General features: G+C 39.0%; 4 protein-coding genes across 6 annotated transcripts in view; 2 read left to right on the top strand and 2 right to left on the bottom strand.

Moving 5' to 3' along the window:
* The window catches only part of arhgef38 (Rho guanine nucleotide exchange factor 38), a 19,811-nt gene extending 15,503 nt beyond the window's left edge, over positions 1-4,308 (bottom strand). The window contains exon 1 of the mRNA XM_087807179.1: positions 4,013-4,308. Coding sequence (XP_087663305.1) covers positions 4,013-4,226 — 214 coding nt within the window. The 5' untranslated portion in view covers positions 4,227-4,308. The remainder of the gene's footprint in view (positions 1-4,012) is intronic.
* Positions 4,309-7,817: 3,509 nt separating this feature from the next.
* On the top strand, positions 7,818-13,495 carry ppa2 (inorganic pyrophosphatase 2). The gene is made up of 12 exons (XM_087807250.1): positions 7,818-8,000; positions 8,471-8,535; positions 8,613-8,657; positions 9,037-9,090; positions 9,898-10,017; positions 10,525-10,611; positions 10,669-10,795; positions 12,041-12,168; positions 12,257-12,342; positions 12,435-12,504; positions 13,232-13,271; positions 13,350-13,495. Exons 1-12 carry the CDS (start codon positions 7,829-7,831, stop codon positions 13,370-13,372), a joined length of 1,017 nt encoding a protein of 338 aa, XP_087663376.1. The 5' UTR covers positions 7,818-7,828; the 3' UTR covers positions 13,373-13,495.
* A 48-nt stretch (positions 13,496-13,543) lies between these two features.
* Positions 13,544-32,573, bottom strand: tet2 (tet methylcytosine dioxygenase 2). The gene is made up of 10 exons (XM_087807139.1): positions 32,144-32,573; positions 18,685-21,493; positions 18,521-18,611; positions 18,346-18,439; positions 18,049-18,257; positions 17,808-17,958; positions 17,640-17,729; positions 17,421-17,558; positions 17,015-17,345; positions 13,544-16,942 (listed from the first exon to the last, which is right to left on the bottom strand). Exons 2-10 carry the CDS (start codon positions 21,467-21,469, stop codon positions 15,582-15,584), a joined length of 5,250 nt encoding a protein of 1,749 aa, XP_087663265.1. The 5' UTR covers positions 21,470-21,493; positions 32,144-32,573; the 3' UTR covers positions 13,544-15,581.
* Positions 32,574-49,818: 17,245 nt separating this feature from the next.
* Positions 49,819-92,413, top strand: cxxc4 (CXXC finger 4). 3 transcript variants are annotated; one of them, XM_087807276.1, is made up of 3 exons: positions 57,156-57,736; positions 63,321-64,262; positions 91,568-92,413. In XM_087807276.1, exons 2-3 carry the CDS (start codon positions 63,438-63,440, stop codon positions 91,610-91,612), a joined length of 870 nt encoding a protein of 289 aa, XP_087663402.1. In that variant the 5' UTR covers positions 57,156-57,736; positions 63,321-63,437; the 3' UTR covers positions 91,613-92,413. The 3 variants fall into 3 exon arrangements, with proteins under 3 accessions (XP_087663393.1, XP_087663402.1, XP_087663386.1); XM_087807267.1 differs by lacking the exons at positions 57,156-57,736; positions 91,568-92,413 and adding an exon at positions 49,819-50,068 and having other exon boundaries at positions 63,321-64,709; XM_087807260.1 differs by lacking the exon at positions 91,568-92,413 and having other exon boundaries at positions 63,321-64,709.
* Positions 92,414-126,647: the final 34,234 nt, after the last annotated feature.

The following is a 126,647-nucleotide window of genomic DNA, read 5'->3' as shown; positions in this document are numbered from 1 at the left end:
ACCAGCATTTTGTGCTAAAAAATAAATCAAACTTGCCTTGAGTTTAACATGAACTACATTATTGTATTCATGCGTTTGTTTGAATTATCAGTCTTGAGTTTGTAAATGATTCAATACACTGTAAATATTACCAATTTCTTTTTACAATTTTTGTCACACAAACAAAGGAATATTTTTTTTCGTTGAGGTAACTTTAATTCTCTCGAAAGATTGGCTAGCACGGCTAGCACGGCTAGCACGGCTAATTTTAAAAGAAATTTAAAATAATTTTTGCAATATTTTGACATTATTTGATTATACTGTGTTTTTGTATATTATTGTGTTTTTGCTTTATTTGTATGTGATGTATTATGTAAACTGTCTGCATCTTTGTTGAGGACTACAGATGGAAAGTAGCATTATGCTAAATCTGGTGCAGCCATCTTTTTAATGTAACTGCACATTGTTCTTTTAAATAAACTGAAATTGAAATGAATGAAGTTAACTGTATGTTTTGACGGATTTTCAATACAGTTTTTTGCCTTTGATATCCTTCTAAATTCAGTAAAGGGTGTCGGGGTTGCCAGGTCCTCACTTTGACTCTCCTAAACACACCTTTTTTTAGACAAACTTGTGTCCTTGTGTATTTAAGGAATTTCTGAGTAACATCTTCATCAAATAATTACTCAATTAAAAACTATTCAAATATTAGTGGATGAAAAAAAAGAATGTTTTCATTTTCAATAGCTTTGTAGAGTTAGCTATTTCAACTAGGGTGACTATATATCGTATTATATTCATAAACACCTTCTTATGTTAGGGGATTTAAGTGTGTATTAGTACTCTAGCGGAAATATGTGTTTTTGAACTCTATTTACCAAACACGTTCAATGGTTTATTTGGAAACTTTGAGCGGCGAGAGTTCCACACTAAACCCTGTAAAGCATGTTCATTCAATATCAAACAATACTTGAAAATATATTAATTCAGTATCAAACAATACTTGAAAATATATTCATTCAATATCAAACAATAGTTGAAAATATATTAATTCAATATCAAACAATACTCTAAAATATATTCATTCAATATCCAACAATTCTCAAAAATATATTCATTCAATATCAAACAAAACTCAAAAATATATTAATTCAATATCAAACAATACTTGAAAATATATTCATTCAATATCAAACAATATTCAAAAGTATATTCATTCAATATCAAACAATACTTGGAAAATATATTAATTCAATATCAAATAATACTCAAAAATATATTCATTCAATATCAAACAATACTTGAAAATATATTAATTCAATATCAAACAATAGTCAAAATATATTCATTCAATATCAAACAATACTCAAAAATATATTCATTCAATATCAAACAATATTCAAAAGTATATTCATTCAATATCAAACAATACTTGAAAATATATATATTCATTCAATATCAAACAATACTGGAAAATAATTAATTAAATATCAAACAATACTCAAAAATATATTAATTCAATATCAAACAATATTGGAAAATAATTAATTCAATATCAAACAATACTCAAAAATATATTAATTCAATATCAAACAATACTCAAAAATATATTAATTCAATATCAAACAATACTCAAAAATATATTCATTCAATATCAAACAATACTTGAAAATATATTAATTCAATATCAAACAATATTGGAAAATAATTAATTCAATATCAAACAATACTCAAAAATATATTCATTCAATATCAAACAATACTTGAAAATATATTAATTCAATATCAAACAATACTCAAAAATATATTAATTCAATATCAAACAATACTTGAAAATATATTAATTCAATATCAAACAATACTCAAAAATATATTCATTCAATATCAAACAATACTCAAAAATATATTCATTCAATATCAAACAATACTCGAAAATATATTAATTCAATATCAAACTATACTCAAAAATATATTAATTCAATATCAAACAATATTGGAAAATAATTAATTCAATATCAAACAATACTCAAAAATATATTCATTCAATATCAAACAATACTCAAAAATATATTCATTCAATATCAAACAATACTGGAAAATAATTAATTAAATATCAAACAATACTCAAAAATATATTAATTAAATATCAAACAATATTGGAAAATAATTAATTCAATATCAAACAATACTCAAAAATATATAAATTCAATATCAAACAATACTTGAAAATATATTAATTCAATATCAAACAATACTCAAAAATATATTCATTCAATATCAATCAATAATCAAAAATATATTCATTCAATATCAAACAATACTCAAAAATATATTCATTCACTATCAATCAATACTCAAAAATATATTCATTCAATATCAAACAATACTCAAAAATATATTCATTCAATATCAAACAATTCTCAAAAATATATTCATTCAATATCAAACAATACTCAAAGATATATTCTTTCAATATCAAACAATACTCAAAAATATATTAATTCAATATCAAACAATACTCACAAATATATTAATTCAATATCAAACTATACTCAAAAATATATTCATTCAATATCAAACAATACTCAAAAATATAGTCATTCAATATCAACCAATACTTAAAAATATATATTCATTCAATATCAACCAATACTTAAAAAATATATTCATTCAATATCAATCAATACTCAAAAAATGTATACATATAATATAAGGAAAAAAAGAAGCCATGAGTTTGATTGGGTCGTTAAAACCTGTTCTTCAGTATCGAAGCATTATTTTTATTTTCCACATTTTCAAAAACCTTAATTTGAGGAATAAATAAACGTTACACAACAAACTACCTCTAGCCATGTTCCTTATCTGTAGGCATTATTTAAATCTAACATCACTGACACTACTCTGAGGTTGTTGCGAAGAATGTACTTCCTTAATAAAAAAATATATATATAGTTAGACAAGAAGCAACTTATGTATTTTGTTAGAACCATTTTAGCTGATCTCTTTGTTGTGAAACGCTTTAGATAAATACATATTTACTGTTTATAAACACCGCCTGGTTAAGTGTCCTTTTGGGAATTTGGAATATGCGTTCAACTAATTTAGAAGTGTGTAAAAAACACTCCAACTTCCGAATAGTCTGGTTGTTTTTTTGGTATTCCGAATACTGTCACCCTATCTGAAGGTCAGAGTTCATGTGTCCATGCTGTGTACCTCAGGATCATATATATATATATATATACTCCTGCTGCGTCGGCTGGGCCTCTGTAGAACCAGTCTGGCAGGCATATGAGAAGTTACGCTCAAGCCTCCGCTCACATGTTTCCTCTTTCTGTGAAGTCATGGCTCGGTCAATATTGACAGTGGTAATACAGCTGTCAATAATATGTCACGCCGCTCGTCCTGTCAGGGCTGCAAGAGTTTACTGACAACACTCGGGTGTCCGCTGACAACGACGCGGGTCAGTCCAGAACACAGAAAAGTGCTAAAAAAAAGTGTGTGTGTGTGTGTTTTTTTTGCGGCCTCCAGTCGTCATCCCGTGATGATTCGCAGAATGAGGAAGCCGAGGAGAGGAGAGAGACAGGCTTGGCGACATAATTGTGTCGGCTGGTTGAATAATAGTCTGACACTGACAGGATTGTTAATTTGCCTGAAGTGCAGCATTCCACCGTCTCTGACTCTGACTCTGCTGGGAATCCGGTTTCATTTGTACATGTGCTGCGTGATAACCCTCCACGCATACATCATATCATCACTTTCTAAATGTGTCTCATCGATAGTGGTGTTTACCAGCTGGTTGGCGAGGCCACTCCTCCCGCTCAGTTTGCATATGTGGCTTCATCCCTCTGGGACTAAAACGTAGTAACACAACAGGTGCTGAGTGGCCAGAGTGAACAACATAAACGTGTGCAGCTAATGACTTGTGTGTGTGTGTGTGTGTGGGGGGGGGGTTGGTTAAAGCTCCTCAGATGTCTACAGTTGTTAGGAATGTTGCCATAGTTGTGGCCCCCCCCTTAGGGAGACCATTAAGTACCTTTAAGTTTGTCGCTGTACTCCGTCTTGTCGGACTGACTCCTCCTCACCAGCGTCCCCAGGTTGATGTCACCCTTGGCCATGTCGTCGGCGACGATGGTGTCGGTCTTCCTCCTCTCCAGGTAGCGCAGGAACACCGGCCGGTTCCTCCTCTTGATGGTTTTGTCTTTCTCCTTCTCCTTCTCCGAGCCGGGGGACTCCTTGTGGGGATCCATGCTGCGGCAGAGGGGAGGAAGCGAGGAGGAGAAGCGAGGGCCCGAGGAGCGACAGGTAGGAGAGAGTCTGGGAGGTGGAACAGGTGCACAGTTCCTGCACCGCCTGGACGACACACAGGTGAAGTGGCTCCTCCTCCTGTCGACCTAAAGCCCTGCCTCAGCTGCTGAGCAATGCTTTTTGCTCCCTCGTCTCTGGTCTCTTCAAGTATGACATCATTATTTAAAAAAAAGAAGAACACTTTTGTACTTTTATACACAACTTTTCTGGCCACTTCATGAATATTAAAAATAATAGTAATGATAATGTCTTTTTAATTCCACAATATTATAAAGAGTTTTTCTCCATTCAAACTTTCCTTTTTCACCGAATAAAATATTTTTTTAATTAATGTAAGATTGTGTTTATTAATGTTTTTGTATATGTTATTATTGCAAGTTGTGAAATAACAATGACAAAAACAACATATACTGTTTACAGATATATATAACTCAATAATTACGCATGCAAATAAATAATGCTAGTTTAATTATTTTTCATCATTAAAAAATAGTGGTTGGTAATAATAATATGAATTAATAAATGTATGTGTTGTTAATTTGAGGAATAAATAAAGGTTACACAACAAACTACCTCTAGCCATTTCTTTTTAATCTGTAGGCATTATTTAAATCCAACATCATTGACACTACTCGAAGAATGTACTTCCTTAATTTTTTTAAAATATTCGTTAGACAAGAAGCAACTTTGTATTTTGTTAGAACCATTATACATAAAAACAATTGTTTTCTTCGTACACGACCTTTTGTTTTACTTCACCAGCATGCTATAGCGTGTTACGGCCACAAGAGGCATTTACATAAGGAAATAGTGTAGTTAGCACAACATGAGCAAATAGATTCCCAATCCAAACAGAGGTTGTCAACACCGTTAACCTTGTCCAATCCCTCGCTTTCCTTTCTCCTCAGGGGAGCTGAACTCAACCAGTACCTGTTACCCATTCATATGTCCAACCCTTGCATTAGCAAATTATTATTATTATTATTTTTTCACCAGTTCAACTGCACAATTATAATCCATTACCCTAGAATCAAGTATAACACTAATATGAACATCACGTCTTTGCACCTGCAATTACAGTCATATAATTCAATAATTGAATATAAATAAATAATGACGAGGTGCAGATAGTTGACAACTATAAGTACCTCGGTGTGTGGCTGGAGAGTAAACCTGTCCTGCAACACAGACCATGTGAAAAAGAAAGTTCAGAGTTGACTGTACTTTCTGAGGAGGCTCAGGTTTGTGTTGTTTTAATATATTATGACATACACCCCTTATATATGCGTCTATGGAAATCGTATGTCTAATATTCATAAGCATATAATAAGCAATAAATTAAAATAATCTTGATATACAAAATTAAAAATATATATATAATAAGAATTTAATGAAAAATAACAATTTGACTCTTAAAAAAGAACTAAGAGATGAAGAGTCAGATTGTTAACCACACAGACGTTCCATGAAAACAGACAGATATGGACGTACAAAGCTTGACCTAAAAAGAAAGACTGATTGAAACAGACACAGGCCATGGTGGAGTGATGGAGTCCCTGAATCTATGCAACAGGTTTTGACAACGATATAATTTGTTTTGTCATTACTATTGGTTTAGGTGGAAACAGAGGATTATAATTATGACAATGGTTCCCTTTTTTCCAAGATATGCATCCAGAGCGAGATACAAATCTATATTGTTCTTGCCTTTCATTTACATGCTGTTTTCCAATATATCCAATATTCAAGATGGCGGTGCAGTGGCTTGAGCTCCTGGGTTGACAGAAGATAAACAAGATTATTATTGATTATTTATTTTAGTTTACATTTTACAATATCAACAAGTAAAGATTACGTGATCCGATCAATTCCAAGTGTCCTCCTGAGCTCTGAAACGTTCAGATCAATAGTGCACCGAATTTCCATTCTGACTGATTGACCAACTACTTAGATTAGATCATATTAGATTAGATTAGAGAGACTTTATTTTGGTGTTTGTTATGTTACTAGTGCTGTTCTAATCCTGTCATTCCAAATTCTTAGAAAGTATATTCGTTCTACTTCTAGTCGTTTCATTGGAATGACAATAAATACCTAGAATCATTTCGTATCACATATTTTCCTTTAAGTTGTTCTTACAATAATTAAGTACAACTTTCACTAAGTATATCCTTCTATACGCTAAACACTGTTGATTCGTGCCTCTTGGGTCCCAACTGAACAAATGGCTGCTTTACAAGAATAGTCTCAAACAATTAGAACAAACACATCAAATATTTAAATTAAATAAGTTCTTAAATGCTACTGGATTCTGAGTCCTTATGACATCAACTACCATCTCTGTGAGTTTCAGCATCGAAAATGTAGTGTAAATAAATTACGATCATAGAAAGACACATTTAATACTAATAAAAACAATATGTAAATCCATATAAAGTGAATGATCAATATCCCTGTTACCCCTTGGAGATTTGAGAAATCTCTTGTACACATTAAGAAAAAATATAATTCAAAACATTTATAGCTTGATAGTGAGTTAAAGAAAGTTGTAGGTCGTTCAAATCAATTTGTGGAGGGAATCTAAACTATTTAAAATATTTGGATTTCAATTTAAAAACCGGAATATAAAGAAAAAGAAAATTCATTCCATTGCAATATTTGTAACACATACATAGGATTCAAATCACTTTACTCAAATTGTATGAAGGTATTCTTCGTGTTAATATATCATAAATAAGATTGTGCATCAAAGATAAAATCAGAAAGTGACTGAGAAAAAAAACAACCTTTTAAAAACAACTGAGACTGAAATCACAGCCCTATACGCGCAGTGACAAACAGGCTGTAAAAGTCAATGAACAATCTTTTTATGACGGAGGATAACATCATTTGTTTGAACACGGACTTAAAAGTGTAGGGACTGGTGTTTGTTCAGGAAACAATGACAACAAATGGACTTTGATCACATGATGTCTCGGTGAAATGACTCATGCATTGACGTCCCCTATAGATTCTGGGTCATGTTCCCAATTTTTTTTCTTGTTTGTATGTGTTGTTGCTGTTAGGCGTAAAAATGTGATAAAGACGTAATGGAATTATAAATACGCCGGCGTGCGTTAGGACGTGTAATTACTTCCGCTTCTACTGTACCAATTTTTTTAAATTTTTTATTCTTACTTTTTATTATTTTTGAGTTAATTTTTGTGTATGTGAAAATGTTATCAAAGAGTAACAACATTAAATTATTAATTAATTGGCAAACAAATGTGAAAATTAAACCGTATTAAAAGCTTAAAACAAAGTATGCTATTACTATTACTATTACTATATAAACTAAACTAAACTAAATTATGTTTATTAGTTTCACAATGTTGTTTTTAAAAAAAAATGTAATGACATATATTTATTTTCGCTGCGTTATTCACGACGTTATCTATTGCGCTCTTATTTTGTACAACAACCGGATGTTATTCGTTTGGTTTCGCCACTTCGACTTTCCCAACCCGGAAGTTGGCAGAGACGAACGAGCGGGAGAGACGCGAGGATGAGTCCGCCGCTCCTGCGCTCCTCCGCCGCCGCGCTCCTCTCTCGGCTCCCGTCCTTCTCTGCTCGCGGAGACAAACTCGTTCCCTTCTTTTCCCACATGAGAAAAAACATGCACTATCACACCGAAGAGAGAGGAAGCCCCAACTCTCCGGACTACCGGATTTATTTCAGTAAGTTTGTCAATGTCACGGTGTTTGGAGCAAAAAAAAATAAACGTTTGTAGCATATTAGCTAGCGTTTGACCTATGACCCCCCCCCTTAAAAGGCACTTCCCCTCACGTTAAGAAGGTCACTGCTGACCTTTTATACTCATTTATATTTTAATGTTTATTGTTGAGATAACTAATGTGTTTCAAAATTGGAACGAGAATCTAAAATATGATTTATAATAATAATATTAATAACAACATTAAACCAATTATTGCAGTGTTTACGTGTTAATAACGTCAACATGCAGTGTATATACATGATCTATATTTTCTTTATAACTTTTGCAAGCTAAATGATATTCTAACAAAATAAAAGGGTTAACTGTACTTGTATGTCAGAATCATTTAATACATTTATAAAGAGAATATTTTATTTCTTAGTATGCCAAATGCTTGTGAATTGTCATTTGTTTTTTTTTGTCTTTTCTCAGAAACGTCCGAAGGAAAATACATTTCTCCCTTCCATGACATCCCACTTACAGCCGAGAAAGAAAGGGTCAGTGTTCACTGTCGTTCTCCCTCATTTTAGACAAAATGCAGAGTAAGAAGTGATCATTTCATTTCTCTCTCCAGGACGGACACGCGTCAGCCAAAAGAGTGAAGAAGAATCAGAGTGAGGTGACTTTCTACCCGTGCTACTGTTCAGAATGTGGGTTAACTTACACCATCTTTAGGACGTAACCCTTGAGTTATATCAGGGTCAAAATGACCCGGAGTCACAAAATAAATGTGTTTGTGGTATCCCTTGTGTTATCTCAGGGTCAAGGTGACCCGGAGTCACAAAGAAATGTGTTTGTGGTATCCCCTGTGTTGTCTCTGGGTCAAGCGGAACGACCTCCCTGGCTTCCATAAATATATATGCAGTGGCAGAGGTCGTTCACACAGAACGAATAATCAATAACACGTTTTTATCCTAGAGCAAGTCAATATTATCTCCAAATTAAATCTGGTCAGATTTCTTATTGAGGCGCTAATATATATATTTTTTCGTACTCAGGTTCTCTTCAACATGGTGGTGGAGGTGCCACGATGGTCGAATGCTAAAATGGAGGTAGGATTTAAAAAAATCATTAAGCAGCTTTAATGACTAAATTTTCTTGCTTAAAATATTTAAAAAAAATGTTGTGTGATTTAAACAAATGTATTTGTAGGAAACTTTTATTTAATCAATGCCAAAAAGTGTTCAAAACACTTTTTGGCATTGATTAAATGAAAAAACCAAATGAAAGAAAAAAGTTTTTGGAAGGGACTAAAACCTTCACGACTTATTTAAAATACATTCATTCATAATTAATATGGGGTAAAATAGCACTATATTTTATTCACAGTACTTTATCGAAATACGACTACACTTTAAAGCATTGGCTTTCAAATTATATGTATATATGTATATATATATATTTCTCTCATAGTTCTTTTATGGTTTACATTTCAACAAAGTTTGTTTAAAATAAAAAAATAGATTTAATATGTGATTTATTTTATTCAAAATTAATATGCCAATTTTCACAGCTCGTGTTTATTTCTCTGTTGCAATTTAACCTCCGGCCGCTAGATGGCAGCTAAAGGAATAATGAAATCCTGCAAGAGGAGGACAGGATACAGCTTTTAAAGCTGGACAAATTTTGTTAAATTCTGCAACACCAGAGTCAAGTACTCAACATTACTACAAATATATCCTTGTTACTACAAAATCGCGATATATCGTATCGTGACTGTATCATGACACAAATGGTATTCCCTGATTCACACCCCAATAGTTAATAACAACAATAAACGTTTACATTAACCTTGACTTAACATCGGAGTTCTAGACATTCATGACACGCACACACTATGATCATGTGACCAATTCCAGATCGCTACTAAGGAGCGCCTGAATCCGATCAAACAGGATGTAAAGAAGGGAAAACTCCGCTACGTTGCCAACATATTTCCTCACAAAGGTTATATTTGGAACTATGGTGCCATCCCACAGGTGAGTACACAACTTTGTCAGTAGATGTCATTTCTCATTTGCTTGTATTATTATTATTATTAGTTCAGTTTATTTCAAAAGGACAATGTGCTATTGTGTTATCAGTTTTATCTTGACCTTTAAAGTATATACTTTATTGATTATTGTTTTGATTGTTTAAGCGAAAAGCGCTATACAAATAAAAATTACTTACATACTTACTATGATTGATGAATATGTATTGGTGTGGTGTACATTATGATCAGTCAGTTCACATATATACTGTTGAAATATTTCTCGGTTTTAATTCTTTAAAAAATGTTCAAACCGATTCATTCATCTTTCAAATCCGACAAACGATCTTCTGTGAAAAGTGTAATTGAAACTTTTCTAAACCAGAAGTTGATTTGAGTCTTTAATGTCAAAACTGTTTAACTCTTGTTCTCAAAACGCTTACATTTTTAACGTGAATGACAAAGACGTGTTTTGTGTCGTGCATATTTGACAATGAGATTTTTATTGGTGAAGACGTGGGAGGATCCAAACCACACGGACAAAGATACCGATTGTTGCGGCGACAACGATCCCATCGACGTGTGCGAGATCGGTTCACAGGTACGGATGCACTCTTCTGAGGATGTTGCCTGGTGAGGAACGTGTTCGTCTCGTCAGGTCTGCTCCCCTGGTCAAGTGATTCAAGTGAAAGTTCTCGGCATCTTAGCCATGATCGATGAGGGGGAGATGGACTGGAAGGTGATAGCTATCAACACCGATGACCCTGATGCCCAAAATCTACATTGTAAGTAGTAAAAGTACTGAAACTATGTTTGACAGCTGTGTATGGATAAATAAATGGAAGTATTTTTAATACATGTTTTCAGAATCAGAAATATATGTGTATATAGTATGGGTATATCCACGACATGTTCATTTTTGGGTATCATTTTCTGCCGCTAGATGGCAGCATTGATTACGTCCTCCTTCATCAAGAGTCATGTGGTCTGTAAACTCAGAAACACCAGAGTAAAGTTCTCAACAATACTACAAATATATCATTGTTACTACATTATCACAATATATTGTATTGTTGCCCCTCTAATGTAATGCGTATGGCATAGAGATATTCTTGCCAATACACAGCCCTAGAAGGAACATGGATGGACTTTTTAAATGGGGTGCTTAGTCTTTTGGCTCAGCTCTGTTTTCACTACAACCGAGTAATGAGTATTGTTCAGGTTTTATTGTTTGTACCCAAAACCGTTATTCATGGTGAAATGAATACCATTCATAATCTCATTGAACCTATTAATTTAATGTACCTGGTTACAATTATTATTATTTTTTTGTAATTGACCGTTTTGTTTTTTATCTTTTTCCTGCTTTACATACAAGTTATGAATATGTTCAATAAAAGCTTTGGCTGAACGTAATCATTTTATTTCCTAGTAAATTAACACTGTCATGTGGTAAAGTTTTTGAATGTAAAATTGGCTATTTATAAATAACCTGCAATTATTATGATCTTATTCAAAGAAATGGTGTGTTATAACACTTTTTGCAAGACCCCCTCCCCCCTAAAAAAGCATTAAAGTGATATTTATGAAATTTAGAATAATATAGAAATACAACTTTTTACTGTCATCATTATTTTGGAGCCAAGCATGTTACGATGCAGTGAGAGTGTTGCAAATCACCGTCATGACAATATCTGTAAATACATTTTTGATGATTGAATTGGACTTATAAATGTCATCAAGGAAAATGATGTCAAAATCAAAATGAGGCAGTTTATCCCTGTTTTCTAGTCACCCTCATGTTGACTAAGGGTTGAGATTATTTCAGAGTAATCTGTTCCTTTTTAGAGTTGTAGACGAACATATTCCTGTTAATGAAGTGACTGGTATTTGGATGTTTTTAAGTGTGTCTTCATGGTAGAAGATGAGGGCGATGACAAGTCAGCATTCGTAGCTTCATTAAAATGAACATACATTTTTGTATTTTCTATTTTTAATAAATAAATGAATGGTAACATGTGTTTTCGTAGGCATCGAGGACGTCCGCAAGAGTCGTCCAGGTCATCTGGAGGCAACTGTCGACTGGTTTAAGAAGTATAAAGTGCCAGACGGAAAACCAGAGAACCAGTTTGGATTCAATGGGCAGTTCAAGGACAAGGTACTCATCACACAAAACATCCCAATATATGAACACGACAACAAAGTCTTAAAATTAAAAACAAAACAAAAAAATCTCTTCTTGATAGGACTTTGCTGTTGAGATCATATGGTCGACACATGACCACTGGAGGGCGCTGATGCAGAAGAAATCCAACACTGAGGGAATTGAGTGGTGAGAACTTTGTGAAACTGGAATAAAACAAAAAACACATTTACAAGAATTCATCCAGTAACTGTAAGGAACTCTTTTTTTCCCCTCATCAGCAAAAATGTCTCGTGTTGTGAGAGCCCTGTCAAGTGCAGCAGCGATGAAGCCAGAGATGTGGTCGACTTGGTGAGCAGATCTAAATTATTGTTGTTTATTCTAGGTTGGTGTCAACAAATCATGAGAATGTCATTTATGATATGAAAAAGCTGAATTTTGTCTAACACATTTTTTTTATTATTTCTGAGCAGTTCATTTTGATTTAATGACAACATTTTTTCAACCGAATACAATCGTACCCGATTTTCAAGATAAAAGAAACCGAGAGACTCTTCTTTTACAAAATTTTCTTTTTTATTGTTCATCAATATTTTGTTTTTTTTTATGTCATCTGGGTTTTTGTATGCGTTGTTGTTGACGTTTTTATTGTCAGTTCTATATTGTATTGTATTACTGTTGATTTTTCTATTACTTTATTTTGATCTTGTCTTTTTTTCATTGTGCTAATGTTGCAAACAATTTAATGTTTCTGCTCATGTCGACTACAATTGAAGAGTACTCAGAATACTTGAAACATATCATTGATGAATATTACCAAAATCTAGTGTTTTGCCTTTTATCAAGAGCTGTGTCAAAAAAACAAAACACTTTAATAACTGTTACGTGTATGTTTTTAATGTTGTGTCTTCGTTAATGTTCATACTCTTGAAATGCTTTTGTATTTTTATTTTTTTTAAATGCTTTTGTATTTTTATTTACCCTTTGTTACTTCAGCCTGTATTTGGACATCTTAACCTTACTTGGTTTAATTGCAAAATTCATAGAACCAGATTCATTTTTATTTTATTTTCCTAAGGCGCCTGCTAAAGGTCGAGCGCTCCCGATGTCTTCTGACGGTAACAACCTCCTTCTCACAAGCATTTTTTCATTTGGTTTTACTAACAATGTCTTTTATCTTCTTTTCTTTTGTACAGTGGACAAGTGGCACTTTGTGTGACGGCTTAAGAAGCTCATCGATGACACAGAGTCTATTGACGCGTCCTAATCATGTCTGTTTTCAACCTTTTGTTACATTTGTATTCATGCCATACAAATAAACACATCATGCATCTGCGCTCAACCTTCACTGACTTATTCAACGAAAGAAAACTCTCGCAGGAACACGTGATTTGAATTCAAATAAATATAAATTTTATTTAAAAAAACACCCACAATTCAGCAATATCAGGAATGATAATAGACAGCTTTAAAATAAACTGCATTCAGTACATTACACTACTTACAGTATTGGATATCTTCATCCACATTTTTCAATGACAACAAACTTCAGAGAGTGATGGAAGCATTACGAAAATAAAACGACGGGGAAGTTGTGACAGTTTTTCTCATACCTTTAGTGTCAAACTGCAGATGAAAAGGAGAAAATCTGTCACTTGGATGATGTAAACCCTTCAATTAACATCGAGTCTGGAAGAAAGAATCTTCATGTATGGCTATACTTTCTTTTTTTTTCTCCTCTATATCACCCACAACATGCTACTTTAGCTGGGTCCTGTACATTGAAAGTAAAGCGTCTCGTTTAATTTTGAGGTTAATTGTAAACGTTGTGATGGTGAACGTGTACATTAATCATTTGTGGCGGGGCAGGGGGGGGATCTAGACGACATTTGAGTAAAAGATAATTACTAAGAGAACAAACTAGATAAACACGGGATAATTGTATTCTTTCTTACATCGTTTTTGTTTTTTTTATATGTACAATATGACATAATTTATTTAATCACATTTACATTCTTTACAAAATGTCTTGAAAATTATTTTTGTACATTATTTCTCTGGAAAGAAAAGAAGTGCTTTCAGAAATAGGCTGACGTGGGTGGTTGGGTGTTTCAACAAATAAAAATATCACACTTTTTAAAAACGATCAAACCAAAGGGACCTAACTTTACAATTGATAGTGGTCATAAATAATTCAATATACACATGCATGAAGACGCACACTGGCCTGGTATCTCTTATTTTCTTTTAATTACATTGACTTATTTCCATCTACAATATGTTTCCCTTTACTCAATTGAGTGTATAATCTTTAAATCAAATATTAAGCTTAAGCACAAATTAATTTGAATTTAGTATTATCTTTTGTTTTCATGGCGATTTGATTAGAAAAAGCACATGGGGGGATGGAGGGGATGTTTGATTATGGTGCACAAGATTTGTTTAAAAATGTCCCTGAATTTACAGTAACAAAACTCAAGTTCAAGTAAATTCCTTCTCATGAGAACATAATGAAAGATCTCTGCCATCAGTTCGTCTTGCAGTTACAGAATAGAACGTAATAAGTAAAAGGAGAGAAAAACATCTTACTGTCCTATCAAACTAGTTTTTCGAGGTATATGACATGTTTGCACTGTACATCATTTAAAAGTGTCCTCACTGCCCCCCAAAGAGTCTCACATTGTTTTTCCAGAATAGCACCTTAATGAAAAAAAAAACAAAACAAGCCGATACCCGGAGAAATACCACACAAACAATAATATAAAAAGCAATTAATTTACTGTACAAATCTGACTTGTTTCTATTTTATATAAAACAATTAAAGAATCCACAGCAATCCAGCTGCCTTCTGAAATTGACACTGAGCTTACCCTGTTTCATGTGTCTCAGTGTATCAAAGCAAATCATTAAAGCACCAGACATTTAAAAACATGTTATATTCACAAACCAACATTTTGCCCTGTAACATAAAAGTTGACAGTCGGCAACGACTCTGATCAGACGAGCAGAATTTTTTTTTTACCCCATGTTATAAAATGGCACCATTTGATTGGCTCAAATAACAGTATAAATTCCAGGAATGAGGATAAAAGCACCAGTATATTGCAGCTAAAAAGGTCTTGATGAACAGTATCATTGGTTGCTATGATTTAACTTTCCGTAGTCGTTTTAATTTAAAAAAGAAGACTTAAAATCAGTTCAAAGTTGTGAGCTAGACAATGAAATTCAGGCCTTTAAATATGTTCATGTAAATCGCTGTTAGAAGTGTTTAAAATGATCTTGTTGTACGTCATTGTTTGTCATGTTTTTTTCAGGCTTTAGACATTTTCCGATGATGTTTCACAGTCTATATAGCATGATTGTTGTTTTCAAGGGTTGCAATAGAGAAGTTTCGGACATAGCACCCTCAGTTTGCCTGTGTTAGACTGTTAGGCAAATTTACTGTAAGGCCCTGTGACCTTGGTGAAGGCGTATGGAGTTGAACTTACATATGAGTTTGTTGTGCATGACAATGATCCTTCCATGAGTGCTTGAATGAAACGTTTGTAAGGAGGTTCCCCCATATTTGCCGACAACTCTTGATGGTCACGCTTGGATCCTTTTTTGCTGCTTTTGCTTGGTGTTGCTTCACCCCCGTTCCGTTCCAAATCCTCCTCCTTTTCCCGCGCCTTCTCTGCCATTTTAGCTTCCCACAGCGCAAGACCATGTTTGGCTTCATTCATGTTTTTGTGCTGGTAGAAAACTAAGGAAATACGAGTTGGGTGGTTGCGGTCTGGATTTTTAAGTGGTGTTGTTGCATGGAGCTCCCTTTTGGCACACTCGATGAGAACTGATCCGTGGCTGGGGGCCACTGCCACACCACCAATGTCAGGGTCCAAGAAGTTGTGCTCATTGTCCGACCACATCTCTGGTTTTTTTGGTGTTGTCTGTGGCGATGGTGCCCCAGGCTCCTGTTTAATACAAGTCCCCATGAGAGTTCCATTGGACTGACCTAACCCTTGCTGGGGCTCAAGGTGAACTTGCCCTTGATTCATCTGAGCGTTCATCATTGGACCAGGCATACCCATTTCGGTTTTGATTTGTTTCTGAAAAGGATCTTGGCCTGGTGGAAGCATTTGGGGATTCTGGGAGAGATAGGCATTTGGGTAGCCTCCAAATTGATTGCTATTTGCACCCATGTAGTCAAGACCATCGTGAGCTAGTGGTCCTCTTGCAAGAGGGCCCATAAACCTTGGATCTGAACTTCCATTGGGACCAAACTGGCTAAACTGTCCCATTGGATGAACTGGCCTCATGTTACATGAATTGTAACCGTTGACCTGCATACCAAGCTCACCATACCTTGGTGGATAGTTGGCATCATAACGCTGATTCACACTAAACTGCTGCTCGGCATAAAGGGCTTGCTGCTGTTGTTGATACATACTCATTGGTTTAGAGTTTGCACCATAATATGGATTGAATTTGTCAACAGGCATTCCTCCATTGTATTGATAACCTGGATAGGGATTGTGGGACCCATTAAGGTAAGAGTTTGGTCCGTGGAGGGGTGAAGGGTAAGCGCTTGCTGGTGCTGATGTTGGATGGGAAAAAATAGCCCCTGGTTTGGAAGTGCTTGGAAAAGGCCCCTGCTGGCTGAGAAAGCGAGGGTAGTTAGCTGCATTTGGTGCACCGGGATACGAGGTTAGAATGCCTCCATGTTGTTGCTGAAGATTCTGAGGGTGGGCCCCAATGGGACGTGTTGGTTGACCTGGTTGAAGTGTGGCTCCCACAGCCCCCGGAATATGTCCTGAGAAGCAAAAAAGAAACATTAATTGAAAACTTACTAAACAGGTTGTGGTATAATATGCAAAAAACCTACCAGGAACAGTTGTAGCAAGATTCTCATGAGGGGCAACTTTAGACTTGGCCTTTTCATTAGCGATTTCCAAGGCGGCATTCTTATTGGCAGCTGCTTTCTTAGACTCCAATTTCTTTTGACGGCAAGACTTTGCCGGCTCTGCAAGCATACGCACTTGGCGGCGAAAGGCACTGAGAACTTGGATCGCGCCTGACTTGACTTTCTCCAACTGACCCTCCTCACTACCAAATTCATCAGTGTTTGAAGCCTTGTAAAGAGGTAGGACATGGAGCTGCTCATCATCGGGGATCTTCCCTATCTCTCGGTTATCCACGCTTGTTAACGTACAGACCTGGAAACATAGAGTTGATTAAAAGAAAATATTTATTTCACTAATATTGACCAACGCCTTCATGACCAAGCTTACCACAGTGCTGCCTCCTAGCATATTGTGTAGATCTCTATGGGCATGCGCACAGAAGTCCATACAAGCTGTGACTCCGGAAAAAGGACGCCCCTCCTTAAATCCGAGACGACAATCTGGTGCCCTGTGTTCATGCTCCACCTTGGCGCAGGAAAGGATGACATAAGTTTCGCACACAGACTACCTGCATGTATAAGACTGATACTTCCTGTAGATGATTACCTGGTTTCCATAGGCCTCAGGTGCCATAGTTTTGTACAAGGGACCCAGTAAGGTTGCCAGACCTTGAAAATTTTGTTCCAGTCTCTCTTCCTGAAAAAGAAAAAGAAACAACATAGATTAATACTTATTAACTAGAGTGAAGTAGAATTATGGACAAAACCTATGTACCTCTCTCATATCGTCTCCTAGTAGCTTAAATTTCCTTGGTATCTTGCTCCGAGCAAATTTGCAGCCATTGTAATACATACTCCAAGAACAACCAAATGAGAACGAAGCTCCACTGGCGTCTGGATTAAACCCCTGACATGCACAGGTCCTCCTGGTGGAAGAAAAGAGAAATGCCGTTCTCGCATTAAAAACAAAAAGTATTTGACCAAATTAGGCAAGTTTCTGTTAAATCACGACTTACTCTTCATTGTGGGCACATCTTCTCTGGGTGTGGGCGCCATGCTTTGTAAGGGTTTCACTGAGCTCTAGGTACAGACTATCTGCCAGGCTGGGTTGGATGCCTTCCCAGACCAGGATTACCACGATTATGCAGGCTGTTTCACATGTATGGCCATTGCGTTCACGCACCAAAACCAGTAATTTCTCTTCATCACTGGATCGCCTTATGACCTGCAATGTAATATATCAATATATTAAGATGATAAATGGATGTTTTTCAAAAAGAAAATTGAAAAGAAAATTTCAGTTCAGTTCTTACCCATTTTGCTATGGGACACCCTTGTGTACTTTTCCCCTCCTTGCCAGTGTACAGTACTTTCTCTATTCTGATGGCACGTCCACTTAATCCAGATCTTAAAAGGAGTTAATACATCCATTAATTATTAGAGTAAATCCAATTAAATAATAAATATACAACTAATCATTTTCCTTACCGTTCTTCCATCAATTTTCTGATGTCAGGAACTGTTGGGGCTGATCCGAGGTGAGTGTAATATGGACCTTCATCCTTTTCGCTGAGTTGTTCTGATGTCATAGAAAGAGGTTGATTCATTATGTTTACCCAAAACATTACAGCTACTGGCGACTATATACTCACCAACACAATGGCAGGATGCAATCTCGTATTGTGTTTTCAATGGTGTATCAAGGAGATTCTTTATTGGTGTGTCCAACAGCTTCATTGGAGATTCAATAAAACTTTGTAATAGGGCCTCCTTCTTGGGTGTAGAATTTGATGATTTCCGTGGAGCAACAGGTGGAGGTGCAGTTGGTAGGGGTTCCGCTTTATATAGATCCGCGTTGGTAGAGAGGATTGTTACAGGTCCTGAAGATTCTACCTTAACCTTATTAGCTGAATTAATGACGAAGGATTTTTTCTCAAATACAGGTGATAGTTGATATTGCCTCAGGCTGTGTTCCATTGAGGCCAGAATGTTGTTTGATTTAGTTTGTTGACACATAGATTCTTGATTTTCCTGTTTGATTTGAATTCCACATGCTTGCATTCTCAATTGCTTTTCACGCATGTCCGACGAAGTTGAATCAAATCTAGGTTCATTTTCTATTTTAATGGGCTTCTGGCTATACCTAGGGTCAATGGCGCCTTGAGTATGCTGAGACACACTGTGCCTTTCTTGCTTTTGTAACAGGTGCATGCGAAGGGCTGCATGCCTTTCTAAGTCTCCATTAGGACCTGCAGATCCAAGAGGTAGTCGAGGTCCTGTTTGGAACTGACTGCACGATGCTTCCGTACGGTGTTCAGCTTTAGGATATCTCTGAATTGATGACTGTGGATTTAATTGAACCCGGGGTGAAGAGGATTCTTCAGTGAAGCTGAACGGGTCATAGTTTTCAGGCTTCTGTGGTTGGACTTGCTGAAAGTTATTGATGTATGAGTTTGCAGAAAACTGCCCTTGGTTTAACTGCCCCTTCGTTTCATTGTAACTATTTGGGTTCATATCAGCACGAGGGACGTGCTGGTTGTTGTCTTGTGCAGAGTTCTTTCTGGGTGGCTGGTTTTGTTGAGGTTGCGGATGCCCTGGTTGAGGCTGACTATGAGGTCTGTAGTTGGGAGATCTAATTTGCTGCTCTGTAAAATGCGATGGGTTAGACAGTGGGCGCTGAGGTTGACATTGTTGTTGCTGATTTTGGGCTAAAAACCCAGATGTTATTAGATCTTGCAAGTCGGGGTTAGACGCATGTTCTGCCGGTGTGGTGTTGCGGTACTTCCCATTAAATTGGTGGTTTAGGTTGATCTTGCTCTGCTTTGGTAGGCTTTGTGTTTGTGAATTGTTTATTTGTTTAGAATTTGGTTGCTGCCAATCTGGAACACCGTTGTTTTGGGTTACAACATTTGTTTGCCCACAGAAGTTTCCCTGCTGTTGCTGCTGGAGGTTGTTTGACTCTTGAGCTTGTGGATTAGTGCCTTGCTGTTCTGATTTAGGATTTGCATGGTAGTTCCTCCACGTGTTGGGTCCTTGTGTTTGATTAGAAAAGCACATTTCTGCCTGCTGATCATATTGGAAAGGGTCTGGCTCCTTCCATTTTGTTTGGACTGAATTTGAATACATGTTGACATTATGATTAGATGTGGTGGCTGTTCCGTTGTCTAACACCATGCCATGTTGCTTTTGAAAACTCGGTGAGCCCTCACCAGCAGGTGAAAGTGGGGTCCCTGGCGTTTGTTGCATCTGATATTTGAGACCACTGTTGGTTTGCTGCATCTGACGTGGACCAGAGCCAGGTTCATCACTGGGTATCTCATTCGAACTCTGCGTTCTTGCGTTGGGAAAGGGGGAATATGCATTGGCTAGGGATTGCTGAGGTACATTGACGCCAGAAAAAGCATGCTCAAAATCCTGGTTGCCATCACAAGTCCCTAAAACCTTACTGTCACCCAAATAGAACTGTGGGCCATTTCTATTTTGGTGTAGGATCTTGGATGTTTTATCCAATGTTGTTCGGTCTTGACCCGAATAAGAAGTCTGATGCTGGTGCAGTTGTTGCTGGTGGTGGGGTGATCCATAGCTCTCAGGGTATCCATTTATGACACAATTACTAGAATTGAAAATATGTCCTTTGTCATCCTTCACAGATACACCAGACTGCTTCTGTTGTGAATGTGATATCTTAGCTGAACTATGTGATCCTGAGGTCAAAGAATGGGACTGAGCACCGTCGTTCGGCAGCCTATTTATCAGAGAGCCATTGACAGCATCTATTTGTGAGCCTGATGTTTGTGGTGCAATTGACACCTGCTCAGGATAATACTGAGACAAAGTTTTTTCTAAAAGGTCACCGGGAGTGCTTTCTATTGTTGAGGTAGCTGCCACAGCCCCATTTGGAGTAAGAATTGGTTTACTCCTTGATGAATGGTACATATCTCCATTTGGGAAAATATAGTTTGGCTTGTCTAACGTAATATCTCTGTGTTCAGCATGTTCACTAAATGCAATTTCTTTTGTCATCTCGGAATGGTTGTCCAACACAGACACGCCATTTCCATCCCTTCCCAGTAGTACCGAATCTGCTCTTAATTTCTTAGTGTTATTGGTCAAAAAGGATTGTTCGGTAAATGCATTCCTTAATTCTCCATTTACCAATTCCCTGTTCATTGTATAGGACAGTTGTTCATGTAGCCCTTGTTCAGAAGCAGGACTGCTGCAATTCTCCCTGTTCCTTTTCATGGAGTGGATGGATGTGCTGGTTTTGTACGAGCTCCAGTTTGTATCCGCGGTTAGATGTATTGAGTTTTCCTTCGAAGGTTCGTGTCCATTTTGGAGTTTCTCAGAAATGTTGCGAGATTTTTCAAATTGTGCTGGTAAATGATTTTCTTCTGTCTCATGTCGGGGTTGTTCTGTTTCCATCTGCTTAATGTCCATCCAAAGGGCTGCCCTCTGTGCGTCCTGCAAGACAGAAAGAAATAATTCTGTGAGCTGAGAAGTTTTTTTTAAGACTACAATTTTTAAATTGAACAAACAAAATGGTCCAAAGTTATTTGGCAAACTCAATTCCTGAATATATATGATCCTCTATTATCTTATCAACAGCTGTTAGATGTGGGGCTAGCCTTCCAGATGGCTTCCTGTCATGCTGCTCGTGAATATGCAAATGCTATCACATTATTTAGATGTATTATAATTTATTTACATCTATCTATCATCAATGCAACATTTAAACGCAAATTGAAATTGTCTACAGATTTTTGAAATCGTTGTCTCCAGACTCAGTTTGAACATTGACTGTTAATACATTGTGCAAAGTGAATATGAAACATTTAAATTCATCATTAATGTGCCGGTTTTAACACTTTAACAAATAATGTAAAATAAGAAATTACAAAGATTAATAGGGCTGACAAAAGAACATGTTATTTCTGTCTCTTGTTTATTTTTTTCATTTAAAAAAGATTTACTTTTATTAATTAACGTCACTTCGAAATATAACTTTGAGAGCCACCCAGAAACTTTCCTGTGAAAGCTTTCAAAGCACAAACAGTGCAGTAAAAGAAGTAAAGCCAAGTTTCTACTCAGAACTGTATCTCTGTAGATTGTCTAACTGTATATCCTCCCACACAAGGTTGGCATAATGATCTTATTTTATCTGTTGATGAACTCAATGAAGACATCAGCCTTCTCTGTGACGTAACGACAACAGTCTAGAAGCAGGTCGCAGAGAAAACCCAACAGCCACCTCTTGGTTGGCAGGTGGAGAAAGGAAGCAGGAAACAAAGCCAAGATAGGACCAAGACACAGCTAATCATAGTCCAGATAGAGACGGCGTGAGGCTGTCGTCAAATTGATAAATGATTCTCAAAATAATTGCCTCATTATTAAGCATTTTGAAACGGGGGTTGCCACAGGAACCTATATATACAAATATATATAGCAATAATAAGTAATATGTTTCATGTTTTAATAGTATTTTACAAGCAGATGATCAATGTTGGTGCGTCTTAATCAAAAAATAGAATCTCAGATGAGGTCGGCAGATGATTGCAACTTCCTCTCCATGTGTGATAACTCAATTGTGTTGTCTGGCTCTTTGTTATTCAGTAACTTAAGTCCAAAGGGGGGACACTGCTGCTTAGCAGATTCCGAGTGCCGCTCCGATCCTGAGGGACACTCCGGGGTTTACAAAGAACCGAGCGGAGCAAAGCAGCTTGTCACAGTTGGATACACCCACACCCACTGACGACAAAAAGAAAATCTTTGCGAACACTGAACAAAGCCAGGGATCCCAGCTGAGAGTATATGTACACATACAAACAAACAAAGACGGACAATATGTTTTCCTGTCATCCGTAATTCAAAAGTGTTTTTAAATTCTCCATTTCATGATGTACAGGATTGGTTATTATTGGTGTTTCTTTGAGAGAAAACACAATATCACTTGTGTGACCCAAGATAAAGCAGACGCTCTCCTGATCTACGAAGTTTGTTTTTTTGTAGGTTTGTGTTCCCTCCCACTCCTGCACTCCTTCTCTCGGTCCTCCACACCCTCTAATTACAAATCAGGTTACTCTGTACTTCTGTGAGTCGTTCGTCCACTTCCCCTCTGTTCAGTCTGTAATCCAGCCACAACAGTCATGCACATTCATATATTAACCGCTGTCCTCACGTCTGTTCTTACAAGCATTTGCTCCTCGTCAGTTGTTCCAAGAGGCCTGAGGCTGTTGCACACAGGAAGAGTGTTGTCCAACAATGCACACAGTTTGCACTGAAGGACACATGACTTTCTTAACAAGCTTTGTTCCGAATATGGAACGTGTTTTTCTTCCCCTCCCAAAACTGTTTGTTTATACTCGCATACAACTCTTCTATGTCAAATATTAACCTTCCAGAAACATTGCTTTGCCAGACAGAACACATTTGAATAACCTTAAGGGTACGGGTCAATACATAATCTATTGGTGCTCATAATGTTCCAGCTGTTCTTCTTGGGTTATTGATGTGGATTTTGAACTGTTTGCACTGTTACAACTTAAGCCATAGCTCCTTGGCAGACGTATGCACTGACTGTGTTTTTTTTGTTACTACCAAGTAACCTGCTACTACAGAGTCTGCTGTAAATGGATCTTCTACAACTATGACTCTTAACACCAGTACCTCGAATAGAATGTTCTCCACTATTTTTTGTATTTCCCTTGTTTGACGCTGCAAACAGAACCACATTTACCTTTACTACTCCTTGTACTAAACTACTTCTTCTGAAATTTAAAATTCTTATTACTACTACTCAGTCTACTACTAATAACTCCTGATTATGCTACTGTACATTTGATGCTTCTACTATAAGTGTTTGTTGATACTTTATCAACCACTACAACTACTCTAGTGTTGTGTTTTTTCATTCATTAGTTTGTATTCTTGCCAACTAAATGACATTTATTTGGTAATAGTTCCACCAGCCCGATGTTTGTCTTTGTCTACACAGTTTTTTGTTCCCCGAGAGGGCTAGTGAAATATGAGAGCGAGCATAGTAAATGTGGTCTATTTGGCATGACTTGGCCGCCATATATAACATTCACTACAAACAGCTGCTGGGAGAGACTTTCTAGGTTAAAGGCAGAGACGGCTCGTCCGACGTTTCCTGCTGTTCCCTAGAAAAAGGAGTCCTTTGAGTGAGAAACGTGTCTAACCATGCACTTTATTTACTACGCACTCCGAGCTACTCTGTCTAGCATGTGTGAGTTTCTCATAGCAACAAGCCCTGTGTAAATGGGTCAGGCTGCTCACATTCTAAGGTATTTGAAATCCCTCCCCTATATATAAAGCTGTCTCTGCCCCTTTAACAAACCTCATGACCTCTGATAACATTTGCACAACTTAGCATTCCTGCTCACTATGTCAATACTTGCTACAGTCTTAAAGGATCTTTCTGATTATTATGGTCAAACTCTTTTCTGTTTCTGTTTTGATATTTGTCATTGCCATATGATCACCATCAAGAACAAGTGATTAAAAAGATTCAGAGAGTCTTGATGGTAAAATATTGCTCTGCTATGGTTTGCACAGATGCTCATGAGGCTTAGTTTGAGCGCTTGTGATTCAAGTCACATGGCATACTCAAGCACAACAAACACGCACTGTGTGTGTGTGTCGACGTCTTTAAATCGGTATGAACAATGATATGGTTTCATAAATTTATCATGGTAAGGTCCAAGTTAAGTGCTTTGTGGCCCTGGTCTAGAAAGGCGCTCCACAAATAACCATTACTTACTTACCTAAATATGGAGATAAATGAAAACGCTGTTTCAAGGTAGTAAAAACAGAGGATTTTTTTCACTGACCTACAATTATGTTGCCTTTTTTTAGAGACAAGCTTGCTATAAATCCCCATGAGTTTATTCATTATTTTGATGGATATGTTTGCATATAACATTGCCTATATCTTTTTGTAATAGGAATGTGTTTCTTTTTTCTAAATACTCGCCAAAATATCAGGCAAACAGAAGTTACTGATATTTATTGTATTCTAACTGTAAAAGTGATTTGTCAAAGTAATCGTGTGGCTGGATTAACCCTTACCTATTTAAGCAAGTTATTAAAACATAATGTATGATGTTAAGTTGATGTTAATTCATTACAATTAAAAGATACACAAATACTTAAATATGAATAGAAGCCAATTATTTATAGCAATTGAAGATGTAATGAATCCTAAAGAAAAGTTATTAGTCATAACAAGAGGAACCAGATCATGGCCTACTCTCCACCAACTAAACTCGTTTGTCTAAAGCATTGTTAAATATTGTAAACTAGTTTTTGTTTCAAATCCGTAACTAACTGTATTATATCTGATTTTTTACATTTGGTTTGTACATGGTTTTAATCTCTTGTGATCTCACAATAATCAGATCAACCTATATTTTGTATATATTGCTTGCATTCATTTTGTTGAGGTAATATATTTCTTTCTTTGTTTACAACTATGATAGATTTGTACATTTCAAACCACTTGCATGTGCTGAATATTGCATTAGTTGTATTATATAATCATACATTTAAAGTGGACTTCAATAAAAGTAACTGTGCAAATATCTACTACATGCACTTCTGTCAGATTTTTACCAGGAAAGAAGAATATTCTCTTACGCAACCAATGGACTCTTATCTCCACATCATCTGTCAAGTCACGTGACAGCCTAGGGCTCTAGTTGTTGTTTCTATGACAACGGTCTACTAGCTGATTTGGCCTTTTGTTGTCCATTAGAATGTTTGACATTTAGTTCATGAATCATGAACCTTCACTGAATCATCTCAGGTTTGAAATACTGGTTAGTTCCTTGTATTTCTCCTTCACCACAAAACGACCTGAATTACAGATGAAAAGTACAACTCTGTTTGATGATGAAACGGAACTTCCTTTATAATGGTGAGCCTCCATAGACCTCCATAAAATGGGATCTCTTCGTTTACATTTTCTTAAATCTGTAATAAGAAACAGATGTTGCCAACATTCCTTTTGCTGTCTTTGTGTCCTCGAAGCTTTTTCCTTTTATTCTTGTTTCCTGTCTTGAAACTTTTCACAGCCAACCTGAAGTTTGTCTCATGATAAGAGTAAGTTGTATAAATGTTGCAGAAATATTTCGCTTTAATGGTGGCATCTTTATTAGTTTATGCGTAAAGAAAAGTGGAACCATAGCTACCAAAAATATATATTGAGTAACAAATCCCTAAGTCCTATAAAACTAGTGTTCCAGCTCTGAATTTTAAGGACTCAGAAAACTGTATACGATGTTAGTGACAAGTTCTACTACAAAAACATTGATTTACGTTTAAACCGGTCCTTCAGATCACCTGAGGATATGATGAGTCACACTCAGGGTGAGGTCAAACTGGCTGAACTTGATAAGCTGCTTTTTCTTGAATGTTTTCATCGACGAGCCTAATCATTGACAAAATGGTTAACTAAACACGGACTAACTTTTTTGTTAAACATTAGTCCCGATCTCGCTGATGTGTCGTCTTGATTTGCTATTTTACTCGAACCCCTACAGCGGAGCGGAACCCTTGAGCAAAGCTTCCACGGAGTCTAACCCTTTTCCTCTGCATCACATAGAGGCTCTAATTAGCAGACAGTGTGCTGGACACACAACTGCACTCGACCGCAAATCTAATCCTCTTCTTCTTTCTAAATTTCCCCTCCCCTCCCCGTTTCTACCTTCTGTCTATGCAAAGGTCAATATAGATTAACTGTGCACTGAGCAAAGTTAATATCTCCCCCTACACTGTAGCTATAGCAACGATCTTCAGAGCCCCTCATATGGTTTAAACATCCCCACCCCCCCACAGACAAACTGCAGTGCACATGTGATTCGTATATTGATCAAGCCAGGAAATCAATCATGGCAGTAATAGCAATTCTAATGTCCACATCCCTTCTATAGATCTAGTAGTTAAGAAATATTTTCCAACAAGTGTTCTCAGTCCCAACTGTGTACTATAAGCCACTTTTTACTCGGATCAATAAATATGAACTAGAAAACAGAATGTTTCTACTTCCAAATATTGTGCTTTAGCATTAGCAGGTTGTACAACAAATACAAATAACTTTTGTTTGTCCATTACACACTTTTTTCACTGAGCATTCCTAGTTTGTCATGGGTAGTTACCAATAATACTTGGTTGCAAACATATAGTCCACCTGACCCGGATAATTTTCTTGGTAAGCTTTTCTAGGGATACCCAAAAGGGGCCAATTTGGGTACCAATACCTCTTAAACAACCACAGGCACCACTGACACTAGTTTGCAAGGACCACTACAGTGAGGGCTTTGGTGGGGTTATGCTTTTTTTAAATGTTCTATTAGAGTAGCTGTATGTCTTTGTCCTCCTAGTGCAGTCAAAGGACTGTGAGACACCAACCATCTTTATCTAACTGCCATCTTAGAGGATGCCAAGAGTCCCTTCAGTTCAGTTGTGATTGCACAATTATGAATAGGCTTTCAAAAGCATCTAGAAAAAAAACTCCTTTTACATTTTCTGCAACTGCCGTGTGTGTCTAATGTGTTGAATGATCGCATGTCCATGTTGTCCGAAGCTCCATTGTTATGCTATGTCAAAGAAATAATCTGTAAAACTGTGTTGTATGATAGTATCAATTGTTCTTGAAATCATCCTATTTACTAAATGTATTTTCTTGTAAATTGGAAAAATCCAGGATCCTGAACACTTTACTAAGCCTCAGAGTATCATCAACCAATAGTCATCCATTTTGATAAACATTTCTGGGATAACTTTGACTATGGAACAATATTTGTATTTTACTTTTGAATCTCAATCGAAATGCATGTTAGGAATGTGAAATCTCAACCATTTGTACCCATGTTTTGAATACTTGGATAAAGTTACTGTGTTCCTCTTTTGTTGATCCTGCAACATTAACGGATTATAACTGCCTTTAAGCCTCACGTAGTGAGTCAATGAATCCAAAAATACGTCGTCATGTTCAAGCACCGCTCAGTTGCGGCGTCTTTGATTTAAAATAGATTTCCAGCAGGATGTTAGTTAAGCAAGAGCAATTTTCGGACCCCATTATTATTTCAAATAAAGGGGTCCGTATGCTGGATTATTATTCCCAACCCAGCATTCATTGAGAATATCGGAGAAAATATTTATTTTGAAAGTTGGGAATTAAGCTGGAAACATTTTTACTTATTGTTTGCTTTTACGTAACACTTTAATAACAAAACTCAACAAAGAAAGCCTCTTTGGGTTGATATAAGTCTCAGCTCTTGTTTGTGTGTTTCACGATAGGTTGTTTCGATATGTAAAATATTTCATTTATGTCTCGTACTCGGTAATAGTCACTTTGAAACCACTTTTAAAGGTAGTGGTCCGTTGTTTCTTCCAAATCGCATGGAAATCGCTCTGCAGTGAAACCGTGGACGCGCCGGAACGATTGATCTGACCTTACGAGAAGTGTACGCTTTGGGATTCTTGCGTAACAACTTACTCGCCGGGACCGTGTTTGTAAACAGAGCGGCCATGTGTGCGCTCACGTGGAGGAAGATTTGAGCCGCTGCCCTCGCTGTCTTAGCCCAGAGGTAAAGCCTGACATCGATACACGCTCGCGGACTTGAATCACTCACAATGTCACTCAAGCGCCACCCTTTCTACCTTTTCTCCGGAGGTACACTTTCTCTGACGTCACACGTCTTTGGAGGGATCCCGCTAAGAAGTTTGCTATTTCTAGCTTAGCGTCTGAACCTCTCTGTGTAATGCCTGGGTATCCTTTTTTTTCAAAATCATTTCTATTCACCATTTTGACGTCATTTATATGTTTTTGGTATCAGTTTCTTTTTCTTTTTGTTTAACTTTTACAATGTAAAACCATTATTTTACTCCCACATTTATCTTCAATTAATTCTGTTTGAATATACATGTATAATGCTTGATTGTAACTGATTTTTAATGCAAAAATATCCAGATTTCCCATTGAGATGTTGTGGTTTAAACATGGACCTCGGATAAATGATCATTGTCATCTTTTCAGATTTTAATTGTCTCTTCTAGCTCCTTTTATAAATAAACAGGAAGCACTATCTTGGTGTGCAAAAAGGGTTTAATTGATTTGTAAAAAGTACTCTTTGCATAAATTATTGATTTTAAATCATATGTTTTCTTTGATAATTTCTTTAGCTTTAAATTATCACTGCGTTTATTTACTATCATGTTTAAAATAAAGATTTGTTTTTTGTAAATTATAAACGTGACAGTTAAACATTGCCTCTAAGAGACAGGATGTTAGAATGTTTTCACAAAAAGTATGTTGGGCTCAAGGCTTCTTTATCTTGTTCTGTGTAGCAAACCATCCCCCATGAGGGAAATCAATATCAGAGAAATCAATAAATAACTCGGAGCATCGCCATTTTGTCTTGAGAAATAAACCCCGGCTTCCCTTTGAAGCAGGTATTTCTCTGCAAGTTGCAAACAAGATTCTAATTCGGACACTTTCGGGTTGAAATATGATGTGTGTGCAGGGCAGAGTGAGGTCAGAGGCCAGGGCTTAGGTTAGGAGGCTTGGCCTTTGTAAGCTGACAGCATTGTTTAGAACGCTATGGCAACTGGACATTCTTCCTAAAGGTGATATTGTCTTTGCTCTCAGAGTGACATAAAGAGGACTCCTAACGGTGGAAAAGGAGCTGTCCGACCGCATGGCTCGAGCTGTGGGTGTGGACAGATGAGGGCAGCAATGTGAATGTGATTGATCCACTTGGCCCTTCCCCCACTCCGTCCCCTGTAGGCCTACTAAAGCTCAGCTGCTGATGTAACAGCAGCCATGCAGAGTCTCAGGAAAGCACGACCATTGATACTCTTACAATAGTGTCCCAGATATTTAGCACGCTCACTGCTGCCATTCTCTTCAGGACTCCCCACTGGTTTGTTGGTATACAAAATGTACTTTACCATCTACCTTATTCAATGCTTCTACAATAATTTACTATTTTCACTCACGAATATTTGTGCAAATATATGTAGTGATAGAAGTGATAGGCGAAATGACAATATATATCGTAGGGGAGAGATTTCTATTGCATTATTTCTCTTATATTGTTTCCATCGCCATTTTATAAATTCAGGCTGGAGATTTCAGAAGAACCGACACTTTCGTACAAATTTTTAGTACAAAGATGGAAAAAATTACACCTTATTGCGGCACCGGTAGTATCAGATACACGCTTTCCATTGTTGGCGGAAGCAACAGGGACAGTAGACGCGTGAACACAGTGAGCTGTCAGTTCTGAAGACGAACCTCTGCGTCTTCAAAGCAATGGCTTCTGCTATTTGGAGTTAAAACAAGACACAATGTCTTTATGATGAATGTGCTTATTGGAGTTGCATTTGGGAATACTTTAGATTCGAGGTGGATTATTTTTAACCGCTTAAACGTGTCTCTGAAGTTTGGAAACTTAAGAAGGAAATGCTTTTAACCTCCATACTTGACAAGTATATACATCACTGTTTGACTTTATAATAATTGTAGGTTTTCTTAGATAGTTGCACATTAATGTTTGTTATTATATAGTTGAAGGCTGCTCATACTTTATGTTACATATAGTTAAGTTGGTTCTGTTGCTTATTTGCACATTTAACCATCGCTACTTTTTGCAAAATAATTGATGTTTGGTGCTGTTTTTTAAAAGTCGCAACAATCAGTCGAGGGGGTTTTCTTTAACCATAGTATAGAAAGGGCATTGAAGTATCAAAAATAGTACTAATATATGTATCCACTACTGACATTTAGACATTTCAAATTCAAAGTATGTTGACAGTATGTTTTCAAGTTATTCTCTCTAAATATAATATTGTGGTATATTTGTTGCAAGTTATGTTGTAAAGGAGGTTTTTTTTCACAGTTTATTATAATCTCTAACTAAAAGCGCCATCCATTGTGCGCCTACAATTTTAACTAACAAGTATATCCATTTACTTACTAAACCGTTTCTCCGCTCATTTATTCAAGAACTCCCCGAACCTCCGTCAGTTTTTATCTCATATATTCCATTAGTCAAAACAAGCCTTGCTCAGAAGCGAGAGGCAAGATAGTGTTAGCTGCTGTTATGCAGTTAGCTGTTAGCCATTACTCTTCTCCACCTTGCAGGGATTATTTGTACTGATCTTTTTTTACCTGAGGCCGTAACTGTGATCAGGAGAATACACAAAGCCCAATACACAAATAGCAGGCAGCACTTTTATATTGAAGGAGGCTTTTCAGATGCTAATCTTCGAGTGGTCAAAGAAAAGCTAACATCCCATTAGTCATATGCTCTGCTAGTTGTGCTAATTGCCCATCAAGTATTTCGGTATTAGCGTTTATTTAAGAAAAGAAAAGAAAAACTAACTAGCATGTGGTGTGGTTTCCAGCATGACAGTTTTTAATATCAGCTTAATCCCTTTTAAAAGCCTTTTATTTACAAAGAGAAAAACCCTCCCATTCTTCCCTTAGTTAATGGTGAGGTGGGATTGAATTTCATTCGCTTTCTGACCTTGTGTTCCGTCCTAAATTTAACTTCTTCTTTTCGTTCTGTCCGTGTCACTATGAATCCGGATGTGAAGGAGAGCGGGTTCAGAGTTATCGTCGGCAGAAAAGATAGCAGCGAACCAGTTCCGCTGCCCCTGCCGTGCCGAACTGTTCAGCAGATATAATTTAGACTATTACTCTCTCGCTCTGCAGCACAAAGAAACACACTCACACATGCAAGAACAAGGCAGGGTAACTCCATCTTTGAGATCAAGAAAACCCTCTTTTAACACGGACAGAACGGAAGACGAAAAGAAGAGGAAAAAAAAAGAAAGAAAATGTTTCAGCAGCTTCATTGTTGAGTAAACAAATTCCTGTTGCTGTCTCAACAGGAATGAGTAGGAATATGGTCAGCCATGTTGGAGTAGCTTTTCTAATATCCCCTCCGTGTTATGTTGGCTTCTGCCTTTACGATGGGGGATATATCCACAGCAACAGTGGTGGGTTAAAACAAACGAACATAAAAACATAGTTGATAATAATGAAGGTGAAGCAGAAGGTTCTCTTCCTCTTCAACAAATTCTCACCTCTGTTTACGTCCCTCCACTTTGTTGAAATTCCCATAAACCGTCTGGATCTCCTCTTTAACAAATCCTAAAGGGCAGCCATCTTGCCTCCTTCTGTTCTTCTATGAAATAGACTACCCTCCGCATCAATATTCATGGCAAGCCGCCTGACGTAGACTCTCATCATCAGCAGAAGCCCGGCTCTCGCCGTCGGTTGGCCTGAGAAGAACACTCGCCTAGTCGTGCACTGGAGCCTCGCCGGCCGGACAAAAATGTGCATGCAGGTCCAGGGAAAGATCCCTGCTTCCCTGGCAAACTGGAGTAATAACAAAATCACTTTCCTGCTGAGTCTTTCCCGCACAAAGGGACAGGTTTTCACCCCCCCTCTTCTTTGCCTCCTCCTCTCTTTTTCTTCTTCCCTCAGCCGTACACAATAGTGAACACTATGATGGCTGCCCTAAAGCACCGGAGTGGATTCAGGATAGAACTCCACCCCCAGTGCACTTTTTGTGTTGAATATTGCACTGGTCTGAGTGCAAGGAGCCTCCTCCCCCTCTTTCTTAGACAGGAAGCCAGATGACTTGGGGGTTTCCCTCCCTTTTTCTCTCTCTATCTCCACGTTCTTCATTTTCTATCTTTCAGCGTCGGTGTTGCACAAGCGTATCTTCTTTTTTTTGGTTTTGTGTGGTGAGATGATTGCTCAATAATAGCAAGAATCCGTCCAGTTGGGGGTCCAGTAGGTTGATCTTTTCAAACGGCTGCGTCTTTATTTGGCACCAGCGCGGCTGGCTGACTCATTTTTAGAGCGCAGAGTGGAAGACGTCTCTTCTGCCGCACACAGGCTGCATTTTTTCCATGTGACTGCCAAGAACTGCCTCCTGTTTACACTGGCCACGTGGGCTGGAGAGTAAACTCCAGTCCTTTAACACCCCTTTAAATGATAACCCTTTTTTTTTTTTAATGCACATTTTTTTTATGTCGTCGAAGTGAATTTACTACTTCCCGAAGAGGTAACGAACGACTTTATTTGAAGCTGGATTTATTTTGTTTCGTATCAAAGAAACATGCTCGCCCGCAACTTTGCACAATGAACAATACAAGTGGCTGTACTGGAATTGGAATGGCTTTTGTTAGAGAAGGTACCCTGGTGGAGGGAGGTCCACAACAAAATTCACTGGCATTATTGTTACATACAAAAGCAGTCAGTCAGTACAATGTCATAGTTGTTAATGTATAAATTAAGAGGTTATGGTCTGGAAAACCATGTCAAATATCTAGATATGAGCTATTGAATAATAGTAAATAAGTAAGTAAGTAATAGTTATTTGTAAAGCGCCTTTCTAGACCAGGATCACAAAGTGCTAGGACAATAAAAAACAATAAACAGTTAAAATATATACTTTAAAATGCCAAGACACATAACATAAACACAGTGTTTTTATTTATTGGCATCACAAACAAATGTCCATAGCTGAGTCAGACATTCAAATTAATAATACATTTAAGAATGAAAAGATACTTTAATCATTTTTTAATACTGTGGCATTTTTTAAAATTCTTTCTCCATCTGCGATATTGTTTTTTTAAATACTTTAATTGCTTGAATAGCTGTCAATATCTTAGGTAATCTCACTTTATTCTCATTGTGCTTTTGTAAAAGTGTGTTTCCCCTCTGGGGATGAATAAACGTATTCTATTCTGGAAACTTGCTGCTCACCAATGTGTTCTATTAAAACAAAAACAAAATGGTTGCTTATTGTTATTACACTTATTTTTGTCTAGTGTAACACTTTTCTGTCTTTTAGCAACCAAGAAAAGTGATGGTATTACATTGTTTAGATTGTTTGGGTGAAAGGAACTGGTGAATAGGTTTAGTTTTAGCGTTTAAAAGAAATATTGTAGACGTTAATGAGTTGGTTTTGATTGAATATATAATCACTATACAACTATACTGCACTATAATACACCTTGGCTAACATATTGCCTTCCATAATCTGTTCAATAGTATGACCTCGCAGTAGAAAAATGGAAAACCCAAAACGATCTTCTTTCAATGCAGAGACCCTCACCATATTTCCAGCTGCCTACACTATCTTGTGTTGACTCAATGGTTTCTGGCTGAGAGCAGAAAAGTGGACTTTTCTAGCAGAATGGGGGGAGGGGACGCAAGGAAGGAGAAGTCGGTTCAACTGCAGCCTGGCTGCATGTTGTAGAAGTGCTGACGGAAGCTATTTTTTTTGCCACTGACTTGTTTGTCACATTATTGTAAACAAACATTCAGGCTGCTGCTGATATCACTGGTTTAACTTTGCATAACATTTCCTTAAACATTAACTAAAGACCACGGTGGAACCCTGCAGGGTCACTAGAGGCAGGAATGAGTGGGTTAGTTAAAAATAATCACAGCCCAGACATGTTATGGCTTTAAACGTGATAATAATACACTCCAGCTGTATCTGTATTTCATATTTCTAGTAAAAGATACGTACATGTAAAACTCTTAATGCATGTTTTATCTGGGTCAATTGATGTTTAAGATCACATTTTTTATTTAAAAAATGATTTCGTCATTTGTACAGCCTTCATGCAAACATCTTTATCTGGGTAACACGGTCGAATGGCGGGGCAGCCTGTCACAGGTCACACAAAGACAAATAACGAATCGCATCGATAGAGATTTTGTTTGTGTTTTTATGAATTCATTGTCACACTGAGGTCTTACTGAGGTTGAGGCAAAGTCTAGTTTATTACTTCATGCATTTGCAACGGAGAGTGCATCACAAGTCTTCTCTCCTCTTGTCACCTGCCGAACAAGTTCTACAACATGCCTACAGATGCTCGTCGCCCTCATCTCCTGCCGTGCTAGGGTATCTCTGAACGGTGTAGTGTTTCAGTATTCCATTATCTAATTATTTCCAACTTTACCGTCACGTCAACTGGTCCGTTTGTGTTTGAAAACGTACATTATCGTGACAAGGTTTTTTTCCCCCAGAACAAGAAAGTAAGTTAGTAGAGTCTGTACTGTGAGCCTGGGGGAGAAAAAATGTTTTGTTTCGCTAAATGAACCTGTATTTTTAGGGTGTGGAGTTGTGTTATTTTTTTTAATATACCTCAACATTTTAATAAGCGTGCGGTGGATCACACACTCGAGGTCGGTCGTATTTGAAGGATGAACCCGGCGCGTCAATAGATAGAGAACCAGGAGTTATAACAGTCAAGCTGTGGATATCCTGGTGTCGGGTAATAGCCCATCCCAACTTCCCCCTCCCATTAACTGCCATCAAAGGGCCCCTGAGCAGGACAGTTAACCAGCAAGCAGCGCAATGAAAGGTCCCTGAGACCCTTCTGCAGGGCGCATTCGGAGGTTGTTGTCGGTACTTGTCAGGCTTCCTTCTCCCTCTGGATTTGGACCCTTAGGCTAAAGAAAGTGGAATCAATAATAATATATTTCATTTTTACTGAGCATTTCAAGCTTTGAACATCAGTGGTTCCTGTGTAAAATGACGTCACTACTCTGTAGGAACCAAAGGGACAGCGGGAACCAGAAATGAATCGGATAATCTTTGTTTCATTATCTTAATCCGTTTTGGAGAAACTCTATCATAATGTTACTCAAAATATTGCATTTAAATGTAGTTCCCTTCAACTTCAGTCTGAGAGGTGATCCGTCCTTCTCTAATACACAGTTAAACTAAAATAAAGGTAGCTTTGAAAAGGATGGATGATTAAATGGATGGATTGTTTTATTACAATTATCCGTAAAACTAAAAGATAACTCATAAAATGTGGTGTTTTTCAACTTGTCAACAGCAAGACAAAAGCAGTCCCGGTGGTGTGAAAACTACTGTAAATCCTAATCACAGATAATCTCGTCGTTCCCCCTCGGCCTGGTGTGCGCCCCGACACTTCACTTGTAAATACAGCACCACGGCCCTGTGCTCACAACCCGGGGTGACCCGAGTCCAGGCACACTTGTCACTTGTGTGATTTCACACCTTGGAACTGACAAACTTCCAGCTTTCGGATTCAAATGATTTACAGTGGCCGTATGAACGCAAGGGGAAAATGGTTGAAACCTGCTTTTTAAAGAGCTTTATTGTCATTTGGGGGTTCATAATAACCTAAAATACGCTTCATTTCCACTCATTTATTTTAAATGGTCGAATAATTCTTGAGTATACAAAAGATTTATTGCCAAATATATTAATTTACTTTCTTTTTAAATGATAACATCTTAGATTAGAGAACATTTAACCCTATTATCCAAAAAGTTTAGGCTCCATTATTGGGTGGATTTGTGATGATTTACAACATCAACAAAACAGATGGCAAAAAAGCAAAACGAGCTCCTGGTCGTCGTCGTCAAGAAGCTGAGAAAAGCAGCACTTCTAGAAAACCCACCGGTTGAATTAACACACATTTCACCTGAGGCTTTTACAAACACACACAATGTCTTTACGTTGGGGTAATAACTAGGTGTCCAGTGTTGTGGCCCTAATACACAACCCTGTGACTACAGGGTTCCCCCCTGACAAGATGTCACCCACCGCTGCCCCTCCTCCCGCCGTTATCTTGAAAGACAAGAGAGAGTCGTTAGCTCTGCTCTCACACCGGCTAATTGTTTAAGGCACCGCAGGGGGTTCTGGGTCACGGTGTAGGGGAAACAGTGAGAGTCACCTAAAGCAAAAAAAAAAAATCTTGAATCGAGTGACTCGTGGGTTTCCGAGTCGTCACCTGCACACACACGCGACACCCCGACCTGTTGGCTCGCGTCCGTGGGAGCGAGTCGACTAACGAAGGCCAGAGTTCCTGTCGGGGGAACAGCAGGGATTTGCACGAGGCCATTGAAAAGGCGGCTTCTGTTCCCGTGACGACCGCAATTAGCTTCTGGTTCCCGCATTGCTAGCTGCAGGTGCTTCCAGCTCTCTCTCTCTCTCTCTCTCTCTCTCTTCAGGTCATTCTGTTCCTAGCATCGTTTTATTCTTGTGCCGAACTGATCGTACACCTAGAAGTCGGCGACAGATCCTTTAGAATCATGCTGGTTCCAGATGGAACCCCAGGGCACTGTAACTGTAGCAACATTTTTTTTTATAAAAGTTTTAATTAATAACAAACTAAACTTTTGGATTTATCTAGCTTGAATACAGGCAATAGCTGGTAAAACCAGATGTAGTAATAATGCACCATCAAGTTAAGAAAGTCACAATATATTAATAAATACTCAAACTACTTTTTTTTTTTATTCCTTTGAAGTCTTTCTACCACTTGTTTTTTAAGGGTGTTGACTCAACTCAACGTTATTTATAAAGCTCTTTACAGTAAGTAAGTAAGTCATTTTTATTTGTATAGCGCTTTTCCAGACCAGGGTCACAAAGCGCTTAAACAATCAAAACAATATTCAATAAAATATATACTTTAAAGATCAAGATAAAACTGATAATACAACAGGAGTTCCAGAAAATCAAGGAAAAGCCTCAACAAATAAAAAAGTCTTAAAACAAATAAAAACGTCTTAAAATAAAACAACACCAGTCGTTACAAAGTGCTGTACAGTGAAAAGAAATCATAGTTAAAACACACAACGGTAAAAACAATATCAAATAAAACAAATAAAAAGCACTTAAAACAGCTCAGAGTCTCATGCTGTGTTAAAAGCCAGGGAATAAAAGTGTTTTAAGACAAGATTTAAAAAAATGTCTTGCTGTTGAGAGTGTGAATAATGAATCATAGTAATAAAGATGACGGTAATGTCAGCCAATGTAGTTTAAAGTTGTGTTTTATTCGCTGCTTGGGCTGATGTTGACCCCTACTGGTGAAAAAAGATATTGCTTTATACACTCTGCCGCCACCGGAGTTTAATACGGAGTCGTTCACATCCACAATGAAGCTGTACCGCAATAGTACTATAAAAGAGAAAAGTGTATTTTTTTAGAACCAGAAACAACTGGAGTTTCCAGCTGTTTTGTGTCAATTTCCTTTGTTGAAATCCGAATGGTAAATACAGAAATAATCATAGCAGATCACGTTGTCTTTCTTTTTATTGACTAGTATTGCCAGTTAAGTTTTTGCCAGTGTCTAGTCTTGGAAATATTTTGAATTAAATTGTATTTGTCTGCAAGACAACTCAAAAACGGAATCAAGTATTTCATAGAAACATAGCTAATAGACACAACTTAAATATAATCACCTGTTATTTTGTCCAGATATTAGAAGGTTGTGATGGTTTCCTTATTCATGTTGCCATGTGGCATATATATATATATATATATAATTTCTATTCTATAAATCAAATTTAAACAAAGAAATGTGATTGTCGATGCTAATTCTTAAATGCTATGTTTACATTTGTCTCTTTTCTTAAAACAATTAGACACCCCTGCACTAGTCCCTTCACCCCCGAGTCTAAAGTTAAATTGATCGCTGTATTGTATGGATCTGAATATTGGGATTTCAATCTCTACTCGGAGAATTCCAGATTCTACTAGTAGACATTGGAATTCTACCAGGACAATCTCCAATTCTGAGTAAACATAGTGAGTAGTCTATAACATATGTTTGACATCTAAGTGCAAGAAAAACGATAACCTCTGTATTTTTTTGTTGCAAAACAAAGTGTTAGAAAAATGATAATTCTTAATTGTATTGTTGATTTTGAAGCTTACCTATAGAAGTTCAGATTCCAAGTCTGTATGTGTAGATTCAGAATAAAATCATGGTTTGTTTAACACCATATCATGAAAATAAGTTTGAGTCACGGGACAATCCGCAATGGTCCAAATGAATAAGGTCTATGACCTGGACAGACGGCTGTCCCCATGGTTACCATGTGTATTAACAGAGGGGTTATCAGATATCTAAAACATGAAGTAATTCACCTAGAATAGTAATGGTGAATGTAGGCTTACCTACGCTGACATTTTAGGTATGAAATGTTTCAGTCTATTTTACATAACATTTTGATGCAATCCGAATTTCTCCTATTAGAATACTCGTAGAGATTGGAATTCCAATCTCAATTAGTAGAATCCGGAACTCTACTACAACTCTACTGTGACATATGTCAACGTATATAATGTTCAATTGTATAAATCAAATTATTCCCTTCAGCCCGAGTCTAAAGTTAAATTGATCGCTGTATTGTTTTTGTTGTAAATGAGACTTTTATTTACATGTTTACACTCACTCTAAATTACGCTGAATCATCACAATGGAGTCCTCCGGCATCAGTAACTAGATGTGCTACATTAGAACAGTTAAGACTGTGACCCCCTGGTCACTGATGGTCTGATGACGCAGTGTCATTATTTTCAGAGTCCACTAGATGGCGGTCTCTGCACTATTTTCCTCTGTTTTAAACAAACTGTTCTAATGAAAAATCTAATATTTTTTGAACTGATGGCGCCACCTACTGACCTCTAAACAACATGCCACTGCTTCATGAAGCTTCATCAGCCCATCACTAGTATTTTGGGCACATCATTTGTTAATTTCTTAGTGATACCTTATTTAATTTCACAATATTGTCGGGAAAATCTATTCCCTCTACGTAGATTATTAAAATCCAGGTAGAATAACTCAAAAACCAAAAAATGTGTTTTTAAGGATGTTTTCGTTGTTTTAATTCAACCTATTCTCCGATTTTTGTATCTGTCTGCATGAAAACTAACCTAACTAAGCGAAAATTGCAGCTAGTTTGATATACTTTCAGTCTAGATCAAAGATGAATCTATTTCCAATCCAACTAAACTTGATTTTTATTTTGTCCCTCTTCTTTTCACCACAGTTCCATTTCACTTTTCTATATTTAAACTTCTATTTCAAAGGTCATGTGACTTTGAGACAATTGATTTTTCAGTCTTTTATAAGTGTTTTCTCAACCCACAGCTCATGTTTTTCAGACAGATTTAGGCTCTTTCTTTCTTGCTTATCTATCGACCGGGAAAAAAACCCTGACTGTCCTTCAAGATAGCGTTCTGTCGCCGCCTCAGGGTCTCTTCATGACGGGCAGGACACTTTCAACACGTTGTCTGTCACCTACGAGAGCTTCTGAGCCACCGAGCCGTGAACCACTTAAACCCAACAGGAAATATAGGAGAAAAAAAAAAAGCCAAAGCTGTAATTTGAGTGTCAAAATCAGGGGGGCGAATGCACGGGAGCCGAGATTAAGGAATTCATCTGAAACTGGGGCAGACGCCGAGGCATTACGGTAATTAACAGGGTTGTCGTGCATCGGAAAAATAAGAAGCGATTCCGACTCGGAGCACGAAGCGTGTCACAGCTGTGCCGTGACACGTCAGCCCCCCGCCCGCCCCCTGAAAGCCATCGCTGATTGTCGCAAGTCCTTGGCGGTGACCTTGTGCCCACGCTGTTATGAGCAGGAGATGGTTGACGATTAATCTCAGCCGCACAGGAGAGAAGCATCTGGTGAGACGTGGAAGACACAACCCCAGCATTCCCTGATACCCCGACCAGTTCACATTGATTATTTCATCCTGGACTACAAAATGCACTAATTGAATACATTCAAAAAAATGGTTTTTATCTTCCAAACTGAAGGAGCGAACAGCTGCTGTATGAAAAAAAAAAAGGAGATTAATCTTCAACCTCTTGTTCGCTGCCTGGTCACTCGGAGTAATCTTGTCATTCATCATTCCAGGACATCCTTCTATTCCTGCCACTCTAGTCTGCTACTCTTGTAGAAAAACTCCTGACTCTGTAGAGGACGAAAACAACACTAGTCTCTGACTATTTGAGCTGTAGCTCTTCTCCAGATTGTTTTAATGTTAATAAAAAAGCAAAATAGTTGCATTTTATTCATCAATAATCCATCAAAAGAGGTTTTCATATATAGACTCGGACCCAGGTCACTAATTTAAAGAGGTTTTCATACTACAGACTAGGACCCAGGTCACTAATTTAAAGAGGTTTTCATACTACAGACTAAGACCCAGGTCACTTATTTAAAGAGGTTTTCATACTACAGACTCGGACCCAGGTCACTAATTTAAAGAGGTTTTCATACTACAGACTAGGACCCAGGTCACTAATTTAAAGAGGTTTTCATACTACAGACTAGGACCCAGATCACTCATTTAAAGAGGTTTTCATACTACAGACTAGGACCCAGGTCACTCATTTAAAGAGGTTTTCATACTACAGACTAGGACCCAGGTCAATCATTTAAAGAGGTTTTCATACTACAGACTAGGACCCAGGTCACTAATTTAAAGAGGTTTTCATACTACAGACTAGGACCCAGGTCACTAATTTAAAGAGGTTTTCATACTACAGACTAGGTCCCAGGTCATTAATTTAAAGAGGTTTTCATACTACAGACTAGGACCCAGGTCACTAATTTAAAGAGGTTTTCATACTACAGACTAGGACCCAGGTCACTCATTTAAAGAGGTTTTCATACTACAGACTAGGACCCAGGTCACTCATTTAAAGAGGTTTTCATACTACAGACTAGGACCCAGGTCACTCATTTAAAGAGGTTTTCATACTACAGACTAGGTCCCAGGTCATTAATTTAAAGAGGTTTTCATACTACAGACTAGGACCCAGGTCACTCATTTAAAGAGGTTTTCATACTACAGACTAGGACCCAGGTCACTCATTTAAAGAGGTTTTCATACTACAGACTAGGACCCAGGTCACTCATTTAAAGAGGTTTTCATACTACAGACTAGGACCCAGGTCACTCATTTAAAGAGGTTTTCATACTACAGACTAGGTCCCAGGTCATTAATTTAAAGAGGTTTTCATACTACAGACTAGGACCCAGGTCACTCATTTAAAGAGGTTTTCATACTACAGACTAGGACCCAGGTCACTCATTTAAAGAGGTTTTCATACTACAGACTAGGACCCAGGTCACTCATTTAAAGAGGTTTTCATACTACAGACTAGGACCCAGGTCACTAATTTAAAGAGGTTTTCATACTACAGACTAGGACCCAGGTCACTCATTTAAAGAGGTTTTCATACTACAGACTAGGACCCAGGTCACTGATTTAAAGAGGTTTTCATACTACAGACTAGGACCCAGGTCACTAATTTAAAGAGGTTTTCATATATAGACTCGGACCCAGGTCACTCATTTAAAGTGGTTTTCATATATAGACTCGGACCCAGGTCACTAATTTAAAGAGGTTTTCATATATAGACTCGGACCCAGGTCACTCATTTAAAGAGGTTTTCATACTACAGACTAGGACCCAGGTCACTCATTTAAAGAGGTTTTCATATATAGACTCGGACCCAGGTCACTAATTTAAAGAGGTTTTCATATATAGACTCGGACCCAGGTCACTCATTTATAGAGGTTTTCATACTACAGACTAGGACCCAGGTCACTCATTTAAAGAGGTTTTCATACTACAGACTAGGACCCAGGTCACTAATTTAAAGAGGTTTTCATACTACAGACTGGGACCCAGGTCACTAATTTAAAGAGGTTTTCATACTACAGACTGGGACCCAGGTCACTTATTTAAAGAGGTTTTCATACTACAGACTCGGACCCAGGTCACTAATTTAAAGAGGTTTTCATACTACAGACTAGGACCCAGGTCAATCATTTAAAGAGGTTTTCATACTACAGACTAGGACCCAGGTCACTAATTTAAAGAGGTTTTCATACTACAGACTAGGACCCAGGTCACTCATTTAAAGAGGTTTTCATACTACAGACTAGGACCCAGGTCACTAATTTAAAGAGGTTTTCATACTACAGACTAGGACCCAGGTCACTCATTTAAAGAGGTTTTCATACTACAGACTAGGACCCAGGTCACTAATTTAAAGAGGTTTTCATACTACAGACTAGGACCCAGGTCATTAATTTAAAGAGGTTTTCATACTACAGACTAGGACCCAGATCACTAATTTAAAGAGGTTTTCATACTACAGACTAGGACCCAGGTCACTAATTTAAAGAGGTTTTCATACTACAGACTAGGACCCAGGTCACTAATTTAAAGAGGTTTTCATACTACAGACTAGGACCCAGGTCACTCATTTAAAGAGGTTTTCATACTACAGACTAGGACCCAGGTCACTAATTTAAAGAGGTTTTCATACTACAGACTAGGACCCAGGTCACTAATTTAAAGAGGTTTTCATACTACAGACTAGGACCCAGGTCACTAATTTAAAGAGGTTTTCATACTACAGACTAGGACCCAGATCACTAATTTAAAGAGGTTTTCATACTACAGACTAGGACCCAGGTCACTAATTTAAAGAGGTTTTCATACTACAGACTAGGACCCAGATCACTCATTTAAAGAGGTTTTCATACTACAGACTAGGACCCAGGTCACTCATTTAAAGAGGTTTTCATACTACAGACTCGGGTCCCATGCAGTGGAATAAAACATGCAACCAGTAACTTGTATCCACTGAACAAATTAAAAAAACAAAAGTGTATTTACTTTTTGTGTCCCAGTGTACTAAATATTTTTAAATGACATTTGCAGGAAACCACCTTAGGGCTGGTTCGACCAATTTAGCAGTTTTTCTTTTTGTACGATGGTACTAGTACTGCTGGGCTTATCGAAATATTGGTGTTATAATCTAAATGGACACTAGAGGGCAATGTGTCCAATGCTTTAGAGCGGAAGTCTTAGACCTCACTCCACACAAAAATGGACTTGTTACGTTTCTTGCACTTTTTCATCCTAAATTTAGTGAAGATGACGTCATCACTCAAAATTGGGACTTAAAAAAATAAAATGGATTTAGTTTTTGTTTTTATTTGATGTGTTTCACTGTTGGTGAGTTAAAAAAAAAAGTGTTTCGTAATAATAATAATAATTTTATTCATATAGGACTTTTTAAACCATAGTTACAAAGTGCTTTACATGAAACGCAGGAAAACAACTACAGTTAAAAACGACACCATTAAAACAGCGCAGGAATAAAACAAGATTAAACAACACACGTTCCATTCAAGGAAAATATTATTAAATAAAAAGATAAAACACTGAAAATAAAGGAGAGTTAAAGCCCATTGATGAACCCAGTTAATGGGTTAAAAAGGCGACGTCACACAAAAGCCAGTCTTTAAAAGTGTGTTTTTTAAAAGAAGGAGAAAATAAACTGTTTAATCTTTAAAAGAGCAAAAGTAAAAGGGAAATACATTTAAAGGAACATTTTCTTCTTTAATGAATAAATATATATTTTCTGTTCTCCTATCCGCATGTCTTACTGGTAAATATTGACTTATTTATTGTGCATAAATAAACATCGACAAATTAATATAAAGATACGGCGACTGATGAGAAAACTTCAGATCAGCTGCGCCATTTAAACGTAAGATGATTTTTCAAAAACAAGAAGCCAGCTGCAGCACTTGTCGTGTCTTTCCACGTTTCCCTCTCTCTCTCTCTCTCTCTGCTCTTTCAATCCCCCTTTTTTTCCTTCCCCTCCTCTCTGTCTCTTTCTCTATCCCCCCCCCCATCCCCTCCGCCCCCCTGCGCCCTCTGAGGGATCATGGGAATTGAGCAAGTAGCGTGGCGTTCCACGCTCTAGCCCGCGGCGCTCCGAGAGGAGGCGTGCAATAATGACCTGCTCCTCAGCTCGGTCGCCATCATCGCCCTCACAATTAATTCCCGCTCGGCGCTGCTCTCCGGCGGCGGTGGCGGCGGCGAGGAGGTGGCGGCGGCGGCGAGGAGGAGGTGGGGGGGGAAGAGCAGGCTCCCTCATTAGTGCTCCTTGTAATGTGTCTGGCAGCAGTTTCCTTCCTGCCACTTGTGCCCTTCCACTGCTGCGACCATGTTTGTTTTATCGATGCCTCCCTCTGCTTCTCTGCCTCCTGGAATGACTGACACCGAGAGAGGAAAGCCTGGCTGCTGCTGTGTTTTTTTTTTTTATCCATCACAGCGCCAGGACACACATGAATACGCCGCTCTCGCCCTCGTGACAATATTCCGGCGGGTTATTCCAGGTCCACGCCGGAGGGCCGCAGAAGAGACGTTTTTTTTTTTTTTTATCCCAACGCACGCCAATGAAAAAAAAATGTCATCCCGCAGGTGTATTTATAAACAGATGATGACATTTTTTGGAGGGGGAATAGTCAAAGTTCACACTGTAAGCTCCTGAACTTTTAAACCAAAGTCTTAAAGAGAAAAAAAAAAAACCTGGATTTTTTCAGCTCCGAGCTTGACCGGAGCGGATTCACGTTTTGGTTCCGCTCCGTTTCACGCCGATGTCGGTGCAGCTCGCTGCGTCCGGCCCACGACTTCAAAGACTCTCACAGGAAGAGAATTTGAAAAAAATCTGAAATTGGAATAAAATCTTAAAAAAAAAAATGTTAATCGATGTCATACGACTACACCACACACCGCCTTGCTAGAGCCACCATTATTATTATTATTATTATAATTATTATAATTATTATACCTTTAGGCCGAACCACTTGAAAATGATGTCACAACACGATCTGGAGTTTATAATCCATGCGTTTGTTTCTTCTCGTCTGGACTATTGTAACAGTTTATTTTCATGTATTAACAAGAAGGATCTGTCTCGCCTGTAGAAAATACAAAACTTTGCAGCGAGAATTCTGACTCGCTCTAGTAGGAGAACTCACATTTCACTAATGGATCAGAATCTACTGATGGTTCCTGAACACGCTTCCGGACCAGAGGAGAGAAATCCTTCCAGACTGTTGCTCCTAAGCTTTGGAACGATCTTCCTCTCACTCTGTGTTTGATGATCTACTGACTCCTTCAAGAAACATCTTAAGACATTCTTATTCGTGCTTTTCCCTGATTTTCTGGAACTCCTGTGTTTGTCTTATGTATCTTGGCCTTTGGTAGGATATAGTTTTAACTGTGTATTGTGTTTGTTCGTTACAGTGCTTAGTGACCTTGGTCTAGAAAGGCGCTTTACAAATAACCATTACTTACTTGACCTTCAGGGTGGTCTTTGTCTTGTTTTTTTCAAATGTGACCTCTATGTAGTAGTAAGTAGATGAATGTTCCTGTTGATGTCGTGACCCATGGAGACGCCAGTGTTTAAGAAAAGATAAGATAACGAACACCTCTTATCAAAGTCAACAATTATACAGAGACTTACAATAAAAATTAAATACAATGTAGAAGGAAAATAAATGTGCTTGGTGAGTGTGTTTATGGTTTATAGTTTTATTAAGTGTGTAAAAGTCTTTATTTCTTATTTGTGATTTAAATATACACGTTGTGTTCATTTTTGTTTTGCAATTAAGCTTCTGTCCACTTGGTTACTTCCTCTGCAGCTAAAGGACCATTTAAATCCCAGCGATGACTGAGGACGAGGGGAGACAGACAATTTTGAAGACTTTTTTTTTTTGGTTCAAAACAAATTAGACCATTTACGACTTTCTCAAGAGTAAATTCAGCCGTGTCAAGTACTCGGGTAATACTACAAATATAATTGTTCTAACCGCATCACAATATTTCGTATGGTTGTCAATGTATCGTTATATGTATCGTTAGTGATGGTCTGATGAAGCTTCATGAAGCAGTGTCATTATTTTCAGAGTCCACTAGATTGCGGTCTCTGCACTTTTTTCCTTGATTTTGAACAACTTTTCTAATGAAACATCATTTTTAATGTGATGGCGCCACCTACTGACCTCTAAACAACATGACACTGCTTCATGAAGCTTCATCAATCCATCAGTAATTAAATCTCACATGAGTAAAAAAAACAAACGTTCTTTTGCTTATTGGTTTGTGTATAAATAATGTATAGACTTAGGTTTATTTGTATCCATATTTTGGCGACTGAAAGGAAACTTAACACCTAAAAGATGAAGGAAAGGTATCTGGTAAAAAACAAAAAAACACATGATCTCAAAGTAATTTATTGGTCTTTACCTTTAGACGGAGTTAAATCTAACATAGTGTTAGAAGATAATGTAACAGTAGATAACCACAGAAACCAGTCAGGTGTCTAAATATTTGAATGCTAAATTGAGTAAATATAATCTGTTAAAAAAAAGTGTAATTGCATCAGTAGAAAACTACACCACAGGGATGAGGTCCTCTTTGCTCAAATCAATTTTTGCGAATGTTCATGGTTTCCTGAGACACTCTTGAGATGAGCGTGATCTACATCAGTAGTGGGCGACGTCTTGGAGCTCCAGCATCGCTGTTCCGCCAGAAAACAAGTATTTCGCACATGTGTCACATCCTGAACCTCCTCCTGTTGGTATAAAAAAAACTTCAGTGGTTTTCAACACATGAGCTACTTGTTCAAGAAATCCATCACAGAAGTTTTCTTCTTAAAGTTTCTGAATCCTTTTCATCTAGGGTTGAGCCTAATAGCTCCTCTAAATGTGTGGTTGTGGTTGTTAGATCTAGTATTGAAGGTATTGATGTCGATCCACACTCCATCATTTGGACTCACAACGGAACCAACTTATAGAGCTTGTATTCATGGTTTCTTGACTGTCCTGCTGCCATTGGTGCCATTGGTGCCATTGGTGCCATTGGGGCATTTTTAAAGTATCACTCTCGCTTTTGTCTTGTGATATTCCCAGTGGGTTTTTTTTAATTCTCCGCAGTGTTCTCACACCGTTCCTTCGATCACCTGTGAACCTACCCAACCAACCACCCAGTCCTGAGAGAGTTTGATAGAAGATGTGAGAGAGTTTGATAGAAGATGTGAGAGAGTTTGATTAAAGACGTGCGAGAGTTTGATAGTAGTCCTGAGAGCGTTTGATAGTAGTCCTGAGAGCGTTTGATAGAAGCTTGGGAGTTTGATAGTAGATGGGAGAGAGTTTGGTGGTAGATGGGAGAGAGCTTGATAGTAGATGTGAGAGGGATTGATAGAAGATGGGAGAAAGTTTGATAGTAGATGGAAGAGAGTTCGATAGTAGATGTGAGAGAGTTTGATAGTAGATGTGAGAGAGATCCATAGTAGATGGGAGAGTTTTTGATGGTAGATGAGAGAGAGAGATTGATAGTAGATGAGAGAGAGATTGATAGTAGATGGGAGAGAGATTGCTAGTAGATGGGAGATAGATTGATAGTAGATGAGAGAGAGATTGGTAGTAGATGGGCGAGAGATTAATAGTAGATGGGAGAGAGTTTGATAGTAGATGGGAGAGAGATTGAAAGTAGATGGGAGAGAGTTTGATAGTAGATGTGAGAGAGATTGATAGTAGATGTGAGAGAGTTTAATTGAAGATGTGAGAGAGTTTGATTGTAGATTGGAGGGAGTCTGATAGTAGATGGGAGAGAGTTTGATAGTAGATGTGAGAGAATTTGATAGCAGATGGGAGAGAGTTCGATAGTAGATGGGAGATAGTTTGATTGTACATGAGAGAGAGTTTGATAATAGATGAGAGAGAGATTGATAGTAGATGGGAGAGAGATTGATAGTCGATGTGAGAGAGTTCGATAGTAAATGTGAGAGAGATTGATAGTAGATGGGAGAGAGATTGATAGTAGAGGAGAGATAGTTTGATAGTAGATGGGAGAGAGTTTGATAGTAGATAGGAGAGCTTTTGATGGTAGATGGCAGAGAGTTTGATAGAAGATGTGAGAGAGTTTGATAGTAGATGAGAGAGAGATTGATAGTAGATGGGAGAGTTTTTGATAGAAGATGTGAGAGAGTTTGATAGTAGATGAGAGAGAGATTGATAGTAGATGGGAGAGTTTTTGATGGTAGATGAGAGAGAGAGATTGATAGTAGATGGGAGAGAGATTGCTAGTAGATGGGAGATAGATTGATAGTAGATGAGAGAGAGATTGATAGTAGATGGGAGAGAGATTAATAGTAGATGGGAGAGAGTTTGATAGTAGATGGTAGAGAGATTGATAGTAGAGAGATTAATAGTAGATGTGAGAGAGTTTGATAGTAGATGGGATAGAGATTGAAAGTAGATGGGAGAGAGTTTGATAGTAGATGTGAGAGAGATTGATAGTAGATGTGAGAGAGTTTAATTGAAGATGTGAGAGAGTTTGATTGTAGATTGGAGGGAGTCTGATAGTAGATGGGAGAGAGTTTGATAGTAGATGTGAGAGAGTTTGATAGCAGATGGGAGAGAGTTCGATAGTAGATGGGAGATAGTTTGATTGTACATGAGAGAGAGTTTGATAATAGATGAGAGAGAGATTGATAGTAGATGGGAGAGAGATTGATAGTAGATGTGAGAAAGTTCGATAGTAAATGTGAGAGAGATTGATAGTAGATGGGAGAGAGATTGATAGTAGAGGAGAGATAGTTTGATAGTAGATGGGAGAGAGTTTGATAGTAGATAGGAGAGCTTTTGATGGTAGATGGCAGAGAGTTTGATAGAAGATGTGAGAGAGTTTGATATTAGGTGAGAGAGAGATTGACATTAGATGGGAGAGAGTTTGATAATAGATGAGAGAGAGATTGATAGTAGATGGGAGAGAGTTTCATAGTAGATGGGAGAGAGATTTAAGAGATTATAAGATATCCCAGACAAGCGAGAACTGTACTCAGTATGTACTCAGTAGAAAACATGAACTCGTGTACAAATGAGTCGATTAATGAAGTCAATAATCTATGACGTTTTCAAATCGTCACTTAATGAATCATAGTTTAAAGCCTCCCTTCTTTTTTATTCAGGATGTTCCCCTAAAAGAAGGAAAAGCACTTTATCTTCCCCTCTGACGGATGAGCGCGGATCAAATCGAGGCAGATAAATCAATGGATTCACACCATCACCGCTCCAACACCCATGTCTTATGACTTCCCTCCTCCCTGATTCCATTTCCATCGACTAAACGCGAGCAACATTTAAATCCGCCGCCGTGGTTATTAATTATTCCTCCGACTCTCTCTCGGAGGGAAGGAGGCGAAGGAGGAGGAGACACATGGGGAGCGACGGCGAGGCACGAAGCCTGGAACAAAGGCCCGCCACGAGGGTTCGCGCCTCCCACTGCTGGAGACCCACATACTGCCGCTGATCTGCAGACAGAGGTTAGGACCACCTAGGCAGATTTCCCCTGGGAGCTATTATCTGTGGATGATGAAATGATTTTCAGACAGCAGAGCTTCCACTTACAACAGATGTACCGGGTTTGATTCCGAGAGAGAGAGAGAGAGAGAGGGAGAAAAACAAGGTTCCGATGTATCGCTCTTTGACACAGAACTCCTGATGCATCTTCAAACGCATGACATTTATTTTACTCAATATGTTGCCTTCAAAAACAAGGTGAAAATTGGTGAACGGATCAAATATGTTAAGAGAAACAGGAGGACGGCCGAAATAACAAGCATTATTAGTCCTTCCAGCCTTCATCGCATCTCCTTTCACGGGCGAGCCTGTGACGCTGTTCGTGTTCTGACACCTTTCTGCCGGGAACAGAATCAACCTTCTCAGCAATTTTAGCCTGAGTAGCTTTGTGCAAAAACACCAGCCAGCCAGTCGTTCTTAATTGCCTTCCTTGGGCAACCGCTTCAGGTGTTGACCCTCATTGTTCCGCCTCAGACGCAAACACTAGCCTGGTGGTCATAATGTTATCCACAAACCTGTCGTATAAGCTGTTAATTATTCGTAATGTTTGTTCACACGCGGGGAGATGTCTCGTTGTGAAAACTGAAAATGGATTAAATTAAAAAACATTTATCTGTCTATGAGCTCATCTGGTTAAATGCAAGTGTCATTATTGCCTGGTGTTGACACGTCTCCACCTCAAGATGCTCTCCAGGATGATCTGACCTTCATCAACAGTCCACTCCGAGGAACACGTCTCTGGATTCAGCCGCTCGTATCTAAGATCCTCCTTATGAAGTACAGTCTGTGTCTTCTTTGAAACCCTGTGTGAGGTGCTCTCTATACAGTAGTTTCTACCTCCTACCTTGTGATAGTGATATCTTGTCATGCTGTGCATTTTTGTTGCACAGGATGACATTTTTTCATTCAGTTGAATTATTTATTTATTTTGCTTTTGAAAAGTTCTGAGATGTGATGAACTTCAAACTTCAATGTCTTTATTGTCAATGTCCCCGTCGTCCGCCATGTTTTCTCAATGTTTTTCTTCAAACAGGTCATGTCACTGGGTACATCACATCCTGTATTTGCAGTAGTATTACTCAGTGAGGCTCAGTAGTATTAGTCAGTGAGGCTCGGTAGTATTAGTCAGTGAGGCTCGGTAGTATTACTCAGTGAGGCTCAGTAGTATTACTCAGTGAGGCTCAGTAGTATTACTCAGTGAGGATCGGTAGTATTAGTCAGTGAGGCTCAGTAGTATTAGTCGGTGAGGCTGGGTACTATTACTCAGTAAGGCTAGGTAGTATTACTCAGTGATACTCTGTAGAATTACTCAGTGAGGTGCGGTAGTATTAGGCATTGAGGCTCGGTTGTATTACTCAGTGAGGCTCGGTACTAATACTCAGTGAGGCTCGGTAGATTTACTCAGTGAGGATCGGCAGTATTATTCAGTGAGGCTCAATAGTATTACTCAGAGAAGCTCGGTAGAATTACTCAGTGAGGCTCGGAACTAATACTCAGTGAGGACCGATAGTAATACTCGGTGAGGCTCGGTAGTATTACTCAGTGATGCTCAGTACTATTACTCAGGGAGGCTCAGTGCTATTACTCAGTGAGGCTTGGTAGTATTACTCAGTGAGGCTCGGTACTATCACTCATTGAGGCTCAGAAGAATTACTCAGTGAGGCTTGGTACTATTACTCAGTGATACTCGGTAGTATTACTCAGTGAGGCTTGATAGTATTACTCAGTAATGCTCAATAGTATTACTCAGTGATGCTCGGTAGAATTAATCTGTGATACTCGGTAGAATTGCTCAGTGAGGCTCGGTAGTATTACTCAGTGATACTCGGTAGTATTACTCAGTGAGGCTTGATAGTATTACTCAGTAATGCTCAATAGTATTACTCAGTGATGCTCGGTAGAATTACTCAGTGAGACATCATAGTATAACTGTGTGAGGCACCGTAGTACTACCCCACAATTCTCCATAGTATTATTGCGCTAGGCTCTGTTGTGAGGCTCAGAAGTATAACTCTGAGGCACCATCAGATGACTGAGTAATTTTTAAGGTTGTTTATTGGCCACCATCTAAGTAACAGGCGTTCAAATCCCAACTAACCCCCAGTTGTAGGATGTGAACTGGAATAAAATCTTAATAGTGCACGTGTGCATTACATCAGTTGTGTTATTACACCTTTATTAATGACGAATGACTGAGAAGCAGAGGTGACGAACCCGTGTTTACCTCGGCCCAGTTAAGGTCCTGATAAGTGCTGAGCAGAAGGGGAAATAATCCAAGACTCTGATTGAAGTCATAATTTCATTTCAACTCAAAGCTGGCATCAAAATGAATGAGCGCACACGGCGGTGGGGGGGTTTGTGGGGGGATGTGGGGGGGCTTGTGGGATGAATGTGAAAGTGTGTGAGCCACCCAGTGGGAGCTACAGGCGAAGGTGGCCAGCAGGCGGATTTATAACCGTGATGAATCCCTGAGGTCTAAGTAATTACGGCTGTCTGTGTACGGAGATGGAGGGATGAAGGGAGGTGTGTGTGTGTGTGTGTGTGTGTGTGTTTAGCTCAGGCATTTTATCTTAATCACTGCTCAGCTCCATTCAAATTAATTTGACAAGTTTCCCCAATCCTTATTAAAAACACCAAGCGCTTGCCAAGTGACAACCATCCTTCCTCCCTTTCTAATCCTAACGTCAGACGTGTTTTTTTAATAATTTTCCACAATTATAAAAAAAAAAATGTTTAATGCTGAGATGTAATAAACATCCCAGACACCAGAACATCCCCCTCAACTGAAGATCCGAGGTCAACGGAAGGTGTCGATTAGACGTCCTAGAGAGTCAAGGCACCTTGTAGAAACTTTATTTCTTGACGGCGTAGATGTTGGGTTTTGCTTCAAGCCCCCTCCCCCATCGCGGTGACTCATACCAGATCTATTTATGACCGTAGTTCGATGTAATCACTTGACATTTTCCAGCTTTGACTGGATGAATTTACGGCTTCTTGTCGCCTCAGTCGGTCATTTTTATTCTTGTAAAATCTGCCATTTTACACGTGTAGGTGAGGGTTTGTATACAGTAAACACAAGAGCGATCTGTCACTTCATTCAAACACCTCCTAATCCCCATTACAGCGAAGCCCTTCCAGTAGTTATCAGCGAATAATTATTTATTCTCTTAGACCCACTTCAAATAGAAACGTGTTATAATAATAACTTTAGTTTAAATTATAGTTTTACTTGTTGACCTTGAACCGATTTTATGAATTACATGGCGCTTAACATTGTCTCCAATGTATGTTAAATTAATTTAGTAATTTACCAAAATTTTAATCCCTGTATAATTACAAGAAACACTTATGTATGAGTGTAATTGCTGCTGTCGTATCTTTTAACTATCGTTTAAAAAAGCTTATGAGTCGTCGCTTTCAAATTCTCAGAACTTTATTGACGCTACATTTTAACGTCTGAGTCCAGCATCACATGACCTAAACACACACGCCTCATTGGTCAACAGCGGCTCCATGTCAATCACAGTCATGTATGTACTGAGAAATCAACACAGATGTAAATGTTAGTTGTTTTTTGTTTTTTTTAAGGAAATAACATAGAAACAATACTTTAATATGGTGACGAATTAAGATGTCAGTGTTTAAGATAAGGAACAGACAGTTTTACAGAGGTTGAAGTTTGACTCGCATGTTTCAAACATTGAAGTCTTCCTCTCCAAGACGCAGTTAGTCCCTCATCATGACCACGTTTTGAACTTATCACTTCATTAAGTCTGAAATCTCAGCAAACAAGAGGTTACGTGAGCGGGGTCCATTATGATGTAATAACGGCTTCACACCTCCTCCTCCTCCTCCAGCCAGCTGTAACCACGCTCCCCGCTTTGTTTATGCAACGAGTCCCTCGGAGGCGGAGACTTCCGGGATCGACAAACGACCGACCATGATGCTTGACCAATCACGGCTGAGTGGGCGTGGTTATGGTCAACACGATTTCATCATGACAAGTTTGTCAGTGGGCGGGGCTTAAGCACATTTTTGAATAGTTATAAAAACGGTATGGATGTTAACGCATCACGATTTTTAAACTTCACATTTAAAAAATAAAAAAATTCAACAACTTTAGCTTAGCTTAACTCAACTTTAACTTTAGAGGCTGAAAATTCCGCGGTGACCGACCTTGATGCTTGACCAATCACGGCGAAGTGGGCGTGGTTATGGTAGACAATTGTGTCAGTGGGCGGGGCTTAAGCACATTTTTCCATGTCAATATTTCAATGAAAAGAGAGTTTTGTACAAACATAAACATACTGATGATACAATAGAGTCAAAGATCTATTTAAGAAACACTTAAATCTACACATTAGTTATAAAAACGTTGTGGATGTTAACGCATCCCGATTTTTAGACTTCAAATTAAAAAAAAAAAAAAAATTCAACAACTTTAGCTTAGCTTAACTTAACTTTAACTTTAGAGGCGGAGACTTCCAGGGATCGACGATGCCGCGGCGACCGACCGACCGACCTGTTGTGTTATCAGTTTTATCTTGATCTTTAAAATATATACTTTATTGAATATTGTTTTGATTGTTTAAGCGCTTTGTGACCCTGGTCTAGAAAAGCGCTATACAAATAAAAATTACTTACTTACTTACTTACTTACTTGACCAATCACGGCAGAGTGGGCGTGGTTATGGTAGACAAGTTTTCAGTGGGCGGGGCTTAAGCACATTTTTCAATATTTCAATGAAAAGAGAGTTTTGTACAAACATAAACCTACTGATGATACAATAGAGTCAAAGATCTATTTAAGAAACACTTAAATCTACACATTAGTTATAAAAACGTTGTGGATGTTAACGCATCACGATTTTTATACTTCAAATTAAAAAAAAATAAAAATTCAACAACTTAAGCTTAGCTTAACTTAACTTTAACTTTAGAGGCGGAGACTTCCGGGGATCGACGATGCCGCGTCGACCGACCGACCTGTTGTGTTATCAGTTTTATCTTGATCTTTAAAATATATACTTTATTGAATATTGTTTTGATTGTTTAAGCGCTTTGTGACCCTGGTCTAGAACAGTGCTATACAAATAAAAATTACTTACTTACTTACTTGACCAATCACGGCGGAGTGGGCGTGGTTATGGTAGACAAGTTTTCAGTGGGCGGGGCTTAAGCACATTTTTCAATATTTAAATGAAAAGAGAGTTTTGTACAAACATAAACATACTGATGATACAATAGAGTCAAAGATCTATTTAAGAAACACTTAAATCTACACATTAGTTATAAAAATGTTATGGATGTTAACGCATCACGATTTTTAAACTTCAAATTTAAAAAATTAAAAAAATTCAACAACTTTAGCTTAGCTTAACTTAACTTTAACTTTAGAGGCGGAGACTTCCGGGGATCGACGATGCCGCGGCGACCGACCTGTTGTGTTATCAGTTTTATCTTGATCTTTAAAATATATACTTTATTGAATATTGTTTTGACTGTTTAAACACTTTGTGACCCTGGTCTAGAAAAGCGCCATACAAATAAAAATGACTTACTTACTTACTTACTTACTTGACCAATCACGGCGGAGTGGGCGTGGTTATGGTAGACAAGTTTTCAGTGGGCGGGGCTTAAGCACATTTTTCAATATTTCAATGAAAAGAGAGTTTTGTACAAACATAAACATACTGATGATACAATAGAGTCAAATATCTATTTAAGAAACACTTAAATCTACACATTAGTTATAAAAATGTTATGGATGTTAATGCATCACGATTTTTAAACTTCAAATTAAAAAAATTCAACAACTTTAGCTTAGCTTAACTTAACTTTAACTTTAGAGGCGGAGACTTCCGGGGATCGACGATGCCGCGTCGACCGACCGACCTGTTGTGTTATCAGTTTTATCTTGATCTTTAAAATATATACTTTATTGAATATTGTTTTGATTGTTTAAGCGCTTTGTGACCCTGGTCTAGAACAGTGCTATACAAATAAAAATTACTTACTTACTTACTTGACCAATCACGGCGGAGTGGGCGTGGTTATGGTAGACAAGTTTTCAGTGGGCGGGGCTTAAGCACATTTTTCAATATTTCAATGGAAAGAGAGTTTTGTACAAACATAAACATACTGATGATACAATAGAGTCAAATATCTATTTAAGAAACACTTAAATCTACACATTAGTTATAAAAATGTTATGGATGTTAACGCATCATGATTTTTAAACTTCAAATTAAAAAAATTCAACAACTTTAGCTTAGCTTAACTTAACTTTAACTTTAGAGGCGGAGACTTCCGGGGATCGACGATGCCGCGGCGACCGACCTGTTGTGTTATCAGTTTTATCTTGATCTTTAAAATATATACTTTATTGAATATTGTTTTGATTGTTTAAGCGCTTTGTGACCCTGGTCTAGAAAAGCGCTATACAAATAAAAATGACTTACTTACTTACTTGACCAATCACGGCAGAGTGGGCGTGGTTATGGTAGACAAGTTTTCAGTGGGCGGGGCTTAAGCACATTTTTCAATATTTCAATGAAAAGAGAGTTTTGTACAAACATAAACCTACTGATGATACAATAGAGTCAAAGATCTATTTAAGAAACACTTAAATCTACACATTAGTTATAAAAATGTTATGGTTGTTAACGCATCACGATTTTTAAACTTCAAATTAAAAAAATTAAAAAAATTCAACAACTTTAGCTTAGCTTAACTTAACTTTAACTTTAGAGGCGGAGACTTCCAGGGATCGACGATGCCGCGTCGACCGACCGACCTGTTGTGTTATCAGTTTTATCTTGATCTTTAAAATATATACTTTATTGAATATTGTTTTGATTGTTTAAGCGCTTTGTGACCCTGGTCTGGAAAAGCGCTATACAAATAAAAATGACTTACTTACTTACTTACTTACTTGACCAATCACGGCGGAGTGGGCGTGGTTATGGTAGACAAGTTTTCAGTGGGCGGGGCTTAAGCACATTTTTCAATATTTAAATGAAAAGAGAGTTTTGTACAAACAAACACATACTGAGTCCAACATCTATTAAATATTGTTTTTATAATAATAATTATATAAATATGTTGTGGATGTTAACGCATCATTGACTCCATCATTGATGATTTTTAAACTTCACATATAAAAAAATAAAAAAAATTCAACAACTTCAGATTCGAAACTAAAATAAATAATAATGCAAGAGACAAAGTAAAGGTGCGAGATGTAACCTCGTATCCTCGCCCCTCTCTGCCTCCCTCCCCCTGCCGGGTGTTTCTATAGTAATTTCCAGCCAATGATCAGTAGGTGTCCGCATCCCTGCTTCCTCACCTCAGCACCAATCAGCCACACACAGCGACAGGAGACCGAGCGCGCACCAGCACAATACAAACCCACGGAATCCACAGCAAAAAAAAACACACACACTTCTCTCTCGCGCGCGTCGTCCTTTCACGTGGAGATTTTTTTTGTGAACTTCTTTTTTTTTTTAAATCCGGCCAGACTTGGATGAGACTAAAAAAAAACATGCCGCTTTTGTTTTGAGCGCCTTGCTCTTGGACCGATATGTGGCGCTGGTAGCGTCTTGGGAGCATCTTTCTTCACCCGGATCCAGGTATAGATGATGCTTTCTCTGGATCTTCTTCTTGTTGTTTTTTGGGTTTTGTGGAGGGAGGGGGTTGGGGGGAGAGAAAAAAAAACCCGTGCATGCGGTTGTAATGTCGGATGATATTTGGATTATTCCTCAGATTATAGTGACGGTAATTATACGTCGCCCCTTTCGGCTCGTCATCGTGTTTTTTTTCTACTTTTTTCCCCCCTTGTTTTTCTGTCTCTCCAGACCACTCCGGTATCGAACATGTCTGTCTCTCTAAACTTTGTTTACAGGCGGAAAAAAATCAATGTCCGTGACTAGATTGGCTTTTGGGCCAAAAGGCATCTCGCTCCAGGGGCGCATTGATTAAGTAATAATGACCCCTGAGGAGCCTCATCATTACGCAGAGCAGGTTTTGTTTACTGCTGGTGGCGGTTTTCACATGAGTTTTCCCATCAGTGCTGGCGAGATCAGCAGACAACAACAAAAAAACAAAAAAGGTTTTCTTTTTTTTCTCAACAATATGTCGTTTGATGAAGGCGAGGGAAAGTTCCAAATGACATCATCCATCAATCAGTCAGTCTCTTATCAATACCTTCATTTGCAAACGACAAATTCTAACGTTGTTTTTGTTGTTATTTGCTTTCTCTGACGCTTTTTTTAAACAAAAAAAACTTTGAATTTATTAATTTCTTTTCTATCGCCCACTCCTGTTTCCTCCCAAATCCAGCGTTTGCTTGAAAATTCAATCAATACATATTTTTATATTTTAAATTGGTCTTTTATATTTCTAACAAGGCTTGGAACCGAATCATTCAGACTGACTCCACGAACCACTTAATTCAACCATTTATAACACTTTTTAAAGTGTGGCATGGGGGCCATTTGAGGCCGATGATCAGATTTCAGTGGCCCGTCGCTGCTGTCGTCGCCGCTGCGACTTTCTATTGAATTGCTTTAAATCAATGGATCTACTGACTCTTTCAACAAACATCTTAAGACGTTTTTATTTGTTCAGGCTTTTCCTTGATTTTCTGGAACTCCTGTTGTGTTCTCAGTTTTACCTTGTTCTCAGTCTTGACCCTTTAAAGTATATACTTTATTGAATATTGTTTTGATTGTTTAAGCGCTTTGTGAGCCTGGTCTGGAAAAGCGCTATATAGATACAAATTACTTACTTACTTACTTACTATATTAGCTGTACTTTTCAAGGTTTTTGAGTTGCTAAATACAAACTGTCCGATGAAGACATTTGAAAACTTGGTTAATGCAATTTTAAAAATATGTTCATGTTTTCCTACAGTGAAATAAAAGCATTATCTGTCCTGTTCTTATGTTTTGAACCAAAACAGTTTCTGGTTTATATGGGCCTTGTCCGATCCTGACTATACCTTAAATCCTAGATTCAACAAGAGATTGTGTAACTACAAAAACACAACGTTCCAGTTACAAAATGCTTTTGTCCACTTTGTGTAGTAACTTGAATTTATTTGTTGAAACCTTTGCTGCACCTCTTTCAGAAATGGAATATAAATTTAATTCTTTTTCTAGAGCAGTACCCAAAATTTCACTCATTTTGCATTCACTCTTATACGTTGACATTATTTTTATATTGTTCCTATATCAAGTCATAGGCAAAAATATGTGTCCAAGCTAATGTTTCGAAGGTTGATCACTTGTCTTGATCTTCGCCCAAAAAAACGCGCTTAAAAAAATACGGAAACATGAGAATTTATTCGGAAAAAAAACATAATTGTGTGCTTGTTTTTAGCTGAAGCTACATCTTTTTTTTCAGAACAATTCCTAATGTTGAGTCTTCAATACAAGAGAGACGTTACAGACGAGCAGTTTGACGTTTTTAAGTGTGTCTAAGACTACAACTGAGCATCAGTCGCTACATTAAAATGAACAAACATTTTTGTCTATAACTCTAAAATGAAATGGATTACTCTGAAAGTTAGTCGACATGAGTTTGTTGAACGAACAGGTTGGTAGTCTATCCTTCTGGGGCCAAAATATTAGTACGTACATCTAAATATATCTTAAGCAAACAAGTATTACAGGGTGGTTGGTTACTAGCAGTTAGCTTCAATAGCCAAACTCTGGTTTCCTCCCACGGTCCACAAATGTACAGATGTTGTTTGATTACTACAAAAAGTCAAAAGGTGTGAGGTGTGTCTTCTGTTTTTCTTTATTAATAACCGATAACTATCCTACATATCAAAGTGAAAAGGTGGTTTATTTAACGTATTTTCATTGAAGAAATGACGCTCGATCACTTTGATGGTAGATTTAACAGCGTCTTCTTTCACACTCCAGAGCAGAAACGCCGTTTGATCCTTGTTGTTTAATTTGAAACGCTCTCATCAACATCACATTTAGGACGTGTGATCATTACATGGACCGATCAAAGCATGATTTTCAATAACAAGGCTCTTCATGTGGGATGACTTCCTGCGACGCCTCCAGGGTCCCGGTGGCTCCTTCGAGACAATCCTTCCATCATTAAGTTGTGAAAGTCTGGAACAATGTCTCATGCTGTTGGTTAGAGCAAGAGGAAGTTTCTGAATGAACCAGACCATTTAAAATCAATTAATTTCAACAATTGATTAATGTTTTTCCAAATAATCTTCATTAAATCTATAGCTTATTATTATTTATACCTGTTAAGATAAAACAATTGTTTATAAAAAGTACTTGTCTTCAATTTAAATTGCTTTCTTTACACTTTTACGAAACTCGTTAAAAAATGTTAAGTTGTAAAATCGAATTAATTCTCTCTTCAAAAATATACTAGCAAAAAAAAGTCATGACATGGTAAAAAAAAGAAATTAAGTTGTGGCCACAAAATAATAAGTCGTAGATAATAAGTAGAACATAAATGTCTAAACAAAAATATTAAAATGAGAAAAAGCCTATTTTTCAATGTTTAGTTATTCCTCAAAACAATGTCTCTTATTGAGAGTAATACCTAAACATTAAATTCTCTACATCGCAGTAACATTTTAAAAAACAATCACGTAAAAAAATGACAAAAACCAGACGGTTCTTTTGAGGTGAAGTGCCGCACGCTGTAGCCATGAGCTCTACACTGGCTGATAACGTGAACAGGGTAAACTGCCATGCATGAATTAAACGATTTCAAATGGTGGCAACAAAATAATTGTCTCGTGGCCTCAAATTATTATATATTTTTTAACATGTCATGTCTGGGGTTCTGCAACCACCACTGGTAGATGGTTACAATGAAAGAACATACGCTCAGATATTAGTTTGTTGTTAAACTCATTTCATTATTAATCAAGAACACATGGAAACATTTTTAGGGTTAGTATTGCTTATATAGATTTAACCCTAATGCAGGTTATACCGAGTAGAAACTTTAACGAAAAAAAAGAAGCATTTTAGCAAACGGAATCTTAGTGAATCACTCGCAATCCGTGGTTAGGCCTCAGACACACAGAGATTTCCAAGGCTCCTTATCAAGCAACCCCAGCACCACAGAAATACTTAATACCAACATCATGAGATCGACCCCTCACCGGGAGTGATCTCGCAATCAAAACACAGAAAAAAAACGAAAAAATTTAACCAATTTGTTTTTCTGCTTTTCATGCTTCGGTCTGTGGAGCTCACCAGTTGATGGAGATACCATCCGCTGGTTTTTTAATGGGCTGATAATTGATAGGCAGCTGCTGATACGGATCAGACGGAGATCAGCAGGTCAAACTTCCACCAGATAACGGAAGTGGTGATGGGGTGAAGCATTTTTTTTCTACTCTGTTCTGAGAAGAAAAACCTTAAACGGTTGTGTGTGAAAAGAAAAAAATGTTTTTTTATAATGAGTCAAAAAGCTTATTTAATATTCAGATAGTGTCTCAGATTTGTGTCCTTGAAAAAAAAAGCTTCTTTCTTTGTCCTTACCCAGTAGTTGTCGTGGCATACAACACGGCAACATCTATATTTTTTAATATTATTTTACTTTTCCCCCCCCTCCATTGTTATGGACTTCTTCCGGTGATACAAGGTGTTGTGCACTCGTACATTTTCATGGAAGGTTCTCCTCGAAAAACATCCTGAGGTGATTTGAAATGAATCAGCTCCGGCAATTAAGAGAGAAAGCCCAGAAAAAAAAGGTAATGGAAGACGAGTGGAGATGTGTCTAATGGGCTTTTATCTGTGGAAACCAAATCCAGACAGGCTGGTGTAGAGAAAGAGGAAATTGAGCACCAGCGTCGCCCCTCCCCCCCCAAGCCTCCCTTCCAGCACCTACAACAACACAAAGTCCATGACGTTGTTCGCTCGTACGTGGGATGGATTTAAATCCTGTGTGTTTACGTGTCCGTCATATTTTTTTGTTGCGTGAACTGAAAGGTTTTTTTTGAAGATGTTTCATCTCAAACATTTTCGGGTTAAAATAATGACAATTTTTAATTTTCCTGACCAGGAAATGGATCATTGAATTACAATTTTATCAATTTACCGAATTTTACGCTGTTTTTGTTGCCTCTTTTTGACAAACAACAACAAACACAAGTTTCCAAAATAAAAGAAATCCTCATGATGGAACAAGAAACTGAATTTTGCTGTGTTCTAGATTAACATCTGGATCCACATTTTTTCAAAGGAGACAGCGTCGGTTTCTTCCTCAATCCTACTTCAAATACTTGAAAAGCAACCAAATTGTACAGATGAATCCAGTACTAACCAAGTAATAACTAGTGATGAAGCTTCATGAAGCAGTGTCATGTTGTTTAGAGATCAGTAGGTGGCGCCATCAGTTTAAAAATGATGTTTCATTAGAACACAAAAAAAACAAAGGGAAATAGTGTGGAGACCGCCATCTAGTGGACTCTGAAAGTAATGATACTGCTTCATGATGCTTCATCAGACCATCAAGGTAATAACTGGTTAAAAATGTGTAACATGGGCTGCTTGGCAGGGGGCTGCACTATCTCAGTGCAGTTCTTGTCCTCGTCTTGGAATACGTTGGTGCTTCAGTTTAAGCCAATAAATCTAACATTCCATTTTTTTAACTTCTAGAATTTAAAGAGTAGAAACAACATTTGTTTTTGTTTTTTTTACAGGCAAAACCAATGTTTTAATGAAGATTTGTAACTTTGAAGGCTTCCTTTTGCCAGACATTATTTTTGATTGTCCATGAGGGTGAGTATCGATAAAGGTTTATTAGCTTTGTCTCTTACTATGTTGATGCAAACAAAAATGAATGAACATGCAGTGTTTATTTCTCGAAATTGCTCTTTGCTGAATGGAGAACACATTGGTCAGTAAAGTTCCCAGTCTGAAAAATCCAAAAGTTTAATTTACAATCAGTATTGGTTCCAAATAAACACTTTTTGAGTGTGTTTCAATATTTAAAGTTTGGTGAAAATGGAACAGTTACAATCATTAAATGACAATAAATTCCTGAAAAGGTCAAATTTGACGTCCCAGCAATCATGTTTCGGTCCCTGCGGTGAAATTGTTGAAACTTTAAGTGTTGCATGATGTAGGCGAAATAAATCTGTCGCCAAAGAAAAAAAAAACAAACCCCAAAATGACAAGAACCATACGTAACTGTAGTATGTTTCTCTTCTTCTTCTAGCACTGGAGGAGATAACCCGGGATGGTGCCACGCTCTTCCTAACCATCTCCAGTTCTTCTCCGACCGCCGAACGTTTGTTTTTTGATTCTTCTCACCCTGGACACGTATCTCGCCGCCATGTCTGCCATAAACAGTGCCCTGTGCATCGAGAACGGCCAGACCATCGACCTGTCTCTCTTACAAAAGGATAATCTCGGGGACGGTGGATTAAGCCAGCTTTTGGATTATAACGCAGAAATGGAAAGGTACAGGTCTTTTGCAAACTTTTACAAAGCCAATGGGGCATTTCCGCAGAGTGCCAAGATTGCCCGCATCACGACGCCCATTTTTCCCAGCGCGAGGATTGGCATGGCTCCTTGGAACTGCGATAACGCCATGCTCTGGGGAAGGAAATCAGCGGCAATAAACCCTAATAGGACCAGCATGCATAGAAATGACTCCCAGAGGCCGGGGAAGCCTGGCGTGCCGCCAGAGACGCTGCAAATGGCAAATAATAATTTCCTCTCTACCTTATCCCCCGAACACTGCAGACCTTTAGCAGGAGAATGCATGAACAAGCTGAAATGCGGCGCTGCTGAAGCAGAGATAATGAATCTCCCAGAACGCGTTGGAACTTTTTCCGCTATTCCGGCTTTAGGGGGCATCTCATTACCTCCCGGGGTCATCGTCATGACAGCCCTTCACTCCCCCGCAGCCTCAGCAGCCGTTACAGACAGTGCGTTTCAAATTGCCAATCTGGCAGACTGCCCACAGAATAATTCCTCTGCATCCAGTGGAAACCCGGCGAAGAAGAAAAGGAAAAGGTGTGGGGTCTGCGCGCCCTGCAGGCGGCTAATCAACTGCGGCGTTTGCAGCAGTTGTCGGAACCGCAAAACGGGCCACCAGATCTGCAAATTCAGGAAATGCGACGAGCTGAAGAAGAAGCCCGGCTCGTCACTGGAGGTGAGAACAGGGGTTCCACTTCCCCTCCTTTTATTATCCCCCCCCCTCGCACTCCAAAGCATTAACCTTTTCATCCAGTCACGTTCTAAGCCCTTGAAAATTGTTTCCATGCCCACCCATGCCTGAACACCCCGCCGGCTTCTCAAATCTGCCTACCCGCCTAGCCTAATTGGCAGTAATTAGGGGTGTTTGTGCAGAGCGCAAGCTGAGCTTGGCTCAGACACCCCTAATTGCTGCCAGTCAGGCTGCGGCTGGAACGCATCCGAACAACCCAGAGCTTGGCTGAGCTCCAGGCGGAGCTGGGAAATGGTTTTCAGCAGAGAGCCATCCCTCTCTGCACCCGGTCATTTTAACCAATTATGGAAACCGTCGCAGGACGGGAAGAATCAATATCCCGCAAAAACCTCCGACCACCAAGAGAGGGTGAAAGTGACGGCGGGCGGCGGACTAGGGGTTCCTCAGAGCGTGCTCGCGCCCCCCCCGGTCAGATTTGCAACGAGAAGCTTTTTTTCCTATCAAGTCACGTCTAAAAAAAAAATATAGTTCTTCGAGATTATCTGAACGTCTTATTCTAAACAACGCGGTGACGTAGGAGCGATTTGCTTTTCTGAGTTTGGACCAAACAATTTTGGGGGATTTATAAAACGTTCGGTTCCCGCTCGCCATGTGGTAGTCGTTTGTGGATAGAAGTTGCCGTAGTCGGCGAAAATATAAGCTACTGTTTATTCTCACAAAAAAAATTCTCAATTTTGAGAGGGTTCGATCCCGGCTCCCGAAGAGATTTTGGCGTTGTGTCCCTGAGCGAGACAAGTTAGCCTGATAGCTCCTGATAGCTGTCATGCTGCGTTGCGGCCTACTCCCATCGGTGTCCGATTGTAGGAGTTAATGCTTAACTTTTTAGCTAAAAAGCATAGAAAGCCCTGTATTACTGAAAACTAATGACCATTAATTTGTATTATTTTTATAAAAAAATATATATAAATAATAAATAATAGTCTGGTGATAATGATCTCATTTATAAGAAACTTTCTGAATGGCAAAAAAACGTTTTAGTGATAAACATTTATTGTCTATCTTTTAAATGACAAGAATAAACAAATGCGACTGGTTTGTTTCCGTTTCAACAAATGATTTTCACAAAATTATTTAAACTGGCTTAACCCTTGTGTTATCTCAGGGTCAAGGTGACCCAAAGGCCCGCCAACAAATGCGTTTGTGGTATCCCCTAGTGTTGTCTCTGGGTCAAAGTGAACGACCTCCACCACAAACACATGTTTGATGCACAAACTTTAAAGTATTAAAAGGGAAACACGTCCGGGTTGCGAACCAACAGGTGTCTCCAACAGATGTCCAGGAAACATCCGTAATTCATGGGTTTTGGCTGTTTTTTTGGGGAAAAGCATGCATTTGCGAAGACAGTTAGGTGTCAGTGAGGGTGTGAGCCGCTCAGACGTGCTCTTAAAGGGCACCTTGACTGATTTCAGTAATTTATATTATGGCCTTCTGCACGTGTAATTGTTATTTTTGACTGAGCCGCTGTAATTACAGGTGCGCCCACTCCTGTGGAGATGGGTCTGCAGGCGCCTGGAAATTGAAAAGAGAGGCTTTTTTTTTTTCCTCCACGTTTTAATGGCTGTCTCTCTTCTATAAGCACTGACTGCACTGATCGAACATGTATTGATGGTTTGAAGGCACTGGAAGTCGAGTGGGAAAAATTAATTTGACGTGAAATGTTTAGCAATAAGGTAAAAATGAATCTTAAAAACATTATTAACGTTGTTCATATAGTTAAAGGGATTCCAGATGAATGTATTCAAATAACCATCTGGAGCCAATTATATTGTTTGGAATACTGTGGAAGTGATGAAGGTCCACTCTTGAAGACGTTTATGGAGAAAACTGCATAAAATACAGGTTGCCTTGAGCTAGAAATAAAATGATCTGATCCAGACTTGCACCCCAGCTCGGGCTCTGAGGTCTGTGGATCAGAATCTATTGATGGTTCCTGGAAGTCAAGTTGGAAAAATTAATTTGACGTGAAATGTTTAGCAATAAGGTAAAAATGAATCTTAAAATCATTATTTATGTTGTTGATGCAGTTAAAATGTATTCCAGGGAATGTATTCAAATAACCATCTGGAGCCAATTGTATTGTTTGGAATACTATGGAAGTCATGGAGGTCCACTCTTGAAGACGTCTGTGAGATGTTAATGGCGATTAAAAAAAGAAAAGAAAATGGATGAATGGACCGCACTAATGAGCCTGAACATCTTCTCGGGGCGTAGTCGAGAAGCACCGACGACGGCTGACGCTGGAGGCGAAAGAAAAAAAACGGCTCATCCCAGATGTGTCGTCTCTTTACACGTCCCGCATAAACGCCTCACGCCATCAGCGGCACCAAAGCAAGCACACATGGACATACATAAACATTCCACGAAGCCATCGCCGTCGAACAAACAGACGCACACGCACAGTGTGTACCTTTAGCTCGGAGCAGACGATAAGCAACTGGCAGCCACTTAGATTTGCCTGTCAGTGTTTTCCACATGGGAATCACCCTGAACTAATTATATCTTAAGCAGCGCCGAGAAATGCAAATCAGAATTTTACTCACACCCCTGAAATCGGAGAGCCAATTTAATCTAATACCCCCTTTAATTTAGCACGCTAATGCGGGCCCCTGGAGAATTGCCCCGGTGTCACCGCTGTGCCGCTCGGGCTCCCTCCACTTCCCTCCCTCTTCATCTCTGAGCTGCTCTCAGGCTCCGGGATGGATTAGTCTGGCACCGGAATCTCATCTAACCTAACATTTCCAGAGCAGTTACCTTTGCGTAGCTTGAGCTCCGCTAGCTCAAAGGTCCTTGATTAACTCTCAAATGCAATAATACTCATCCTCGCGAGCGAGCTGTCTGCGCCTCTGTTTATCTCACCTGTTTGCCTCGTCTTAGCGTCGCGCCGGCGAGAATGGAAGTCGCACCTTTGATTGATCGCTCGAGCTGCGTCTTCACTGATGTTTCATTTTATTTTATTTTTTTTAAATGATCCTTTTTTTTAAATTTCCTTATCAAACTCATTAGTCGTCGCTACGAAGCCCCAGACATGACATGGTAGAAAAATGTATTTATGGACACAAACTAAGAAAAGAAATGATCATTTTTGATGCTTCAGATAAATTATTGTTTATAATCAGGCATTTGTTGCGGTTTCTAGCGAAGGTGCGCTTGGTTTGCTCACCCAGCTGTCCAGAAAAGGGTATTAAGAGCTTGTATACATTTTTTTCAATTTTTTCAATAAGAACATCTCTTTGTTCTTGTTCTTATTTTATTTTGATTATTTTTTTATGAAAAATTGCTGTATTTGCTGTGGATAATTTGGAAAAAAAACAATTTCCCGAAGGAGACCTCCGGAGGGATCAATAAAGTTCTACCTAACCTATCCTAACCTAACACCTGAGCTGTGTCTCAAATCGCATACTTGCGTACTCAAAGTTAGTATTTTTAGTGCGTAAGTGCGTCTCAATTCCTAGTATGCGAAATCTAGTGCTCCATGCACACTAAATTGTTGTACTAAAACGCCCGCAAAACTGAGTATGGTTCGATGGACACTATCTACCCTAAACAGCCGCCATCTTAGTGACGATGACATTGTAAACGGAAGTTACGTCAAATATAATATATATATATATATATATATATATATATATGCATATACTTACAGTTGCATTTTCAGCCAGCAGTAGAAGGATGATACCAGAGGATGATACCAGAGTAAATATCTTGCGAATATTTGGTTTCTCATATTTTTTTCTAAATATTCTTGCAAAACGTGCTGCCAGCAGGTGTCGATAGCGTTCAAACAGCTGGTTGCAACCATCGTTAAATAGAAGTAGAAGAAGAAGCTGTCGCGTCATTTCCTGTTAGTGCGTAGCGGCAGTGTTTGATTTGAGACATACTATCTGTCGAGAATTTGTTACTAGTTAGTACGTACACTATCCTGATGCATACTAACTTCTAGTATACTAAGAGAAGTATGCGATTTGAGACACAGCACTGCACTTATGGTCAAAGAGGCCACTTCTATGTTGAGTTGATTTTTGGCACAATTTTGAGTGTCTAATGTTTTCTTAAACTCAGTTTAATGCATATTCTGAATTCCTAAAAAAGACACTTAACTAAGCATCAACAACATTATGGTCGCCAGTTGTATATAAATATGCAGATTTTTCACAAAACACAATCTTTCTCTTCTAGTCTGTGACATCTTAGAAATATTAAGGTAGTACCTTCTTCAGAATAAACTCAATGGTTTCAATTATATGAGAATATAAAGTCTAAACAAAAAGAAAAGTGAGAGTTCGCCTTTTTTTTCCTAGGGTTAGTCATTTCTCAAAATAACTTCTCTTATGGTAGCTAATGCCCAATATATATAAATAGCTTCATCACAATAAGATTCCAAAAACACCATGAAGTCGAGGCCACGACTTGTTATTTCACCTTGTTTATCTTTAAGTCATAACAGAATATTTCAGTCCTGGAATACAGTACACATGTCAAGTCCAGGTCCGGCCTCCTAAGTTATTTTTGTAAGAACTTAATATGCTTTAATGGAGAAAACTGCACGGAATACAGGTTGCCTTGAGCTAGAAATGAACTTGCAATCTTGCAATGATGGTTGCACCAAGCATTATTCCACCGTGCTTCCCTAGGGCTTGACATGGTTAAACCTTTTTTTTTTTTTAATTAAGCACCAATTTCCTTTTCTGATATTATAACACAAATAAATTGAGGAATATATATTTGAACAATAATTTGGAAACCTATGGAATCAGGAGAAGTTAACTTGAAAATTAAGTTGCACAGAGGCCCAAAACCAAATGAGTTTATGCTATCCTTTGATTTTCCTCTGGTCAAGGGGTTAATGTACCTCCCTTAAGGCACTCTGTTTTACTACTACAGTCCTGCAGTTTATGCAAAACTCTGCAGCGAGAATTCTGAGCCGCTCTAGTAGAAGAACTCACATTTCTCCGATCCTTAAAACTCTTCACTGGCTGCCAGTTTCTTTCAGGATCAACTTTAAAATTCTGGTTCTTACTTTCAGATCTATTTATGGTCAGACTCCTCCTTACATCAGTGATCTGATCCAGCCTTACACCCCAGCTCGGGCTCTGAGGTCTGTGGATCAGAATCTACTGATGGTTCCTGAACACACTTCCGGACCAGAGGAGAGAAATCCTTCCAGACTGTTGCTCCTAAGTTTTGGAACGATCGTCCTCTCTCAGTGTTTGATGATCTACTGACTCCTTCAGGAAACATCTTAAGACCTTTTTATTTGTGTATTTTCTTAATTTTGGATCAGCTATGTTTGTTTCTATCTTTTTGTTTTAAAGTACAGTATATATTTTAATTGTGTATTGTTTTTGATCGTTTAAGCGCTTTCTGACCCTGGTCTAGAAAGGCACTTTAAAAATAGCTTTTACTTACTTACTTACTTACTTACAGTTACTTATGACCAGGGGTTGCCAACCTTTTTGCAACTGCCAGCTACTCCAAGTACACTTCGTGACTCAAAGGGCTACCATCAGTTTGGTAAACGCTTCTTATAATTTGTAAATATATATATATATTATTGGAGGATAAATGATGGACCTGTCCTCGGTGTCCATCACCTCTCTCTCCAAGTTGCACTCAAGCCCTCAAGGTTCTCCAAAAAGCTCTTCCAGTTCCAAAAGAGACGATTGGAATCAAAGCGCAGTCCAAAGTCAGCATGAAACTTAAATCCAAATATATATTTCGATAGGATGAAGTTTATGGAATGTGTTTGGGGAAACGCAAAAAAACCCTGAATACTACTACGAAAAAAGCCGGTAATCGAGATACTTGTGTTTTGGGGAAATATTATGAACGCTAAGAGTGACTGAACTCACACTTTGAAGCTTGTGTGTAAGTTGAGACACACTTCGTTACCTCCTGTTGCACGATTGCAACGAGAAGCAAACTGTAGCTTCATCACCATCTTAAAAAAATGGTTCCTGCTCCACAATGGAAGAAAAAGACTTTAGCCGATTAAAAGCTGATGCATTCTTAATACTCCTGGAACAAACCTCAGAGCGTTGACGATCGTAAATGACGGAAACGCTGCAAAAAATAAACAGGTATCGTCTTCTTAATGAAGGCCACGAAATCTCTTTATTCCAAACCAGCCGGTACCTTCAGTCCGCCTCGGCCGCTTCCTAGCGTTGATACGACTACTCCAGGTAGAAAACCGGACGAAAAAAAAAGGAAGGCATGTCTGCCTGGAAACCTTTACCTATTGTGATAAAAGACCCGGAATGCTATGGCAGCAGGACCTTGAGGAAAAATATCTCCGGTTCGGTCCCTTAATGAGAGCGCCGGTGCCAAATAAGCGGCGGCAGCTCCGGTCTAATTTGTTTTAGGTGTGCTCGGAATAGATAAGGGAAAATCTCTGGCCTTCACCCTTCCCCCACAACCTTTGCCTCCCCGGAGATAACGTGGAGTGCGCCGAGCCAATCTCTGCGGGGGGAAATAGCGGGGGCAAGTAAATAAAAATGAGGGTGGTTTGGGGCGGGGGGGTTAGAAGCCTGGGGACAGACCTTCTATCGACCTGCAGATTTCTAACTTACTGGATTAATATGAGCTTTAAAACACGCAGATTAATTTGACTTGCGGAGTGCAATGAGCGGATGTGCGGCTGAACCTGAAGGGTAACCTTAAGCTCCTGTCAAGACAATAGGGTTTACCATTTGAACCAGATCGCTTAATTATACAGGCTTTGCCAGCGACTACCTTGAGCTATCTAAGAGCCGCCACCGTATTCTGGCACAGCCTCTTTTTTTTTTTTTTTTCATTCCCCACTGAGACTGCCTGCCATTTCTGTCAGCCCGCATCGGAGTAGCCGTCGCCGTCTGAAGGCCTTTTTCCTCCGGCCGGACCGGATCCAACCGTGGCACGCCGTTAAGCGAATTCATTGTTTTTTCGCCACCAATTAACGCCGCGGCGTAATCGTCGCTGTCCCAAAGATGCCCTTACATTACGTGGTCTGTCGCCTCCTCTGCCCCCCCCCCCACGTTTGATTTAACATTCCTGCTTCAGAGAACATTGTTGTTTTTTTATCATACTGTAGTGGAGGCGGTGGATATGGACGTGCTGAGACGCAGCGGAGGGCAAACAGCGTGAAAGAGCAGGTGCGAGACGACGTTAATGTGCGGCACTTTAAATTTTAAACAGATGAGAATTAATAATTGATGCGGACTCCTGGCTAAGGAGTTAAAAGGTATCTCATCATTACCGGGGAGCTGGTGTGTGAGACGGGCTCCGGAGGAAGGAGGCGTCCGTGAATGGATCAGAGAACCTGAGAGTCTGAGATGTTTGCTTGCGTGAGATTGAAATGAATCGTTTAGATTAGGAAAAAACAGCAGTAACACGGAAAGATACTAAATGATACTCGATGAGTCAACGTCTACAAAAATCAATTGATATCGTCCAACTCACTTCTTGTTCAGGAAACTTACCACGCAGTAATTCCATCGGTGGTCCCCGACCCCGGGTCCTGACTATTTGTCACGACACCCCAACACAGCAAGAAGGTTGATGGTTCGCTTCCAGGTCGGGAGGAAGCCTGACCTTTCTGTGTGGATTGGGAACTTGGGGGAAATTGTCCATAGGTACGAGTGTGTGGTTTTGTGTGCCCTGCGACCGACTGGCCTCCTGTCCAGAGTGTCCCCTGCCTCTCGCCTGAAGAAACTGGGATAGGCTCCAGCCTTCCCGAGACCCCCATAAGGGGTAAAGCGGTAAAAAATAAATGATTGAACGATTATTACTGTCTGAAAAGATGTTTTTTGAGAAAAATATATTTTTAACAATAGCCTTTGACTCTTGACGTGACAAGACGCTCATTTCAGTGAAGTTTACTCAAAAAAGAAACCTCAAAATGTTTTTATACAAAGGTTTGTCTGTGAATACATTTCCCAGATTATCTGATACGGGGTACAACAGTTTAGGGGACCCCTGAGCTACACCCCATAACCTCCTCTGATGGCTGAAGCTCTTATAAAGAACCTTAAGAAAATGTAAAACAGATGTAAAGAGTGATTTCAACGGGAGATTGTGTTTCAGAATATAGATTTTAGAGAACAAACAAATCGGCATCGAAAACAGGATCATTAGGGACCGTCTCAATTTATCCTTATTATTACTTTCATCACTGTGGCACAAACACATAGATTACATCTGTCCTGCACGCGTTTATGGAAATTATGATAATAATGATTATGATAAAAAAAATAACCAGAGAATGTAGAACATGTACAAACTACCTGTAAAATGAAAGTCAACCATTCACCCATTTTATTTCATTATTAACTGTTAAAGACAGTTTAATAGGAGATATAACGAAAGATGTTTATCTTCAGGTTAAAGGTCATTAAATACCAGGATGACATTCATCCCCCCGGCTCGGAAGGCGATCTCACGGATGGCATCCGCGGATGGTGGAAATCGGTCAGCGAGGTTTTTGAAGCGTCTCCCGTTTCTGCAAGTCAAATCTTTGCACGCGGCCACCTCCTCTATTGTGGCTCGTCGCTGAGATCATGAATATTTCATGGCGAGCATCTGACACTGAGCCCAGAAGATATTTCAAGGTTTTTTTTCCTTTTTTTTCATGTGAAAAAGGAGCCCCGGGGTTAGAGAGTGTCACCGAGGCGTGAAGTCTGCCGCTCTGAGGAAAAAATATCTGATTTATGATGCACCTGTCGATGGTATCACGTGGAGGTTTCCATCCAGCGTTGGCTCGTGTGTCCGTCCTCCAGCCAGGTGTCTTTTCACGTTCCTCAAAGACAGAGTTAGATAATGCCCGTGTAATTATAATAACCTCTGCCAAGGAGGTAATGTGATCGCTTAGCACTTTTTTTTAATCACTTTTTGATAATGTGACAAGAAACAGGTGGATTTTGATGGTCTGTGGTTCCATCCTGAGGGTTAGAGAAGGTTCTGTTGTTCTCACTCACGATCCAAATGATCAAAAACAATTTTTCTTCTCTGTAGTTGTTTTTTTTTGTTGCTCTGAGCCAAAACCTTTATTGTTGTTACTGTGCCTGCATTTCTTTATATATTTATATTTGCCATGTTTCTTTGCACATGTTGGTTTTTTTCCACCTACAAATGTTTTCTTCACGTCACCTTTATCTAAATATTTTTTAATATTATTTCATAGATCAACCACTTTTGTTTGTTTTTTTCCTTTATTGTCTGTTTTTGTTTTTTTTCTACTGATAGCATTTGTTTTCAATTTTCTTTTTACAGTTTTTATGTTATTCTCTCATTTTCCCCATTGATGTGTTGTTATGTTTGTTCTTGAATCAATGGCGACATTTTTTACTGTCTACTTTATTGTCCCACATTTTTCTTTTTTTAAGTGGTTATTTTTTAGGTTTTTGGTGATTTGTGAAATATGAATTTTGTCATGAAAGGTATTCCGGAACAGTGGCTTTTACACAGACCCTATTTTTTGTTTTTAGAAAGAATAAAGCCTAAAACTGCTAATTATTATTATTTGTATAAAGCCTTGTGTTACCTCAGGGTCAAAGTGACCCAAAGGACTGACTCTTTTTTTTTGTTTTTGTATGTTTTTTTGTGATTTTCTTTAAATATATATATTTAACGAAATGTATTTTGCAACAGTGGCTTTTACAACCTTATTTTTTAGAAAGATTAAAACCTAAAAATAAATTAATTTTTATTATTATTTGTATTGATTGGCAAAAAGCCCGAAAACAAATGTGCCTTTGGCATCCCTTGTCTTGTCTCTGGCTCAAGGTCAACAACTTCCCTAATTTCCACAAATAAATATGCAGTGGTGGAGGTTGTTCACCTTAAACAAAGTGCAATACAAGGGATACCACAAACACATTAGTTTTCAGGCTTTTAATAATAATAATAATAATAATAATCTCTATTTATATAGCGCCTTTCTAGACCAGGGTCACAAAGCGCTTTGACAGCCATTCACACATACTTGGGTCGCTTTGACTTTGAGTCAATACAAATAATTAGAAAAATCAATTTATTTTTAGGTTTTAATCTTTATATCACCTTGACCCTGATATAACACGATGGCTATTAAACGATACGTTGATATTAAAATAAAAACTAAAATATCATGGTATAAAAACACACTACAAAGTCTAGATCGAACCCCAAGTTCCGCTTCCTCCGGGTTTAAAACTCGACTCGGGGTTGTTTGCGTTTCCTAATCCAAATCTAAACACGGTGTTGATTTACGGCAAACGTGCAGATCTTTTTATATAGACCTTGCGAGTTGAAAGTCTCCCGCACAGATGCTGGGAAATCTGTTGGAAAAACAAGAAGGCCTGCTCCTTCTTTGCATTTCAATCTCACATCTCAGAGCGATGGCAGCTTGTCGCCTCGTTTAGCCCTCGCGCCGTCACACCCGCACGGCGCCCGCCGACGCCTTCCCGTCCTCGAAGGGATGCAACTTAGCGGAGGGGAAATTGGGGATTTCCAAAACAGATCCCTCAGGTATCTCGCACCCTTATCTCCGATACCTTCTCCTCCCTTGCGTTCGCCACGTTCCGATTTTCCGTCTCATGGCGAATGTTTGTTTACCGCCGTCTGACTTATTGGATTAAAATAGAAGCAGACGGTCTTCAGGTTAAAAGGAGCGTTTTTTTTTTTCTGACCCGAGGATGCGCTCTGCGGCGCCTCCCGTCTGTGTGGGAAGGGATCTCGCGGGCATGATAAATGGAAGCGGCAGCGTGTCTGAGCGTCGCTCCAAGAGTCTCCGCCTTCGCTGGGCTTATCTCTCGCCGTCTGCCAGCGATTGCTCGCCGAGCCTTGTCTTGAGCGAGGAGCGACCGAAGACGGGCCACACGGGTGTGAACGGTCCGGGTCAGAAGCCGGTGTTGTTTATCGGGGGCTGGAGATATTTTATGGATGACGTCGAAACCGAGAGAGAAGAGAGAGTGTTGCACGCGACAAGAGATTACACATGACGGACAAGCTAATGCTTTCAAGCTAGCGGTGTCGTGACTGAGAAATTTGTATTGAAAAACACCAGAGGAGGAAAATAGAATTTACTGTCATGTATAAAAAAGTCAAACAGGCGATTAAGCGTAAATAGTAAAAATAAATGGTTGTATTTATCAAAGGACAACATCTATTTTGTCCGACATTTGTAGCAGGAAATAATAGTTGTACTGCTAACAATATTAGCAAAGTGTGTAGTACACGAGCTAACAACGACAGAGCTAACATTTGTAGTGCTAACATTATTGGCACAGTGTTGTAACTGAGCTAACAACAACAGAGCTAACATTTGTAGTTCTAACAATATTGGCACAGTGTTGTAACTGAGCTAACAACAACAGAGCTAACATTTGTAGCGCTAACATTATTGGCACAGTGTTGTAACTGAGCTTACAACAACAGAGCTAAGATTTGTAGTGCGAACAATATTGGCACAGTGTGTAGTAACTGAGCTTACAACAAAAAAACGGACCGTTATATTGCTTACAATTTTGGTAGAGTTTGTAGTAACCAAGCTAACAACAACAGAGCTAACATTTGTAGTGCTAACATTATTGGCACAGTGTTGTAACTGAGCTAACAACAACAGAGCTAACATATGTAGTTCTAACAATATTGGCACAGTGTTGAAACTGAGCTAACAACAACTCAGCTAACATTTGTAGTGCTAACAATTTTGGCACAGTGTGTAGTAACTGAGCTAACACAACTCAGCTATCATTTGTAGTGCTAACAATATTGGTAGAGTGTGTAGTAACTGAGATAACAACAACTCAGCTAACATTTGTAGTGCTTACAATTTTGGCACAATGTGTAGTAACTGAGCTAACAACAACTCAGCTAACATTTGTAGTGCTAACAATATTGGTACAGTGTGTAGTAACTGAGCTTACAACAAAAAAACGGACCGTTATATTGCTTACAATTTTGGTAGAGTTTGTAGTAACCAAGCTAACAACAACAGAGCTAACATTTGTAGTGCTAACATTATTGGCACAGTGTTGTAACTGAGCTAACAACAACAGAGCTAACATTTGTAGTTCTAACAATATTGGCACAGTGTTGAAACTGAGCTAACAACAACTCAGCTAACATTTGTAGTGCTAACAATTTTGGCACAGTGTGTAGTAACTGAGCTAACACAACTCAGCTATCATTTGTAGTGCTAACAATATTGGGAGAGTGTGTAGTAACTGAGATAACAACAACTCAGCTAACATTTGTAGTGCTTACAATTTTGGCACAATGTGTAGTAACTGAGCTAACAACAACTCAGCTAACATTTGTAGTGCTAACAATATTGGTACAGTGTGTAGTAACTGAGCTTACAACAAAAAAACTGACAGACTGTTATTTTGCTAACAATTTTGGTAGAGTTTGTAGTAACCAAGCTAACAACAACAGAGCTAACATTTGTAGTGCTAACAATTTTGGCACAGTGTGTAGTAACTGAGCTAACAACAACTGAGCTAAGATTTGTAGTGCTAACATTATTGGTAGAGTTTGTAATAACCAAGCTAACAACAACAGAGCTAACCAAGGCAATCCCGAACCACATTGACTTTGTTTGTAAATACTTAAGCCAACTACTAAACAGCTAAAAAAAAGTGCTGCTAACCACAGCATTGCTTAGAACATTTGAAAAAAAGCATGCAGTGATAAAAATATCATACAATAATTTAAAAATTAAAACAAGTAAAGGTAATATGTGTTTATTTGAATTGACCGAACCAGCAACTAGCAATACCCGTGTCACTAAGCATAACTATGCTAAACCTGTGGCTAACGCAACAGCTACAAAGCTAATAACAGCAGGGCTATCAACATTGAAGTATGAATAACAGAACACCACCGTAACAGTTAAGAACAAGAAAAAATGATATGTATGTAAAGAAAAATGTCTCCAGGTAACAACGGCACATTAACAGTTGGAATAAAATAGCCATCACCAACCGTGGAGATTTGACAAGTGTATCTAAAGTCATAAAACTTGTCAACGCTAACAACGTCATATATTTGTCGTCACGGACATTAATGTCACCCCTGTTACAAAGAGGATGTTTTTTTCGCAGGCGGGCTCAGCACACGGACGGCAGGTGAATTATAGTTTTGCAGGAAACGCTGCCTGATAATTACGCTCCACATTAGCATACGGAGGCTGGACGTCGCGCCGTAGCATCCCTCCAGCAGCTCCTCGCCATATGGTCCATCTGCACTTCTTGGGCGAGATCTGGCAACGCTCCCGCAGAAGGTCAACCATCGAGTCAGAGGACGGTGCCAGAATTACATCTATGCTAATTGCTCTTCCTCGCCGGCGCCGCCGCCGCCGCCGCCGCCTCCCTCTGCCGCTGCCTCCTCATCCATCTCCAGCTCGTCTGCTCTCTCCTCTCTCTCGCTCCCCCCACTGAACGGAGTAATCTGCTTTAGGATGTTTCTGAGATGGAGATGGATTTGGTTTCCCTCCGCTGCCCCTCAGCCCTAATCTTTCCTCTGTGGCCGGCCCGCCCCTCGCTCGAGCATCCATCCTCCCGCGCTCTCGGCTTCTGGTGTGCACAGTCAGCGAAAAAAAAAACTCCTAAATTCCTCGTTACTCAGAAACATCCTCGACACGCTTAGATTTGTTTAAGTTGTTGGGGTTTTTTTGCGCAAGGCTGGACGAAAATAAACAAGTAAAACTATAACGACTTTATCTGGCAATACGACACGTATCGCGATACCAAAAGGACCGATACGATATATCGCGACACCTTTATATATTTGTAGTATAGCCCAAGTACTTTTACCTTCCGGTGTTGCAGAATACACGGACCACATGCTTCTGCTTTGATTTGTTAATAAAAAGAAATGCGTCCAAACATCAGCTGCTGGAGTCGACTGTATCCTCTCGTCCTCAGTCATCGCCGGGATTTTAAACGTTCATTTAGCTTCGGGATGACTGCTAGCGGGAGAAAATTTAATTGCGACCTTAATAATGAGCACGACTTGAATATATGTTATTTGGAAGATGAATTTATTTTAGATACTTAACTAAAGTCGAAAGAAATATACAGTGCTGTCAAATATCGATACAGTAAAGGGAAAAATCGTGATATTGATATTTTATATTGACACCCCTTCTTAATGTTAAAAAAAACATTAGGTAACGTCAAGTACACAATGTCTTCTCAAGATCTTCTGGCATTTCACATTTTTTTCGGTTGCCTTTAAGTAACAAAGTAAACCTTTGTTCGGCTTTTATTCAGACAACGATCCGCCACCTTTTGAAAGCAACTTGAAAAGTGTTGTAGTTGAACGCTGGTAAAGAATAAGGTTGTTTTTTTTTTTTAAACGAAAAAGGTTTCTATCAACGAGGTCATCACTTAAAATGTTCTTGTTTGGTTGATTCTAGAAAGTAAACAAGAGGAAAAACATGAAATTATGTTGATGGAAAATCGCACTTCAAGTGCTGGAGTTATATATATATACGACGGAGAAGGTAAACTATGAAATAATCTGATGCTGGGAATGAAACTCATGAATGGTCATTTCCTACCCATTTCAACTCTTGTGGTAGGTCAGGGTCAAGGTGACCCGAAGGTCCGAAAACAAATGTATTTGTGGTATCCTTTGTGTTATCTCAGGGTCAAGGTGACCCAAAGGTCCGAAAACAAATGTGTTGACTCAGGGACAACACAAGGGATACCACAAACATTTTTTTTCGGGCCTCCAGGTCACCTTGACCCTAAGATAACACAAGGGCTAAGTGAGCTTCGAGTTGTTCGGTCTACTGTTTTTGTTGTTTTTTTTTAGCCCGAAAAAAAAGGGAAGGCAACTCAAATAGTGACTTATTTAAAATGGTCAACCCTAATGTTGAATGTTGTGAAAACTGAAAAATATAATAAGATATAATGATGGCAATGATTCAATAACAGGTTCAAACTTTGCAATAATGGGTTCAAACATTTTTCCTCTCTAGGCACTATTGAAGGAATCTTATTTTGTCTTATGTTATCTAACGTCTTTTATTGTTTATTGTTTTAACCAGAGACTTCTTTTAAACTTCAGGTAATGCACAATACAATAGTAAGATGGTTTTACATTTTCTTTAACTACTCATATTAGGCGCCGTGCTTGGTTCCTTTTTTTCTATTGCCTATCTTGTGTGTTTCATTCTTTATTCTGCACCGACACCACACATTATTGTATGTTGTGTTCACAATACTTTTGGGAACAGGAGTGTAGCATTTAGATTTTCTTTTGGATTATAATCAAAAGCCAAAAGACGAAGCTCTCCATTTACCTTCATCTACTTTATTTTCCTACTCTCTTCTGTGGTCACTTTCATGATCCAAAGTCATTCAGGAGAGACTCGAAGTAAGAGCCAGCGACACTTTTTGGAAATGATGGTCTGATGAAGCTTCATGAAGCATTGCCATGTTGTTTAGAGGACAGTAGGTGGCGCCATCAGTTTAAAAATAATGTGATGTTTTATTAGAACAGTTGTTCGAAACAAAGGAAAATAGTGCAGAGACCGCCATCTAGTGGACTCTGAAAACAATGACACTGTTTCATGACCATCACTACTTTTTGGGATGTCTCCTGGACGCTTCTCTCAGTTTTCGGCGTGTGTATTTTCTACAAATGTACGAATAAAAACACCCACATTGTGATATCAGAACGTAATCCCTGATTGGTCACAAACGAGAGGTAAATCAAGCGCTTCCTGAACACGTCGCGCCCCCACCCGCCCGTGATTACACACTAATGAAAGCTCGCTGTGCCGGTTGGGCACACAGTGAATTTAAATCAAGCGCTCCCTCCCGGCGCACGTCGTGCCCTCGTCTACGATCCACGTCTGGTTCGGCTCAATGGATGTGAAAATAAAGTCCTGGGTCGGATGAAGAATTCTTACTTTGATGACAAATGTTTCTGATGTGAGCGATTCATTGGCTGAGACTTTTGGATTCAACTCTGAATTCAACTAAGACCGTTTGTATTTTTGCAGAAATACTCCAAAAACGGATTTTAATAGAATTTTCAAATTTTTTGTCAATTGAATTTTGATGACGTTCCAATTTTACAATTCCAAGAATCATCGGGATTCATCGCGTTTTATCTTGACCTTTAAAGTATATACTTTATTAAATATTGTTTTGATTGTTTAAGCGCTTTGTTACCCTGGTCTGGAAAAGCGCTATATAAATACAAATTACTTACTTACTTACTGTCTGTGGCGCAGAAGGAGCTGCAGCACCAGCTTCCGATCTTTTGTTTCCAGGAACCTTCGCTGACATCGCACTGAGATCATCCCTCACAAAATGGGTTGAAAAACAAGATGCTTGGCAGAGGTCTGCGCCTTGTCCGGGGATTGTCTAGTTTATTTCCTGGTCCGGGATGACCTTTGCTGTGCCCTTTATCTATATCATTCCTCTTCTATTCATTATTACTGTCTGAAACTTTTTTTTCTTTAATAAGATCATATTTTCCGCGAGGCAACATTAGCTTGTGACTTTTGACACGCGTGTCAGTCAAGTTTAACCACAAGATAAACCTGTAAACCGATGAAAACGAGTGAAAATAATGCGGACATTAAACCTTCATTGTCCAGCTCTTCCGGAAGGAACACCCACGAGTGCTTTAACATCAGCTAATAGAACGTCTTTAACGAAAAGGTTCCGAGGGTCAGCGTTATCGAAGGCGTCGGCGCGAGGAAGCAAACAAATCAAGTTTGAAAGAGACGGGAGTCGTGAGTCGGCGGCTGATTCATCCGGGGAGTGATAACGTGTAGGAGTGTCACACGCTGCACTCCCGACCAAGGTTGTGATGCGTCACTCGGTGACCGGCCTTGTAGCCGTACCTTTAATAAATGGCGACGGCGTAGCTTCAGCACCGGCTACAGGCTCGGGGACGAGATTCCGAGCAAAGCACCAAAGCTGTTGAGGATTCATTTGATGAATTGCCTTCCGGGTTTGAATCGGCGACGCTCCAATCTTGCCTCAGGATAGAGTGACAGGCAATATATAAGACATCAGTTAAGGCCCAGTGAGCGGCCGATACTTCCACATACTTCTCTTCATACTAACTACACTGATTGTCAGATGAAGCTTCACCATCATCTCAATAAGAACATTGTTTCTGACATGATTTGTTTGTTAATTAAATGATTAGTTATACAGTTGATGACATTAGAAAATGTGCTTAAAGCCCCGCCCACTGTAAACCCACTTCATTTTCCTGGAGGTGAAATCTTTATTTACCATAACCACGCCCACTCTACTGTGATTGGTTTGTCACCCATGCTATCAATCCCAGAAGTCTCCACCTCCAACGGACTTGATGTATAAACAAAGCAAGGCGTGTTTATAGCTGGCTTGAGGAGGAGTGAAGGCTTTATAACGTCTTAATGAACTCCGCTCTCGTAACCTCTCTTTCGCTGATATTTCAGAAGGGGGAGAACTTTATAAAGTAATAATTCAAAATATTGTCATGATGAGGGAGTTACTGCATCTTGGAGAAGAAGACTTTAATATTTTAAACATGAATCGGGAAAGTTGGGTTTTCACATTAGTTGTACTTTAAATCGGATTATATTCTTGTTTATTGGTTAATATTTTCAGCCTTAGTCTCAACAAAATGGATGTGGTTTCCGCAACCAATCGTAATTCAGCCTATCCGAAATTCAGTTTAGGTGGGTGTAGGTCCGCTTTAGTATTTTTGTCAAAGTGATGACGTCCTTTTAAAAGCAAAAACAAAACTTTAAATTAACAATTAAAGGGCAACATGTACCGCACACAAAACATTTAAATAAAATAAAAAAAATAGACTATCATCGCCAAACATCTTCTTGTTTAGTCACTTCCTGGTTTGACGACGGCCTTGAGCTCGCCATACCGGAAAGTCCTTGCTACACGTTACGAGGCATATGATTTGCTGGAACGTATTTTACCCAAAAAATATTGCACTTGTACTTGTACTTGAACACTGTAGTACAAACCATTGGTTGACTAAAATGGATTAGCCAAGCCAACACGCTTAAGCTAACCAATGGCTAGCTTAGACACATTCGGTCGAGTGCAAAAGTATCCATCAAAAGTCAAAAGATTTTCAGAATTAGAAATGGCTAAATCGGAATACTACTTTTCAAAGATGGCCGCAACTGTTTGGCTTTAAAACGGTTGTTCAGTTCAGACACTACGTATATATTTTATGATATCTATGGTTTTAATTTGGTATGTTTTCCTCTAGGAGTCCAAATTTCATACGAAAGGTTTGCTTTTAGGCGAGATATGTCTGGTCAGAGTTTGAATAGTAACAGATAGTAACTAAATTGTCAATCAAATCACCGTCACTCATTCATCAGTTTTAGTTTCAAACAGACATGTTTTTTAAATAAATGTGTCAATTTCTTGTTGGCTCTACCGAGCGAACGATTAATCATCGCTGATGCCTTCATGCGAATTCCCGTCTTCACTCCAACAGCACATTCTTCCCTTCCGGGGAAGAGATATTCCTCGAACTAAAAATAGATTTCTGATGACGGCAGAATTCAGGTTAAATGACGGGAAGCGTCGGCGAGAGCAGGAAAGTTCTGGCTGACAAGCCGGCGAGTCGAGGGTTAGGGCCAGACATGTCTCTCGAGGAACCCGGGCACATTTGCAATCACCCCGAGTTCAAAAGGGTAATTTATTCCGAGTCTGCGGTTAAAGTAGAGCTGCTCTAAATGTCAGTGTGATCCTGCTATACCCGAGCAGAGACATCTTTTTTTTTCCTCTAGCTGCTGTTTTTTTTTCTTTCCTCGTCCCTCACGTTTCAACCTCCCCCCCCAACGCATCCCTTCATCGCCCCCTTCATCGCCCGTTGTTGTTTCCGCGAGCCCAGTGTGACGTCTTTTAACACACGCTGGTGAGCATATTTCACTTTTACATTCATCCGCATTGACGTGCCGGCGCTGATTGAATTTTGAGGCGCTGCAGCGTCTGCCATTATCATCCTCATCGTCGTGAGTGGTTTATCTCCGGCCCCAGCTCCGTGTGGCTCCAAGGCTGCAGGAGGGGGTTGTGGGTTGTGCGCCTTTTCTTTTTTTTTTTAAATATATATTCTGAAGGGAAAAAAAAGGATTGAGCTGATCTTGCATGTTCAAAAAAGATTGAGATTTTCACCTTCTCACAGGTGCAAAAAAAGGAGTATTTATTGTATTATATATTTCTTCGATTAAGGCTCAACAACTTAAAATTGTAAAAAAATATTTTAGAACCAAATCAATAAACAATATTCTAAGGAAAAATAAGCATGCGACCACAAAAGGACACACAATAGCCTTTTTTTTCGAATTCCCTTCAAGGGTTTGTGGCAGCAGTAAGAGTGAAAGACACTCTGGACAGTTTGTCAGTCCGTCAACGGGCGAAAAGACGCACAAAACTGTCAATGCCTCATTTTTTTTTAGTTTTCAGTTGAGAATCTCAGCTGACGCAGATTCGTTGAAGAACTAGAAATAGTTCTGTGTGCCAAAAAAAACAACAACGTATGTTTAGATGAGGATTTTGAAGTGTTTTGATGTAAACTACTGAAGATAACCCTCAAATATTCTCTTCAGATGTGTGTGTTCGGCGATCGTTTAATACAAGTGTCTCTTGACATGAGTCTAGTCGGCTTCTCCTAATATGTAGTGATGGTCTGATGAAGCTTCATGAAGCAGTGTCATGTTGTTTAGAGGTCAGTAGGTGGCGCCATCAGTTTAAAAATAATGTGATGTTTCATTAGAACAGTTGTTCGAAACAAAGCAAAACAGTGCCATCTAGTGGACTCTGACAATAATGACACTGCTTCATGAAGCTTCACCAGACCATCAGTACTAGTACATTACTTTAATTAATTTCTAAACTTATATCGTCTAATTCAATCAGGCATTAGGAAATACACAACATTTTTTTTAATTAAGATACAACAAGCTTTTTATGAAAAATGTGAACAACACAAAGTGTATAATGTGTCGATGCCAACTCTTAAGTACTGTAAACATGATAAAGTTCTCAAATCTTTAGTCAGATGAAGATATAGAAGCTATTTATTATGGTATTGTTGACATTTGACCCCAGCTACTTTATATTTCTTCGAGATTAGGACACAGCTGCTTTAAAAATATCTTATGCCGGTGCTGCAAGAAATGTGTATTTGGCCGATTTCTCATTAAAATACGGCTCCAGTCGTAGAGACGGATGGTTCTGTTGGCTTCGTCAATAATTGATTCAGTAGTCTCGTGACGTGACGTAGTCCAGACAGGAAGATACAATCAGATCTATCAATATATTCGATCAATTTCGTTTAATTCAGGCATAAATGGGGGCCCCTGGTTGCGTTCTGAGAACCCTCCTGCATTAAACGGAAGTAGAAACCGTTTCATTTTGCACTTATTTAAAGTAACCGTGTATTTGCCATCCCTCTCAGTAACGAAAACCTGAGAAGCTCCTGTGATGCTTTGCCGCCCAGCCAACCGATCAATTTTGACATGGCAACGTGGAAATTGAAATACAGTATTGTCGCGACCGAAGTGTATAGGAAGTATCCTGGGAGTTTTGGAATAGAATCTTCTTTTCACTCAACTCCTGCCCCCAAACTCAAGAATTAAACAATCTAATAGCACGAGGAATGAATGAGTCCCTGAGTCTATTAGTGTTGCATCATGGGAGGAGCATTAGTGATTGTGGTTGTATTGAAGTTTATCCGCTGTTCAGAAAAAATCACCTGTTTTTAAAAAATGTCCACAATCCACAATATTTTAAAATGAAGTTCGAGTGCCAAATTAAAAAAAAAAAAGCGAGACACAGGAGGTTGAAGCGTGATGTGGCGAGGGGCCGCGGTACGATGGTGGTGGTGCGTGTAAACACAGCTACCGGTCCGGGGTGAAATGAGATCCCACTGCAGCCGCTCCCTTGATGACTTTCTGCCTGAATCAGCATCTTAAGTTCCTCCGACATCGTGACTCACGGCTGCAAATGAAGAACTGATCGGCTTTTACCGTCTGGAATCGGCTCACTTTCAAACGACGAGCACAGAGCCCGCAGATCGCATTAGTCAATTATGACCAGGATGTTGTTTTTTTTATTTTGGCCTCCTCTGTCGCGGTCAGAACCATCACCTCGGGTCGGCATTAGCGCGTCTTTATCGTCCCGGTCCACGAGCCTTGACTCACCTCCGTGCCGCTCCGGGGTTAATCCTTCAGTTGCTTCCCTCGTCGGAGGAAATTCATGCAGAGCCCTATTTTTTTTCCTATTATTTCTTTTCTTTTTTATAAACTATAAAACCCTTTCAATCATAATGCAACTTCACCATATTCAGCCGTTCAATATTCTCTTTAAAACATTGAATTTCACCTTTAAATTTGGAGCCACTGTGACTCCTGGACAATAAAAAAATGTTCTTGGTTCTTCTGTTCTTCGTGCCTTCATCTCGGTCTTCCTGCCTCGTATTGTAGTCGTGTTGTTTTTTCCCCCCCCCGGGTGATTGACAGGCTCGGGCCGGTGGCACATGAACGTGTCGCGGCAGACAATGGGACTCGTACTAATTGAGCCTTCTCGTGTCGGTCACCTCTGAGCGCCGAGCCGATGAGACCCGGGGAGTGGAACCGAGCGGCACTCGAGAGCCGCCGCTGGATCGATGAGCGCGAGAACTTAACAAAACAGAGACATGTCAAGAGCCCAGATCTGGGTCATTACTGTCTTCGGCGAGCCACACTTCCACCCGGGGACTGATCAATAGCAGAATATAGATCAAGATAAACAATTTCAACGCCTCTCTTTCTCCCGTCTTGTCGTCGCCGCCGTTGTTCTCGTGTCTCGCTGAACGACCATCATTTCGTTGTCAACACTTTATATATATATTTATTCATAGATTTTTGTTGTTCTCTCCTTTTCGTCCTCCATCTTTTATCGCTTTCGAACATGTCTTTCAATATTATTTCCTTTTTGAGATTTTTACCTTTTAACCAAGAGCATGTTAATACAAATAATAACAAGTATCTTCTTGTTTTGAGGTTGATTCAAAGCCACAGTTGACTAAAGAGAATATATTGTATGTATGTTAGAATCTGTTGAAAATATTTACAAAAATGTCCTTTTTCCTACTTTACTTACGTATTGAATATATCCTTTACGGTTATATACATTTTTGTGTTGTCAATATTCATTTTCCAGCTAACTCAATCATTTTTTTCTTCCTATTTGGAAGGATATTTGTTGAACTTTTTCAAATTGACCGCGAAAACAAATATAATTCAAATTTTTGTCCGAAACCGTTGCCGTGGTAATGGTGGTTGAAGTAAAAGTTTGATTCAAATTTCACTCGTTTTCTGCTCACCTTCATGTCGACTAAGGGTTGGGATTATTTTCGGAGTAATCCGTGCGTTTTGGGCAAAAAATGTATGACCTAATGATTCTGGCCAGAGTCGCCAGTGATCGGTGGTTTAGCTTTTCCCTGATTGGTCGCTCATAGGAACATCATTGTCCAAAAAAAAAACATCGTACGGAAAGAAGATTTTAGAAGAATACGATCTTGTCTTCAAAGATATCAAGTACGATCCATCCACGATCAAAGTAGTGAATCACTGGTGACAAAAGGAAGTACAATCGTCAATAAATAATGACCTTTGTTAACATTTCATTTTCCTCCCTTTTTTTGTCATTTACAGGTTGATAAAAATTAAATTTTCGAAAAATTCGACTCAACCCTCAAAACCAACAAATAAAAAAAAGTACAATTTAACAAATTTAGATTAGATGAACTTCGTTGATCGCTCTGGAGTCATTTAAGAAGCTACTGTAAGTCCAGAGAATACTCCCTGGTTACCACCAATTAGTTTCGGGGGAACCTCCCGCAGACGTGTTCCGTCGATGCTGGCGTCCTGCTGTTCTGACTTGGAAGAACGATAGAAGCCGTCTAATGTTGCGTGAAAAAAAAGGGTAAATGGTGTCAGAGATAACAGGAAATATTTGCATTCAAATCAGAGGCGACAACATGTAGCTGAAGGCTCTTTCGTAGTAGAAATTTACATTTTGTATCTTCATGGAATGAATATGACATCGATGGTTTGTATTTAAGATTTGTATATAAGGTCACGTTTTAAAAGTATAATTACAGCAAACTGGTCATGTCAGTGTATCTATATTTGTAATATGTTTAGGTCACGATACCTTTTTACTGCAATATTTAAAAGATAGTTTCAGGAGAACCAGTAATAGTTTTATATTACACTTAAAGGTTGATCTGTATGTATATATATTATCTTTCATTTTCTAGTGTAGATCTGATTGCGTCCTATTTGCATGTATCTGTTTTCCATTGCCTTAAATATGTTCGATTAATTTAGATTTTTTTTTAGAAGATTAATGATGATTCCATCAATATTATGTCATTATGTTATCCTTCGACTGTATATTTAAGAATTCCTTTCATTATTAGTTCTAAATTGTAATCCATTATATTCTGACAGATTTTAAATCAATTCCTAAAAATCTCTTTACTTTACTTTTTTGTAAGGTAAATATACATGGGTTAAACACATCTCAGAGTTCATCTCATAAAGAAACTATGAATGAAATCTTCAGGTGCCTTTTTATGAGGCTAGAAATAATTCTAAAAACGTACACGTTGCCTTTCAAAACGTTCAATTTACATCCTGCTCCTGGTGAAGTACTTTCGTGATTATAAGTTATATATCGAGGACTTGAAAGATAAGTACTATGGTTATTATTATGGACCAAAAAAAAACTCACTCAGGTTACATTTAGTACTGGTCCACAGCTCGTTGGACGAGTATAAAACTTGAGTAGCTATATATACGATTAGAAACCATATATTCAGCTTACAATCAATTCCATACAGTATATTCCGACATGAACTGCAATACAATTTTGGTTTTAGTTGAATTTTGTGATTGTTCCACTCCATTATGTTTGAATTACTACAAATAAAGGACGAAATATACCCAAACGTCTTTAAAAGCAGTTGGAGTCATCCGTATCCTCTTGTCCTCAGTCATCGCATGGATCTTTACACAGAGGACGTAATGACCGTCGCTAGTTTTGCAAAACATTTCTACACAAAAAAAATTAACATAAAGCTGTGAATATTTTCATGTTAATCGTAACAAAACATCGATACAGTGCTGTAGAATATTTTTCGACACCCCTACTTTGAGGTACGTTCATCATAGATACACGATGATATTTTTTTCTCTCAAGATATATATTCAGGGTCACTCCTGGCTGTAAAAAAACATATATAGCCCAAATTTGCACAGGATTAGTTGGACCTGTGGACCTTTGGTCATTTGTAAATTACCCCCTACTTATGTGTTATTTGAAGTACATTCGCACAGGATAACAACGTTAATAAACTCGTCTGTTCTACTGACGTTACCTACAGATACTAATCTAAAAAAGGCTCGCAATTACTGCAAGGTAGCAGAAACGTGGCAAGATGGAAAAGTGCACAATTACAAAAATAAACACCAGGAAGTCGATTCTATTCTATTCTTGTACAAATCGCCTACGGGTAAAACGCGCAAATCGGGCCTTTTTATACATTTTCCAATGAGGGAAGTGTGTGTTTTCTAGAAATCAGCGACGTCATCTTCATGTGTACCTACTGTACAGTACAAGAGTAATGTTTGTAGCTTTTAAAAACCGTAACTGTTCGAGTACGTTTTTCCTTCGACACTGTCTCCACGAACATCTAATGATCCGCGTGATATAAAAAAAAAAAGCTCGACTCTAACTCGACTGATCTTCGTATCCGTGGTCAGTTTTCGACTCCCGAGTTCTCGACGTCCACGAGTCTGACGGCGTCGGGGAGGAGGAAGCAAGAGTGTTTTTCTGGCACATGCTCAAATTGAAATCATGCTCTGTTCCCCCTCACTGCGGCTGGAGCCGGCAGTAATTAAACGCCTCATTGTTGCTTCCTGGGAATTTGTGTTGAATATCTTATCCCACGTAATGATTCTGTGGGTGTGGGCGGGACGTGGATGTAATCACCTCGGCCGGCTCTTCAAGAAACGCTCGTCATCGTCCTTTTGCGGGTTTCGGAGTTTTGTGCTAATAGCTGCAGATTATTATTGTGTGAAGGGAGCGGTTTAACCGTTTGCGTTGGATTTTGTGGAGGTTAAGAGTTGTGTGTGTGTGAAAATGTTGATGTGTTTTAATAATGTGACTGTAGAGGGAAATTATATTGGATATAAAATGATTTATCATGTTACTTTATTTATAATATATGTGTATTTTCCTCCATTTTTATGAATTTTAATTTAAATAAACCTATAATAGACCTTTTTTAACGTTATCGTAGCATTTACATTTTTATTATCTTTTAAAAAATACTGTTTAAAATGTATAAACTCATTTCTTTTTCGTTATATATAATAAAATAAAACAATTTCTTACTAGAAGGCATGTTCTTTACTCTTCTTCTCGTTTGCTTTTTCATTTCATCACGTCCTTCTGCACTCAGCTATGAAGGGAAACCACCCGAGAATAAGACGTGATCTTCAGTAAACCCAAAAAACTACAGAGGTTCCTTTGAACAACGTTTTAGTGCAACATCCTACTCTTTCTAGTTGACCTGAACAAACAACAGTGCGACCCTAATGTAGACATTTGTCTGAAAAGTACTTTTTAAATCCTAATTTGTCTCCTCAAGTTTTTAATTTTTGTTCTATGTACTATAAGCGTACATATTGAAATTATTTAGTAAAGTATCTTGAATATCTCCCTCCTAATAAAGATACATCAAAACATATATTTAGTTGCATTGTATCAAACTCATACTTATATATATATTATAGCTAAAAGGGCACCTAATGTGCTGATTTAAGTGTCTCTTTTTGCACAAAACTCTCATTTAATAAATATATTTATTTTACAAAATACACTTAAGCCCCGCCACACCTGAGACCAGTGCTGTGTCTCAAATCGCATACTTGCATACTCAAAGTTAGGATTTTTAGTGCATAAGTGCGTCTCAATTCCTATTATGCGAAATTTAGTGCACCATGCACACTAAATTGTCGTACTAAAACGCCCACAAAACTGAGTATGGTTCGATGGACACTAACCACCCTAAACGGCCGCCATCTTAATGACGTTGTAAACGGAAGTTACGTCATATATAAATGCATATATATTCATATACTTACAGGTGCATTTTCAGCAGCAGAAGAATAATGACACGTCTTCGGTGCTGATACCAGCTTAAATATCTCACGAATATTTCGATTCTCATATTTTTTCTTTATTTCTTTTTCCAAACTTACAAAACGTGCTGCCAGCAGGTGGCGATAGCGTTCAAACAGCTGGTTGCAACCATCGTTAAATAGTAGTAGAAGAAGAAGCTGTCGAGTCATTTCCCAGTGTTTGATTTGAGACATACTATCTGTGGAGAATTTGTTACTAGTCAGTCTGTACACTATCCTGATGCATACTAACTTCTAGTATACTAAGAGAAGTATGCGATTTGAGACACAGCACAGATCTCGTCCGAGCAACCACGCCCACTCCGCTCTGATTGGTCACAAAAACACGAGTTGCATTTGAGGACTCACATAAATTTCAACCATGAAACTGCCGCTTTGTACATTAAAAACGAATAATAAAAAGAAGGTTTGCTGCTTAATGTACACATTACAAAAACACCTAAAGGCAGAAGTAACTCTCACCATATTTACATAAATATTTATTTTGTTTCACGATTAACATGTAGGTACTTAACTGATTTAGGGCTTCTAGGGGAGGACACCTGCACCAGTGTGATGTCAGAATGTTTAATTTAAACCGTAATCTTGTTTGGCGAGATTTCAGACGGGAGAGAACTTTATTAAGTAATAACTTTAAACAAACTACTGCATTTTGAAGAGGACGACTTCAACATTTACAACAAGTTAATAAGTCAGGAGAGTTGGGTTTTCACATTAGGTGCGCTTTAATAAAATCACATTTATTGTTTTTTTGGCATTTTTCCATCAAATTCATTTTTAATTTTATTATATTAACCTTAAATTAAACTGCTGGTCCCTGCCTTAATGCGACCGTGTTTGGACGTTGGTGTCGTTGTTTGCATAAAAGCCTCATTTCCAGCTTGATGCAACTTCCTGTTTGGAGTTTCTATGTTTTCCTCTGAGTCGGTTTACTCCTCAATGAATGAATCACCGACGTAGAGGCTTCAAAACATGCTCGATACGACTCTTTTATTGACATTTTCTTTCTCTCTTTCCCCCACAGAGGACGCCGGTCAACAGCGGAGAAGCTTTCCGATGGTTCTTTTAGACGACGGACGCGACCGTCCGTCCGCGGAGACGATCGGACTCTTTGACTCTCTTGAGACAAAACGGAACTGAGATGGAAAGAAAAAACTTAACGGTGTTGTTTTAACTCTGTAATTTTCATTTCTGTGTAATTATTGTACCTTTTACGACAGTATCATAATGTATATTTTGGTGTCTATGAATGTGTTTTTAGTGTTGTGGCTGTCGATCGACAGCCGATCCTGCGCGAAGGACACACAGACAATCAGACACGAACCAAGGCAGCCACGAAGATCGACGACAAACACGCGAATCTGGAGCAATAATCTATTCTGATTGGAACGATTTTGCTTTTTTTGTTTTCGATTTTGATGAATTCATCCACATGCTTTCAATTGTTTTTCTTTGATTTCTTTTTCTTCTTGCCGTGGCTGCAGGTTGTGGCTCGTTGATGACAACATTTCGGAGGCGATTTTTTTCTATCCTGTGTTGACTCGCTTCTAAACAGGGCACATTGTCTTGAGCGAGAAGCCACACTGTAAAAAAAATATATATTTCCTTCAGTTAAAGATTTGAATTCTGTTTCACGGTTTAACGAGGAAATCGAAGAAATAAACAAACATACAACATATCAAACGAACGGAAAAAAAAAAGTCCAGACCTTTCTTCTCGGTAGAAATACATTCCAAAAAAAAAAAACAGATGAAACCAGTTTCTCATTGTCTTAAAAACCCTATTGTTGCATGTGTAAAATGTGTTTTTCGGTTCAAGAATTACAAAAAATTTGTATATTGTTGTTGTGATGCTTTTATGTGTTCTAATAAAAAATAAAAAAAAGCAAATCTTGACAGAAGAGGACGATTTCTGTGATTCCTTTTTTTTTCTTTTTTTCTGGGTGAGATGGTGAGAAACGTAGCGGCGGCATCAGTTGCCTTCCCAGTCACGTATTCCTGGAATACTAAAATGTTGCATGGAGAAGTGCGGTTCCCAGAGGCAGCAGACTTTAAAGGACTAGTGAAATCCCATGTGGTTTGTCATGCTGGAATGCATTAGGGGAGGCGAGGAGGGGGGGGGGGGGGGGAAGATGGCGGATGGGTTGTGGGGGGATGAAGCAAGACGTGCTCCTGAGATAGCGTGAGCAACTGAGTGATTGCTGGGTCTTTGGGTTTCACGGGTAAGGGGAGGGTGTGAGGGGGGGGGAGAGGGAGGCTTATTTGGGTGGTAGCTGAGGGGGAGACGGTGCTGAGGAGACCGAGCAGAGGAGGAGGAAATCATCCGGGACGGACTTCTCCCCTGACTGAACACGCTTGCCAACACCCAAATTGAGCCGCTGACTGGCGGAGGCCAGCGAGACTTAAAAAATGGTCTGCAGCGGTGGTGGTAATGTGGCGCTCAGCCACCGAATCCCACCCGCCCTTCCCCCCCCCTCGCCGGTCATCACGAGCTGATAAGGTGCATCAGGGATGCGGCGGCTCGCTCTCGCCCGAGCCGGGCCGAGATTAAATAATATCAGAGACGGCTCTCTCTAATCCTTCCCCGAGCTCCCATTCTGCACTCTTGAGTCGGGATTAGAGTTCCACGTTCCTCAGCGGCGCTGATGCGTTTCTGAGCCGGAAGACTAACATACCGGCCACCTGCACACGCCACTTGGGGGAAAAAATAAAAAAAAACACAAACACACAATCTGATCGGAAAGTTTGTGGACGTTGTCGGAAGACTTCTGTTTCTGTCTTTGAATTATTTATGCCCCCCCCCAAACAAAAAAAAAAAGTGGAGCGCCTCTCATGAAACGAGAGTTAAAATTGCCTCTTGGCTCAGCTTTTTTATTTTCAACCAATTCAAACCTAAATTGTCGATGTCAATCCTCCCCTCACTCATGAACCAGACCCTTACGCTGGGATTAGAAACTGACCGACCTGGAAAAAGCAGTTTTCCGACAGAGGGACCGAGGTCTCGGATTAAAAGGTCAATACTTTAATGCTCAACCTATCAGTGGAAGATGTCGAGCTCGGCGTTTTTTCATTTGCAAAAAAGTAAAAAATTGTATTCGGAGGTCGACACATTGAAAACAGGCTTCACCATGGATGGAATTAATATAATTATTCGACTATAATTTAAAATAAAAAAAATAAAAAAACGTCAAGTTAGGAATCTGAGTCCACCCTTTTATTTAAAGAATATAAATCTAGTTTAAAGCCACATGTTTTACTAGCACAAGTAAGTAAGTAAGTCATTTTTATTTATATAGTGTTTTTCCAGACCAGGGTCACAAAGCGCTTAAACAATCAAAACAATACTCAATAAAGTATATACTTTAAAGGGCAAGCTAAAACTGAGAACACAAAAGGAAGTACACGTCTGAAAACAGAGCTGTTAGTTCGCCGTTATATCTTTGTTGATGATCTCACTCCAAAGGTTAAACTTCCTCCATTTCCACTGAAACCCAGTGGTTCAGTAAAAAAAAAAAGTCCATCAGTTAACGAAGCTACAAAGTAGCTTATGCTAACCGCTGAACAACAAACCCACTTTTGAAAAAACGCCGGCAGCCGCATGCGACTCTACCATGAAAGAGGATTTAACCGATTTTCTCAGCTTACTGGAGCGATCACGACAGGCGCAGCGTGTTGGTTTTACTGCTAAATATTATTGAGGGAGTTTATATGTTCCTGTTTATTAAGAATCTGACAGGCTAGTACAACTTAACTCAATTAAAAAAAAAGAGCTGGTATACTTTTCCTGTGAGAATTATTAGCCAAAATGAGCTGAAATTATGTCAATATTGAATTTTTATTAATTTCATTTAAATTGGACTTATTGACATTTTAGTGGGGGGTCTTGTGTCCCCTTTCTGCCCTAATAAAATTAGCAAAAGGTCGCTAAAATCTCCCTCACTGAGTATGAAATACATATGATGTAAATGTAATCTTAAGACGTTTTTATTTGTTCAGGCTTTTCCTTGATTTTCTGGAACTCCTGTTGTATTCTCAGGTTTATCTTGATCTTTAAAGTTTATACTTTATTGAATATTGTTTTGATTGTTTAAGCGCTTTGTGACCCTGGTCTGGAAAAGCGCTATATAAATAAATATTACTTACTTACTTACTTCCTTACAATTGGACCCATTGGAACTGTAAAGGTGGTCTCTTAGATATGAATAATACTTCATCATAATTGGACAGATTTATATTTGTATGGTGGTCTTCTGCCTCTCTTGTGCCCCCTTGACCTGATCGTTGACCTTTTACTTAGAGTTCAGTAGTCTACATGTTTTTTAGGGCAATAATGTCAATTCTGTTGATAATGTTTAATCTTAAAAATAATTTTAATGTTAGTATTTGATAATCTTATTCCAATCATTCAAAAATAAATTTTCTAAATTCAATCATTTTCAATTCATAGCTATTTGAATTCAGTATAAAAATGTAGGTACTAAAGCGTCACCGGACGATACCCAAAGAGAACCGAACATGGTGGCACTATGTCAGCAAGAACGTTGCTGGTTCACTTCCATCCGTCTCCGGGAGGAAAACAACTTGTGACCTTTCTGTGTGTACTTTGTATGTTCTCCCCGTGTTGCGTGGGTTTACTCCGGGCACTCCGGTTTCCTCCCACAGTCCAAAAAAACATGGGAAACTGGGAAATGTCTGCAGGTATGCGTGTGTTTTTTAATTGGCTTTCTCTCTTTGTGTGTCCTGCGACAGATTTGCGTCCTTTCCAGGGTGTCCTCTGCCTCTTGCCCGTAGACTCTGCGTTGAAAAAAATGTTGAATTTCCCAAAAGAATTAAGTCATTTATAAGGGGGAAAAATTCAATTATTCAATGCAAAAATTCAACATTTCAATATAGAAAGTTATTTAGTTTGCGGGAAATGTAAATAAAATAACAACAATCATTAAACGATCCTGTACTGATTGAATTTGATAAGTTAAATGTAAAAAAAAATAAAAAGAAAGAGGATTTGCACATTTTGTTCTGGCGAATGAGTCAGAGGTCACTGAAGCAAAGGAGCAAAGGGAGCCACACATCAGCGACTCATCCCTCCCTTACTGGCCTTTCATTATTTATTTGCTGTTTTTATTTCAACACACGCATATTGATGCGGAGAAAGTAGGGTGTGAGTGCGTGTCAAAATCATTCCCACGACGAGGGAGACAAGGTGGAAGTAATCATCGGAGCGCTGATGCAATATGACAGCGGCGAGAACCGCTGGTGCCTCGTCCAGAGCCGGAGCAGAACATCTACTGCCAGGGATGACATTTTAGATTCAGAGGGAGATTTAATCGTCCCTTTTTTTTTTTAAAGATCTGAGAGGAAAAGAACGTGATCACAAACTCGTTTGACAAATAAGGAGTAAAGAGGTGTTTTAATTCTGTAGTTTCATCTTTTCAAAATTCATCTGAATTGTGACATATGGTCGTAGCTCAGTCGTTCAGGAGTGACTCGGAGTAGAACCTCTGCTCCCTCCATTACATCTCCCGTGCTGTGTCTCAAATCGCATACTTCTCTTAGTATACTAGAAGTTAGTATGCATCAGGATAGTGTACGTACTAACTAGTACGCAAATTCTCCACAGATCTACGTCTCAAATCAAACTCTGCTGCTACGCACTAACAGGAAATGACACGACAGCTTCTTCTTCTACTACTATTTAACGATGGTTGCAACCAGCTGTTTGAACGTTATCGCCACCTGCTGGCAGCACGTTTTACAAGTTTGGAAAAAGAAATAAAGAAAAAATATGAGAATCAAAATATTCGCGAGATATTTAAGCGAAGACGTGACATCCTTCTACTGCTACTGAAAATACACTAGAAAGGCGCTATATAAATAGAGATTATTATGATATATATGCATATATATATGACGTAACTTTCGTTTACAACGTCACTAAGATGGAGCTGTTTAGGGTGGTTAGTGTCCATCGAACCATACTCAGTTTTGTGGTTGTTTTAGAACGCCACTTTAGTGTGCATGGCGCACTAAAATTCGCATACTAAGAATTGAGACGCACTTACGCACTAAAAATACTAACTTTGAGTACGCAAGTATGCGATTTGAGACACAGCATCGGAGTAGAACCTCTGCTCCCTCCATTATGTCTCCCGTGCTGTGTCTCAAATCGCATACTTCTCTTAGTATACTAGAAGTTAGTATGCATCAGGATAGAGTACGTACTAACTAGTACGCAAATTCTCAACAGATAGTATGTCTCAAATCAAACTCTGCTGCTACACACAACAGGAAATGACACGACAGCTTCTTCTTCTACTACTATTTAACGATGGTTGCAACCAGCTGTTTGAACACTATCGCCACCTGCTGGCAGCACGTTTTGCAAGTTTGGAAAAAGAAATAAAGAAAAAATATGAGAATCAAAATATTCGCGAGATATTTAAGCTGGTATCAGCACCGAAGACGTGTTTATCCTCCTACTACTGCTGAAAATAAACCTGTACGTATAGGAATATATATGCATTTATATATGATGTAACTTCCGTTTACAATGTCACTAAGTTGGGGGCTGTTTAGGGTAGATAGTGTCCATTGATCCATACTCAGTTTTGTGGGCGTTTTAGTGACAATTTAGTGTGCATGGCGCACTCAATTTTGCATACTAAGAATTGAGACGCCCTTACGCACCAAAAATACTAACTTTGAGTACGCAAGTATGCGATTTGAGACACAGCATCGGAGTAGAACCTCTGCTCCCTCCATCACTCCTGTGCTCGCATACTTCTCTTAGTATACTAGAAGTTAGTATGCATCAGGATAGTGTACATACTAACTAGTACGCAAATTCTCCACAGATAGTATGTCTCAAATCAAACTCTGCCGCTACGCACTAACAGGAAATGACTCGACAGCTTCTTCTTCTACTTCTATTTAACGATGGTTTCAACCAGCTGTTTGAACGCTATCGCCACCTGCTGTTTGGGAAAAGAAATAAAGAAAAAATATGAGAATCGAAATAGTCGCGAGATATTTAAGCTGGTATCAGCACCGAAGACGTCTCATCCTTCTACTCCTGCGGAAAATAAACCTGTACGTATATGAATATATATGCATTTATATATGATGTAACTTCCGTTTACAACGTCACTAAGATGGAGCTGTTTAGGGTGGTTAGTGTCCATGGAACCATACTCAGTTTTGTGGGCGTTTTAGTACGACAATTTAGTGTGCATGGCGCACTAAATTTCGCATACTAGGAATTGAGACGCCCTTACGCACTAAAAAATACTAACTTTGAGTACGCAAGTATGCGATTTGAGACACAGCATCGGAGTAGAACCTCTGCTTCCTCCATTACGTCTCCTGGACTCAAGAGGTTTTCCAGATATCTTTGAAAACTCCTGTTCCATCATTCATCTTCAAAAAAAAAGCCTTTTACTTTGCCAAAAAAAAACGAAGGAGAAATTACCTAAAATGGATTAAAAAAAAAAAAAAAGGAAAATGTTCTTGGACTGTTTTTTTGTGTTGTTTTGTGAGGCTGCAGATAACAGCCTTCACCTTGGACTCCACTTCCCCACAAATCTCGTCTGACTGTACCTCCGGCTCACGCCGAGCCAGCGATTGATCGATTATCTTTCCTGCAGCTATCCGGGGCGCAGTAAGACGATCGAGTTTCTCTCGCTCGCAACACATCTGCTCGGATCTTCCTCACACATCTTTTACATCTCTATCTTCGGCGCTGTTCTGGTCTGCGCTTCCTTTCATCACTTCTCTTAGTCGCACAAATCCGTGCACCTCCACACACACACACACACACACTCAACCTTCCTGTAATTGATGACAGTGAAATGCATTTAAGGTGCTTCTGCATCCAGAAATGAGAGCGGCTGCACTGATCCAGCGGCGGTGAGCGGGCGGGTGACGCCGGGGTTGATTGATTGATTGGGGCGACGGGTCTCATGACGGCTCGTGACATTTTCCCCGCATCACGTCGACGCCTCTGGCAAGCGCGTCTTGGAGAGTGATCTCGGAGGAATTAGTTAATCACAGTCGTCAGGGTTCCTGAACGACGCTGGGAAAAAAAAGCTCAGACGCAGATACAGACGTCATTCTCTAATTAATCCATTCGAAACAACGCAAATGTGCGAACAAAACGGCGTTTTAAGATTTGTATTCCAGTCGGTTCACATGGTATTTGTTATTGCGTCAACATCCCAGACAAAAAAAAAGCCTTAGTCAATCACAAACGCAAGGAGAATTGTTTGCTAGAAATCAAACATTGGCTGAGTGAAAAAAAACACTTTGCAGCTAAATGAGGACAAAACTGAATCTCTGGTTATTGCTCCTGATGATAAGATTCCAGGGTTGAGTCAGTACTTGGTTGACTAAGGTCAGTCTGAGCCTGAGAAACCTGGGTGTTGTATTTGACAAAGACATGTCTCTTGTTCAACACTGTAGAAAACTGACCACAAACGGTTTCCTTCAACTGAGAAAAATCTCTAAACTTACGAAAATGATGTCACAACATGATCTGGAATTTCTAATCCATGCGTTTATCTTCTTGTTTAGACTATTCTAACAGTTTATTTTGGTGTCTAAAACAAGAAGGATCTGTCTCGCCTGCAGTTAATACAAAACTCTGCAGCGATAATTAGGAGGCGCTCTAGTAGGAGAACTCACATTTCTCCGATCCTTAAAACTCTTCACTGGCTGCCAGTTTCTTTCAGGATCAATTTAAAAATTCTGGTTCTTACTTTCAGAGTTCTCTATCTGTCCAATGTCTTTGCCTTTTAATTTTTTTTAAATCCGTATTTATTTTTAAATGTGTATTGCTTTTGATTGTTAAAGCTTTGTGACCCTGGTCTAGAAAGATGCTTTATAAATAATGATTACTTACTTACTTCTACTTAACATCTATCTTTTAGTAATATAACAATTCTTTTTAACTAATATTCCATCCAAATTACATTCTATAGTCATTGATGCTTCAATCATCTTCTCTTGAAAATCAAACCATATTAAAAAAAAAAATGTTTACACAGTAAAATAATGAAATAAAATTAGATTAATTAAATACAATAAATTAAAATAAAATAAGAAACATTGCGATAACTTTTCATAACAATAATTAATAACATTTAATTAAAATAAAAATGAATATTTTTAGATTCCAAGTTTATGTATCTGGACGTTTGTCAAAAAAAAAAAAAGATTATAATGGCTCAATTTTTGTCTCACATAAAATCGAGGAAAACCCTACATTTAAAGAACCTCTCTGTAGTTTTTTCAATCAATGTTTCAGGCTCTCCCCATTATTAGGGTAGATTTTTAGTTAATTATTCAAAAATGAAAAGTAATATAATATTTACAATCAAGAGAAATATTTGTAATAATAAAGAAAAAAAATGATGATATGTTTATTGGTATTGAATAATTAAGACACGAATGTTCTACCCATAATGCCACAAAAAGACAATCAATAACTTTATTTTTTAAAAAAAGAAGGTTGTTTCACTTGAAGATACTTATACGGTTTTATTTTTCAGAACTTTCTACTTCATTTTTGATTGAAAATGTTTATTTTGACCATTTTTTCGGATTGAAACTATTTTTTTTACTGAATTATAAAAAAAAATATCTCCTTCCTACTGGTGGACTAGTGTAAATGCAATACCGTTTATTTTCCGTTGCACCGAAGGAAATGTCCTTCATCTACAAAATCAAGGGTCTTGTTGTGTCAGTTTATTTCTATATCTTCTGCTACATGACACTCGCCGACTCTCCTGACATCGCAACGAAGTGACGACCATCGTTGAAATAACACCTGGAGAGTTCTGCTACACGAGTCCCGCCGTATTGAAAACACGCGAGCGTTCACCTGAAGCGTCCCTGAACACACGAGCGTCGGCCGGTGGAGACGAGCGGAGGAGGCGGCGACGGTCTAGGTGTCAACTCTTATTGGGGTCAGAGGGGACGGAACTACAGTTACCAAAGCAAACAGCCCAGAGAGTTCTTCACCTGTCGCCGAGAATCACTTCATTATCGCGGGTCTTGTGGTCAGAGTCGACCTGTGGAAACGCCCTTGTGATGAGAAGGCGTTACAATAACGTTGGACTATATTAAAAGTGTCTTAACTTTTCTACAAAAACCTTACGATTCGTCTCTTGTTTTCTCAGTTCAGGTGTTGAGACGCGTGTATCAATGTACAGTTTGTACTATTAACTAGTTTTTATGTTGTATTTATCCACCAAACTTTAAAAGCCGATCCCTAAAATATCGTCTGACATTAAACCGGTCCTTGGCGCTAAAAAGGGTTTGGGAAAACTGCTTTAAACCACAAAAAATACACAATAATATGATATATTTAAGACTTTATTTTTCTAGAAGAAAGACGAGTAGGATGAGAAAAAAAGAGGTTAGTCCTTAAACAAGTAACTGTATCTTGTTGTATTTAAGGTTCTACTAGTTGGGATTAATACAATTAAAAATGTCAGGTAAAATACAGGTAAAAAACTGCCATTGGCCGTCTTTTACCTTTCATTCTTTTGATCTAAGAAAATCCTGACCAGTTTGACTTGTGGCACAATGTTGGATTGAAATACACAAGCATGGGTGAAGTTTTAAACACAACTTTTAACCCAATAGTTCTGTACAACATATGTCATGTCCATGTGAAGAGTCTGTTAAAGAATCAACTCCGATATAAGTCTGATAAAACTGATTCTAAAACTGAGTCTAATATCACCCTGAAGTTCATTAACCCTTGTTCGGCCTCTGGGTCAAGGTGACCCGAAAGACCGGATGTATGTAATGTATTTTAATTTATTCCGATGATATGACCCTTAGTCATTTTTGATTCAAATTTTGTTATCAGCAAATATTGAGACCAGGAGCAAATACAAATATTTACTTAAAAAGACAAGCAACTTCACAGTGTGTTTTATTAAAACAGACCTGAATGTGTCGTTCAAGTATTTTATAACAACAATTTATTACAAACTACAAGACTAGTCTTGTCTAGTCATCTATATATTAGTGATGGTCTGATGAAGCGTCATGAAGCAGTGTCATTATTTTCAGTGTCCACTAGATGGTGGTCTCTGCTCTATTTTCCTTTGTTTTGAACAACTGCTCTAATGAAACATCATTTTTAAACTGATGGCGCCACCTACTGACCTCTAAACAACATGACACTGCTTCATGACGCTTCAATCAATCCATCAGTAATTAAATCTCACACGAGTAAAAAAAAAAAATCTTCTTTTGCTTATTGGTTTGTGTATAAATAATGTATAGACTTAGGTTTATTTGTATCCATATTTTGGCGACTGAAAGGAAACTTAACACCTAAAAATCATCAGACCATCACTACTATATAGGGTTATTGCAGTCGAGCTGCAGATCTCTTGATCATCGTCAACTAATACAAAGTGAAAATACCCTTATTTCGCTGTAATTTTAACTTATTTTTATAAATGGAAAGCAATAAGATGGTAACTTCACCCGCTGTTGTCACACACATAACCACGCCCACTTTTATGTCAGACAAGTAGATTTCCATAAAACCAGCTACAACTATGTAAAATATTATTTTATACCAATAAATGTTTCAAAAAGAAAATAAAAAAAAAATCACTTCAAAAGCACTTTAAGCAGTGAGACCCGAATGCACCCAAACCACAGGTAGTTCCTGTAGACAGACAGTGACACTTGGGGGTTCCTTTTCCTCCAAGCAGAGTTATGATTAATAACCCTGGTGGCCCATAATCTCTCTATCATCTATCTATGTAAATACCTCCAGACCCGTGGTGCCAACACGCTATGACTGATGGCGCCTCTACAGGCTCTCTCTCTCTCTCTCTCTCTCTCTCTCTCTCTCTCTCTCTCTCTCTCTCTCTCTCTCTCTCACTCTCTCTCTCTCTCTCTCTCTCTCGCAAAAGTTACTCGTCCGCGGACGCTTGCTCTCCAAAAAAAATCCAAAGGTGACCACAGTAATTATGATCATTATTATTTCTGCCTGCTTTGTTTACTCTGATTCCAAAAATGTTCTGGCTCGGCTTGTTTGGACGCGTAATGACGGCACCAAACGATTCCCTTTTAGTGTGGAGAGCAGGACAATAACCTGAGGGTCTTTGTTGTCTTTTTTTTAATAGTCGTCTGGACCCGACAGAAACTGCACTCTCTCTCACCTTGTTTTTTAGGAAAAACAACTTTCATTATATTTACCTGCATTTGTAGATGTATTGCCTTTTTGATGTACATTTCGGTATTAAGCTGATAAATTTTGTTGACTGGGTTAGTGTCAGAAATACAGACAACAAACACAAGACAATAGAAATAAAACGAGACATATAATCACAAGTAAATAGAAGAATTATTGGTTAAAAAATGGTGACTTGACTTCTCTGTAAACTCAGATGAGTGCAGTATCATCGAGTCTTAGCTACTTTAACCGTGTCGAATTAACAATAACAACAATTCTCCGGGCTTTGTTTTGTTTGTTTTGCTATTTCTAAACAGGGCGTGGAGCATAGAAACTATGCAATTGAATTCCAAACCCTTCCTAAAGCCTCAAAGGTTCTGGTGTTGTGAAAGAAAATGTCAAAGAGTTAAAGCTACCGGAGCAAGCATTGGCTGAGAATTTCAAAACTAATACCAATACCTTTGATACCGGTTCTTGAACGATACTTTTTTTTTGGGACCAATCTTATAAAATACATTCTAAAGGAAACAAAAAAGACAAAAAAGTGAATTACAGTCGTGAAAATCTCAGGATACATTTTTCCGCTTTAGTAAATTTCCAACAACGACGAATAATTTTCAGTGCAAAACAACACTTTGGTAACAAGTGACAAATCAATCGGATGTTCACTGCCTTTAGAAATATCCAGACAAGTTTAAACTAACCAACTAAACTTTAGACTTTCGTCGGTGAGGTGGAATACCCATGAATAGATACTTTATTTTTCGCCTACAAAAAATTCCCAATTATCTTGTTTTTATCTACTTATTTATAATCTTTAAAATGCATCGTATTATTTGACCCCACAAAACTATTAGGCATGTTTCGATACTCGGTTCTAACGAAGCATTTCGGTCGGTCGCCACCAAAGAACCGAAGTTGGATACCCAGCCCCTACATCCTGGTGAATACCACCCAGGAAAAGCCCCTCACTCTGCCGGCGCCAACATTTGTCAAACCGTGGAAGAGTCCAGGGAAATTGTAGCATCAACACTTTTGAAGATATCCACTCAAGCATGGCGACTCCGCTCACCCCGGACTCCTCTGTCGACTCCACGAGCTTACGAATGGTGGATTGGAATCATCTTCAGATGGAAAGAGCAGAAAGTCTTTCACCTACGACCGGTCCTGAGACTTAAGGGCGACTGAAACGTGTTGATGTTTTACACGCCGGAAAAATTAGTGGCGTCGTCGAAAAGGTGCGGATGTAGTTTTATCCCGAAGACTAAAACGAATCTCTCTCTGTGAGATTTTTTTATTTTTTATTTCCCGGCGAGCCGCCCTCACCGAGCTCTTCTGAGGGAGACATGTTATTAATAATTAAGGCCGTGGCTGGAGGCACAGGGAGGCTAAACTTCCTCTAACAAGTGGCTCCCTGACAGCGCAGACATATGGCTTTCACTTCCTCGTATTCAACTCAGCCCTCAAGACTTGTGCATTTCCAACACGTCCAAAGCAACGCAGGGAGCCCGCCGTCCCGCCTGCCGGAGAACAATAAATCAAAAGCCTAATGGTCGGCAACATCCAGACAATTATGAGCGCGGCTGCGTGGCATGAAAGATAAGTCGCTCTTTTTCAATAGAGTTAAGTAGCTATCGTGATTAAATCGCTGTGATTACAGGGTCATCGAGCTGACACTTTTTTTTTATCAGTCTTTTTTTTTGGCCTTATCTGATCATCAGAAGCATTTTTATTTTAAGGGTCAAACCGGGATTGACAACAACTGTTTTAATGGCTACATTGTAAACACAGTGAAATTAATATCTATGTCTCTGTGTGTTATTAAGAAACTCACACACACACACAATAGGACTCTTGTTTTATGAATTAAATATGGCAGAGCTGAGCAAAGTATACTGCCCTATACTTGTGTGACCCTTGACCTGTTTATTTATTCATTTCAAATTCAATAAAACTTAAACTCTTTCTTCAAGTTCTTTTTTTTTTGGAATATTCATCAAGGCCCCTACAAACAGTCACAGCGTGTCATGTGATCCCTGACCCGTCACTGATGTGGGGCAATAATTCAAGGTAAAAAATAAATAAAAATAAAAATGGGTCAATAAAAATGAGCTGGGTTTTTTGCTAGCTATTATATATTTCTTTTTGACCACCTGCGTTCTCCATGGGGTGATTTCCTCCTCACTCCCCTTCATAGTATTGTGATCAGTGTCAATAGAATCTGTTTTATACCCAATGTAAAGGTTACATTTTTACCTTATTTTGTTGAATTCTCTTAGTAGGTCCACTGCTGGAGCCATCAGCTAAAGTTAAGGTGAACAAGAAACGCTTCCATTTGCGTCAATCCCCAAATCTTCTTTTACACTTCCTGGTTGTGATGGTCTGATGAAGCTTCACGAAGCAGTGTCATTATTGTCGGAGTCCACTAGATGGCGGACCTCTCTGCACTGAAATCCTTTGTTTTCGACTGTTCTAATGACACATGATTTTTTTTAAACTGATGGCGCCACCTACTGACCTCTAAACAGCATGACCCTGCTTCACGAAGCTTCATCGACACATCACCACTTCCTGCCTCCATCCTTCTTCTCTGTCTGTAAAAAGGCGTTACTTTCAACCCGGGAAGTTTAACGACGGCGTAACATCTGCATTGCGATGCGACCGATTCAACGCAACCACCTGCAAGACTGCCTCCCCACACACACACACACACACACACACACACACACACACACGATCAGATAATCCTGATGAGCCAGTAATCAGGTCATTAGCACGAAAGCGTTCGGGGCAGCAGCTCGTTTGCCGGGATGCAAGTCGTTACCGTCGCTCACGATTGGCCAGAAGATACAATGCAAATCACTTTGTCTCCATCATTATCGCTTGATTAAGTCATCAGCTGGCAGCCAATGAAATCCCATCATACGTCGAAAACCTGGGGATCATCGTCGGTGAGGTGGAATACCCATGAATAGATCCTTTATTTTTCACCTACAAAAAAATCTTTTTTTATCTACTTATTTATAATCTCTAAAATGCATCGTATTATTTGACCCACAAATGTATTTAAACATATTTAATCCATATCAAGTTATTGGAAAGAAATCAAGACAGAAATCACACACTTTTTTTTTTCTTCTGTGCATCGGCCTTGCTGACGGCTGAGGACTCGGTGTTGTTACCAGGCAACAAGAGTACACAATAACACAGGTGTCGTCTCTCTGTGCCGCGACCTCACCGTCTCAAAAATGTTAAAAGCCACTCATGGAAGTTCTGCGTAATTTCAGTGCCCTTATATTAAAGGTTGCACATTGATTACCCCTACAACCTCCCCGCCACCCTTCACCAGAGGTGTGTTTATGTCGTGTGTGTGTGTGTGTTTGTGTGTGTGTGTGTGTGTTTGTGTATGTGTGTGTGTCAAGACTCAAATATAACTGCAACATTTTATATAGTTTGTAATTGACTTGTTAGGAGTTTTTGACTTGAAATTTTGCACTACATTGATTATAATTGAGAAATAAATTTGGATTTTAGAAGTTTGTTTTTTATCCTTTCTAGTGTAAAAGTAACTGTATCCACAATTAAAATAAAACATCGAATTGTTGTATATAATTTTATGTAATGTAACTTTTTTTTTTCTTGCTGAAATAGCAACATACATTTGAGTCACAGTGAGGTGTGTGAGGAATGAAACTTCAGGATGTTTACTAAGATGAGGCATCAATAGTGTCATGACTCTGCTTTTATTTTGTTGGTACACTTCCTGTCCTTGTTTGACGTGGCTCGAACGTAACTGCCTCAAAATCCCAGAGAAGATCGATTTTAAAACATTTTTTTCTGCACTAAAACTGTCTGAAACTTGAACTATCTTGTGAAAAAAAGCAAAATGTGCCATTCAACGATTTCCAGGGCAAAAAAAAAAAGATTTCGGTTTATTGTGAATTGTGTGATTAACTGTGGAAAGAATATTGACCAAACATCAAAAGTACTTTTCTTCAACTTCAACTTTTATTGGAAGTTTATGTGAGATCTTCTAGAGCAGTGGGCCGGTACCGGTCCATGAGGCATTTTTAACCGGTGTGGGTACAATTTCGATCCCCCCTACAATTTCGGTCCCCCCACTTCCTACGTGATGACATCACACGCTGCATATGCGAACGTCTCTTTAAAATATTTTTAAAGAAACGTCAAAAGGACGTTTACATGATACTTTTTACCACATAAAACATTTATATTGACAAAAAGACGATCTTCGTCAACCTAACGACACCAACAGGAAGTGCCCGCGCTACATGTGACGAAGCCGCTGATTGGCTGAAGCTGTTTTACTAATAATAACGCACAACTGTACAATGCAATACAAACTTTATAGTTCCGAAATTATTCGCTTTTCAAATAGCAAAAATGTTAGAAAATCCCCTTTTCTATAACTCATTCTATCTGTCAGTAGTTCACATCATAAACACCTCAGTAATTATTTTGTTTTCCTTTTCGATTGTTTTTCCCAATTTAAATCATAAGCCCAGTTTATTGAACAAGTAATTGTATCTTTCTTTAATGTGTTCCATTTGTATAATGTATGCACTACAAAAAAAACTGTGTTATTGTAGCACTACTGGCAATAAACATTTTCTAATTTCCATGATATTATTCGGTTGTAATATAAGAGGGTTTTATGGTCTTAATTGTAAAATTAAAGTAGCCGATCAGCGGCTTCGTCACATGTAGCGCGGGCACTTCTGTTGGTGTCATCAATTTAAATCTTTAATGTGTGGTAAAAAGTATCATGTTAACGTTCTGTTGACGTTTCTTTAACCCACTAAAAAATATTTTAAAGAGACGTTCGCATATGCAGCGTGTGACGTCATCACGTAGGAAGATGGGGGACCGAAAAGGTAGGGGGGACCGAAATTGTACCTAGACCGGGCCGCACAGAAAGAGTAACAATTCGTATTATTGATTATTTCTATGTGACATGACTTTTGTTTTGACAAAAATATTGTATTTTACTCAGAAGTAAAATTGACACGTTTACGCTTGTTTAAGTCGAGTTTATTTTAAAAAATGAACCTGTAAACTAGTGAAAATGAGTTAAAAGCAAACTCTATATACGGTTTATTTTTACTCTTTTTTAACTCAAGGCAGGTCCATGGACACGATGTGGACATCATACCAGTTTGTGGCCCCAAAAATAAGTCGGGGACCCCCTGTTCTATGTCATCATTTTTACTGCGAAAATTGGCTGACTCGGCCAAATAACCGAATTATCTGTGAGAAGCGTCTGTGTTTATGAGCAGGAAGCGAGCGGCTCCGAGGACGCAGAGATGGTCCAGCACAAGGTGAAGAACGAGGTAAGTTTGGGGAAGAGTAAGAAGAATCAATGAGGGTCGAAGGTCCGGTTCATGTGTTCTTTTTTTTTTGGGGGGGGGGGAATGACAAAAACTCATCGACCTCATATGCACCTCTTAGATACGGGAAAGTTTTCTTCAAAAAGAAGAAGAAGAAAAAAAAAAAGCTGCCTCACGATTTTTTTTTTCCGAACGCGGAATCACAGAGTGTCGGCGGAAGAAAGAACGGGCCAGAACTAACAGGCTGTTAACAGCCGCCTCAGCACGGCCCGATCTCCTCCACGTCTGTCTTCTTTCTTGTTTTCCGGCGATGGCAACAGCTTTGAGTCTCGTTAAATTGTCCCCGCCGCCCCTCCCTCCCCCACGTCTTCCCATTCCGTATATATCCGCTCTCCTCGCATCTTCCTCTTTTTCATTCACTCTATTCTATTCTTCCTCCGCCACCTCGGCTGCAAGTCTTTCGCCCTTAATCAGAAGCCCGCAGTCCCCCCCCCCACCCCCCCCCACACACTCCACGCTTTTATTCTTTCACCGACCGTCACCACCTTACTCGCTTTTTCATTTTTTTCTCCACACTTTCCCTCCATTCTTCACCTCCATCGTCGACACCCCTGCAGTTTGCATCTGCCAGAGGCTGCTCGTGTTCATCACTCACCTCCGCACTTAGCCGGAAAGGGCGTGCGGTCATTTCCAGGCGTGCGTAACAGGCCGCCGGCCCGGACTGACCATGTTTTTGGAGGTGATGGAGGGAGGGTTAGGGGAGGGGGGGGGGTGGTGCTCGTGGTTGACCTCCGACCTCGTCACGCGTGATTGACGCGGGGCGGATGACAGCCCTGATGGGCTGAGCATGACGTCCGGAGGAAGTGTTGTCAGCGCTCGTGAAGGAGGAGCTCAGACGATCCCTAGCGTGTCGTGTTGTTATCGTCACCGTTTCCACGACGATTCCACGAGCGTCGACATCCACACATCGTTTTCTGGGATGATAATTACTATTAATTGATTCATTAGAGTGTTATACACCCAGACTACGCTCAAACCTTCGCATTTTTAATTTGAAACTACAGAGAAGACTCTGGAGTCACTTGGTACCACTAGGTGAGAATTTGACACCAATCATTTTCTGTTGTATTGATCACTACTGTCTCAGAGGTAACATGTAGACACTTCCTGTTGGTGTCAAAGTCACATGTGCCGTCAGACCAGGAAATGAAAGAACGGAAAGTGATAAGTTTGACAAAGGTCGTTTTTTTTGTCAATATATATGTTTTATGTGTGGTAAAAGTATCATGTTAACGTTCTGTTGACGTTTATTTAAACCATTAAAAAATGTTTTAAGGAGACGTTCGCATATGCGGCGTGTGATGTCATCACGGAGGAAGATGAGGGACCGAAAAGTAAGTAAGTAAGTAAGTAATATTTATTTATATAGATATATATATATCTATATAGATATATAGATATATCTATATAGATATTTTCGAGACCAGGGTCACAAAGCGCTTAAACAATCAAAACAATACTTAATAAAGTATATACTTTAAAGGTCAAGATAATACTGAGAACAACACAGGAGTTCGAGAAATTCAAGGAAAAGCCTGAACAAATAGAAACATCTTAAGATGTTTCTTAAAGGAGTCAGTAGATCCATCAAGCGCAAAGAGAGAGGAAGATCGTTCCAAAGCTTAGGAGCAACAGCCTGAAAAGATTTCTCTCCTCTGGTCCTGAACCGTGTGCGAGGAACCATAAGTAGATTCTGATCCACAGACCTCAGAGCCCGAGCTGGGGTGTAAGGCTGGATCAGATCAGTGATGTAAGGAGGAGCCTGACCATGAATAGCTCTGAAAGTAAGAAAAGGTAGGGAGGACCAAAATTGTACCTACACCGGGCCGCACGGAAAGAATAACAATTTATATTATTGATTATTTCTGTGTGAAATGTGTTTTGTTTTGACAAAAATTTTGTATTTTACTCAGAAATAAAATGAGCCTGTGGCTCTTGTCGAGTTTGTTTAAAAAAACGAACCTGTTAACTAGTGAAAATGAGTTAAAAAAAAAACTCTATACGATTTAATTTTACTCTTTTTTTATCTCAAGGCTGGTCCGTGAACACGATGCCGACATCATACCAGTGTTTGGCCCAACAAAAAAAAAGTGGGGGACCCCCTGTTCTATGGCATCATTTTCACTGCGAAAATTGCCTGACTCGGCCAAAGAACCGACTTATCGGTGAGAAGCGTCTGTGTTCGCATATGCAGCGTGTGACGTCATCACATAGGAAGTTGGGCGACCGATATTGTATCTACTGTATATCCAGTGTTTGATTTAAGACAGTACTACCTTGTTGAAATTTTAGCACAAGTAAATGCACTGTCCGACAGTGTACTGTCAAACAGCGCACTTAGAGAAGTGCACTTTTTGAGACACAGCATAGGGGTAGGCAGTACAAGTCATTTTGTGTATGGATCCGAAAAAAAACAAGTAAAGACAGGGCGAGTATGACTGATATCCATGCAGATACTTTTTATGATTTATCTTTTCTTTCTATTTTGTATTTAGTTAGTTAATTACGATGAGGCTAAAACACAGAACAAATATTTTAGACAAAACTAGAACAATATAAAAAACAGAAAATAAACTAAAAAAAGGCAGAGAAACAGGTCAAAACTGCAGAAAAAGTACCAATCTCGTTACGCTGGTATCGATCAAATACCAATAATCGATATTTAGACGGTCTGACCAGGAGATTGGCAGCCATAGAAGTTCAGTATGAGTCGTAGGTCGCGAAGACAACGGGTCATCCTCCCTCTGAACCAATGAAAAATAAGCAGATATCGGCCTCAAAACGCTCGTGTGCACAAGCAAGTCGTCCTCATTACTCCGGCACAGATTTAGGGGTATCCAAGAATCAATATATTTCGCTAACAAGATACAACTCGACCATAAACCAGCAGAGAAATTACACAAGCCAACACAAATAAATATGAGCGGCGTGTCGCGGCTCTGCTGAGGGAAATTTTTACGGGAAATCTCTGAAGCTCTTTTCCAGCAAATGAAAGATTGAGCAAGTGTTTGAGGAAGGAGGAGGGGGGAGTATATGGAGAAGGTGCTACGACGCCTCCATCCAATCTGATCAATGGCGATATTAATCTGAGCACGAGTCAGCCCCGGCAACCAGGCGTTTGATTAAAACATGGAAGAAATATGACGTAAGCAATAAATCTGTTTGTCAAGATGGCGTGTGGCTCGAGAGCAGAGGAAATACTGGTGCAGATAAGGTGCCGGGGGAGAGAGGGGAGGCGGGGGGTGAGTCCGGGCGGCGGACTGACCTCAATGTTTCTGCTGCATGAAGGAACAACAGTGACGGATCAAAGTTGAGGGTTTTTTTTTTTTGCCTATAACTGTACCATTTACTACCTTTTCCTTAGTTTGGCACTAAAATCCATCGCGCACCTACGTGAGGGATTACATTTTTGAAAGGCATATAAATCACCTCAAATTAGACCCAGTTAAATTTAATTTAAATGGGAGAACTGGAGAAGAGAGTGATAAGAGGGTTTTCATTAGATTTACGGTTAGATTTACGGTTAGGGTTACGGTTAGGGTTAGGGGTTAAAGTTAGATTAGTGCTGTGTCTCAAATCGCATACTTCTCTTAGTATGCTAGAAGTTAGTATGCATCAGTTTAGTGTACGTACTAACTAGTAAGCAAATTCTCCTCAGATAGTATGTCTCAAATCAAATTCTGCTGCTACGCACTAACAGGAAATCACATGACATCTTCTTCTTCTACTTCTATTTAACGATGTTTCAACCACCTGTTTGAACGCTATCGCCGACACCTGCTGGCAGCAAGTTTTGTAAGTTTGGAAAAAGAAATAAAGAAAAAATATGAGAATCTAAATAATCGCGAGATATTTAAGCTGGTATCAGCACCGAAGACGTGTTTATCCTCCTACTACTGCTGAAAATGCACCTGTAAGTATATGTAAATATATGCATATATATATGATGTAACTTCCGTTTAAAACGTCACTAAGATGGCGTCTGTTTAATGTGGTTAGTGTCCATCGATCCATGCTCAGTTTTGTGGGTGTGTTAGTACGCCAATTTAGTGTGCATGGCGCACTAAATTTCGCATACTAAGAATTGAGACGCACTAACGCACTAAAAATACTAACTTTTAGTACGCTAGTATGCGATTTGAGACACAGCATCGGATTGGAGTTGTCAGGTGTTCAAAGTCGAGAATACCAGATGCGGAAGTAGTACCGAGATCCAGGTAGAAAATCCAAAGCGGTGTCAAGAAACAAAAACTTATCCACAAAATGAGAACAGGTTCACAGGAAACTCAGGACGCAGGCAGGGGCGCGGCTGGCCGACAACTAAAAGAGGATCAAGAAAAAACTCACGTTAGAACTAAAAGATGCTGACAACGTCAGAATAGGAACAGTCCAAAAGCACAGTAGATTGGTCCGGAGACAATCAGGGGAGCCAAACCTAAGTCAGGAAACGAAATACTGAGTAGAGTTAGGGTTGGGGTTAGGTTGAGGGTATGGATTAGATTTAGCCTTGGGGTTTGAGTTACGGTTGGGATTAGGGTTTATGGTTTAGGGTCAGGGTTCGGGTTAGGGTTGGGATAGGGGTTAGGTTGAGGGTAAGGATTAGATTTAGGGTTGGAATTTGAACTGGGGTTGCTGTTATCTTAATGTTAAGGGTTAGGATTAGTGTAAGAGTAATGGTTGGGGCTGGGGTGAGGTTAAGGGTTAGGATTAGATTTAGGGTTGGGGTTTGAGTTAGGGGTGGGATTAGGGTTTATGGTTTAAGGTTAGGGTTGGGGTTAGGGTTGGGACAGGGGTTAGGTTAAGGGTAAGGATTAGATTCAGCCTTGGGGTTTGAGTTACGGTTGGGATTAGGGTTTATGGTTTAAGGTTAGGGTTGGGGTTAGGGTTGGGATAGGGGTTAGGGTAAGGGTTAGGATTAGATTTAGGGTTGGGGTTTGAGTTAGGGGTGGGATTAGGGTTTGGGTTAGGGTTAGGGTTGACAGTTCAGTTCAGTTCGGACACAGAAATTGCACATATCCCAGAAGTGTCCGAAGTGTCTGCATCTTGTTCTATCGCAAATATCGGGGTTACTTCATTACTGAGCTAGTTACATAATTGGCCAGGTTTGACTGATGGGGATACTTCTTTTCGAGGTACAGAAGAATGTCAACTGTGAATCAACCTTACGCAAAATACACATGCAATAAGATACCATGTCTTTTTTTTTCTCGTTCAGTATTAGTCACAGCGAGTGTGCAATGTGTTTCTTGTCAACGTATTTGCAATGAGACCGGGTTAAGAGACTTTTCAACTCAAAGCCCAATGACCTTCAGGAGCTTAAGACGTGTATAGTTGTAAACATGATCCCTGAAAACCTCCTTACATGAGGACCAGTGAATGAAGAGGTACAAGGAAAAACTATTGGCAAGAGCAGAGCAACACCATGGCTGAGGTCCACGTTCTACTTCTCAGCAAAAGCGTCATCAAGTTAAGATGATATTGACTTTGGGAACCAAACATACTTCAATTTGTAACATCCAAACTGGTTTGGGTAGCCAATCAAATTAAGCACTAATCAGCTGAAGGAAGTTCTCTCTTGATCTTTGATCTCAGTCTCATCTCAGGGAATAATTTAGGTAATGTTGTCACAGCATGATCTTGAGCTTATAATCCATGCGTTTGTGTCTTCTCGCCTGGACTACTGTAACAGTTTGTTTTCATGTCTTAACAAGAAGGATCTGTCTCGCCTGTAGTTGATTCAAAACTCTGCAGCAAGAATTCTGACTCGCTCTAGTAGAAGAACTCACATTTCTCCGATCCTTAAAACTGTTCACTGGCTTCCAGTTTCTTTCAGGATCAACTTTAAAATTCTGGTTCTTACTTTCAGATCTATTCATGATCAGACTCCTCTTTACATCAGTGATCTGATCCAGCCTTACACCACAGCTCGGGCTCTGAGGTTCAGGACCAGAGGAGAGAAATCCTTCCAGGCTGTTGCTCCTAAGCTTTGGAACGATCTTCTTCTCCCTCTGTGTTTGATGATCTACTGACTCCTTAAAGAAACATCTTAAGACACTTTTATTCGTGCAGGCTTTTCCTTGATTCTCTGAGACTCCTGTGTTCGTCCTGGTGTTATCTTGACCTTTTAACCATATATTTTATTGGGTATTGTTTTGATTGTTTAGGCACTTTGTGACCCTGGTCTAGAAATGCCCTCTACAAATATTAACTTACTAACTTACTTACTCACTAACTTATAACCTTGAGGTCTACGTCCAAGGAACAACCTTTATGTGATGGAGTCGTTCTTTGTTTGTTGCCTTGCGATAAAAAAATATTTTTAGCAAATCATAATTGGCTCCTTCGACCCTGGAGTTCTGACAACGGACACAATACATTGTTTTCTTGTTCTAATCAAGGTTGCTAGCAGGAAGTTATGGGAAGAAAGAATCAACCTCTTTGTTTGTGAGAAATGATTTTTAAAGATATCTTGTTTTTTTTAATGATCTTTCCTCTCATTAATTCATGCAACGCTTCTGGGAAACGATCACCATAATTGTTAATAAACACAATCTAAATGTGTTTCTGTTCAGATGATCAACCTAATCACCGGATTATCTTTCCAAAGTTGCGCCCGATAAGTTCAAGGATGATGAATGAAATTGTGGTTTTGCTGGGGTCTCACAGGCTTCTGATTAAGGGTCGAGGGGTTCTTGAGTACACGCCTGGTCGTCATCAGCTACTACAAAACACTCAGCTGAAGGGTCTCCCAGCTTCGTCTTTATCTCACTGAAAATATGAAATTATTAACCACAGACCTGCTCATACTGACGTCTTCAATACTGGATAAACATCGTACAATTTTATCACAACGAAAATCAGCTGAACATAACGCTGAATCAGCGGGAGTCCTGGGCTGGTTTTTCTAAAAACAACATGGTTGACATGTTTAGTTGAATATTTTCATCACACTTTCAAAGGTAAAGGTGAGACGAGCAGAAGACATAAATCCATTGCGTATGTTGGCATCTCGCAGATTTTGGTCTGACATTGCCTTCAAACCTTTTAAGTATTACTTTGGTAAGCTACAAAGCAAGTTTTAATGTTATTACTCTGTGAGGCTCCAAATAATTACTCCATAGGACTCCCTGGTATTACTACTGTATTATGACTCCATGAGGCCCCATAGTATTACTCTGTGAGGCTCTGGAGTATTCATTTTTGAGGCTCTGTAGTATTTATCTGCGAGGCTCTGTAGTGTTACTCTGTGCGGTTAAGGTAGTATTACTCCGTGAGGCTCCATAGTATTATTCCGTGAGTCTCTTCAAAATACTCTGTGAGGCTTCATAGTATTACTCCGAGAGGGTCTGTAGTATTACTCTGTGAAGCTAAGGTAGTATTACTCCGTGAGGCTCCATAGTATTACTCTGTGAGGGTCTGTAGTATTACTCTGTGAGGCTAAGGTAGTATCACTCTTTGAGTCCAAGGTAGTATTACTCTGTGAGGCTAAGGTAGTATTACTCTGTGAGGCTTTTTAGTATTACTCTGTGAGTATCTTAAAAATGACTCTGTGCGGCTTCATAGTATTACTCCGTGAGGGTCTGTAGTATTACTCTGTGAGGCTAAGGCAGTATCACTCTTTGAGGCTAAGGTAGTATTAATCAGTGAGGCTTTATAGTATTACTCTGTGAGTCTCTAAAAAAATTACTCTGTGAGGCTTCATAGTATTACTATGTGAGGGTCTGTAGTATTATTCTGTCAGGTTAAGGTAGTATTACTCTGTGAGGCTAAGGTAGTATTACTCTGGGAGGCTAAGGCAGTATTACTCTTTGAGACTAAGGTAGTATTAATCAGTGAGGCTTTATAGTATTACTCTGTGAGTCTCTTAAAAAAATTACTCTGTGAGGCTTCATAGTATTACTATGTGAGGGTCTGTAGTATTACTCTGTGAGGCTAAGGTAGTATTACTCTGGGAGGCTAAGGCAGTATCACTCTTTGAGGCTAAGGTAGTATTAATCAGTGAGGCTTTATAGTATTACTCTGTGAGTCTCTTCAAAATTACTCTGTGAGGCTTCATAGTATTACTATGTGAGGATCTGTAGTATTACTCTGTGAGGCTAAAGCAGTATCACTATTTGAGGCTAAGGTAGTATTACTCTGTGAGGCTAAAGCAGTATCACTATTTGAGGCTAAGGTAGTATTACTCTGTGAGGCTAAGGCAGTATCACTCTTTGAGGCTAACTAACACATGGATTATAAACTACACATCGTGTTGCGACATCATTCTCCTAAATTTAGATTTTATTCTCAGTTGGAATATTACTGACATTTGTTCAGGTGATATAATATTCAAATCGTAAAACAAATTATGTAAGGACTTTAATTATTTTTGAAGCTCCCATCAATATGCAGTTGTGGTTCTGGCCCAGCGATGGGTGAAGGAGGCTCTGCCATATCTGGATCCTCCTGCTAATTGAGCACCTCACCGGACCCAAAGGTCTACCTCGCCGATGATCTTTCCTTTCTTTTCTTTTTTTTTTTAAAATCCATGGCTGTTAAACGCTGGCTGTGCTTGAGTAATTAAGCAGATAATCTTCAATTAAACCGAGCCTGACCCCACAACACCCCCACCTCCATCCAGAGACAGATGGGCTTTGAAGAACACCTCAAGATAAATGGTCCACTCTCCTGCCACGCAGCCCGAATTCTGCCGTAGTTTATGGCGAGCGCGTACGCCATTATCATTTTTTTTCATCACCGGACTTCATTAATCTCGACGTTGACACATTTTTCTGTGACTTTGCAGGTTGTGTACACAGTCTGACTGGAAAGTGCGGGATTATCTCGAGAAGTTTATGATGGAGAATGATTTGAATTTATTTGCAAGAAGGAGCCTGGATATAATCTTTTTTTTTAAAAAAAGGCAATGACATTTGAAATAAAATTAATGTTATAATGTTTACCATATTTAAAGCAGTCTTTTTTTAACATACTTTTTCAATATTTAGAAGAATAATTCACAAAAAGTATAAATAAAATGAGGAAAATATAGAAATAAGATCTTAAAATTTGAAGAAATTATGAAGGATTGAGCTTGTAGGTCACATGGTTTCAATGTTTAGGTTCACAAAAAGACAGTCAATTTTGCCGTTCAAAGAATTTGAAAAAAAAGATACCATGACATTTAAAATACATAAATACATTTAAAAAAAATAGAAAACCAAAAAATATCTTTTTTTTTTCTAAAAAAAACGTTTGAAATACATACATTTAATTGATTTCACACACATGCATCACCCATGTGTGGCATCTATTTAGCCTCATGTTACGATCCAGAAGCTCATTGCTAATCTCTTGTGCGGTACCTTCCACAATCTCCCCAGCGCCGTTACTACGGTGATAATTAAGCCATCGCCGCGTGCAGCCCGACTCCTCGCTGAGAAAATGGACGCACGTGTCAAGTCGAGCGCAACCACCCGTGTGGCTTTGTGGGAAGCAGAGGGAGGCGAGGACGCAGGTGTGTTGGGGAGCCAGGGAGTCATTAGCTTGTGGCGGCACGGATAAAAATAATTTAAAAATGTGTATTTTTTTCTAAGAATTACAGTACTGTCAAACTCTGATTGAAAGGTTTGGGATCCAAGCGGGAAAAACACACAACTCATCAATCATGTCAGCTTGACTTGCTGTCAGCTTGACTTGCTTTAAATGTGAATACTTGGTGTCAAACCTAAACGGAAACTCTACTGTCCGTACGTTCATAATGTTATTGTTCCTGTTATTTTAGTTGTTATCTTCCCTCTAAGAAGGTTGTGTGACAAATGTGGGTTTGTGTGTTTGTATAAAAGTAACTCTTGTTCAAATACATAATGTGTCCTTCAAAGCTGCAAAGCAAGGCTTAATAGTATTACTCTGTGAGGCTCTGTAGTATTCATTTTTGGGGCTCTGTAGTTATTATCTGCGAGGCTCTGTAGTGTTACTCTGTGAGGTTAAGGCTGTATTACTCCGTGAGGCTCCATAGTATTACTCCATGAGTCTCTTCAAAATTACTCTATGAGACTCCATAGTATTACTCCGTGAGTCTCTTCAAAATACTCTGTAATGCTTCATAGTATTACTCCATGAGGGTCTGTAGTATTATTCTGTGAGGCTAAGGTAGTATTACTCTGTTAGGCTAAGGTAGTATCACTCTTTAAGGCTAAGGTAGTATTTCTCTGTGAGGCTAAGGTAGTATTAATCTGTGAGGCTTTATAGTATTACTCTGTGAGTCTCTTCAAAATTACTCTGTGAGGCTTCATAGTATTACTCCGTGAGGGTCTGTATTATTACTCTGTCAGGCTAAGGTAGTATTACTCTGTGAGGCTAAGGTAGTATCATTCTGTGAGGCTAAGGTAGTATCACTCTGTGAGGCTAAGGTAGTGTTACTCTATGAGGCTTTATACTATTACTCCGTGAGTCTCTTCAAAATGGCTCTGTGATGCTTCATAGTATTACTCTGTGAGGGTCTGTAGTATTATTCTGTCAGGTTAAGGTAGTATTACTCTGTGAGGCTAAGGTAGTATCATTCTGTGAGGCTAAGGTAATATCACTCTGTGAGGCTAAGGTAGTGTTACTCTATGAGGCTATATACTATTACTCCTTGAGTCTCTTCAAAATAACTCTGTAATGCTTCATAGTATTACTCCGTGAGGGTCTGTAGTATTTCTCTGTGAGGCTAAGGTAGTACTACTCTGTGAGGCTTTTTAGTGTTACTCTGAGTCTCTTCAAAATTACTCTGAGGCTTTATAGTATTACTGCTCGAGGGTCTGTAGTATTGCTCTGTCAGGCTAAGGTAGTATCACTCTGTGAGGCTAAAGTAGTGTTACTCTATGAGGCTTTATACTATTACTCCGTGAGTCTCTTCAAAAGTACTCTGTGAGGCTTCATAGTATTACTCCGTGATGGTCTGTAGTATTACTCTGTGAGGCTAAGGTAGTATTAATGTGATGCTAAGGTTATATTACTCCATGAGGCTAAGGTTGTATTACTCCATGAGGCTTAGGTAGTATTATTCCATGAGGCTCCGTAGTATTACTCAGTAAGGCTCTGTAGTATAACCCTGTGTGGCTCGAAAGTATTACTCTGCGAGGCTCAGTATTATTACTCCTCAAGGTTTAGTACTATTACTCCTCAAGGCTCTCGTAGTCAGTACCCGATTTTAAGAAAGCGCACCACCCAGTAGAATAAAAAGCACTTCACACTCTAGTGCGCCTTATGGTCTAGAAACTACAGTAGCAGGTAATTGTACGTTGTTGATGGCGTTCACGGATTCCATCTGGATCCTGGATGTATTTTAAGGTTTTGTTTGGCTTCTCTCCATTACTGCTGATTAGTACCTGATCCCTGCACAGTAACTACCAAACATTATTTTGTTTTATTTAATTAAACTTTTCTTGCTTCGTACTTTCATAAATATGTGTTTTGCTTCTTTTTAAATATCACTAAGAAGGTCACTTTCCGAAGGGCATCTTTTTTTTTGGGGGGGGGACACGTGTCGTGGAGATAACAAAGCTGCTTTCGTCAGCTCCGGCGACCACGTCGGGCGGGTGACGGCAGCGAGACGACCTTGCGAGACACCAGGGCGACCTAGAGAGTTTGACCGTGACTCACGGCGCAGCGGCGGCGGCGACGCCGAACGGTTGTTGATCACGACGGCGGCGGCGTTTATATGGCGAAGCGTTTGATAAATAAACTAGTAACGGACGGAGACCACGGCGACGGTGATAATGGTTTGTGGGCAGTCGTGAAGCTGGGGGGGGGGGGGGAGCTATAACCTTTGTCTCAGGGACGGCAGATATACGAGACAGGCGAGTGCAGAGGATTATACACGAGGTCTCTGCCGGAAGATGGAGAGCGAGCGAGCGAGCGAGGGAGGGAGGGAGGGAAAGGAAAGGAAAGAAAAAAAAAAAAAGCCTGTGACCGGAGAATAATTCCAGCCCGGCTCGCTCCCTGGAGACCACACGCTGTCTGAGCCGACCTGCACATCCAGTTCCCCTCACCCCCTCCTTCTATTCCCCGAACGCCCTCGCCAAGCAGGATGTCTTTTCTTCTCATCGCCGGCGTTGAGAGAGACAACGGGAAGGTGGCGGAGAGTCGGGGCTGAGTGTTTTGTGTGGAAGTGTGTGTGTGTGTGTGTGTGTGTGTGTGTGTGTGTGTGTGTGTGTGTGAGTCAGTGTCCTGGGCGGCTCGAAGCTAAGTGCTGCAGCAAATCACCCTCACGTTACAAATATGGGCAATTAGCGGCGTCCCGAAAGCCTGATCGCGACTTGATTAAATTTCATTTTCGGCTCCGTGTCGACTAAAGGTTGGGATTCTTTTCGGAGTGATCTGTTCCTTTTTTTTTTTGGAGTTATAGACAAAAAAAAATGTATGTTCGTGTGAATGGAGCCCCTTGTTTTCTTCGTCCAAAAAGACAAACTTAAAAACATCCAATTACCTCCAAACTGCTCGTCTGTAACCTCCTTCTTGTATTGAAGCCTTAACGTTAGGAATTACGCTAAAAATGGTTGAATTAATTATATTTTAAGGCTTACTAGTAATTGAAGCGAAAAGGCTAACATGCTACACAGATGTGCTGTGTCTCAAATCGCATACTTCTCTTAGTATACTAGAAGTTAGTATGCATCAGGATAGTGTAGTACTAACTAGTATGCAAATTCTCCACAGATAGTATGTTTCAAATCAAACACTGCCGTAACAGGAAATGATGCGACAGCTTCTTCTTCTACTACTATTTAACGATGGTTTCAACCATCTGTAGGAACGCTATCGCCACCTGCTGGCAGCATGTTTTGCAAGTTTGGAAGAAGAAATAAAGAAAAAATATGAGAATCTAAATATTCACGAGATATTTAAGCTGGTATCAGCACCGAAGACGTGTCATCCTCCTACTGCTGCTGAAAAGGCACCTGTAAGTATATGTATATATATGCATTTATATATGACGTAACTTCCTTTTAAAACGGCATTAAGATGGCGGCCGTTTAGGGTGGTTAGTGTCCATCGAACCATACTCAGTTTTGTGGGCGTTTTAGTACGACAATTTAGTGTGCATGGCGCACTACATTTCGCATACTAAGAATTGAGACGCACTTACGCACTAAAAATACTAACTTTGAGTACGATAGTATGCAATTTGAGACACAGCAATGCATGTTAGCTTTAGCGTCCGCTACAGTCAAGCTTAAATTATCGACTTGTTTATTTATTTTTTTTAAACAATTTATCATTTTTGAGGATTCAATACAAGATGGATGTTACAGACGAGCAGTACGGAGGTATTTGGATGTTTTTTTAAGTGGACAAGGGGCGACGGACAAAAGTGGAAGCCGTCATACGAACATACATTTTTGTCTGTAACTCTAAAAAGGAACAGATTACTCTTAAAATAATTCCAGCCCTTAGTCGACATGATAGTGAGTAGAAAAATGAGTGAAGAACGATGTCAAGACATTCAAACTCACCTCAGAGCTGCAGTAAACCCTTCACAGGAAGTACATCTGTAACATTTAGCCATGGAAGACCCAGAGCAAGAGTTGCGGTTCCACCTTAAGAAAGGTACCTTAAAAGATTATCTCGGTTATTTCACCGCCACTGAGCCGGCACTAATAGTCCGAGGCAGATATTGAAGAGCAGCACAGGGCCTCAGAGATCTATTAGAAATTCCCATCTACGCGCCTCATACATATTGATTTCTGACACCAAGCAGCAATGAAAGGCCCACAGGAATAATATATTTAGCAGGGTTTGCAGTGGCGAGGTCAAAGAGTGCATAAAGATTAGCCGCACGGACCCCTGACAGGACCACGCGTGAGCCCCCGGATCGTCGACCGGAACTCATGCAGACAAACACACCCAGGTTCAGTTTACACTCGTGGAGTTCTTGTTCGAGATGTGTAAAGAATGGTCCTGAGATGTCAGCTAAAAAATATATTTTTATCAACCTGGCGAGAGTTTCAAGACCTTTACTCACATTGTGTTTCGTTGTTTTCTTCCGGCACTACAGTCGCTCCTGCAGTTCCTAACAGAGCTTGATTGCTGGTTTCACGAATGCGGTGATGGACTGACGTGTTCATACTAATGTAGCTGAAAATATCTGGCGTAGTCTGGGTAAAATAAGAACATATTTAAAAACCAAATGTCCTCTAAAATACAAGGGAGAGGGGGGTGAGATAATGGAGAAAGTTCAGGTGGATTATCGGTTTAGGAAAATGAGCTAAAAAGGTTCTTATTTAATGTGTTGTATATTTATGGTTTAATTGTCATTAAGCAGAAAAATGGGACCTATTTGAATTTTCATGAGGGCCCTTAAGTAAGTAAGTAAGTAAGTAAGTAATATTTATTTATATAGCGCTTTTTGAGACCAGGGTCACAAAGCGCTTAAACAATCAAAACAATACTCAAAAAAGTACATACTTTAAAGATCAAGATAATACTGAGAACAACACAGGAGTTCGAGAAATTCAAGGAAAAGCCTGAACAAATAGAAACGTCTTAAGATGTTTCTTAAAGCAGACAGGGATCGAGTAACTCCCAACTTTATCTTGTATTCATTTCTATTAATCACTGCTAGTCTCAAAATACGACAAAAGGGTTTTTATATAGGAGGTTTTTGAGTTTTTAAGTGAACAAAAAATAATAAAATAATATTTTTTAGGATATTAAGCTTAATTTCATCACTTGATTAATATGCTTTTTTACCTGTTTGTCTGTGCATAATGTGGCCCCTGAATTTACCCTGATAAAGATAAATTCTACTTTACATTTTTGACTGTTATTTCTTTGTACTTTTTCCATCATCCAAGACAAACATGTCAGAGTCAAGGGGCCAGGATGGTTGGCTCAATCATTTAAGTAGATTCATGATCACGCTTCAATATGGTGACCTATAGAATGCCAGTGTTAAAGATAAGATAAGGAACGGACATTATTATTGTCACCAAAAATAACCTAACGTGAGCGTTTGAATAAGGAGGACGACCGTGGACATAGTTAAAATAAATGAGCCTCAAAGAATAACGAAAGAAATGTTTTTTTCAATTACATTTTATTTAAAGTGTCGTATCATGGTGAAGTTATCTCAAGACACTTTACACTTAAAAGTAAGACTACATTGGGGAAAAGAAAAACAGATCCCAGCGAATCAACAATGAGTGAATCAAAACGTCCTTAAAGAAGGCAGAAACCTCAAGCAGAACCAGACTTATGTTGATGGCCTCCTGCTGCGGTGGGTAGAAAGATGGATGGAGGGAGGATACAGTAAGAGAAAAGAGGGGATAAAACACTTACAATTCCTCTTATATTAAGTTAATATAGATTTTGCTTGTATACATACAGTGTGACTTGCAAGAAATAGGTCTCCTCATGGACACAATGTGACATTATACATGAATTTATTTCAAATAATTTTATGTTTTTCTTTATTCAAGATACAATTTCAACATAAACGTTTGATATTTCACTGATTAAGAGACGACTGTAAACAAATCTCAAATTAACACCACACAAAAAAAAGTGAACTATCTTTAATGTGTGGTGCACAAAAAAAACAAAAAACATTTCCGTTCCTTCTCTGCAAAGCAAACCATTTCACGTCCAGTAACGGTCGCTCTTATCTGAAAGGTAGCGGCGGTCGTGATGATGGAGTGGAAGTGAGGGATGTAATGATGAACTTGTCCAGGTGAAAGGTTAATTGCTACACGGACGATCACGGGGGGTTCGGACATGCAGCCAGAAAGTGGAAGAGCAGGAACAGAACCCGATGGTGGACCGTGGTTATCTTGAAAAAATCTATGGCTCATTATTATTTACCGACTACGTCTCTAGCGTCTGAAGCAAACTTGGAAGATGACTTTGTAAGGAAATGACAACTTTACTCTAATCAATCATCTAGATTTAACACACATTTCAAATAGTCACTTGATTAACTGATAATCTTTCATATTTAATTCATATTAAATAATCCTATTCTTGCATTGCATTCACTTAAACTTCACAACTCAACGGCCGAGGTCACAAAGCCTCACACACACAGAAAGATTAAACAATCCCAGATTCCAGGAATTCAGTGTGAACCTGTTTGAGAACTCACACTGAAAGACACAACAGTCCAGTAAGTTGCTGGGAACAAACTCTCTCGAGAAGAAAACAACCTTCAGTAAGTTTCCACTACGATCACGTGCAACGGCCATCTTAGAATCAAGTGTTTACAGTCACTGACCAATCCTACATTCACTTTTGACTAGAGGCGCTAACCTGAATATTCTACTATAAAGATCCACCATTTTGTCTGATCTTTGCGTTCTGGCATTCGAAGATGTCTGCGATAGATCTCTCTGCTTGCTAGCGCCCGTATTCACGTAAGTTTGTCTCTGACTTTTGCAGAACAAGCACTAAACACTAAACAAGCATTTTTCTTAAACTCATCCATGTGTCTGTCCTTCATTCCATCACCACGTACGAGGCTGGGGAGGGGTCGGTTCCTCGGAACAGAGAAACCCCGAACAACTTGATCGACTGGTTCAAGAAATCTCTATTTCTGTGTTTGATTTTACGTTAAAGTGAAGGTTTTCGTTTGTATGTTGGCGTGTTTTACTTTTGTATCCGTGACGACGACTGAAATAACAGTCATTGTACCTTTCAGAACTTGAAATTGGTATTCGAAACAATGCTTTCATTATTGTCTGCTTGTCAACACATGGATTAAACTAGAAAAAAAGGGAAAAAATAACTTTATATAGCCCAGAACATGCCAACATTAAACAGAAAAAAATGGTAAAACGAGGAAAAAGAAATATACAGACAAATGGCAAAGCTAACAATGCTAAGCTAGCTACATTACTGCTGCAGTTGTATTTGCGTCTCAAATATTATTTAGACAACATTTATTTTATGCTCTTCTCTCTTGTTATAACTGTACATCATAAATTCTGAACTTTTTATTGAGTTGCTAAAACGTTGAATACTCTCAATTCGTAAATAACGTCTTTGATTTACCCAGCGTGGGGTAATAAAGACAATAAAAAAGTGGTTTTTTTTCTTGAGGGATTAGCTTCCATCCATGTTTACGTCCAACTACAAATGGGAAATGTAATGGGACTTTAAAGCCATTATCGTTCATAAAAGACATGATAGATTCTGTCTTTGCTCTTCTGGACTCATTCACAGACATATTTGACAGTTCTAGCACACTCTGCTTTAAAAAAAAAGGGGGCTTTTCATCTTGTCACCATCTCTTGAATCCTGGAATGCGTTGTTCAGTTCACAGCCAGCCGCCCCTCTCTTCACCTCCATCCTTCCATCCACTTATCCCTCCTCTCACCTTCAGCCTCGACATGCCCGTTTGCCTTTGCCTGCGTGGCTTTGGCAAATTACTGTGACTTCCCCAAATCTCCCACCTTAATCCTCCAGACTCTTCAGAAATTACAATTGCAAAAAAAAAAAGGAAATTTAGGCAATTTTACCAACGGCAGTGACGACGTATAGGGATTGAAATTGGAGAAAGGTGGAGTTTGGGCCACAGGGCGAGTCTTTCAGCGGGCGACAAAGAAATGACCAATTAAATGGCTGAAGCGAGTCGAGGCTGAGGAAGACGACGAGCGTAGATTTGGTCTTTTAAACGATTCTGGAAGTAACCAGGAAGCACTGAACTGAGTTAACCATCATTTACCGTCATGCCAAAGTCTATCCTGAACATCTATCAGACGATATCGATCGAATGAAGGAGGTTGTTGTGACTTCTTGTCGGATTTTGGGAAATTATATATCATTCAAATATTAAAGTCTTCCTCTCCAAGATGTAGTAAGTCCCTCATCATGACCATGTTTTGAACTTTATAACTTTATAAAGCTCCCAGTCTGAAATCTTGGCGAACGAGAGGTTACGAGAGCAGTCCATTATGGCATGAAACCATCCAGCTGCAATTACGCTCCACTTTGTTTATACAAAGAGTCCATTGGAGGTGGAGACTGACTTACTTCCTGGATTGATGACCTGTGGTGACAGATCTGGATGTTCGGCCAATCACAGCGGAGTGGGCGGGGTTATGGTGAGAGAGTTTTGCGCGAAAAGACTGATGAACACAATAGAGATCATTTAAATCAACACTTTAGTTTCCCTTTAACCAGATTCCCGTCATAAGATTCCATTTGAACTTAGAACCAAAGTAAACACAATTCAAATGATACTTGAATCCCTACATGTTATGAGTCGAGAGAAAACAACAGGAAATAACTAGTTGTTGCAAAATTGGTCCCATTTCTTTTGGATGTCTTTGTTTGCTGGCAATGCTAAGCTAACAACTACAACATCACTGCCGTTGCTGTAGGACTGTCTGAAGGGTTTTACACTTACTTTTATGCTTCGGTTCTACACTGGAAATGAAAACAGACTCAGGAAAACCCTCTCTCTATTAGCTGCAATCCTTTTCGGATCCTCTGACCCATGACTGAACCTCATTTGGAAAATGGAATATCGGTTGC

This window comes from Callionymus lyra, chromosome 1 (genome assembly GCF_982586985.1).
Source record: "Callionymus lyra chromosome 1, fCalLyr1.hap1.1, whole genome shotgun sequence".
Classification (NCBI taxonomy): domain Eukaryota; kingdom Metazoa; phylum Chordata; class Actinopteri; order Syngnathiformes; family Callionymidae; genus Callionymus; species Callionymus lyra.
This window is presented reverse-complemented; position numbering and strand designations above follow the sequence as displayed.

Bases quoted from the DNA above. Each gene is read 5' to 3' on its own strand.
- tet2 (XM_087807139.1), bottom strand. From the start codon at position 21,469: ATGGACATTAAGCAGATGGAAACAGAACAACCCCGACATGAGACAGAA. The intron at 18,258-18,345 runs GTAAGAACTGAA...ATTACATTGCAG, and splicing joins GGTGTCCCATAGCAAAATGG to GTCATAAGGCGATCCAGTGA. The intron at 17,346-17,420 runs GTAAGCTTGGTC...CTATGTTTCCAG, and splicing joins TGCTAGGAGGCAGCACTGTG to GTCTGTACGTTAACAAGCGT.
- ppa2 (XM_087807250.1), top strand. From the start codon at position 7,829: ATGAGTCCGCCGCTCCTGCGCTCCTCCGCCGCCGCGCTCCTCTCTCGG. The intron at 12,169-12,256 runs GTACTCATCACA...TCTTCTTGATAG, and splicing joins ATGGGCAGTTCAAGGACAAG to GACTTTGCTGTTGAGATCAT. The intron at 12,505-13,231 runs GTGAGCAGATCT...TATTTTCCTAAG, and splicing joins CCAGAGATGTGGTCGACTTG to GCGCCTGCTAAAGGTCGAGC.
- cxxc4 (XM_087807267.1), top strand. From the start codon at position 63,438: ATGTCTGCCATAAACAGTGCCCTGTGCATCGAGAACGGCCAGACCATC.